Source organism: Tiliqua scincoides, chromosome 1, assembly GCF_035046505.1.
Source record: "Tiliqua scincoides isolate rTilSci1 chromosome 1, rTilSci1.hap2, whole genome shotgun sequence".
NCBI lineage: Eukaryota > Metazoa > Chordata > Lepidosauria > Squamata > Scincidae > Tiliqua > Tiliqua scincoides.
The window spans coordinates 25,494,701-25,638,879 of record NC_089821.1 but is presented as its reverse complement, the minus strand read 5'-3'; the positions used below and the strand labels follow the sequence as shown (position 1 = coordinate 25,638,879).

Genomic DNA, 144,179 nt, shown 5'->3' with positions numbered 1-144,179 from the left:
AGCTCTAGGTAAGAGAACAAAAAAAGTTCCCATACCTTGAGGAGGCCTCTATGACTGTCCCCCCTACCACAGGGTGCGGGGGAGGGGCACAGCTGCACCAGCACTGGAAACTTGGATAGGATTTGGCCCTAATGTGTTAATTGTTTTAGAGTGTCTTGAACCAGTTTATAAATGTCAAGGAACCTGCATATGTGAGAGATAAAAATTTCTCCATGGCTTGTATGGATTGCTATAGATTCAGCCTCAATCTAGTTAACAAACTGCAGGGCTGTATTTGTGTACAGACCATCTGAAAAATAGAAAATTCTCCCTTATGTATGTGCGGTTAGCTTTTGTTCTGTTTTTTTAATCTGTATTTTTTAATATTTATGTTTTTGCAGAACTGCACATGCATATGGCTTTGGGTTTACTTGTGGCTTTGATGGGGAGGGGGGGAGTAAAGTTAGTAAATTGCCATGGGACAAATAAAAGAAAATGGTAGATCTACTCACATGTCCCCACATACAAATACTGGAGGTATGGGAGGAAAAAAAAAATCAGTATTCATTCACAATCCAGAGAACTCAAAGTAAAGAAGAAAATATTTTAAAAGAGACTATTCTGCCTAGAGCACCTCTTGCTAAAATGATTGAACAGATAACATCGTAGCACAATCAGGAAGTACATGGAATGCATGTTTATTAGACTATGCTCAGGATAAATTTTTTTTCATAAGAGACCAGTCCCTCTTTATATCTTTCCCCATCTTTTCTGTTTGATGGGGTCATTTTCTCCATCAATGCTGTGGTCGAGAGCTCAGTCAACCATTCCGTGTGAGAGCTGCTAGTGTCTGGTTCCTCAGGGTAATTCTTTCAGCTACTAGAAGGGTCATTACAATCCATTTTTTCATCTTAAATGATAGATTCCGCTCGTGTATGGGTAAACATGGAATGGGGATGGATATTATGACAAAAGGATTTTGAAAAGGTATTGAACGGAACTATTCTGATCACTTGCTGATTCTTAAGGGCAGTCCAACATGCAAGAGAGGTTGGCCTGAGGCTACTGACTTCTCCTTCATTTTGTGTGTGTTACCATCAGCATAGGGGGTTTTCTAGGCTGTCTCCCTTCAGTGTCCACCTCCATTTTTTTCAATGTACACATCAGACCATTGGGACTTCAGTTTTATGGAGGTTGGGGCTACTGAGGAAGCAGGGTTGATGATTGCAGACCTGACCCTCCTACATCAGAGTGAGTAAACAATGTCACCTGCTCAGGTCTGCCTTGCTTCTCTTCAAGGCTGAGGTTGACAAGACACTGGCAATGTAATTATTCATCTGTAGGTGATTTCTTCAGATTCACCCCAATCTTCATATTTCTTAAAACCAAACTAGTCATGGCATGGAACTCTGACATCTTTTTTGTTCTTTTTCATAAAGCAACCAGTCCCCCCATCACACCAATCTACAGAGAGGAAACACAGGGGAACAAACACCGTCTATGGTTAAGAGTGACTTTGAGTGGTGGTGGGGGGGGGGTCAGGTTAGTGAACTGCCATTGGACCAGCTCATCCATTGTACCATGACCCCAGTCCTCATTGGCTCTCCCCACTGCTGCCTTTTGAGTAAAAGACATTATATGTAGCTTGACCCTAAATATGGTCTTCAAGGGGTAAAAACCAGCATTGTTATTCATTAAGAGCTCTCTCTCTCTCTCTGTGTGTGTGTGTGTGTGTGTGTGAGAGAGAGAGAGAGAGAGAGAGACTCTTTGTGTGTGAGAGAGGGAGGGCGGGAGGGAGTGAGGAAAGAGTAGCTGGTACTTACCATGTACTTGTGGGGGCATGGTGATCGTATATCATGGGCAGGAGGTCTGGTTTAGAGGGTTGAGCCTCCATTTGCCTGAAGATAACATCCACAAGGTCACCAGTTCGAGGCCACCGGCACCGTGTGACCTTGAAGCAGCTGATAAGCTGAAGCCGAGCTATTCCATCTGCTCTGAGCGTGGGAGGATGGAGGCCAGAATGTGAAACCAGATCAGAATGAAACATCTGAATGTTGTGGTTCTTGAAAGATAGAATCTTCTTTCAATTGTAAAAATCCCTACAGGGATTTAAATAAGCCTGCCTATGTAAACCGCCTTGAATAAAGTCTTGAATAAAGACCAAGAAAGGTGGTATATACATACCTGTATTATTATTATTATTATTATTATTATTATATCAGCACTGGAAAGTTAGATAGGATCCGGCCCTCACTCTCTTACCCACTTCCCCCGCTAACTGGGCAAAGTGATGATCTCCTGTATTTAGCAAGAGACAGCCACTATCCCTCTTCATCCCAGCATGGTGTCTTTTCCAATGGCTGTTGCTGGTGTCTCTTTCATGTATTTTCTAGACCATGACTCCTTTTGGGACAATGAACCATTGTCACAACCAAAGCTGCTTTGTGAACAACTTTTTGTTGAAAAGTGGTATATAAATATTTCTGTTATAATAGTAATAATTAATAGCTGGGTTAAAAAGCAGCCAGAAGTCAAAATATAGTTCCTACTTGAGCTAAGAAGGTATGGGAACTGGGAAAATCTGGAAGGCAAAGAAAGATGTCAAAAATGAAATTGGTCTATTACACGGATTTCAGCATGGATAATATTGTTAGTCCCTGATTGCAAACAGGGAATTGTCTACTTTTTCCCTTCTGGTCATCATAGTAATTACTTTCTTCCAACCCTTGTTCAGCATCTCTCATCAGCAACCCCCAATCAGCACAACGGTATCCTGCAGGCTCTCAGCCAAAGTTATGTAAATATGTGGCCATCGATGGGAGATGAAGCTGCCCCTGCAATGCACTTGCCTCCTCCACATTTGCGTGGCTTTATCTGAAAATGCAGACCTGAGCAAGTAGCAGTTCCTCTGGGACCCTTGCGCATCTTATGAGCTATTGTGATGTTGTCAGCACATCTCACTGACAGTCCCTCTCCCCCCAACCACTACAGGGAGAGGGCTGAACGACAGTACGATGTATTGAAACATGCTTGGTGCAGAATTATTCTTGTTGCTGACAGTAGCGCTGCAGGGCTGTTTGCTCTCCAGTGTTGCATTATGCAGCCAGAAACTCTTGCTGCCCTCACTGTCCACTTCCCTCACTTTTACCTGACCCGCAACAAGCTGCATCCGCTCTGTAGGCAGCATTCAAAAGTTAAACAGAAAATAAAATGATTTGTAGATTTTGGAACACAGGCTTGTACGGGAGATGCAACTTAGAACTAAATTCCTTTATGCAGCAGCACTAGCTCAGGCTGCGCTGTATCCAGCGGGGGAATTTTGGCTTCTGGGGTCTCCTTGGACTAAGGAGATATTTGTTCCCTTGCCCCAGGTTAGCAATGGGTCAATTCAGACCTGCATCAGCAATATCACTGGAGCAAGTCCATGTTGAGCCGTGCAGGCAGATCAGGCCTTGGAAGGGCCTCTGGATTTGGCACATGCCAGCACTGCTGGTCCCCACCCCCCCCTCTCAGGGCCACTGTGCCCCCATCTTCTCATTCCACCCCTCCCAGGCCTGATCTGTTCACCCTGCCCCCTCTCCTCCCCACTCCACCCCTCCCTGCCCATGTGCCGGACTTACCCAGTCTAGGAGGGGGAGTCCTTGCAACCGCTGGCTCCAGTGGGAAGGCTCTGGCCTTCCCACTGGCCCACCTGCTGGTAGCACTGTTGCAAAGTGCTTTATGGCGCTTTTATGGCAGCAAGCACTGGTGGAACACATGTTCTGCCAGTGAAGCAATTCAACAGGATTTGGCCATGAGGCTGCAATCTTATACACACTACTTTCCTGGGAGTAAGTCTCATTGAATGCTTCTAAGCAGACATCCTTAGGCTTGTGCTATAAGCCTGCAGTCCTGTAACCCTTATTCGGGAGTAAGTCCCATTAAATTCAATGGGTCTTACTTCTAAGTAGATATGGATAGAATTATGCTGTAATTGATTTCCTGAACTACTTAGCAAAGGAATCCAGGCAGGACTGATCCAAAATTCCCAGGGCCTGAAGTGACATGCCAAATGCTTCTGATTTTGCCTGGCAGGACATTAACCACTGCCTCTGCCACATCCCTACCCCTCCTTCTCCCTGGTTTTGAAAAGGGAGATGGAGCAAAATAGAAAGAGTTGAAAGGAGAAGAGAATGGTGGCTAAAGAGTCTTCCTTTTTGAATCCAGGTAGCAGGAGGAAGAGAAGGAGCAATGAAGGCAGGGAGATAAACAGGGATGAGCGCACCCTTCTAATCTGCCCCTTGAAGTGACCACCTCAGGTCACCTTATGGACAGGCCAGGTTGAATCCTGGGAGGCCAGGTTGATTCCCATTGGACTGGTGGGTTCCCCAGGTGGAAGAGGCTTCCAGCTGATTGTCTGCAAAAATCGTCCTCTGCAGCGGCATTTCCCACAGGCTCATCCCTAGTCAGCCATGCTGCCCACGCCTGTGCTATCGGGCTATGCAGTCTCCCCCATAAATAGTAAGCAGGACACATTGGAAAGCCGGTCCTCCTCAGCACAAATGCTGCTGACAACACTGAGCACTGCTGTGCTTAATTGGGAAACCAAAATCTCTCCCTGGTGGAGGAAGCAGCCCCCCTCCAGTCTGGGTTTAAAATCATTAGCGGTGCCGAGCGTCGAGACAGAGCTGGAAGCTCCTTCTGTCCATTTGGCTTCCTTCGCTGACAAGAATATTCAGTCTTTAAAAACCTGCTTATTATTAACAAAAGGAATAATTAAATGAAATAGGTTTAAAAAGGTACCTTCCAGCTGTGAAATCACTGCGTTTAGTTCAATGATTAAACACATCCTGGGGGGTCCTTGGGGACAACGGATTTAAATAACACAGGCCTGGTACGGAGTTGTAGAATGACAGGCAGCTTCACCACGAAGCTATTCAGTCTATTAGTGTGCCTACAGAATTGTATCTCCCTGTCGGAGCAATAGGGATTATTGACTCAAGATTATTATATTATATTCTATATTGATAAATCTCATCCACTCCTGCTAGCCACCTCTCTCTCTCTCTCTCTCTCTCTCTCTCTCTCTCTGGTATTTGTGAGCAGTTCCATGATATAGATCCATTCACTGCTTTTCTTTTAGCTTCTCTTTTCCAGTCTGGCATCCTGATTTTATACACAACTTTGTATATCCCCATACTTGTTAACCCTATATCATCTATGACAGGGGTGTTAAATACAAGGGCCGGGGGCCAGATGCAGCCTGCAGAAGCTCTTTTTCCAACCCTCGGGCTCAACACCACTACCAGCTACTTGCAACCATTAAGGTGTGTTGAGGTTTCACTGCCCATGTGATAATTGGGCTTTTGCAGTTACTATTATTATTATTATTATTATTATTAGTAGTAGTAGTAGTAGTAGTAGTAGTAGTAGTAGTAGTAACAGTATTTATATACTGCTTTTCAACAAAAGTTCACAAAGCGGTTTACAGAAAAAATATCTCTTTTTTTGCACATCTTGAAAATATGGTCAAGATTTGCCATATGGCATATTTGCATATTTACAAATTATTCATATTGCATATTTATTGCGTATAAATTATTGCATTATTCATATTTGCATATTTGCATATTACATATTATTCATTTGCAGCCGTTGAGTTCCTAAGTGAAAAAAGTGCTTATTTCTGGTCATAACCAGCTTAAGGTGCAATCCTAACCCCTTATATCAGTACATTCCAGCACTGACATAAGGGCAGTGCAGCTCTGAGATCAGGGAACAAACATTTCCTTACTTTGAGGAGGTCTCCGTGAGTGACACCCAACTGCAGGATGCAGCACATGTCCCATTGGCACCGCTATGCCAGTGCTGGAAAGTACTGACATAAGGGGTTAGGATTGCACCCTTAATGACATCATTTTCTGCTTAATGACATCATTGCGGGCCCTCAGCAGGCATCAAGAATGCTATTTCAGCCCACTGTATGAAATGAGTTTGACATCCCTGATCTACGATGTCTGGCAGCAGATCTTCAGGGTTTCAGACAAGAGCCTTTCTCAGCTCTACCAAGAGATGTTAGAAATTGAACCTGGGTAGTTCTGCATGCAAAATATGTCCCTTGCAAGGGTCAAGCTTCTCCTGTGGCTATTGTAGACAGCAGTGATTATGTGGGGGGGGGGCTTGTCTCCCATTTCCTATCTGATAGCATATGTACAAAGCAGTGACCCATGGGACCATGAATGAAGCAAACCTGGGAGTGGTATCAGTTTGTTCTTCAGATCATGCAGTTTACAGATTTCAGTGGTAGGGAACTCACACCCCTGTAGACTGGAGTTAGTGATAAAATTTAATGACATCTTTGTAAAAATCAAAGTCTTGCCAAATATGTGGTATTTATGTGGCCAAATATGTGGTGCTATGTGGTAAAGTTACCATTCCAAGGTGCACTGTTGTATCAGAAATTGGTCTTTGCTCAATAATTGTGAAAAATCAGAATTATTGAGTTCAAAGCATAATCAATCTGCAGTGACCATTGCACATAAGTGACAGTACTTGTCAGGTATAGAGAAGAGGACAGCCAGTCCCAAGAGAAGACAAGTGAACCAAGGGGAGTATCATTTAGTAGCTAGTATGCACCCATCCCATCCTACTCCTCACTTTCCCTTTACTGGACCAGTGATTGAAAGGCTAAAAAAAACCTTGGTTGTTTGTATCCACTGCCACTGTCCTAGGCAGAGGAGGTAAGCCCCAGCCCCACATAGGAACCCCCTCCCCCAAGACAGTACTGAACTCCAGGGATTCTTATTAAAAATCAAACCCAAATGCATTTTCAGAGCAGAGAGACATGATAATCCACTGAATTACCTGTAAAAATGAACTAGGCAAACAAAGGGTCAAAATGTAACTAGCTTATTGAAAGTCTAAACCAGGGCTCACCAGATCCTGGCCCGCCAAAATCTTCCCCTCAGTGAGCAACGCTTACCATTCCGCTGCTCTTCTGCTTCATTTTTCACCCATCTGGGCATAGGGATGCTCTGGGCAATGATGCACTTCCCAGCAAGCTTTGCACCAGGATGCCTGGGACATAAACACACATGCCCAGAGCATCCCTATGCCAGATGGATGATGAACAAAGTAGCAGAGCAGCAGAACGGTTAGTGCTGCTTGAGACCAGGAGGGAGTTTTCATTGTGAGGGAGATCAGGGGGGCAAAAGAAAGAAAGAAAGAAAGAGGTGATTAGTAAAAGTACATGCAGACTGATGGGAAATGCCTGAGCTAGAAAAGATTTCATCAAAAAGATGCAGTAACTAGTAACACCCAGCAGGTGGAGCCAGGACGCTACTCAAAATTCTCAGCCCACAGACTTGCCCCAGCACATCAAGTGGGGTAGTTTTGCTAGATTGGCTAGAGACAATCAAGTGATCATGTGATCTAGCTAGATGATCCCTAGTTTGAATACTTACATTGCCCACGGAATCCCCAGTCCTTGCATTAAGCAAGTAGATGGTAGTCTCTGAACTCCCAATGAATGGGTCACTCAGGTGACTGGCAGAGAACAATGAGTTTTCTTTGTGCTGGCAAATGTATTACCTTGCTGGGTGATGTCATTGAGTTACCTGATTGGAAGAGTGGAACCCACCATGCAACCCCTTGGCTTGAATGAGGAGGTTTGGCTGTCCAATTGGCACATGCCAATCCTGTAGGAGTAGCTACCATTCCAGGCAGGAAGAGAAGCCCGACCCACAAACTCATGTGCTCTCCCTCTAGTAATGGAGTTTCATACAAAGAACAAAGATTGCCAGCAAAATGAGGCCTTGGGTAGCTTTTAGCTGCTGAAATTACACAGGAATTTCTAGGAAGTTAAAAGTGTCCAGGTATACAGAGAAATAGGCAGAATGTGTATCATAGATTTTAAGATCTGAAAGATACATGATCAAAGTTGTAGTCTGTAGTGGCTGAAATGCCTTTTGGTCATGATTGACAGGTAAGATAAAGAGATTATAAGAGGTGGCCAGAGCAGAGAAAGGAAGGATGGCATTGGCAAGTGCAGTTTTGATAAACTGGGCAGGAGGAAGATAAGAGAGAGATCCAGATCCAAGAGTTCAGTTTGAGAGAACACAAAGCATGGAGTTGACATGCTTTAAAAAAATGACAGGGGCTGGGTGGTGAAGCAGGGAGAGTGAATGACAGGAAGAATTCATAGGTTGCAACCAATGATAATGTGAATATATATGGATTTGTTTAAAAAGTCATAACCTGCCAAGCCGTATTTCAGCTTTCAAGGTGACTAATAGGAATAATAAAGAGTTAAAACAATGAGTACCATGCATCCATATCCGAGCCTGTGGGCCAAACTCCCATGTAACATCCCACTTCTCCTTCTTTCAGCTGCCTATGCCTGGTCGCAGTAGTAGCACTGATGTGCAAAGGTGCAGGCGCTGAGGGCTGTGTGCACAGTAGGAAGCTTTTAGCATATGTCCCCCACATCCAGTGCCTGGGCAGGTCAGAGCTTCTCTGTGGCCATCGTGAGGGGTAAGTAATGTCTCAACTAGCCCTGTGGAAGTATCCTGCTGCTTTGATCCAAATGTCATTCTCTGGCATAGGAGAAGTGGAACTTTCAACTTGTTCTGCAGTCCTGGCAACCTCTACGCAGCCCTTCATCTGTTCTTACTCATCCATCATTTTGCACAAGCAGCAGCAGCAGAACCTCCTGTTGTCTCCATCAGGGGCTTTGTCATTATTTCCATGTTGTGCGTTGCTTCTTCACTTTTCACCCCCCTTTGGAACTCATTCTGGAGGGTGCAAATGGAGCTCTCTGCCTCTCGGTGACACTGAGTTATTTGTTCTGCCACGTGTGTGGCCTGTGGGAAGAGAAGGATTATTCCAGAGACAGAAGTTGTCCACCTGCTTGGAGGATATGGGGGAAGTGACTAATTTCACCCAACATCTGAACTAGTTGGATTTTCAGGAAAAGGACAGGAGAAGAGGCCAGTCCCACTTTGTCTGTGGGTAGCACATGTGTCCAGTCAAAAACAGCACATCAGCTTGTTTCTGCCGATACAAAGGCATGTCTGGATTCTAGGCTCGTGAAAATCTCCACTAACTGCAAAGCTTGAAACAAACACTTGCAGTTGGACGGCAGGCAGACTTGCACCATGGCTGCCCCTGACTTTCTGCGCCGTGTTGCATTACCTCGCAATCAGGTGATGCCTTCTGGAGCTTGCCTTGTTGCCAAGGCAGAGGACCTCTTAAAGAAAAGAGGAAAGCTGTTTCCTGTTAATATTCAGTGTGAGGTCCCTGGAAGGAGTGAAGGCTTTTTTGGCTGCATTAATAGCAATTCTGTAAGCTACCAGGAAAGTTGCCGTTTCACAGCACATCAATCACCCTGGCAGCTTCACAAATTAACAATATTTGAGGGACGCTTTGTCTCTTCTTCCCTCCAGCATTTCCTCAGATGCTACAGGTCCGCTGTGCCAAACTCAGATTAAACACCAAAGAGCATGTACTGTAATTTTTTGTTACAGGTGGGTCCTGACAGAATCTGACAGATAAAAAAGTGTGTCCCAGTGCTAAATGTGTGAGAACCATTGCTCTAGAGATATCTTATATTGGAGCAGTTATTGTTGGAGTATGAATAGGGTAGTTGTCATTTGTACTCAAAAACTCTCATTCTCAGTTAATGAGACTATAGTTGATCAGATAAATTATAGCTCATTGGCTATTTTTGTAACTCCTGCACTTACACAACCATGTTCTTTGGTTGTCCAAGTGATGTCCTATTTATTACACTGTTCACTACATGATCAGTGTTAGTTGTTTTTTTTTTTTTTTTTTTTTAAAGGAGTTGAATAGAATTGGCCTAACCCAGTAGCTGGTCACTCGCATGTCTAATCTATCCAGGTCATAGGCTCTGTGTAATATTTTGTTCCTTAACTATATTCTCAAACTCTAAGGATTTTCCCATCATTAACTGGGAAATCTTGAAATTTTAGTGCATCCAGCAATATGATTAAAATGTCAAGTTTGTTGAATAAAGTTGGTTTTTCCCTCCACATGATTGCAGAGGTTCCTACAGAATCCCCCAACTACTAGTTTGAATCCATTTTTTGCGCTAACAGGGCAAATAGTCAAGATCATTTAACACAAATCAGTCATCTCTTCACCATCTGGAGCTAGCAACTGGAATGGTTAAGAAAAGATAAATGGAGATTTTTTGCCACCTTTTAAAGGTATACTAAGAAAGGAATAAGCCTTATAATTATGGTATCGATCATGATACTACTATTAGTGGGTACTCCGGGGCTTCCCCAGGCCTCCCAATACCTTATATGGCATTAAAAACATAACTTCCAGTTTCCCTCCAGAAACTGGAAGTTGCATTTTTTTTTAACCTTTTAGGCCATTCTGAATCCCACAGAGGCAGAAGACAGATCTGTGCAGCCTCTGCGAGCTTCAGAAAGCCTCTGGTATCTGCTGTATTTGGTATCTTGTCAATGCAAGGGAGGGCACTGCCAATGCAAGGGAGGGCACCAGGATGCAGGTCTCTTGTTATCTGGTGTGCTCCCTGGGGCATTTGGTGGGTTGCTGTGAGATACAGGAAGCTGGACTAGATGGGCCTATGGCCTGATCCAGTGGGGCTGTTCTTATGTTCTTACCTGTGGGAAGGGATCCAAGAACAGATCCCTTGCAGATACCAAGGCCCAACCTTTAGGTACAATGCCACCTGCAAGACCTAGGGGCCACTGCATTGACTAGGAGGCAGATGACTCAGAGGCTACCTGTCTTAGACCTTGACTCTAGGCATATGGGGTTATGTCAATACAGGCTTCCTTCCTCCCCCTCTTCTCTCTCTTCTCCTGATCTTCCAATGTTCAAACAGCATTCTCCATCAGCTCTAACCAGCTTCATGGAGTCCGCCATGCCATGAGGTCTCACACAGCCATACATGCAAACTGCATGGCTCTAGGATTCCATGTTCCAAAGATTAGGACCTATATGGCCAATAAAAATGTACATACTTGAGAACTGCAAGTAACGTATTTTTCTTTGAAACACATTTATTGTCTCTTCTAATTTATTGTTATCAGCAACTAGCAGCTATTGGTGGGCAGATATCAGCATAAAGGTCTTCCATTATACAACTCTGCTTAACATACGCCCACAGGCTCCTTTTTCCAACAGCATGTAGCCAACCTGACCAGTAGATGTGATTGACTTGTCCTCCATGAATTTGTCTAATCCCTTCTAAAGTTCTCTAAAAACTAGTGGTCACCACCACATCATGTGGCAGCAAATTCCATAGATTAATCGCACACCATGTGCAGAAATACTTTCTTTGTCCAGCCTGAATTTCATGGGATGGCCCTTGGCTTTCTCGTTCTATTAGAGACGTAGAAGTTCTGTCTATCTACTGTCTCAACACTTTGCACAAGTTTACAAACCCCAATCATGTCTGCCTTTTAACCACTGTTTTTCTAAACAAAAAAGCCTCCAATGTTGCCACCTTTCCTTGTCAAGATGGTGTTCCAGCCTTCTGATTGTTTTGGTTGCCCTTTCCAAGACCTTTTTCAGTTGTTCAGTGTTACTCACAAGCAGCCAGTTAAATCACACTAGGTGGTGTATTGTCAACATGCATTAATTGTAAGAGGAAAGTTAAGGTCTCTGCAATTACTTTGCTGGAGTTCAGGTTTTCACTTTTCATTTAACCTCAACTTATTGGACAGCAGCTGTCAGGAAGCCAAGATAACTTGTCATGTTATCTGGTGTGCCTCCTCAACCACCAGGCCTCCCCTGTATGAATAACAAGTATTTAATTAGGATATGATATGAAGTCCGACCTGCTGACGGTCTCTGCTGGAAATGTCACCATCTATTCTAGAGACAGCCAAGAGGGGGATGGATATATTACATTTTATCGAAGCAGCTCACAGTAACAACTGCTAACTTCTCAAATGTACTATGCATTTTTGAGTCAGAAGAAAGCATTTTGCCTTTCTCTCCCTCCCCACCCCACCCCCGGCTTTCTCAGGATTTGGCACTGAAATATTTTCAGTGTGATCTTATTCATTGCACCCACTGGGTAGGGATAGAAGCACTGCTAAATTGTACACAATGTTTTTGTGGCACAGTTAATACCATAGCACAGTTGCTCTCACACATTTAGCAGCCGGACCCACTTTTTAGAATGAGAATCTGTCAGGACCCACTGGAAGTGATGTCATGACTGGAAGTGACATCACCAAGCAAGAACATTTTTCATAATCCTAGGCTGCAATCCTACCCTCACTTACCCACATTTGCTTACTCTGCACACACCTAATCTTATCTGATCTTGGAAGCTAAGCAGGGTCAGGCCTGGTTAGTACTTGGATGGGAGACCGCTTGGGAATACTGGGTGCTATAGGCTTATACCATAGTCTTTCGAGACTGAAGGTTGCCAACCATTTTTTTTTTTACCCAGGTGCAAGTCCCATTTACTATCGTTAAAAGAATATACATAGTAGCTTGTTCAAAGTATAGGACTGTAACATTTCCCCAAATGCAGTCACATACCATGGGAGCATCAAGTCTAATACATTAAAAATATAATATTGAAATGAATGGGGACCCACCTGAAATTGGCTTGTGACCCACCTAGTGGGCCCTGACCCACAGTTTGAGAAACACTGCCATAGCAGTATTGATGCACTGGCAATAAGCCACCTGGCATAACCACTATGCCAATGGCACACTGGTATAGCTGTTATGCCGTGTTCAATAACGTGAGGTCAACAGCTGGGAAGGCATTTGGTTGCAGTAGTAAAAAACGGAGGCACTAAATTGCATGGTATATGTACAACAATCCCCATACACACAGTTGCACCAAGCTCTTTGCAGTGACCCACTAAATGGGAACGGGCACTGTCCAAATGTGGTGTGCAGGTATCAGGTTCACTTAATCAGCTGACCTAATGTTTGCAAGTCATCTTTTCCCACAGACCTGGAAAGATAGTCAATGTAATCAGCTGTAACCACATTTGTTTAAACTTCTGCTCACCTGAACAGTGTGGACATCCCTTTAGGCACCCAGATATATGAAACTACCATAAGCTCTACAAAGTATCATTTCACATCGTGACTGGTCATAGCCAAACCCATCGCAACTACCAAATTTAACTGGAATATATTTTGAAGGCATTTTGGTTTTCGTGAAGGTCGCAGCTGTTCTTTCCAAAAGGCTGGTTCTGAATATACAACCTTGATATTCTTGAACATGCTGGCTAAAATTGATGTAGCACACTGCTGCCTTAAGAAACGTGGAGGTCTTTTTCCCTGCTGATTTTCTGGCCTTTTGTCTGCTTCTGGCCACTGGTCACGTCATGAGAGAGTTTTCAGAAGTTCCTGTTGGCTCCCAGAGAGTTCTGCCCAACAGCTATCATGATGCTAGAGCAGGAGAAGGGCTCAGGCATTATCCAGAAGACTGTGCAAGATAATGTACAGCAAGATTCCCTTAGGCTGGGGTACTGCTAAAATAAAGAATGCATTGCATATTTAAAGCAAATCAAGAAGCAAAGCCCGGCAAAGAGGTAGCTAATGTTACAAAGCCAAGAGTCGGAGAAAGCGTAGCTGTTGTGTGAGCAAAGCGTGAATCAATCACAACTGGCCGTAGTGGGCCATCCAGTCCCATTACCTTCAAAGGGAGTGCTTAGCAGCCTCCAGCTTTCTCAAGCATATGGATACCTTGCAGAAGCAAGAAAAGATGAGGAAGGATGCCCCCAGAGCTTCCCAGATGCTTTTCCAGTCAGCGAGAGAAGGCTAAGAGAGCTGTGAAGCTTAATAGGGCGCTCTATAAATAAGTGCGTTAGAGAAAGCCCACCATGCATACATGCAAGGGCACTAATGCAACACAGCTCAAGGCACGGGCAGTTGAAACAATTAAAAAGCTCTCCCTTACTTTGTTGGCTGCTACTTCCCTCTGAAGTTGCGTGAGGCCTAAAGTCTGTCAAATCCAGGCCTCTCCACAAAAGATCTGGAGACAAGCAGCGCATGGGGAGCAAAGAATCTCTCTGCCTGGCTCATTTTTTTCATATCCACGATTCAATCTGGGCTGCAGATGGAGGGATGAACGTGCCATCTCCTTGGACTTTCCTAGCCCTGAGCAGAATGTCTACTGAGGAGGCCGCAGGCCACTTTCTCACAGCTGATTTGAGTCACATGAACTTCAAAGGTGCTGCCTATGAGAGAATGAACCCTGGCAGACTGTAAGCCTGTGGCCTGGAGCATTCTAGCTAAGAAAAAAAGAAGAGGAAACCCCGAGAACAGGGGCTTAGCATTCGCACCATGAAGCACATAATCTGCCTTTCTAGGAGAACACATGTTGAGTTGGTTTTATTTCTTCAGGCACTTGCAGATTGTGGATTAGGTTTTTTCCAAAAATGCGCAGTTGCTGCCCACATGGTGTGAAGTAATATAAAAGTAAGCACTATGACCTCACACGTTAGGGGGCTGCAACAAGACTCTGAAGGAGTCAAGGAGAATCAGGTTGAAAGTTCCAGTAGTCAGAAGGATGTTTTCATTTCTTACATTTTTCTCTGTGCTCCACCGTCCCTTTTCCTTATCTTCTCCATGAATGACATTTCCTCAAAAGGATGCATTTTTCCTGTGTGCCTTCTCTCCCAAAACACTCCCTCCCTCCCTCCCTCCCTCTCTCTTTCTCTCTTTGTTTGAAGAAACCTTATGAAAACTTCCTGAGGTGACTGCATTTAGGGATGGCACAAATATCCTGTGATGAGGGAAAAACAAGACCATTTAAGCCAACAAAGAAACCTCCTGGATCTTCCATCAAACCTTTAGCTAACCCAATTTTACTCTGAGAATCAGAGAGAGTTCAGTAACCAGGCCCCTTTTGAGAGTCTGAAAATGTCAGCAGTTGCTTCAACTCTTCATTCACTTATCTTTCTCTGGTTCAAAACAGTAGATGGACTAAACTCTGTTACTCTGCACATGCCCGATCTTGTCTGATCTTGGAAGCTAAGCAGGGTCAGGCCTGGTTAGTACTTGGATGGGAGACCGCCTGGGAATACTGGGTGCTGTAGGCTTATACCATAGTCTTTCGAGACTGAAGGTTGCCAACCAACTTTGTTTGGCTAACAATAGCACACGGAAAAACACCATAAACTGTCTGGCCAGAGACCCCTAGGTTGTTTACTCTCCTTCCATCTCAAACTTGGTGTGTTTTAGAGATAGCCACTGTACCTCATCAAGCACTTACACCCCACCTTGTCCACAAAGTTCTCGGTACCAACTCCGGCCCCTAGGAGAGTAACTTATGGTTTTGTTTATCTTGCTGCTGTGCCTCCTCCTTTCTTGTGCCTCCACCTCCTCTGTCATTTCTTTTTCTCTTGCTGTCACAAGCAAGTAAGTCGCTACCCAGAACGGCACAACAGCTCTGGCTCTGAAGCAAGCACTACTCATTCCCATGCTTTCAATGCTTTCAGCATTGTACCTCAACCATTTGCCTCCATTCCCTAGAATAACAGCCCGATAACGGTTTTCCTTTCCCCACAATAACAAATGTGCACACTGCATTGGTGCTAGCCATTGCAAAAGTGCTGTAAAGCACTTTACAACAGCTTAGCAGTTGCCAGTGTGAAGGCCCGCGCATCCCAGCAAAAGCAGCAGTATGTGCTGGATCAAGTAAGAACCATGCTGTGCAGCGTGGAGACAGAACACGGTAGAAAGGAACTATAATGGGGTGGAGGGAGGGCAAATCGGGCCAGGGAGGGGGTGGGATAAGTGGCAGCCATGCACGCTGTATCCAATTCCCCTTCCTGGGCCTGATCCACCAACACTGATCCACCTGGATTCATGCCAGCTATTTAGCTTGTGCAGGTCTAAGTAGACCTGTTGCTAAGACTGGAGCTTACCCCAGGGCAAGGGGATAAATGTCCCTTTACATCAAGGAGACTTTCAGTCTTCCAACTCCCCCCATCGGATGCAGCATGGCTCATGCTAGTCCTGCTTCATCAGTGTGTGTGTGTGTGTGTGTGTGTGTGTGTGTGTGTGTGTGTGTGCCGGGGTTTGGTTAGGATTGTGCTATAAGTCACTGTGCCACACAAGATTCTCTGTGCTCCCTGAATTTGCTTCTAAAGAGTCCTGATTAGGAATTACTCTCATCTCTTATTTGTGCTTTGTTACTCCTGGTTCTTTTACGGGAGTCTGCTGGATCTTGGCCTCTTAGCCTTGAGATTATCTCCTGTCTCTCCACTCAAGCTCATCCAGAACTTTTTTCAGCAGTTGAAGGAGAGGTAACTTGGCCATTGACCCTGCTTTCTGTTTTCCAGTTTTTCTCACACAACCTATTGCTCTCCTTTCCTTTTTGCTTTAAGCCGGTAGGGTAGGGGCCTAGAGATTTTCAACCAAACTCCCTTAACTGTGGTTCCTCATGAATGACCCATTAAGGTCTCCAAAGACCTTTTGATTTTATTTTTTGTTTGATTCTCCTTCAGAGGATGTGAGGTATTGGCTAAGAGTGCTATGCTGTACAGTGGGAAATAAGCTCTTCAATCAAGCATAGTGAACTGGTAGTCCGTTCATTTGAGAATCTGTGTCCCTTTTTGAATTTCATCCTCTCTTGTTGCAAGTCAAACCACAGTAACTGAGGTCAATAAAATGGTGCTTGACCTAACAAGCACCAGTGAGGGAGGGAGAAACAGAGATATAATATTGCTTAGCTCCTTGAAAGAGGAGGGGGATTGAGGGGGAGAGTGGGGATGCAAAGTGGAAAGATGTTAACGTTTTATGGAGATGAGATTGTTTACTTCAGGGCAAATGAGACTTTAGGAAAATAAAAGCTTCAAGGTGAGCAAGAGAGGAATAGAGAAATTCTGTGCCTAACATCCCTATCCCAATAGGCTGCTCCACAGGCTTTCCGCCAGTGCTGGCTGCCATAAGGTACTGGACCCTTCCTGCATGTGTAGTCCCGGTGGCCTGCTGGAGCAGGTAAGCCAGTGGAGGAGCTAGGAGGGAGAGGGAGGAAGATGGGCAGGAAGGAAGCAAAACTGGGCAGTGGGGAGGAATAGGGGTGGAGAGGCTGCGGCAGGGGGTGGATCCAGCAGCAATATCATGTGCCAGATCCTATTTTCCATTTCCACAGGTGCCCCCCTCCCCTGCTTTCTCTTCCCAGTCTTGTTCTGGCTAAAGAGCTGGCACAAATCCAAGGAGACATATCAACGGGTAGGAGGTTTATGAAGGTGTAAGGGGCTTTAAATTCCCTTTCCTTTCAAAGCCTCCCACTCCACGCCACTCCCACCCGTACTGGTTACAGTGCATGCCTTTTCAGGGCAGCTGCACCAGTGGGGGAGGGGGAAGGATAGGATTGGGCCTATCCAATGTGAATGTAAGCACATGAATCACTGCTTATTTATTGTGCTGCATTCTCATTTTTGATTCCCCTTTCTCTGATTGTAAGCTTATCCCTCCAATAAATACGAGTAGTATTTTATTTGTAGTATTCGTATTTGATACGAATATCATATACTACGTATATGATACTAGTATATGATATTTTTATTTGTAGTATTTGTATATTTGTAGTATTTGTATATTTTATTTGTAGTATTCGTATTTGATACGAATATCATATACTACGTATATGATACTAGTATATGATATTCATATACTACGAATATCATATACTACGTATATGTAGTATTCGTACTACGTATTTTATTCGTAGTATTTTATTTGCACCATACACTAAATCCCCAAGTTGCATCCTGGTTCCATTCCAGAGCTTTGTCCAGAAGTCAGAACATGTGGAAGTTGAAACAGCCTGTTCTTGCTGGCTCAGTGCTATTGCACCTGCATGAAAACACCAGACCAGACTGAGTGCACCCGTGTGAAAGCACCAACATGGCCATCTATAACATGGATGTCTGTACTTTGAGGACCCAGTGTATCTGAGTCATCTTTTGTGAATGCCAGTCTTCATTGGGGCGCACCATGAACCAATGGTCAACAATCCCTAGAACATGCATGTTTTGATTAATGTCCATATGTCACTGAGCATGTGTGGTAATGGTGAACCTGAGAAACAGTGGTAAATTTTTATATACTGAGAGCCATGGCAGGAAACATTACTCCAATTTTGCTTCATTGCACATATCGGTGGTATTGTCAGGAAGCCTATTCAGAGTGATGGCAACACTTTCTGCCCTGATTTGGCTTTGAGACATCATGTAGCCAAACCTGGGTTGCAGCATGATAACATGATGTCATTATACTTTTTATCTGATTTTATGATTAGTTGTGATTGCCTCAGTGAAAAAGACCTTCTTTTAAAAAAATATGCCTCAGATCTACATATGGGAATAGAAGAAGCTGTGAACAGCTGGATAAACAGTACACAAAAACTGTAAGCAAGGAACTTGTGTGAAACATTACAAAATTTTCTGATGAAAATTTCACAGAAAGGCCAAATGCATCAGGGGCATTGACGTTGTGGACTGTCTGAGGCTTTAAGGAATTAATAGGAAGAAAATCATTAAAAGCAGGACCAAGGAAAGATGGTACATGTACAAATTCACCCATATGTTAAGCATAAGCTCTAGAGACCAAAAAGAAGACATTTTTGTCAAAACTTTTTCTCTTCCAACCAATCCCTGTTCTCCTTGCAGAGGAAATGCAAAATGGGTGTGTGTATTGAACATTAAGAATCGGAGTCTTTTGACCTTGCCTTAGACTTCACATGTAGAAATATCTAAGTGGTTTAATAAACAATGCCTGGCACTTCCAGATCAAGCAAGTAAATCAATATGAAGCCAGGAGGCCAAAAGATTAACCAGAGAGAGGAACAAACAGCTTAAAACTGCCAGTGCGTGCAGGAGTCAGTCACCCCGTGGACACAAAAATGACAATGACTCAGAGATCTTCTTCATACCTGAATCTTTGACAAGTATATAGAATGAAGCATATACACTGCATACAGTTCTGCTTGATCTTCAATGGTATGTGCGCAGACTGTGTCGCTACATATACTCATGTTGGTACATGTGGATATGTACCTTTAGTTGCAGTTTCCCACCAAATGCACACATGGCAAAACTGGCCTGTAGGATTTCACACAGGGCAATACAGGGGTGTATTCATTTCTCTCTCTGACCTCTCAGTAGGTGAAATAGATGTCATGTGGGTAACAACAGAGTGGGGAGAGCAGACTCCACTCCACATCCTTTCTGTATTCCAAAAACCATACCTTGTCTAGGCTTCTAAGGCATTCTCGCTGAGTGGCTGTTTTTAATAGAGTGTGCACAGAAAATTGTTGGAGGCAATTGAATTAGGGTTGTGTTATTAGTCCATTTGTACAATATGCTCTATTTATTGACGATCTGGTTAGGGAGTCTGGAGATTGTTAAAAGCAAAATGTGTTTGCTTGAACTTTGAGGTTTGCTTCCCTGTTTATAGCAGGAACAACTCAAGAGAAAAGTCTCATTAGACTGCGAATGGGGTGAAGGTGAGCAGATCAAACTCCAAAAGATGCATTCTTTTTTCCCCCTGTCAGTATGTTTTAGGGAGAAGAAGGGTACTGATTTCAGATGGGGATTCAATGACCACTAATGAAGTCATACAATTGTTTCAGCTGACCTCTCCAGACTGTGCTCAGCAACAGTGAAACCTGCAGAGTTGGGGCCAATAAGACCAATTCTGTTCTTAGCTCAAGGTTATTAAATCACAGCTGGTTGTTAGATATTTAGATAGCATGTCCTCACAGTGTGTTATGAGGTCCATATTCATTGGAAGCACCAGCTGGGATATGTAGTAATTGCTGATTGAATGTTCAAGAAACAAGTCTCCGGATGACGCCTTATAACAATGCTCTTCAATCTTTTTTGTGCCGTGACCCCAATAAATAATGAGACTGGGGAAACACAGCCAATTCCACCCCCTCTGTCCACCCCATTTCTTTTCAACGTCTTCACAACAGCCCTATGAGGTAACAGCCTGAGCATGGCTGGCCTTAGGAGCTACGGAGCAAGACAGCGAGAAAAGGCTGTGCAGGATTATATTAAGAATTCAGTTTTGACAAGGCAGTACTGTTATTGGATTGGATCCAAGCCCTCTTTTGCATAGGCTTTGAAACGTTGCCGCTACCCGCCAAATGAGGCTTCGCAACCCCATTGAGCTCCCGACCCACATGTTAGAGAACACCGCCTTATAAGATATCAGTTCCGCAGCTAGACTTTATACAAGTCGTGTTCTGGAGTGTCTTTGTGTTGGTAAGATCTTTGGAAACATACACACTGCAGTGGAATAGAGTTTTCTGACTGTGGAATATGCAGCTGTGGGTCACGGCCTTTTGCAGCTGTGTTTGTGCACCCCCTGTTTAGACTTTAAGCTCTTATGGACAAGACAGTGGGCTTGCTTATTGCTTGCTTAGTGCATAAACATATTTTTCATGTGCAAATAAGATTTCTGAGAAGGGGAGGTGTGACTGCCACATGTAGTGTTGCAAAAATGAATCAGATTATAATGCTTCTTTGCAATATAAGCAACTCTCAGCTTGCTGGCTTCCCACCCATCCATACGTTCCTCTTTAAAAATTCTCTTTGCTACAATGTCAAAATTGTGCAATGTGTGTGGATTATTAAACTGCTGGAAATGCAAACTGGTACAGCAGTGGGATATTTATGCCTTCATCTTCCACCTGAATTCCAACCTACTGGATTCTTAGCTTAACCCCGGGAAGGTGACAAGCTGCACCTGCTGAAATTCCTGCCTCCGCACAATTGTTAAAGGTCCAGGAGCTTTAAAGTTGAAAGTTTGGCCATTGCTGGCTAAACCCAAAGAACTAGCCAGCATGGAATTCTGTCATGTCACAGCAGTTCATCTAATCTTGAAATTCTTACTTCCAAAACTCATTTCCTAATCCTGTTCTATATGGTTGTCATGTTGATATAGCTTGGAATTACTCCAGGATCTTTGTTCTCATATATTTTTGCACTGTGTTTCAACTGGAAATTTTACCCCTTCACTGAGTTGTGTTTGAATAATCCAGGCACCGGTTTTGATGTTATTCACACTGTTGTTTGGGTGTTCCTGGTTCAAATACCACAGCTGCAATACAAGGACATCTGCAAGAGGGATCTGAAGACCTTAAGAGTGGATCTCAACAGGTGGGAAACCCTGGCCTCTGAGCGGCCCGCTTGGAGGCAGGCTGTGCAGCATGGCCTTTCCCAGTTTGAAGAGACACTTGGCCAACAGTCTGAGGCTAAGAGGCAAAGAAGGAAGGCCCATAGCCAGGGAGACAGACCAGGGACAGACTGCACTTGCTCCCGGTGTGGAAGGGATTGTCACTCCTGAATCGGCCTTTTCAGCCACACTAGACTCTGTTCCAGAACCATCATTCAGAGCGCAATACCACAGTCTTTTGAGACTGAAGGTTGCCAATAATAGGTTCAAATATTACAGGTCAGCTATAAGCGAAAGAATTTCCAACTCAGCACTTATTTGCAGTGAACTAATAGCATCAACAAGCCCTTTCTCTTCTCTTTAAATCATAGATTTCTGCATCTCAAGTGCCTCTGGCATGAATCTATAAAATACCTGTATTTTATTGTTTTGAATCTTTGAATTCTTATATGTTGTTAAATTGATTTCTGGACTTCTTGATTTGAATGTAATCCCATAATGGGAGCTAACTTACAAAAACATCAACAACATAAAAGAAATTTTAAAGGAAAATAGCAGATAAAACAAAGAATTTCAGCAGTTTGAAACAGCTGAAACAGCAGTGTAAAATATAAATAATAGTTTACAGTGAAATCCTAAACATGCTTACCTGTGAGTAGATCTCACTGAATTCAATGGAACTTATTTCTGAATAGACATGCATAGGCATATACCAGAATTTTATTTCTAAATGGAAATATGATTCTTCCCACCCCCAATTATGTATGAATTTAAAGGCACATAGCCTGATCTTGTACACCAACTTCATTATAAGCAAATATCAGTTTCAATACTGAGCATAGGTTTTCTGATTCTTTGCTGAGAAGTTTACTTACTTTTTAAATAAACACATCTTGAGGTTTAAACGAGATTTGCTTTGAAGAGACTGCACCTATCCCTCTTGAACTCAGATAACTTCAACCATTAGATTATATGGTTTTATCTTCAAAGAAACTTTGTTGTCAGAGTTGGCAGCTCGATGTCTAGTCTCTGAACTGAAAAGGACACTGGATGATTCATAGGTTCGGGAAGGCCTTCCCTGCACTGTGCGTTAGTACTGGTTCTCCAGAGTGACTTCGGTATAATAGAAAGATTTCAGTGGCAACATTTTCCTCTGCTAGAGCAGTAAAACGCAGGTCTGGGTTGTTAATGCTGTTCATGCAAAGGATTCTTTTTTAAATTGAATTTATTTACTTATATAGGTTGTTTTAAATAATATAATTAAAGCAGTGATAGTACTCGTGCCACTGAGACCATAAACAAGGATAACAAAAGCGTCAACTTTTTCTGCTTTGCGATATTCAGACTAATTTAAGTAACTTTATGAGTGATTCTCATGAAAAGCTATTCCTCTTGGTCCACTAGTGCAGCGGGGCCTCTTCAGCCTAGAAAAGAGACGCCTGAGGGGGGACATGATTGAGACATACAAAATTATGCAGGGGATGGACAGAGTGGATAGAGAGATGCTCTTTACACTCTCACACAACACCAGAACCAGGGGACATCCACTAAAATTGAGTGTTGGGAGAGTTAGAACAGACAAGAGAAAATATTTCTTTACTCCACATGTGGTTGGTCTGTGGAACTCCTTGCCACAGGATGTGGTGACGGCATCTGGCCTGGATGCCTTTGAAAGGGGATTGGACAAGTTTCTAGAGGAAAAATCCATTACGGGTTACAAGCCATGATGTGTATGTGCAACCTCCTGATTTTAGAAATGGGCTATGTCAGAAGGCCAGATGCAAGGGAGGGCTCCAGGATGAGGTCTCTTGTTATCTGGTGTGCTCCCTGGGGCATTTGGTGGACCACTGTGAGATACAGGAAGCTGGACTAGATGGGCCTATGGCCTGATCCAGTGGGGCTGTTCTTATGTTCTTATGGTTTTCAAATTCTCTAGGAGAGTTTGCACCACTGTAAGTCCTTGCAGGGGTGAGGGAGAGGCAGCGGGGACCGGGGGAAGGCAGCAATGCGATCCCCAGGATTGCGCCACTCAGGAGGGCTGCAGGGACTGGGATGCACTAGCAGGGCTCCCCAGCTTGCAGAAAGTGAAAGTGGAGCACATGATCTATCAGAGGGAGCACTGCACAGGCCAGTCATTGGGCTGGCATGTGACACAGAGTGCCCACTGCAGTGGCCCACATAGCTAGCCATACCCGCCCCATGCTGTTTGCTTCACCGCTGGCATAGCTGTCAGTATGCTTCCCCTCCTATCCCCCGGCCACTGCCCACCATTATACTATGGTAGCAGAGAACAGGGGGTTAATGATCACTGGTGAGTATCCCCCCCCCAGCACATTTCTTCCTCTGCCCCCCTTCTCTGCCAAATATTGCTTCCTCCCAAACCAGCTTTTCCCCTCTCAGGAGCAGATATGGAGATACATGCAATGTTACACATGACATATGTGTAATCTGTAGTTAGAACTACAGCAAGTAGATATGGGGATGGGAATTGTACTATTTACTTTTTAACTGTGTATTTGATTTTTTTTTAATGCGTTTGCCGTTTTGAGACTTTGGAATGGAGTTCGGTGGAAATCTGAATAAATATAAGAATGTATCTGCATCTTCTTAATGAGTCTAACTGCAACCTTGAAACTGCTGTTTCTAGCCTAATCTCATAGGATGTCAGTAGGACTAGCCCATAAGAGACTGGTTGAGAGCTGTAGTTTTACTGCTAGCAAAATCCCAAAGAAAGAATAATGGAGTAAAATCAAAGGAAATTTAAGAGAGTGCTGGGGAGCAGCTATTGACGGTGAAGTCCAGCAGGATACAAAATAACCTTGAGGCAGAAGTAGAAGCTCCGTCATTGGGAATCTTTAATATTTGATTGGACAATGGCATCCATTATTTAGTGTTTGGAGGATGAGGCTTCCATTAAAAGGTTACTAAGTGAACCACAAAAGCTAGTTGATCTTTGACAACACAAACATTTAGGTTCTTTCCTTTAAGGATATTCAAACTTTGTTTTACGTAATAAAAAAGATCAACAAAAAACTGACTTCTTTAAGTATGATGGATTTAAAAGGGAAAGTTTGACTAAACCTTTAATCACTTATTAAAATGTTTTCATAACCTTTTTTTCTTTAATTATACAATGAATGCAATCTACCATTCAAAATCTCTATACACATGCCTTGTTAGATACGATGGCTGTTTCACGTACATCTTCAAAAGAATCCCCCAGTTCATTTTTAAAAAATATTCTTAAGTGACTCTGGAAGTGCAGCTTTTGTTAAGTTGTTTATCAATAGAGATATAAATTTTGCTGTCTACTATGAAGAGAGACTGGCATAGAATTTAAAGATCAACCACAGCATGTTCTTCAACACAGTGGGAGCCCAGCTTGACAATTTGCATGGCAGTCATGTGTTCCGCCAAGTCAAATACTGGCTTAGCCATCAGTACTCCTTCTTGCCCCATGTTCCAGGCCGGCTGTTTGATTTTTTAAAAAAACTTTTACAGCAGCACATACACACTTACGCTTATTTTTCACCTTATTTAGAAAATACAAACCATTTTACAAGCAGTAGTAAAACTACTTTGGGAATTTGAAGGAGGGTTGGTGACTCAGAGGAGCTAGCAAGTTGGCACCCTTCAGAGCAAGCTACATTCCAGTACAAAAACAATTGTGCTGTGGATCTGCAAACTGGGTTTTTCAAAACTCACCAAGGGAGAAGAAAAGGCATATTGCTCCCAACTGGCCTTACTAATATAAATATGTTATACACACACACACACACACACACTGTATTACAGTTAGAAGTTACAGGTACTTCCTGTTAGTATGCTGCCTGTGTCCCTGTAGCATTCAGGCTGTGTGCCCTGCTTGTCTTTTGGGCAGCCCAATCTTAACCTGCCCTGGAGCATGTACCCCAGGTAACACTGCAACAACCCCAATGGGCCTACTCAAAACTGCACCACCTAAAGAGTGATAGAGAGATTTCTGGGACTTGGTCTCTGGGTCAAATGCTAAGCAGACACAGACTCCTTTAAAAGCGTATAGAAAGTTTATTTACATGCTCACTAGGTAGGGTCATGAGCCAATTTCAGGTGGGTTCCCATTCATTTCAATGTTTTATTTTTAATCTATTAGTCTTGATGCTCCCATGGTATGTGACTGCATTTGGGGAAACGTTACAGACCTGTACTTTTAACCTGCTACTCTGTATATTGATAGTCAATGGAACTTACATAACAATAATAGTCAATGGGACTTACTCCTAGGTAAGTGTGGGTAGGATTGCAGCCTACGATTGTTAAAAATTTTCCTGCTTGATGATGTCACTTCTGGTCATGACATCACTTCCAGTGGGTCCTGACAGATTCTCATTCTAAAAAGTGGGTCCCAGTGCTAAATGTGTGAGAACCACTGCTCTAGGCAAAAATGAGCAGGGTGAACAATCTAAAGGTGCAGAAACCAAAAGGTATAAAGCTTACTTTCTTTGGTTTTCTGCAACTTAAAGGTTTCCCTTCACAGATTTCATCTGCACAGCTTTATACGACTCTAGGGGGTGGTGCTCATCTCCGTTTCTAAGCACACGGTAAGCACAAGGTAAGCAGTCACCTTCCCACTGAAGTAGTACCTATTTATCTACTTGCATTTACGTGCTTTCGAACTGCTAGGTTGGTAGGAGCTGAGGCAAGTAACAGGAGCTTACCCTGTTCTGCAGCACCAGGGTCTTGAACTCCTAGGCTGCCGACTTTCCAGCCCACAGACTAGCTTTTTTAACCACTCAACCACCGCACCTCTTTCAGCACCTTAGGTTTCATTTTTCCCCATGGTTCCCCCCCCCTCTTTTGGTGAACAATGGCCCTATTTTTTCCATTGCAATATCCTTTTGGAGCCCACCTTTTAGTCATGTGTTCCACAGAACAGATGATGAGCTCACACATAGAATTGTTGCCCCCCAAAATGGCATCTCAATAGCTGGACACAACAGGCAAATCATTGTTTCCATGCCTAGAGAAATATTTTCCTAACAATCAAAGCCGGGCATGAATATAGAGTTGTGCTTATCAACATCTTTGAAGTCTTTCTGTGACCACTGTTAGAAACCAAAAACTAGGCTATGTTAATCCAGCATGGCAATTCTTATGCTCATGCTGACGGAACATACCAAGATCCAGGTCTACAGAGCTTGCGTCCTGAGTACGCTTCTGTACTGCAGCGAGTCATGGACTCTTTGCTCACAACAGGAGAGGAAACTGAGCGCTTTCCACATGCGCTGCCTCCGGCGCATTCTCGGCATCACCTGGCAGGACAAAGTTCCTAACAACACAGTCCTGGAACGTGCTGGAATCCCTAGCATGTATTCACTGCTAAAACAGAGACGCCTGCGTTGGCTTGGTCATGTCATGAGAATGGATGATGGCCGGATCCCAAAGGATCTCCTCTATGGAGAACTCGTGCAAGGAAAGCGCCCTACAGGTAGACCACAGCTGCGATACAAGGACATCTGCAAGAGGGATCTGAAGGCCTTAGGGATGGACCTCAACAAGTGGGAAACCCTGGCCTCTGAGCGGCCCGCTTGGAGGCAGGCTGTGCAGCATGGCCTTTCCCAGTTTGAAGAGACACTTTGCCAACAGTCTGAGGCAAAGAGGCAAAGAAGGAAGGCCCATAGCCAGGGAGACAGGCCAGGGACAGACTGCACTTGCTCCCGGTGTGGAAGGGATTGTCACTCCCGGATTGGCCTTTTCAGCCACACTAGACGCTGTGCCAGAACCACCTTTCAGAGCGCGATACCATAGTCTTTCGAGACTGAAGGTTGCCAATACATATATATATATATATAGTTTGTGCCCAAGATGCATCTTTTCTCCTGTGATTCTGCTCACTCACTGAGGTGTTCCGCGAAGGCTCCCCTATGCATCCCACTAAGGCTGAGGTATTCAATCTGTGTGTCCTGCCTCCCTAGGGAGGTGTGGCTAGCCAACAGGGGCATTGTGAGGCATCTGGGGAAAGAGGTGGCCATAGCTGCACTGCGCTGCTCAGCTACACATGGTGCTTCCCTACTTGCTGCTTTTCCTTGAGGTGGGTGGGACAGTGTGAGGTGGGGAGGGCTGTGAAACATGGTGGGGGGAGGTGGGAGAGAAGTCTGGCTGGGCAGCAGCGGAGGTGCTGCATCTCATCAGCTCAGGGTGTGCTCCTGGCAGGCTTCAAACTGGGAGGGAAGCTGACCTAGAGAGAGCTCTTTCCACGACTTGGGAAGGAGGGAGCCAGCCTGCTCTTGGGGGGGGGTGTCCAAATGCCCCAGCCTGCATTCCTCCATCTTGCCTGGGGGGGAACGGGGGTGGCATCTGCATGTTGGGGTGTATGTGTGTGAGCAGCCCCCATCTACTTTTGCTTTTGTAATCTTGCTCGGTGTGGCTGCAATCCTTTCCACACTTTCCTGGGAATAAGCCCCACTGACTCAAATGGGGGGGGCAGGGTGGCATCTGCATGTAGGGGTGTATGTGTGTGAGCAGCCCCCATCTACTTTGTGGCTGCAATCCTTTCCACACTTTCCTGGGAGTAAGCCCCACTGACTCAAATGGGACTTACTTCTGAGTAGACCTACATAGACTTGCAGTCTGTGTCAGTTTAACCAAGGATCTTCACCTTTCTCTTTTTCCTCCCCCTTCAAAAAGGAAAAAAGCCACTCTTGATGGCTTTTTCTCCAAAAATTGATTAAAAATAAAAATACCCATTCCTTTTCAGCCATCCTCCTTTTGTGTGTGTGTGGGGGGGGTACTCTGTTGGTTGCTATTGTAAGACAAAAGGCACAATCCTAGCTATGTCTACTCAGAAGTAATTCCTATTGTGTTCAATGGGACTTACTCCCAGGAAAGTGAGGTTAGGATTGCAGCCAAACAGTCTCTGGGTCTCAGTTTGCATCAGTTTGCAATTAGCAGATACACACAAAACAAAGTCTTCCCTTCCCCCAGCAAATTCATCACTTCCCCCCTCCCTTTCCAAAACCCTCCAGGTGTGCTGCTAACAAACTCAAGGCACAGTCCTAACCAGGTCTACCCAGAAGTAAGTCCTATTTTGTTCACTGGGGCTTACTCTCAGGTAAGTGTGGTTAGGATTGCAGCCTCAGAGTGCTGGCAGCTTTTTTTTTTTGTTTCTAGTGTATAATTATAACACCTTCATCCCCATTTTGGGGGTAACTGAGGTGAGGTGTTGTAATGGGGAGCTGTGGCCAATGGCTACAAGGATCAGGGGAGGTGCAAGCTGGAAAAGTTCAAGAACCACTGCACTAAGGTGAAGCTAGGGGGTATGGGGGACAGAGCCTTCCCAGTTGTGGCACCCAGGTTTTGGAATTCCCTTCCCTCAAGATGCCCACCTGGCCCTTCCCTGCTGGTTTTTAGAAGTACAGTAAGGACTATTCTGTTTCAACAGGTCTTTACTACTCGATGAACATTACTTTATTCCCGGATGAACACTACTTTGAATTGACTGTTTTATTGTCAGACCTAAGACTGTTCATATGTTTCAATCTTTTTAGTTGTAGCTGAACTCATTGGCATCTTCCCACCAATGTGAATTGGCCCAACCGGGGGGGGGGGGCTGACTGAAAGGTGGCATACAGATATGAATATTTATTTTCAACTTAACCGAAACTGAAAACTTTAGGAAGATCATGATCAGCAGTGACATTTAAGAGAGCAATATTCAACCTTTTTTTTTTTCTTTCTTAATTTCATGGCACACAGACAAGGTACTGAAATTTTCAGGGCACACCATCAGTTTTTTTTTTAACAATTGATAAGGCACACCACTTTGTCAGCAGGCGGCTCACATCCCCAATGGCCCTACTAATAAATTAACCTGCTCCAAAACTCCCACGGCACACTTGTGTGCCATTCATGGCTCAACAATGTACCACAGCACACTGGCTGAAAATCACTGTTCTAAGGGTATGTAATAGCTTCCAGTTTGGGGTTTTGTTTTGTTTGTTTTAAGCAACACGTTTTAATTGACTGTTAGCATGATTAATCAAGAGCAACTTAACTGTTTGTTTTGAAAACAACCAGGATTCTTGAAGGGTCTGCCGCAAGGGGATGTGATCCCCATTGGGACTGGGATATGACCAGGACCAGGGAGAGGGATGTACACTCCTTCCTTACCATGTTGTAGCCAAAAATTCCCTTTCTGAAGCAGAGATTTGTGAAAATTGCCAGTTCAGGTTGTGTGTCTGTGTGTGTGTGTGTGTGTTGATTTTTGACTTCAGAATGGCTCAGGAAGAAAAGCAAACCTTTGCCTTCTCACAGTTCTGACTGGGGTCTTTCTCTCCCCCCCCCCCCTTTCCCTCTGCATGAAATTTTTTAACAAATAAGAATCCATAGATAGCACATATCCGCATGCATGTTGAGTTTGACCCTTAGGTTGTTTTTAAAATTCTTGATGTAAGCTGCCTTGGGTTTTTCAGATGAAGTGGAAAGGTAAGGTGTAAATGTTTGAAGAAGATAAAAAAATATTTTACAAGTGAGATCATTATTAAGAATTTTTAATAAGCTGACGGCTCTAGTTTGGGTCTGTCTTCTTTTATTTCAATTCAAATTCAACTGTATTCTGAATATGTAGAACCTATATTCATATTAAAAACAGATGCAGACCTAAAATATTAACTTGAAATTAGCATGCATATAAAGTCACTTTGCCTAGTGAGCAGATGCCAGCCAAATTCACAAGACTTAACTTCTGTATCAGGAAAATTTCCAGATCTGGAATCTAGTGAACTCCCAGGAAAGGATTTCTCTGAATTTGGAGCAGTTACTGAGAATTCCTTTGTGTGTCCTGTGCCCCTGCCTTGGTGCATGACTGGCAATGACTAGAAGACTCTCTTGGGATAATTTAAGAATTTCAGTATGATATGGGAAGAGAAGCAGTCCCTGAGGTATATAAGCTCCAAAGCCATGATAATATGTGTGTAGCAAGAATATCATGTTCCATCCATACAAAAACAAGTCAACTTGGAGACAGCCTACATTTCTCGAGATCAAACCAAAGTAACCTTTGCAGGATTACATGAAGAGTCTGTTTTGCATATTCAACAATTTCATCTGGAAAGGTTAAAAGAAAAGTTTTAATAAGTGAATAGGCAGGCTAGGGAATGCAATCCATCCGCTTACTACAGAACAAAGATTGTAGAATAGCAATGTACTTTGAAATCTGTATCCTGGTAGATCCTGATGTATTTATGATGTCTATGAGTAACCTGACAGCGTGCGAAATAATTGTCTTTGTAGATATGAAACAACATTGACATCCGCTTTGAAATTTAAATGAAAGGAACTCAGTGGAGTTCTTTCAAATGCATAATCTTGGCTGTGTTGATTCTTTTTTCCTTTCTAATACGTTAATTACATGAGCAGGTATTAGTTTAAGAGAGTTCTATTTTATTATTGAGTTATGAGACTTACTCATAACTCAATAATAGGCCTGGATATTACTGAGCAATTAAATTCTATCTCAGTTGGTGTAATAATATAACTTCTCTCCCCCCCCCCCCAATCTTTTTTTCTTCAACTGGCTTTTCTGCAGATACTCTAGTTGCTAAGCATTACTTTTGCTATTACCCACATAATAGATGTTGCAAAACCAGCCATGATCAGTAGATTTGAGTGGTTGTGCACCATCATTATTGAAGCAGTTCAGGGATGTGAGCTGCTGGAAAGAATCCCTTGGTCCCACAGTACTCTAGTTGCCATGTCTTAATGGCAATTGTTGGGAACGCAGGGAGATTTTCATGTTGTTCTACTGGTACAGAATGCAAGAGAGGCACTTTTGAATACGCATCTGACCAAAATGGCTGGCCGGCCCGCAAAGTCTGAACTTGCCTATTTGCTTAGAGATACTGAAAAGTCTTCAAGTCACCTTTTTGCAAATCCTGAGCTGATAGGCTTCAGTGATGATGAATATAACTGACATGGCAATTTTATATACGATATTGATGTATTGTTTTCTTAATGGATTTGTTTGGCCTGTATGATATATCGTAAAGCAATATTTCTGCTACACAACACAGGTTGATTTGATGTGACTCATGGCGCTCTTTGAATCGCTCAATCCTTTTTCAAAAATCCAGGTTGTGCTGCTGCTCAACAGCTACAGATAAGCAAGGGAATTATCCCATATTAATAGGTTTACTCCTTTACCAGGAGATGCATTTATTAAATGAAAGCTCCCTGCTCCAAGATAAAATCTTTATTCTGCGCTTCGAAGTACTGATCACATTTGGTGATCTTTTAAATGCCTTCGGTTGGAGACCACTTTAAGTTTCTTATAAAGAAACTTGCAGCCCTAATTATGAACTGTTTCATTCTAAACAGCAGAATTTAATCTTGTCGAGTCTCGGTATCAATACTTGCATTATCAGACCTGTCAGGTTGCACTCATTTTGTGAGGACTTCAATTTCATGCCATTTTAAGCAATTTCACTGGTGAAGCACAGTGAGTCAACAATATCTTTAATGGGAAATGGAAATTCACAGCAAAAACTTATTCAAATCTCATTTGAGCTCAGCACGAGAAAAGGCCATCGTCGAGTTGTGGAAAAAGCAGGCGTGTGTATGTGTGTAATTATAACCTTCTCTAGTAGCATCTTTTCACCCTTCTTGCCTGAAATGTTTTTTAATGGAGAGTTGTTTCAGTGGATGCACAAGAGCTCAAGTTTCTTGGTTGGATTCGGTAGCAAAGCAAGTCTACAGTGAAATATGCACAGTATTGAAGTGTCAAGGCAAAACTGATTGGCAGCCAAGCTTCCACTATGTAGCCTAAACTAATGAAGACTGAGCTATTTGTTGTGTACATTATTAAAGCTCCCCCCCCCCCCCACCGAAATCTAGCATGACTGTTTAATGTGGTGTGCAATTTCTCTGGTAGATAGAATTCCAGTCAGATTGTCATGTGTGTCTCTACTGGATGTGCATATGACCAGCTCTGGAAAATATTTTTCAATTCCCTTGAGCATTTGTTTTGTGTCTGATGGAAAATGAGTTTTTGGCTTCCTGACACAGAATGTGGAGATTCTCTTTGAGGATTTGTTAGGAGATATAGCAATATATGAGAAAGCATGTTCCATCTCAGATGTTCCAAAAAATAAAAAATAAAAAGGTGAGTCAGGTGCTATAAAGACATGATCAACTTAATCTTGAGATTTCCTTATTTTTTGTTTTTAATATAGAACTTTGAACTTTTTAGTTTCTTTTTAAGTTTCTGAGCCTCTGGGCTCTACCTCAGATACCTGAGGGTTTTCCTGTAACTATGAATGCTGAGAACCAAATTTCTTCTTTTCAAATGAAAGAGCATGATAACATTTTCTAGACTACAGTTAAAATTCCCTAGAAATTCCCAAGAAATAATTCCCAAGAAATAATTCCCAAGAAAACCACATGAAGATAAAGATAACCACATGAAGATCAAGATCGTCTTGATCTACAAGACCTTCAAATGGCCAACAGATCTGATGTTTGAGGACAAGCGTTGTGAGTTAGGATGGAATGTTGTTGCTGTTTTTCAAATGTTGGAGGATATTGGAGCTCCAGATATTGTTGACTGTTTCTTTGCATCTCTCTCTCTCTCACACAGGCCTAATCCACTTGAAAACAGGGATCATGTGAAGGCATGTGCACATATCCTCTTGATCAATGTTTCTATAATTTAACTCTTTGTTCCTGTACACCTGGCGAGAAGGTATATTTTCTTAAGGACATAAGAGGCCCATCCTGTGCACATCTGCTCCGAAGTAAGTCCCATTATAGCCAATGGGGCTCACTCCCACGTAAGTATGGATAGGATTGCAGCCTAATGCATTTTTTAAGTCAACTGTCATTCATGCACTTGTAACCTTGACACTATGTGCCTGTATATCCCATTACCTTTGCAATGGGAATGAACTAACCACCTCCATAGACATCCCCAAATGTGCTTCGGTGGTGACCTCGCTTAATTCTTCTGGGATGGAAGGTTAAGTGCATTAATTTACTGTGCCAATTTACCATCCGCAGTGTTTTTAAGAGAATGTCTCCAATTCAATACCTTTAAATCATTTTTATATGATTCCAGGTTCTATAAGGCAAATTTGCTGCCAGTATAAAATGTCTTCAAGAAACTCAGGGAGAAGGCTTGTTTGAGCTGGTGTTCATCATAGGAAGATTAATGGGGCCACTGATCCCATTAATTTGTTATTGACCCTCAACTTATTATAACAGGTCAAAACAGCTCTACTTCTAGCTTCTGGACAAGTCTACCCAGTGGATAGATTCCTTTCTTAGGGAAAAATATCTTTCCCCAGGAAAAATCTGCTCCACACAGCATCTGATTTTAATGAGGCGTGCGTTTCAGATCAAGATCTGTTGCTGGTTGTCTTCAGTTTCTGTGTAGTTGTATGACTGTGATTGCAATCCTATCCACACCTACCTGAAAGTAAACCCCATTGATTGTAATGCGACTGTCTTTTGAGTAGACATGCATGAGATTGGGCTCCAAGAGTGGTGCTTCACATGACTGCCAACTTTCTTAATCTCTTCTTTAACAGAAGAACCACTGAATTTGGGATATACATGTTCTCCTTTGGATTGATTGCTATCCACCACAATTTAAGTACTTCTAAGTACATACACCACACATTTCTGTCTCTCACGTGCACTCACACAAGTTCATACAAATCAATATTCTTCTGCCTTTTTAAAAACATACATTCCTTTTCTGAAGACAAGACTTCACACAAGAAAAACTAGCAGGACTTATTCCTTAGTCCTTTTGTCCTCAACTTCATGCTGTACTACTACTACTACTACTACTAATAATAATAATAATAACTTTATTTATACCCCGCCTTTCTCCCCAAAGGGATCCAAGGTGGCTTACAACAAGTTAAAAACAGATTAAAACATAATTTAAAAAACAGATAAAAGCATTAACATATTAACAGATATCATAAAAACAGTAGTCAGATAAAAAGTCAGGTAGAAGGAGCGTAAAGCAACAGATCATAAAGAAATCAGGCCTGTAAAAAACACTAAAAGATGTAAAAAAGATGTTAAAAAGATGTTAAAAAGGCCATGAACTCAGAAGGCTTGTTTAAATAAAAGGGTCTTCAGGCCTCGCCGAAAAATCTCAAGAGAGGGAGCCATTCTTAAGTCAAGGGGAAGGGAGTTCCATAATGTTGGTGCCACTACAGAGAAGGCCCTATTTCTTGCCGCCGTCCCACGTACCTCCTTAGGCGGCGGCACATGTAAAAAGGCCTTCTCTGATTACCTAAGAGGACGAGCCAGATTGTACAGAAGTAGGTGTTCTCTAAGATACCCTGGCCCAGAGCAGTATAGGGCTTTAAAGGTCAAAACCAGCACCTTGAATTGGGCCCGGAAACGAATGGGCAGCCAATGTAGCCCCTGGAGCAGCGGGCTGACAGAGTCAAACCGCCTACCCCCAGTAACCACACGGGCTGCTGCATTCTGCACTAATTGCAGTTTCCGAACCGTCTTCAGGGGCAGCCCCACATAGAGCGCATTACAATAATCTAACCTCGATGTCACCGTGGCATGGATCACCATGGCCAGGTCTGCACGATCCAAGTACGGCCGCAGCTGGCGCACCAGCCGAAGCTGAGCAAAGGCCCCCCTAGCCACAGCCGCCACCTGGGAATCCAGGAGCAGCTGCGAGTCCAGGTGGACCCCCAAGCTGTGGACATGCTCCTTCAGGGGGAGTGCAACCCCATTCAGCGCAAGCCGATAGTCCAGCACCTGCATCGAGGATTTCCGAACCAGGACAGCCTCTGTCTTAGCTGGATTTAATTTCAGCTTGTTAGCCCCCATCCACATCCTCACTGCTTCCAGACAGCGCTCCAGGCCCTCAACCGCCACCCTGGAGTCTGGAGGAAAGGAGAGATAGAGCTGGGTGTCATCAGTATATTGATGACACCCCACTCCAAACCCCCGGATGACCTCTCCCAGCAGTTTCATGTAGATGTTAAATAACATGGGGGACAGAATTGAACCCTGCAGCACCCCGCACCTCAAGGGCCAGGGTGTCAAACAGACATCCCCCAGCACAACCATCTGGGACCGAACCTCCAAGTAGGAGCGGAACCACCGCAAAACAGTGCCTCCAACTCCCAACTCAGCCAATTGGCCCAGAAGGATACCATGGTCGATGGTATCGAAAGCTGCTGAGAGGTCCAGCAGGACCAACAGTGATACACTCCCCCTGTCCAGTCCCCAGCGTAGGTCATCCACCAAGGCGACCAAGGCAGTTTCTGTCCCAAGGCCTGGCCTGAAACCAGATTGAAAAGGATCCAGATAATCCACTTCATCCAAGACCCTCTGGAGTTGGGACGACACCACCCGCTCAATTACCTTGCCCAGAAATAGGATGTTGGAGACTGGCCGGTAGTTGTCTAACACAGTGGAGTCCAGGGAGGGCTTCTTCAGGAGGGGGCGAACCACCGCCTGTTTCAAAGTGAGTGGCAACGTCCCCTCCATCAAAGAAGAGTTGACCACCCTCCCCGTCCACTCAGCCAGTCCACCCTGGGCAGCTCTTATCAGCCAAGCTGGGCAAGGGTCAAATAGGCAGGCAGATGGCCTCACACTCCAAAGGAGTCTGTCCACATCCTCAGGCTGTACAAACTGAAAAGAATCCCACAACACAGGACAAGCAATTGCCAAGGGGACATCGTCAGACATTGTCAATGTGGCATCCAAGTCGTGATGAATATGATCGATTTTATCCTCTTTTATACTATCCTCTATGTGCGGTCAGTCACATGGATGGAATGACTGTTTATATTTTAGTGTTATCATTAAGTGATGTACATCATATAAATACTTGCTGTAGCCTACTCCTTGTGTCTACAGAGATGAAGGGAAGAACAAACTGACTTCTGTGGTCTGCCAGAAGATTAAGAGTTATTATTATTTGCTGCATACACCCTGGTAAGAGGAAGCCCAGCCCAACAGGATGTAAATACCAATTGGCATTAAAACTCACCATTTGCACTGGTTCTGCCAAATTTCCCTTCACCTGCCTTTTAGATTATAAATCAGAGGGCACAGCCTATGTCTTATCTTAATCATGTATGTGCATTACTATTGGTACTTATAATATTGGTACTTATTACTATTGTTACTTATTATTACTATTGGTACTTACCTCATTACTATTGATACATATAATATTATTTAATAAATAATGGCAGTTCAGCAATTCTGATCACAGTGAACTGTGGCAAGGAGATGGTGGGGTTGCAATGTATTCTTCTAATAGCTCCCCGAACACACACACACACAGTTGAGAGAAATAACCAAAGGAACCAGTCCCTGCTACCACAGTCTGTCTGAGACTGAGGTGCACTTAAAGAGCAGGAAGTCAGGCCACTGTGGAGGAAGTCAGAAGCAGTGTCAAGAGGAACATATTTGCTCTCTTCATGGAGATCTGACTTTAGATAAAAAGCTTTTGTCCATCTAAGTTATTTTTGCAAAGACAGAGAGAGGCAATGGGGCCACAGTGTCTGAGTGTGTTGTGCCACAGCTCCTCCCCACTGGGCTTTGTGCCCACTTAAGGCTGATTAGTTTCCCTTGTTAAACTCACAGGTGCAGCAAGCAAAAGTCAGAGTCAGGTCCCAGTCCAATAAATGCAGATTGCCAACTCACAGTCCAAAGTCAATATGCCGGGTCACAGTCCAAGGTCAGAGTCCAGGTAAGCCAGGTCAGGTCAGCTCTCCTCTGGGTCAGGTATTGTCTCCCTCTGGGTCAGGGTAGCCTTTGGTCCTTCTGAAGCTGCCTTTTATCCTTGGATGTCTCATAATCCAAAATGCAGCTCAGCTGTGAGCTACCTTGTTAGCCCCTTGTTAAGTCCAAATTAGGCTCAGCTGAGCCATCTCTTCAGCCCATGTCCATTCAAAGTCTCATCAAGGTCAAATGAAGCTCAGGTGTCCATCAGAGTCCTATTGGCCTTGATTGATTACAGCTGTGGAGCCAGCCTTGCCCTTCTCAGAGCTGTCAACCAGCTGTCAAAACATGGAATCTCTGTCAACACCACATCATCCACCTGATGATCCTCTGATCTTCCATTACACTGTTTGCACACTGTTTGCACACTGAGAGAGTGTCCCCAGTGACACAGTGTCATTTTTGTAGGAAGAGCCAAACAGTGCCTGTGCTTCTAACCTGATGGTTCCTGAATGAATTCATTCAGGAATCAGCATCACCCAGGCAAATTTGCCATTAGCAGCGTTTGCCCAAATTAAGTTGGTAAAAAGATGAGCTATCTTAAAGTGAGACAGGAAAGCCAGGTAGTGAAAGCCAGGGTGCAGTTACCTATTTTTGTTGTGGGGCAGTTCGCTCCTGGCTCTGCTTTATGAATGTTGATTTGCCCTGGGAAGTGCATATGCACACAAATGGACTGCCAAGAAAGAAATGGAATAATTCACTTTCCCCCGTAAGTGCTGGTGCATGAGCAGATCAACTCTGCGTATCATTCAAGAACAAGCAAAGTTTTCTTGAGATTAAACAGCAGAGACATTCACTATAGGTCAGTGTTTCTCAATCAGTGTTATGGGTACCACCAGTAGTACTTGAGGTGGTGTGTAGTGGTACTCGTAGAATTCCTGGACACCCGCTGCCTGGCAGTAAGACCAGTAATGTAGCTCACCAAACCGCAGTAGGAGGTTCAGTGTTTGTTTCTACAAGTGGTTTTGTGTTGTTGTGTGATTGTGAACCACACAGAACCTTCCTGGTGGAATAGAAAGGCTACAGTCTGTAAATATTTGTATGTATGTATGTATGTATGTATGTATGTATGTATAAACAAATAAGAGAATAGGTTGGGGTTCTTCACCACCACAGATTAAAATCTGAGCAAAAGAAGCAGTTGCAAGCCATAACGCCCCATGTCAAAAATGAGCATTATCACTTCTTGGAGAGCTACTAACACCAATAATTCTGAGCAATCTGCACTGAAAAGGCCAAATTGCACATTGCGTTAGGCATGGCATTAAACCTGACATGCTTACTTCCGCCCACTCCCAGGGAACTTTGCTGCATGGGGGAGGGAGTTTTTTAGCCCCTTTCCCCACCACAGGCCCAGTGTGCCAGGGCAAATGGTTAAAGTGCTCTTCCTCCAGGCCATGATCCCAATCTGGATCCAAATCTCCCACAGCTTCTATTCAGGGCAAAAACCTCCAAGCGCATCACTTCTAATGGTGCGCGTTAGGCAACATGGGTTTGTTTTTTTTTTGCTCTGAGAGAGGTGCACAGCTTCTGATCTGCCTTCTTTTGGCTGCCTTTGACATGATAAAGAAAATCCAGAACCTGGCACAGAAGACTCAAAAACAGTAAATGTGCCTTTAACTTTTAGCTCGTATGACAATTCATCATTAATCTCCAGACAAATTGTTCCCTTCCTTGACAATTCATCTTCAGTGACTGAACTCCGGTTCTTGAGTGATGAGTCTCGTTTCCCTATAAAGCACCCATAGAGACTCGCCATATTTCACTCTGATACCCCCCGCCAAGTTTTCACTGGATGTACAGTGTCTCTCGTGGAATATCTGGTCCACTTCTACAGTCACATTTCCTATCATGTACATTCCAAACTTCTTCACCTTCATTGTAGGAATGCACTTAGGTAGCCTGCCTAAGAATGTTCCTTTCTAAAGTCCTTCAGGTCTTAAAATAACAGTTATGGATTTCTTTTTCTCCTCTCTTTATAAACCCTTCCCAAGATTCTGCATATGTTGTCTACAAGAGCTACCAGCTTTCTCTGCTCGACCTAGCCTTTTCCGGCTGAGATGCTCACTTTGTGTTACCAGCCCCGATGCATGTAATTTGGTAGTCTGTGCAACAGCTTCGGCTATCTTCCCTCTTCGGCTGTTTGTTAAACTGCTGCTGCCCTGTATTGTAAGATGCTTTTCTATCTTACACCATTATCATCAAACCGAAACATTATCCACCAAGCAGAAAACATCGCTGACCCCATTTGGACTGTTGCTTTCTACTTCCTGCTCAGAAGTAGAGTGCCCAGAATCTCCTATTACTGCTTTATCTGTAAATTCTTCCCACCTGTCTCTGGAGTTCACCACTTCAATAGTCCTTTCTTCCATTCTGAAACCTCATTTTATTCCTTTGCTGAAAGGCATGTGTAGAAAACTTCCTCCAAGTCTTCCTTGGATATACCGAGTGGAGCTTCACATTTTTTGAATGTTCGTTGAGAACGGCCACTTTATTTTTCAGGTCTTTATCACCCCTTTGAATTTGATGGTATTGTGTTTGATGCCCTTTGGTTTGGCAAACTCTTGAGCCAAAGAGTGACCTATTTGGTCACAGGCTGCCTTTCCCATGTCTGTATCATCAGTCCTTTTTTTTTTTTTTTTTTACCAATATCTGTTTAAGAGTCTTCATCCTGTTTTAGTAACTACTGAGCACACAAACACACGGAGCTGCCTTACTTCAAATCTAACCCTTGATCCAGCTAATCTGAATTCTTATCTACACAGACTCGTAGTGCTTCTCCACGGTTTTCAAACAGGAATATTTTTCCAGGCCTATCTGAATGTGCCAGAGGTAGAACCTTGGACCTTCTGTATGTAAATCACATGTTCTGCCTAACACTATCCCATTCATGAAGCCACCTGAACTGTTTAGGTGGATGGTGGACAGATGAGTGCCCAGCGGGTCTGTCCACTGCCCTCTCCAGATTGCCACTGCACTGAGCACTCCAATTCTCTTCCATCTTGCTGGGAACAAGTCAGCAGAGGATCATATTGGCAGCGGCAGCCTCCTCCTTCCTCACTGCTGGAGGAAGAAGTGGGGGTGAGGAGCTGCCATGGCTCCAAATCACATCTCCCTGCCCTTTTGGTGTTTACAGATCACCTGCATGCAACCTGATTGGTGGATGGTGAACTGATGAGTGCCCAGCGGGTCTGTCCACTGCCCTCTCCAGATTGCCACTGCACTGACTGCTCCCAACCATGTCATACTGAAAGCTGCAAGGGTTGTTCTTAGCTCCTGAACCAACCACTTTGAACCCATTTCTGGGCTGTACCATTTCGGATTGCAAGTGAGGGCTCTCATTACTGAGTACTCCTCCATAGAACAAATTCCCTCCACATATAAAGCTGGAATGAGAAGGAGAAGGCTTTTGACCTGATTGTATCCTGAACATGCTAGTTTTCTATGCGCAGGGAATTCCATTGTACAAAGGACCATTATATATATGACATAGGAAACTGCCTTTTCACCATTGGCCTAACTGGCTTAGTATTGTCTATGCTGGCTGGCAGTTATTCTCCTGGGTGTTGGGCAGGGTATTTCAGGTGAACTCCAGCCTGCAGTCTGCACAGCCAAGCACAGATTTATCACTTCAGTGAGAACCAGTGGCATAGCTAATGATCGTGTAGCCCAGTGCCAAGCTCAAAATGTTGCCCCAGAAGTGATGTCACAACCGGAAGTGACTTCATGCCCAGGCTTTTTAAAAAGTGAAAATTGAGAGGAACCCACACCCTCTTCCCAGCAGCTCACCACCCACTTGCGCTGCTGCCTCCCTACAGTCAGTGGCATAGCTAAGGCATCTATCTGCTACCCAGGATCAAAGAAGATTTTGTAGCCCCCTGGCATAATAAAATCAAATGTAATTAAGTAAATAAAAAAGTTATTGGTTCCATGATGTATCATAATAACATCTCATTGGCAGTCAGAACAACCAGACTCATATGTCAGTTTGGAATTAAGCAAATCCACTTTTTGTTCCACAAGACAGTTGTGTTTTCATCTTCTGGTTAATTGGCCATAACTTTTGTTAGAATACAGACATTCCAATGTGGTTTGTTTAACTGCATTCTGCATTAAACTACCTCTCCTATGATATATAACATGATGGTATTATTTATACCTACCAAGATTTTCACAATTTTGGCCACTAGTGTCAAGTTCAGCTTGTTGCCTCCCTAAAGCTTGATGCCCGGTGCAGCTGCTACCCTCTGCACCCCCTTAGCTACACCACTGGTGAGAACTAAGCCAGAACAGGATAGGAACACCTATTTTTCCACTCTGCTCTTCCCTGCAGAAGAGTACACAAGACATTTAGCTCGCCCATTCTGACTTTACTCTTAGCTTCTCCTGTGGGGAAGGGCCAGGAAAAAGGGGATCATCTGCTTAGCCCCCATCTCTTGAGATACAAAATGGGAGCCAATCCTCTGTCTACCATCATCCCATTCACTTGTTTCTCAGGAGAAGATAAACAGCCTTTAGTTGTGAATTCTTACTGATTTGGCACAGTGAATAGTGAAAATGGTACATAGTGAAAATGGTAATAGTGAAAAGGGAAAACTGAAATGGTACAGTGAATGGTACTGAAATTGTACTGAAATGATACAGTGAATAGTGTCATGAATTCTAACTGAATTTCCAGAGCACAAAATCAATACCAGGAGTTGCTGGCCAAGACAATTTTCTCAAGGTTTGCAAATAAGCTAGCTCACAAAAGGACAAAATGGCCTCACTTTGAAAAGTCTCTTGAGAGTTTGTGATGGTACCTGCTGTTTTAGAAAAAGGCCACCTCAGAATATTTATTATTATTATTATTATTATTATTATTATTATTATTATTATTATTATTAACAACTAGGTATTTATATACCACCTTTCTGGTCATCGGATTACTCCTCTGACTTTATTCAAGGCAGTTTACATAGGCAGGCGTTTTTAAATCCCTCAAGGGGATTTTTACAATCATAGAGGTTCTCTCTTTCAAGAACCAACAACATTTCAGAATGGATCTTCCTGGTCTGATCTCACTCCTGGCCTCCAGTTGTCTCCCACGCAGGCTGACAAGCAGCTCCATCTCTCACATGGAGGGCAGCCAAGACGCTTCTTGCTCACACCAAGAGCAGGTGGAATCACTCAGCTCGCCTTGTCAGCTGCTTCAAGGTCTCGCCATTCTCAGCTGTTCAGGGAGCTGCCAGTGTCCTCGAACTGGCGACCTTCTGATGTTATCTTCAGGCTAACGGAGGCTCTACCCTCTAGACCAGACCTCCTGCCAGAATGCCAGGTGCAAGGGAGTGACAACAGGATGTAGGTCTCTTGTTATCTTGTGAGCTCCCCGAAGCATCTGGTGGACCCCTATGAGATGCAGGATGCTGGACTAGATGGGCCTTTGGCCCCATCCAGTGGGGCTCTTCTTATGTTGTGCTGTACCATCACCTGGCAGGACAAAGTTTCAAACAACACAGTCCTGGAACGTGCTGGAATCCCTAGCATGTATGCACTACTGAAACAGAGACGCCTGCGTTGGCTCGGTCATGTCGTGAGAATGGATGATGGCCGGATCCCAAAGGATCTCCTCTATGGAGAACTCGTGCAAGGAAAGCGCCCTACAGGTAGACCACAGCTGCGATACAAGGACATCTGCAAGAGGGATCTGAAGGCCTTAGGAGTGGACCTCAACAAGTGGGAAACCCTGGCCTCTGAGCGGCCCACTTGGAGGCAGGCTGTGCAACATGGCCTTTCCCAGTTTGAAGAGACACTTGGCCAACAGTCTGAGGCTAAGAGGCAAAGAAGGAAGGCCCATAGCCAGGGAGACAGGCCAGGGACAGACTGCACTTGCTCCCAGTGTGGAAGGGATTGTCACTCCCGAATCGGCCTTTTCAGCCACACTAGACGTTGTTCCAGAACCACCTTTCAGAGCGCGATACCATAGTCTTTCGAGACTGAAGGTTGCCAACCAGTGTTCAATTCAGGAGCCCCAACCTGGCAAGGTTTTTCCCAACCGGTTCAACCTCTTTGGCTGCCTTGCGAATGGCCTGCAGCGAGATCACCTCTCCCCCAGTGCATCTTTTCAGCCCCCTGTGTCAAATGCGGCACAAGCTCAGCTTTCTCCTTGTTCCCTTTGCATGCTGATCGGACGCCTGCCTCCTCCACAGCTCATTGACGTCTCCTCCCAGCTGCCATCTTCTCTGAAGTGTCATTTAAACTTGAGCTTCTCTGAATGAAAGGGGACAATTGGGTTGCTCTTCCGATTCCTCCGTAAGCTCTTGCCCAGCTCATTGAGCCGAGGTGCATATTTCTCACGTCGCTGTTGATTATGAAGGTTTAAGTCAGGCAGCCGCGAGTAAGCAGGTGATTTCTTTTCATTGTCAGAGTTGACTGTGGCAAATAACCTCTCGGTCTGAACCACAGAGCTCGAGTGCTGCAGAAGTCTTTGTCACACTTCGAAATCATCATGTCTCACCTTTCCCCCCTGCCATTAATCTCACTTTAATCCAGGTGGCATGGTAAGGACTAAAGATCCTTTACATTACATACAGGTAGGATTAGGACTTCTTCGTTAGGGGGAGGAAGAGATTGATTTTTTTTCTCCCTTCTTCTTTCAGTTCCCGAAGACTTTGACTCAGCAGATATCCTGCTCAGCCACTACTCCCGGCTCAGCCCGTCTCTGTCAAAAGGTGAAGATGTAACCCTCTGAATGAAAAGTAAATACCACAGCTCTCAAGGAAGCGAGACTGCCTGACAACGATGGCATTTTGTGAATTAAACCCTGGAAGATGGCCTGCCCTGAAACGTGCCCAGTTGCTGTCAGTCTCCACTCTCACTTTTGTCTGATGATAGTGTTTGCTTTGGCACGAAAGGACAGACTTGCTGATCCATAGGTGTGTCTTTGTTCATTGTTATCTTCCCTTTGGGTTTCCTAAAATGTGAAGTGTAGATGTCACTGCAAACCTGTCCTTTTGGGGGTGCAGCTGGTTGTGACAGGGGCATCTGTGTCTGTTCGTTCTTAGTCTGCCCCATTCACGTACAAAGCAGGACTGAGGGGGAGGGTGGTTTACTTTTCACACCATAAAGGTGAACATGCGAGGGAAGTGGAACCCTTTCCCTGCCTTACTTGTCAGTGCTTTATCACTTCAGTCATCAACCAGCCAGGCTGATTTCCAAGATTGGAGCCAGATTAGGAGAAAGGGGCTTACAGTCATGTAGCCTGAGGAGGTAAGACATCGGTGTGGGAGAGTTCCTCTCCTCTCATTCCTGCACCATTTCAGGTGGAACAAGTAGATCCCATTCTCTACTGTCTAAGAGATAAGGGTAGACGCATGAATAAAGAAATATGGTCCCCCCATCAGATCCACTTTGTCCCTTAGGGAGAACTGGGGCAGATCCAGTGTTTGTGGGGGGGGGGGGAATGAGCACTACTTTAGAGCCAAGGTCAACCAGCTAGGTAGACCTGGACTCCTGGACAAGGTAGGTTGAACCTTGGCCTCCATGGCTGAGGTTTGCTGGGCAGGCAGACCTGAGCTCCCACCCAGTCCTGGACTCCAGATCTATTGACCTCTGTGGCCATTTGCCTAGCAGGCACCCTTTTCATTGGTGCGACAGTTTGGGGGGGCACCCATGCCCCCCATGGATCCGCCGCAACTGGACAGAACATTGTGATAGGGCAAAAACCCCCTCAGAGCCTTATGCTGGATAAGGGGTGGTATTAGTGGTTGGACAGGAAGGGGTCCATATGCATCAGGAGGTCCATTAAAGTGTCAGACCAAGCCCTGAACCATTAGTTCCGCTGAGAGTTGGAGGGATACCATAGGGGCCCCAGTGCAGGGCTTCACTCCAGAGTTCTCAGAAACTTGGCAGCAACAGCAACTGTTACCCTGCACATGCCCAATCTCTTCTGATCTTGGAAGCTAAGCAGGGTCAGGCCTGGTTAGTACTTGGATGGGAGACCGCCTGGGAATACTGGGTGCTGTAGGCTTATACCATAGTCTTTCGAGACTGAAGGTTGCCAACCAAACTGTACTGGCTGAAACCATTGTTCCATCTAAGTCAGTCCCTGCAAAACAAGGTGCTTTGCACCCCGTCTAGCTATACTACTGGGCAAGAGAAACTGAGTTGGGGTGCAGACATGCTTTGCTAAAGAAACACATCTTGCATAGTCATAGAACCTAGCCATTGCTTTCTGTTTCTCTACTGTAGCAGCACATATTCAGAACTACCTTCCCCCTCTTTTTTCTGCAATGGGCTGAAGGCAGAGTGTGAGTCACACATTGCTCTCACATTGCTCCTGACCTGACCAGCACCCAGCATGAATTGCAAGGGCATCCCAAGACATGCCCTAAGGCCTTCAGCTGACAGCAAGACTGTTCGGGTTGTATTCTGAGGTACACTCCATTCATACAGAGTGGCAGCCAGACCAGAAGCATTGGAGCACTGCAGAAATCCCCATACAAACCCCGATGCAGAAAGAGGTTGGCCACGCTTGCAGCTAGGACTCCTCTTCGGCCTGCCTCCTGCCTAGCTGGAGAAAGAAATAGACACAGACGTTTGTAATAAGTGAACAGCAATTCAGGCAAGCACATCACCAAGTAGGAGGGAGAGAACCTGCCTGGTCTCAAGCAACCGAAAGTCTGCCAGGATAATAAACAAAACTTGGGTAGATGTCTGATGTTGCACTGTTGGGAAGGGAATCAAAGTGAGGGTACTTTGACAAGGCTTGTCTCTTCTGCACCACCACTTTCTGTCCCCTGTGTAGAACATTTGCCGTCTGCATGAATGTAATTTAGTGCCAATTAAGAAGTGAGTGGGAACCATAAACTCATTTCATTTTAGGACCTGGAAAAGGACCCTTGGGAGCGGAGTGAAGGAACAGAGCACTTCTTTCGCCTCAAAAGCTGCTCCACCCCATTGCTGTAATTCTAACCACCGTGTTCCAAATCTCAAAATTCAACACCAGCTCAGATTTACGGAGCATTAAGCGACTGAATTAAATCCTCGGCATTTGCTGGCGTCGGCCTCTCCGAGAAAAGGATTTCACGGGCTGGGGTGCTATACATGGCCATAATTTATACCATTATGCAGAGGCTGTTCCTCCGAGTTTTGTTTTGATTTGCCGCAATTTCGTTTTATTAAAGCCCCCAATAGTATTTGTTGTTGTTGTTTTCTTATCCTGTTTGCTTTGATGTGGGAGTTTTGGATTAAATCTAAATAAATAAATGAGCTTTAAAATTAAATTAGATTCCATTTGCATGAGTTGGGAGTGAAGTGCATCTTCCTTTTTTTTTTTATCACATAAAGCTTATCAGACCCATTACTTGATCAGGCAGCCCTGAGGAAAAAAAAATTGACATTTCCTTCAGCCTAGGAAACACTAAAAGTCCCAAGAATAGATTTATAGGAATATTTTAACCTTTTCCCTGATCCCTGAAATGTCATTGTTCTGTAGGATACACTGCAAAGGGTGACCTTTTATAGGAACCGTGGGACGGGTTTGATCTTTGGAAGTAGTTTCAAAGATAATGTACTTGGGGGTGAAAGAAATGCCTCCGTTCACAGTTGGTTTTAAATACTTCTGAGGAGACAAGGAGGAATATCTGTATCATTTCATCTGTATATGAGATGCACTCATGGGAAGCTCAAACGGGAATGAGGTGTGATGGTCCAACATGTATGTCACATATGAATCTGCTGTATTTTGCATCAGACCATCAAAACAGTGGGACTAGACTCTCAGATTGCTATGAGGGTCGCCCAGAAAGTAATGCACCACATTTTTTTTCTCAGCCTACAGTAATGGTACGAATGCGAAACTTTAGATATACATTATTTGAATTTTCAGGAGCGCGCACACAAATTTTTGGTTTCTTCAGACAGATAGCGTAGCTGCAGCAGTGTTTCGAAATGGCGTCTGTAAGTGATGTACGTTACAAGCAGCATGTCGTCATTGAATTTCTCACTGCAGAGAAAGAAACTGTTGGGAACATTCACAAACGTTTGTGTACAGTTTATGGAGAATCTGCAGTCAACAGAAGTACGGTTAGTTGCTGGGCACAGAGGGTGAGGCCATTAGAAGGCGGTTCGGCAGAGCTCCAAGATTTGCAGCGTTCGGGGCGGCCATCCACGGCTGTCACACCTGACAAGACGCAGCTTGCTGATGTGCTCATTCATGAGAACCGACGCATAACGACTAGGCAGTTGGCGCTGAAGCTGTCAATCAGCAAAGGAAGTGTGGATGCAATCATCCGTGCTCTTGATTACTCAAAAGTGTGTGCACGATGGGTTCCGCGCTGTCTTACGGTGGACCACAAATCTCTCAGAAAAAACATTTCTTCTGAGTTGCTGAAACGTTTTGAAGATGAGGGGGAAGCGTTCTTGTCCAGGATTGTGACAGGTGATGAAACCTGGGTTCACCATTTTGAGCCCGAAACAAAACGACAGTCGATGGAATGGTGTCATCCTTAATCTCCACAGAAGAAAAAATTCAAAGCAACCGCTTCCGCCAGTAAGGTCATGATCACTGTGTTTTGGGACTGTGAGGGCGCCATACTCACTGATGTGATGCCAAGAGGCAGCACCATTAATTCTGAAGCTTATGTGAAGACATTAACCAAACTCAAGAAGTGCTTCCAGCGACTTCGGCGCCATAACAACCCAGGTGAATGTTTGATTCAACATGATAACGCTCGGCCTCACACAAGTTTGAGGACTTCAGAACACATCACTAAACAGGGTTGGACTGTGTTACCCCATCCACCCTACAGCCCTGACCTAGCTCCCTCAGACTTCCACTTGTTTGGGCCATTAAAGGATGCCATTCGCGGAAGACATTTTGAGGATGATGAAGAGGTGATTCGCACAGTGCAGAAATGGCTTCGTGACCAGAACAAGGAGTGGTACCGACAGGGCATACATGCCCTTGTGTCTCGCTGGAGGAAGGCCATAGAACTGGACGGAGATTATGTGGAAAAATAGGAAGTGTAGAAGAAACATCATTCTTTCTTGTGTGTAAGTTTCATTGTGTTCAATAAATAATTGTTGAAGAAGAAAAAATGTGGTGCGTTACTTTCTGGGCGACCCTCGTAGCATTCTAGGTGAAATGAAGTCAACCAAGATGGTCAGGGGCCTAGAAAAGAAAACCTATAAGGAAAAGTTGAGAGAATTCTGTATGTTTAGCTTGCAGAAGGTTGAGCATGGACATGATAGCACTCTCCCAATACCTGTAGGATTGTTGTCACAGTCCGGAGAGGGGCTGCCAGCAACCACACACCAATTCAGGACAGTAGCACCTAATATACCACACTCACGCCATTCCTGTTCTTCTCTCTTCCTCTTGTTTGGTCAGGCAGTTTACCAGGGAAAAGCCTTGGTAGTTTGAATCCACTGCCACCAGCATAGGAGATCAGGCTAACCAGAGGGGCTCCCTGAGCAGAACCCCCTTCGAGAACAATATTGAACCTCGGGAGCCTCTATCAAAATCACTGTCACAGTAGCACCTGTAGAGTGAGGAGACATGGCATGATTTCCCCATAACTCTGAATAATATGCAAAAAGTTTATTAAAATGCTAATAAAAAAAGAATTGACTTTGATAAAAATGGTTAACTCTCTTATCATACCAGTCCCCAGCACATGGCGCTGAGGCATCTCACATGTGAGTGGTTTAACCTTTTTTGCCCACCTCACAGGTGTACACATTTGATCCCTGTTGCGTATATGCAACGTTGGGCAGAAATGACTTACCGTAGATACTCACGTATAGTACGTGAAATTTTTGCCAAGAAATCAAGCTCCAATTCTCACTTTGCCTTATCTCCGGGTCGCTCAGAGAGCAGAGCCTTTCAACTCTGAAAAGTTTCCTTTCTCTGCTCAGGCAGGCTCATTTGTTTCTATAGCAGCAGTTTTCACCCACTTCCTAGAGGAAATGGGGCCAGAGGAGGCAGACTCTCCTGCTGTGAGCAAGAGGAAGGCTGCAACCTGATCCTCATTTACCTGGAAGTAAGCCCTGTTGACTATTATGGGGCTTACGCCTAGGATTGGGTATCAAGTCCCTTGTCTGCCCTGCCTGCTGACTGGGCAACCAGAAAAGCCTGGAAAAGGTCTGGGCGGAGTGAGTGAGAAGGAAGGAGCCAGGGGCAGGCAAGCAGGTATGAAGCCAGTGAGTCTGCTGAGGCTACCAGCCTAAGAATGGGCTGGCTGAAGCCCTTTTCCTTGCCACAGTTGCCTGCAGCTTCCCAAAGTGACCTTCCCTGCCTCTCCTTTGCCTTTCAGAGGAGGCCACAATCCTATCCACACTTTCCTGGGAGTAAGCCCCATTGACTATAATTGGACTTACTTCTGAGTAGACACGCCTGAGCTGGGCTGGGCTCTCAAGTTCCTCTCCTAGCCCCACTTTCCTGGGAGTAAGCCCCATTGACTATCATAGGACTTACTTCTGAGTAGACATGCCTAGGATTGGGCTTTTTTTCTGAAATACAGGAGCAGGCAATGGGGGGGAGAATGTGAGGCAAGTGATTCTGGACCTTTGGAAGGTGTGGCCCAGTGAGGGGAGGGACAGTAGGAGAGGTGCGAACTGCAATTATGAGATGGGGGGAATGTCCCTGTGGGAGGGGGTGGGTGGGGGAGAGAAGGAGAGAGAGGTGCCAATTGCCTGCTCATGTATTTGAGAAAAAAAGAGTGCAACCAAAAGCTCAATCCTAGGCATATCTACTCAGAAGTAAGTCCCACAGGCACATTCCTCCCCCCCCACTGTCCCCCCCAGTCTTTGGTTACAATCCGAACCACACTTTCCTGAGAATAAGCCCCACTGAACAAAATAGGACTTCTAAGTAGACCTGGTTAGGATTGTGCCCTTTGTTATGTAATGATTTAATTGTATTAATTATATTAATTAAAAATTAATTGTAATATAGTAATTTAATGTAAGTAAAAAACTGGGAGTGTGCCTTGACCAATTTTAGTGCCTTGACAGTGTGCCATGAGCTGAAAAAGGTTGAAAATGGCTGTGCTATAGTAACTTTCCTGGGAAATTCCAGCCAAAGTTAACCTTTTATTCGTTCCCTTTTGCTGCTGCAACCTGGTTCCTTTTTGCAAATGCAGGCATTTGGCAGAAGTCTTTTTTTTCCAACACCAGGATGGGATCTTCCTTTCCATCAGAAATTCAATTCAGGCTACAATTCAATTCAGGCTACAATTAAATGCACCATTACTTAAGAATAACACCCATGGAAAGCAGTGGGTCTACTTCTGAGTAAAAAGGTTTGCAAATATATGCAGCTCCATCTCTCTGCTGTGAATTGAATTGCACACTCCCAGTTATGTGTTATGGGTTGTATGCTGTTCGTAGAGCTTTCTGACATCTTAAAGGTGGATTTGATTCATGGATCTCCTGCAGTGGTTCCCAACCTTTTTCACTTGCATATCCCTTGGCAGCCCATTTCCATAAATTGTACCCTTCATATTAGCAAAATGGCTGTAATGAATAATACAAGCCCTCATCCCCTCTATATGAAAGCCCAGACTTCATGTATTCATCACATACTTTCTCTTTTCATCTGTTTGAAGAACAGAAGACTCTGCCTTTGCACTGTTTTGCACCAGAAGTGTGCTGAGAAATTCTGGGTGATTGATCACTTTCCATATTGTGTTTCAGTTTTTTTACTGTGCTGGTTATCAATCACTGGTTCATACATGAATTGATGACCAAAAACTAGCTACTAGTGGGGCTTTCATAGTCAACTAGCTACCTCCCTTCCTGCCTTGCTGGTCCTTGCAAGACATTCCTGCCCTGCAAGGCATTCTGGAGCATGACCTGCCTTTTTCTACCATTATTCCATTCTTTTTCAAGTACCCCTAAAGGTTCTGTTGATTGTCCCTGGAGTACATGAATACCAGGTAGGGAACCACTGTTCTACTGGTGTTTACAGTGCACTTACTCTGATAGTGTTTACAAAAAGGTGGTGAAGACCAGAATTTAAAAAGAATAAAAATGTATCTTATGATCTGTGACTATGTTTTTAATAAACTAGAGACTACAGTTCTTGGTTAACAATTAGTGGTAGGTTATTTTTCAGGATCTGGCCTTGGGTAAAATCAGACAAAACTACAGTCAGACACCCCCCTAAATTTAACCCCCAACTTATCCAAGGGCCATAGAAAATTCCATGATTTTTGGTTCAAGACCTGCCCTCGACTTATCTGTGGGGTTGACTTATAGGTGAGTATCTGTGGTGACTCAGCTTTACAGGAAAGTTTGAAAAAGCTTGTAAAGCAATAGCACAGTGCAAGGAAAACAGCCTTCAAATCAACATAAAATTTAACAATTCTGATTAATAACTGTTCTATTCTCATACCTGAATGATGGAACTACCAGACCTTGTCCTCGCCTCCAGGAGGGAGGAAAACTGTCCCTGGCTCCCTTCTCAATGTCAGGAGGAAAGAAAAAGAGAGAGAGAACTTCTGTCTGCTTGGGGGTTTATTGTTTACCTGGAAAGTTGTCAACCTTCTCTCAGAATGGAGTAGTACCATGAGAAGTGGATGAGAGGTCCATGAGAGGTGGATGCAGGGGGTAACCCAATTCCAGGTGCTTGTTGTTAGTTGCCCCCCACCCCCAGTTATGTGCCTGAATTGGGTTTTTTGATTCTGTGCTCGGGTTCTAAATTGACATGCAAAGAAGGGAATCGATGTTCTGTTTTCTGCTGGTTCTAAAAGTTAAAAGGGTTCATTGCCCAAAGCTCTCATCCTTGGACAAGCTGCATGTGCCTGCCTTAAGTAACATCTTTTCATACGCTAAGCACTTTTTTGGTAAAAAAAATCTGTCAGCCCAGTTGGAAAAGATGCCAACCCCTGAATCATATATGCCTTTTCAGTCAAAAGCACAAAATAATATGTTTGACTTATTGTATTCATTCCTTCATTTCACACTTGAGCATCAGCACGGGTGCTTTGCCAAGTGGCTAACTTCCAACTTGCCATGCTTTTTCTACCCTAAAATCGGCCTTCCTCTTTGTATATGCTCATTGCTTGTGGTGCATTTTAGTAGTCTGGATGCATGGCCCTATCTGTTGAGGTTCCAGCTTCCAAGAACCACTTTCCATGTTATTCGACACTCAGAGTATACTAGTGTTTGACTTGTGTTTGCTGCAGTGAAGGCATAAAAGGTGAAAAGATGTCAGATATGCTTCACCAAGCATACACTGGATAGACTCTTGGAAATCACAGTCACAGCCTGGTTCTGAGTTTCCCTCATGTGGGGGAATTGCATCTGTTGGAGGTCTCAGAAGGTTAAGGGGTCTTTTATTTCCTTGCCCCAGCAGCCGCACTGGCTGATATCACTGGTGCGAGTCTGTGTTGCTCCATGTTGGCAGATCAGTCCTCAGCAGTTCAGAATAAGGCATGTATTGGTGCCACCAAGCCCGACCTCCCTCCCAGGCTAGGTAGATCAGGCTCAGCCCTTGGCAGATCAGGCCAGGCAGATCAGAATAAGGCATGTGCTGCTGCCACCAAGCCCAAGCCCCCTTCCAGGCTCAATTCACCTTCCACCCCCACCCACCCACTTTCTAAGGTGTCCAGTATGGGGCTTACCTGCTCCAATGGCCACCACTCCTTGCACCGGCACTTCGGTCTTCCCATCAGTAGGCCTAAGATGGTGTGCTTATGGCATGTTTATAGCATATTGCTTTCAGCATGTTTATGGCAAACGTGCAACAGTGGACACTGGCAGAGCGCTTGCTCTGCTGGCACAAACCTTAATAGGATTGTTCCCTCAATGAACTAGAGAGAATATTTTCACACACTGCAAGACACCAGCATTCCAAGAAGGGATCGGAACTCTAGTCAAGTGACTCGGACTCGAGTTGCGAAAATGCACATTTTTCATTGACTCGTTGACTCATAAGTCGCATTCATGGAAGACTCTGAAATACACTCAGGTCCACCACCACCCCGATTCGGCACTCATCCCCATGCACGCTCACTTGAGTCTGCCTGTGTCTGGGTGTGCTTGCTTAAAAAACCTTGTGGAGCCATCATTCAGACTGGGCGAGCAGCAGGGAAATTCCATCCAGGAGTCAGGAAAGGGTTAATGTTTTCTTCTTGCAATGAATGGGGGGGAGGCAGGAGCAGGTTTTTTGCCCATCTGTGATAGGAAGGAAGGAACAGATGATCATTGGACACAGGAGAAGGAGCCCAAGGGGGTTCTTGCCTTATGATTGGCTGCAGAACCCCAGGGAGAGAGAGAAAGAAAGAAGGGAAGTTGGGGGGGGGGAGGTGATTTGTAACAATCATGCTTTCCTCTGCATGGCTGTTACTTGGGTGGAGTAAGCTTCATTGAATGACCAGCTGTAATGGGACTACTTCTAAGTAGAGCTGCAAAGGATCAGGTTGCCCTGGTAAGTCCTGCAGCTGCTGCACATGACCCTCCTTCCTCTAACCGCTTCTGTCCCAACTCTCATGCATTCCTTCCTACCCCCTCTTTACAGATGTGATGGGGCAACAGGGGCATGTGTGGGACTCACACATACACATATCCACGTGTGTACATATACACACAGCCTGGCGGCAGCCCCATTTTTTCAGCAGTGGGCTTTTAAAAGGGGGAGGCAACTCGACTTGAGTCCTTTTAAGTTGCGACTCAGTGACTTGGAAAATGTCACCGTTATGACTCTTTTTTGAGTCAAGTTGCGGTGGAGGGGCGCTGACTAGACGAGTCAAGCCCGCTCGATTTTCCCCATCTCTGATTCCTAGCATCAAAGAGGAGAAGAGAGGAGGGGACAAACTGACAGAGACCTCTTCACCACTGAAGAAGAAGTGGAACAAAGTGGCAATACTGCAACCAAATAGGGGAGTCACAGGGATCCAGGGGAAAAGATCTACACCCTGCTGCACTCCTGAGAACCTCATCAGGGTTCCAGCTAATTGATCCAGTGGTTTTCAAGCTATTTTCCATAAGCAGTTGTACCAAGCCCAATAGTGCTTTCTGAGTGTGCAAAATACTTCACAGGTGTTATCTTGAAAGTAATTAGCTTGTCCCCTTACCTTGAGGAGGCCTCCACGGCTGACTCACCACCCCCATAGGACACAGCGCACACCCCGTTAGCATGGGCTGCAACAGCACTAGAACACTGGATAGGATCGAACCCTCCATCTCTTAGCCACTACATTACACCGGCTAAATTGTGGTTGTTCGCACAAGGCAATGCCCATGAAAAGGTTTCTGTGAGGAGTTTAGTGCTGTAAACAAGATCTGAGCAACCGACCTGCAAAAGAGTGAATGATTCTTCAGAGTTTAATGAAGAGAAGCTAATTGCTTTGATTATCCAGCTTTACAACATAACTTGTTCTGAAATAATTAAATATTTATTTTAATTGGTTCAGATTGGTTAGGTAATCAATTTTTAATTGTAAATCTATTTTTTTAAAAATAATAAGCAGAGGATAAGCCCAGGTGAAGCTCCAGTGGGCACGCTGGGTAAGTGTGATCACAGTATTCACATTGGGGAGGGGGCCGAAATACTTGAGATTTTGTCTACTCCTGATAGGATAAGAAATCCAGCCTTTGCGCTCTATCTGCACTGCTCATTTAGCATGTATATTTGCATCTGGCTCTCATTCCTTATTTTGCAGAGGTTGGTAAAATTCCTAATTTGCAGTGTGGTGGTTAATTAAACTTGTGTGTGTGCCTGTAGTGATTGGTATTTGGGCTTCCAATCTACATATCAAGAGCCATTTGTTGAGGTTTGTTAATAACTTTAAATAGACTTGAGAGTTTTGCAACCTGCTCGTAGGCAATTTGTGCCCAGGGAGGAAACGAAAGATGAAATTTGCTGGATGAATAATGGCAGGAGAATTGTTTATGCAAACCTTCCTGGTGAGTGTATTTGATGCTGCAGAAACAACAATCCGCGCTACGAAAGCACTACTTAACCTTGGCAAGCACTAACTTCTGTTGTGTATAGGTTATGGCTTTTTATATTATGGTCTGTGCAAAAGGGGTTTTGTACGTTTTCAACAGTGTAAGCTACAGTAGGACTGAAATCAGTTTTCAGCATTTGTACTGCTGTTCTGTCATACTTTGCAGGTACAGGGACCTTGATGGTTCTCCCCAGGTGAATGCATGTAGCCTTCATGGTGCTTGCTAGGCTTTTCTACTAACCTTTGCTGTTGCCACTTGCTGGCAATCTTCTATGCATGGGAACCGCTCAGAGACCACAAAATACAAAACAAGATTGCTTCCTTCAACAGCTGTCATTCAGCTGGGCAACCCCCCCCCCCTCTATCCTTCTCCATATGAGAATGCCAGTGTGGCTTCACATTTCTGATCACTGGAGCTGAAAGTGAATGAGAGGCACTTGTTGTGTGCCCCTCCTCTGATACAGTAGGTTCATAGACAAAGGGAACAGAGAGATAAGAGGAGACTAAAACTTCTTCGCTGAGAACTGTCTGCCAAATGGTGGCCTGGGTGAGAAGGTTAGATGCTAAAGCGTGGCAAAGTTGCTTTATCTCTTTCACATTTCCATGGGAGCATGGTTTTTGACAAAGCAGGCCACCAAAGTGACCATAGATGGCAAGAGTCAGTAAGTGAGATAACATCATCACAACTGTTTTGCTGCACGTGGTACTTCCGGTCAGGCTGTGTGTGGTATTTTAGAGTGAGTATCTTTTTTGCTTCAGACCTTTCTAGAACAGTGGTTCCCAAACTGTAGGTTGGAACCCACTGGTGGGTCATGACCTGATTTTTGGTGGATCGCCAAAGGGTGATGGAAAGATCAGATAACTAATTGCCTGAAGCCCTGATGCTACTCAAAAATCAGATGCTGTAGCTGCTAACTACCCTGCAAAGAGCTCAGCTCCTGCAGCCTGCAAGCGTGTGTGTGTGTGTGTGTGTGTGTGTGTGTGTGTGTGTGTGTGTATAAGATAAATATTTCAGGGTCTTTTTTCTGGTTATTATTACTTATAAATTAATAACTAAATAAAATTTATTTCTAGATCTCCTTTTTTGAAAAAAAGTCTGATAAACCTAGGTGGGTCCCGATAGTGTCGTTTAAAAAAAGTGGGTCCTGGTGCTATAAAAAGTTTGGGAACCACTATTCTAGAAGGTTCCTCATTTGGTCTGTACAGGTTCAGTTTCATCTGTGGCTGCATAGATTGCCACGGAAATAACAAAAGTTGCAAGTTAGCAACAACATTTTTGGTTTTCACTGAATCTGGTTTAGGCAAATCTATACCAGATATTGTACCAGATATACCAGCTATCCAGATATTGCAAGTCCAGAGAGGTGGCTTAAGTTCACTTTTCCTTGTCTTGTTTAAACAATACATACTTCACCCCCTGAACCTTGTAACCAACACTGGTATGAATAATGTGTGTTGAGATGAATGAGAGGAAACCAGCAGATGCTGATGAACACTGAAGGATGTAATTCTGGAAGTTCCAGCTGCAATCCTGCACACTCGTCTAGCAGAAAGACCTATTAAACTCAGTGGGGCTTACTTCTGAGAAGAAATGTATAGGATCATACTATTCGATTACTTGTTGTACAGCAGGTCAGGTTTGTCAGATTGTCTGTTTATAACATGGATACACTCCAGTGATACTAATTTTTTGCATCTGGCTAGTGATGTACTCGGCCCCTATCGTGCCAAGGGGAATAAAACCTTTTCTTCCTTGTATTAAGAAATGTGGCAGACTTGTCAAACTGTAGTTACATCAGTTTTTTTTTTCTCCAAATGAGACAGTATCTCTAACAATCAGCATTGTCTCCATAAGGAAAACTGTGGAGAATTAAGTACTCTTTTCCATTTTTAAAATCCGAGAGGATTTGCCCATGGGTACTGCACACAGGCTACTGCACACAGTTTTTGCTACTTTCTGTTTCACCCTCCACCTTGCCTCTGCCTCCTCTTTGGCCTTTCAGAACATTCTAGCCACTTCTGATCTGAATCCTCTGCTACCTAAAAATAAAACAAGCAAGCCTCCAGTTGTCTCCTTTTCTCCACTTTTCCAAATTGAACACCTCTCTCTTTGTAGCCCTGTAACACTTCGGGAATATTTTTATGAAATGTGCTAGACACACATTGTTCTGTGTTCATGGTGTCCTACTCCCAGTGTCAGTCTACACCTCCACGCCAGTGATTTTCAACCTTTTTCATCTCACGGCACACTGATAAGGTGCTAAAATGGTCAAGGCACACCGTTTTTTTAAATATAATTGACAGGGCGCAACATGCTGCTGGTGAGGGGCTCACATCTCCCAATGGCCCTACTAATAAATGACCCTCCCTCAAACTCCCATGGCATACCTGTGGACCATTTGCAGCGCGCCAGTGTGCCACAGCGCACTGGTTGAAAATGGCTTCTCTACACACTTGAAGTAGCATGTCCATTTTGCCATCCGCTCTGTTTTGTTGCACCCCACTTCTACCTCCTGCCACCTCCATTCCTTCCTTTGCATGCTTCACCTAATTCTTTGGCCTCCTCAACTCCCACCATCCTTCCTCTACAGTCACCCTATACTTTTATCATTATCATCATTGTCATCCTCCCCCTCCCCCTTTTTGATTTGAAAAATAATAATAATAATAATAAAACAATCATTACAGTATTTATATACTGCCTTTTTCTCACTGACACTCACAATGCGTGGCAATCTTACAGACTCAAGGCAGTTCACATAGGCAGGCTGTACTAAACCCTTCATTTCCAGGTTGATCTCTTCACGGCATTTGTCCAGGAATTCAGGAAAATCTGAGAAGCTAGCAGAAAAGGATGTGTATGGAGGGGAGGGGAGTCATTGCCCTGGATATATTCTGAGAAATCGCCTCCCCTCTACTCTGTACACTTTCTGAAACAGTGGAATTGTTTTTAGACAGTGTTGTATAGAGATTTGGTTGAGACTTGTTCATTTCACTGAGGACTGGTCTGGCAGAAAGGCAACTAAGAAATGTTGCAAATAGATATTTTGTCAGAACTCCACAATGTATGTAGCGTCAGGGCCTAGGAGAGGGGGGTAAAGGGGATAATTTGTACCTGGGCCCAGGGTCAAAAAGGGGGCCAAGAGCCAAAGGAGGGGGCCCAGAAATTTCCCAGGGTCTGACATTTTCCTAACTATTTCCTTGTTGCGCACATGGGATGCTGAGCATGCAGCTGCTACAGCTCCTGGCCAGCCATATATGCTGGGGCGAGGAATGCAGACATGATACTCCTTCATCATACCGTGTCAAATCTGGGAGAAATTGGCCTGCTACAGTAGCTCTTTGGCTTGTGGATCTGCTTACCATGAAGGAGTTTTGAAGCTCAGGGATACAGCTGTAAGACTACAGCTGCTGCAGAAGCACGTTTTGGAGCACACAGGACACTTTCCATTCTAGTGTGAGCCTAAATATGATGGTGCTAATTTTCTGTATGATTTTCTACATTTAAAAGATTGAGAGAGACTTAGCAGTGTGTTTGGTTTCTGTATTACTGTATCTAGCTGCCGATGCCACATGGGTGGGAAGACCTGGGCTCCAAAGACTTTTCCAGCTGTCTCCACCCTCCCCCAACCCTGTTTTGCCCCTCCCTGCCCCCATTCTGCTCAGTTGTCTCCACCCTCCCCTGCTCTGTTTCATCCCCCTCTTTGCAAAGGGATCCAAGAGAAACTTTGTACCCCCTGATAAAATTCCTCTCAGAGGCTCTGTGTAGCAGGGTTTTGTTGTTACTATTTTTAATCAGTAATTATGTCTAAGAATAATGTTGAGTAGTTTCCTTCTCTAAAACAATTTATTTAAAACTCAGATTTCAGCACTTATGCTTAGGCTGTAATCCTATTTTACTCACCAGAAACAAGCACCTCTTGCAATCCTATACACACTTGAGGATAAGTCCCACTGAACATAATGGGGCTAATTTCTGAGTAGACATGGTTAGGCTTGCACTGTCAATGTACACTACATTGATTGAAGTTATCAACAAAAGGTCATTCAAATGATCAGTAAAAGTGCCTTGGATTATCAGGTGCCATTTTAGACTACATATTCCCCTTCTCCTCCCCTGCCCCTTCATCTTCCCCTAAACCAACGTTGGCTCTTTCCCCTTTCTTCCCCCTTTGCAACAGAACAGGAAGAATAAATTAAATTCATGCAAGGGGAGTCAGGGTTTTCTTTAGTTCTGGTGCCATTACCTCATGTCTTGGAGGAAGCAACTCAGCACAGAAAAAAAAAAAGCCAGTTAGCTCAACTCACCCACTAAGGCAAGGCATCACACCAGGCACTTCTGAACAGGCTGGATCTGAAATTTGGTACATTTCTTTGGAAACTGGGCCTGAAATTTGGTACATTTCCTTGGAAGTAAGCCCCTCTGAAATCAGTGAAATTTCCTTTCAAATAAACTAAGTCAGAAATCACATTCTTATCCCTAAGATCCATGGTTTCTAATCACATTCCACTTTATGCAAATTTATGCAATCCTGAGCTTCCGCCGAGACTGCCATGGCACCAAAATGGATGCCACAACATCCTGTGCGCAACAGGGCTGCCGCCAGTGGTTCATCGAGGGAAGGGGACCTTGGTCTCCTTCCCCCAGGTAAAGGAAGTAGCCTCACAATGGGGCTGCTCAATTCTGCAGCAACCCTTGCGGCTGCTGTAGAATCAAGAGCCTCCATGTAGCCCGACACAGAGCCCAGGATTTGGTGGAGCTAAGCTCCACCAGTCCTGCCTCACTCCTGCCCGGTCTCTCCCCCAGCACACTCCTTCCCATACACTCTCTGCCCTTCCCCCACCTCCTCCCACCCCAGAACACCTCCTCCCCGCCTCCCCCCATGCCCCCACCTACCTCTCGGCCACCCGCCAGTTCAGGCAACTGCATAGTGGCAGAGCACTGGTGTTCTACCAGTGCTAGCCCAGCACTGACTGGCACTAGCTAGCTCCGGTGTTCTGTTGTTGCTAAGGCTCGCAAACGTGCTTTGCAGCACATTCGTGACAGTGCACATGGGCGATAAGCCAGCGTGCACTGTTTTGGATTGGGTCCTAAGACTCCTACAATCCATCATCTATAATCGAATGCCAGTATGGTACATCTTAACACTTGGTTGGCACTTTCATGTTAGCATCTGCATAAACACATCAGTGCAACAGGATGTCTATGTAGGATTGCCAGAGATTGAAGATTGATCTTGACAATACAGGAATTGACTGTCATGTCCAGAATACACTTAGTCTTAGAAATGCAATGTCAACGAATAACTTATTGCACAGTGTTGTCATTTATGAGCTTTCCTTTTTTCCTTTTTTTTCTATCTCCCGTTCCCTTTCCACCAGCTGCCCTGAGCATTGGCTGCTCTCGAGTGTTTACACTGGAGGCAGGTGCCTCGAGTCTCACAGATCCCTGTCGGTAGGCTGTCTGGCAAAGGCTGAGGCAGGAGAACAGCAGCAATGTAATTGGAATAATGTGAAAAGTAGATATTTTAGTAGTAGATACACAGCTAGTCTCTGCAGGTCAATAGTCAAAAAACATTTTCTTCCCAACATCCTTTGGAGCGCAGGAATCGGCACCCCCTCTATCTGGGCTGTACTAATAGGGTAGGCAATTAAACTACAGCTGCAGTGACCTCTGAAATGCAATGCCTCTGGGTATTATAAATTTTTCCCCGTTAAAGGTTTATATTCCTTCCTTCAGGAACTCATTTTGGAGGGTTTTTCGCACTGCAGACTGGATATAATTGGTGCACACTGCAGATTTATTCCTCGAAGAGGTCAGGTAACCAGTGTATTTCACCGTTAGGCTGACTGGGGCTTTTATTCTCTCAAATTATGTTTCTATCAAATGTTCATTTGTCTGCTTTATGGGCCGCAGAGGAGTTGTACTGCCTACTATTTGCAGTGATTGGATCTGCCAATGAAGTTTCCTCTTCCCACAGTTTCATATTTAGGACACCTTTCCCAATACCAGAACAGGACTCTCTGGGGTCTTCTTTGTAGCTATTGCAGCAAATGTGGGGCAAAAGGTGACATTTGAATGACAGGTGTGTCCTGAAGTTTACCCCAGATATCTGCAGATATAATGGCATCTTGCAGAAGTCGAACAGGTTTAGTTCAATAATACTGATGATATATCATGATTTCATTTATTCAGGCCTTTTAATCAGAGTTTATGCTGCTTTCCGTTAAAATACAACTATCTAGCTAAATCTAGATTAAAATGCTTTTCAAAAACATTTTTCAGAAGGGAAAAAGGGGAAGAGGAAGGAACCAGACATACCTTGAGACCATCTTGCGTCATTGAGATTGTGTTCCCACCGCTGAAGAAACATGTCACTGTTCCATTTTGGAAGAGGCTTGTTTCTTTAGTAATGTGAACCTTAGGTCCATTGGGCGTGAGTGGCAAGGATCTTTTGAATCCTTGCCACTCACCAGATACAAATCTTCTAAAAATACCTTGCAAATATGAAAATCATGGAAAGGCATATTTTTATGGTGAGGAGGCAGAAACCAATTTTGATAACTTCAGAACAGGAAGTTCCACACTGATGGATTCACTACAGTTAAGTGCAACATGATTTCACTACGGCAAATTGTAGATCTGAAGCAGAATATGTTTTGTGACCCCATGTGGCCTGTGGATGGTTTCAGATCAAGCCATTTGGGTCTGGCAAAGGTTCCTGTTTAAGTTACTACAGTGCAACAAGATAGTGTCTGTAAACTTGAAACATCCCAGAAAGGTGGTCATCTGATTCTTTCCCTAGAGACACAGAGGAGCAGGTATATTCTTGGAAGGCTCAAGTATGTTTTAATTGTTATGTCTGTATACCACCCTTCCTCCAGAACCCCACATACATGGAGATATCTACTTTTATGTTCACTGTGTGAAGAAGTTGAGGCTGCAAATTTAGGCCCCAAGCCATCTAATGAACAACGAGTTTAAATCCGGGTCTTCCAGTCTTCATTCACCAATGTAGCTCCACCAATGTTACAGTCTACATTCGCCAATGTAACTCCACCAATGTTAACCCATCTATTCTTTTCCTGAAGCATGGTCTCCTCTTTTCCTCAAGCAGTGCAGTAACTTTCTCCCAAACTTCACATTTTCACTTTTATCTATAAGCATGCCATCTTTAATTGCCATACTAAAGCAATGGTAGAGGTACATTCTTTGACATCAAGATAGCAAGCAAGAAAGTGAAATTCCAAGAACAGCTATTTAAATTACTTATTTTCTGCAAGTTTCAGTAGTCTCTATGCTCTCAAATACCCATTAGAACAAAATGTGTGTGTGTGTGTGTGTGTGTGTGTGTGTGTGTGTGTTCTGGATCTGTACTTATTCTGAACATGTTGTATTTTAATGTATTTTCTGCTTTGCACAATGACAAACCACCAGACGCTGTGGACACATTATTTTGAATCCTTAGGCTCAATTTCAAAATGCTTGAAAATTTTGTTTCTACTACTGGCCAATTAAAAATTACTTTGGTGCAACATCGCTCCTTGTTACCAAGACTGTGGAATCTGTTGACAAAAGCAGAGTACTGAAGATATGAAACAAATTATATTTTATAATGAAACAAGTACGGATGGAAGGATCATTAAGTCTGGAATTTCAGGCTCGCTAATAACAAAAACTTATTATTTAATGGTCCAAGGGCATGGTATGAAGGTACATAATATAACAACTTTGCTGAAGCTAAGCAAATTTGGATCTGGGTCTGATCAATGTTTGAATGGGAGATCACCTGGGGACTCAGTGGAAGTACGCTTCCACCAAGTTCCATGAGAGGTGGGATATAAATATAATAAATTATTATATTATGAATTAATGATTTATTGGCCAAGTGTTAGAAACTAAGGACTGTACAGGCAAGTTAACAAGGTAAGTGTTTTTTTTCTTCAGAGTAGTTAAAGCAACAAGAACACAGGAAAGGGAGAATAGCAGGATGTACAGTTTTTAGATTGTGAGCCCTTTTGGGACAGGGAGTCATTAGTTGTTTGATTTTTCTCTGTAAACTGCTTTGTGAACTTTTAGTTGAAAAGCGGTATATAAATAATAATAATAATAATAATTAATACAGTGTTGCATATGCAGAAAAAAATTTTGTGAGCTTAGTGGGGGTAAACTTATGCAACATGGCTTGTTCTAACCAGAGTTTCTGGACATGCCAGTATATGAAATAGGGATTCAGACACTCTGATTGAACATACTATTTTGTTCTAAACCAAGACTGGAAGTTTAAAACTTCCTCCCTTCACAGGGCAAGGGGAGAGAAGTGCATGAGCCCAAGATTCATTACCATTGTACAGTGACCACCAAATAATGCATGTTAAATAAGTGTCCATTTGAATCTTGATGTCATACTTTGTAATGTTTAAGACTTTTATATGCTTCTCTGCTCTGCTGTGCTTTGCGTTTCTATTGCTGATTCAGCGAACAGATGGTACCTAAACAACATAGGCTTACAGTCCAATCCTATGCACACACACACCCAAGTTGATGCAGCCATGCCAAAACAGCTTGCACTGCATCCTGTGGGGGCGGGGGGGAGGCAGTCTCAGAGGTCTCTTCTGGGTAAATCTTACATTGGTTCCTTAACCAGGGATAAGTTTCTGCAGCACAGAGAGGTCTACTTGGACCAGTGCCAGTGAAATTGCTGGTGCAGGTCTGTATGAACCGGGCCCAAGCTGTGGGATTGGGTCTGGGAATGGGGTTTGGATTCAGTGGCTTCTACTGAACCCGCCCCCTTCAGAAACCCCTACCATCTTTGCACTGCCTCCCCAGCCAACTTATCTGGGCCAGTACCAAGCTGTTGCCATGAACAAGGCCCTGCAGCTTCCCCACCAGTGCTCCAGAAATGTACAACTTTGCGTACTGTCAGAGGTGGTTTTTGATTGCCGTGAGGCAATCTCTGCTGGCAGAACACTTGTTCCACCGGTGGATGGGCCCATTAGGTTTGGGCTGTTAGTGTATGAGTGGAAAATACAAGTCCAGCCCTGTTATACACGGATTTTATATACATGGATTTTTTTAAGGTATTTCTTCTGATCCTTTACTTGTCCTCTGTGGTTATTACCAACGCAGTAGCAGAATTTCTCTCCGCAGTTTCCAAGCTAAAACCCTCATTTTGATCCTATACCCCCCCTTATTTTCCCTCCCTCCTCCCTCATTAGTCTCCTTTTGCGACTGCCCCTTTTGGCAACATAGCCACTGTGTTGGCTACTGTTATTGTTTTCTATTGTTTTAATGCCAATAAAGGTCTATGTATGTAAATGTATACATGGATTTGACTCAGTATGAATGGCCACTGCAAATGAGAAGGAATGTGCTGATCCCTGGAGAAAGGAAAATGTGCACCCCTTTAAAATCACAGTTTAAAAAAACCGCTTTTCTTACTGTTGTAGAGAGAGACAGTCATGCAAGCCAATGCAGGTATAATCTAATCATCCATAGATTTTCCTCTCTCAATTCAATGAGAAGGGCCCTTTAAATTAAAGGAAAACAGTCATTTAACAATGAGATAGAGCGATAGAGAGAGAGAGAGAGAGAGAGGGCAGCAGACTGACAATCCATCAATCATTCTCTCTTCAGGCAGCTTCAGCACAAGACCCCTCCCTTCCCCCTGAGCACCTGAAAGATACTTTGCATTGGTGAACAGAGGGGTCGGAATGAAGCCTTTCTAAGCACCTTTAGAGAGACTGATTGAAGGATTGCCTACTTAATTACTCTTTTTTACATCACAAAGGTCAGCAAGGCTGTTTTTAAATCACCTGAGCAAAGGAACGTTGTTTTTTTTAATTGATTTGCTTTAGTGCGTTTTTTGCCATCCACATGAGTTCTGGGAACAGAATCCACACAAATGAGACTCAACCTGTATAAATAACTTGACTGATGAAGATGTAGACAGAGGAGACATCATACAGATAAAGTTGGAGCATGTCCCTAAGAAATGTAGCTATGTCCTAATTTGTTTAAGGTGTCCATATGAGGAAGCAACAAGATGAGGGAGAAGAAAAGCAGATAGCCATTATGTGCACTCGAGAAAACCATGTGGAATGTGGCAATCCACTCCCTGCTTGTTTAAAGGGGCCACATGAGAAAAGAGAAACATGGGTAGGGGCTGGATCATCACTTTCCAGGACGTTTTGGAAGGGGTGCACTGTTTTTGGTCGGGGGGGGGTGGCATCATCAAAGGCTTCAGATCGACTGGCAGATTGCCTAAGATGATTACTGGGCTGAGGCACCTTCCTTATGAGGAAAGGCTACAGCATTTGGGCCTCTTCAGCCTAGAAAAGAGGCGCCTGAGGGGGGACATGATTGAGACATACAAAATTATGCAGGGGATGGACAGAGTGGATAGATGCTCTTTACACTCTCACATAACACCAGAACCAGGGGACATCCACTAAAATTGAGTGTTGGGAGAGTTAGAACAGACAAAAGAAAATATTTCTTTACTCAGCGTGTGGTTGGTCTGTGGAACTCCTTGCCACAGGATGTGGTGATGGTGTCTGGCCTGGACACCTTTAAAAGGGGATTGGACAAGTTTCTGGAGGAAAAATCCATTACGGGTTACAAGCCATGATGCGTATGTGCCACCTCCTGATTTTAGAAATGGGCTGTGTCAGATGCAAGGGAGGGCACCAGGATGAGGTCTCTTGTTATCTGGTGTGCTCCCTGGGGCATTTGGTGGGCCGCTGTGAGATACAGGAAGCTGGACTAGATGGGCCTCTGGCCTGATCCAGTGGGGCTGTTCTTATGTTCTTATGCCTTGGGCCATCCCTAGTGCCCGTTGTTATGCATCGACAATGAACGTACATCATGTAAACTTAGTTGCTAAGGCAAGAAGTGGCAGGCCAAGATTAATAGAGGAAAGAAAAGTGCCTAGAGAGGAATTAGGATGAGGATGGGAGAGCAAGGATCTAAGCAAGGGAGAGCAAATTTCATTTCTGTATCATTCTGTTTAAGATACCTTGAGCTTGAGGAAGCTGTCCAACAACTTCTAAAATAGATTCTTGGTATTTTTGTTCCTATACAGAATTGTTTTATTCCAAGGCCAGTTCTGTCGATGCTCTTTTGTTATCTTGTTAGATTTCTGGGTCCTTAAGAAATTCAGCATTTAAAATAGGTTAGACTAGTGGTTCCCACTCTTTTTAGCAGCAGGACCTGCTTTTTAAAATGACACTCTCTCAGAACCCACATAGGTTTATGAGATTTTTTTTTTTTTTTTTTTTTAAAAAGGAGATCTAGAAAGGTATTAGAGATTGAGTCTTGGTATCCACACGAGTTCCTTTGCCAGAGCTCACATGGATGACAAAATCCATGTTAAAGTAAATCCATCTGAAAAACAATGTCCCCTTTGCTCAGTGTTTTAAAAACAGCCTTGCTGAGCTTTGTGATTTAAGATGGAGTCATTAGGCAGACGAATTCATCAATCAGTCTCCCTCCAGGAGCTTAGAAAGACTTCACTATGAGGCAGCAATCCTTCCCTTCACCGGAAGCCACAGCACAGGGAAAGAATGGAGGAGGTGATAACCACTTAACATTTTTCACATACTCAGGGGGAAAGGGAGGGGGTCGTTCGCCTCAGAGTGAAGCTATTCTAAGCTCCTGGAGAGAAAAGAATTGATGGATTGTCAGCTGGCTGCCCTCTCCACATTAACAAGACTATTGTTAAAATGACTTTTTCCCTTTAGTTGAAAGAGCCCTTCTCATTGCATTGAGATAAAACTGTGGGGGGGGGGGTCCAGTGGATAATTAGGTTATACATGAATTTATTTATTTACACGTAATAATCACCCCTAAAAAGATACTCAAACATTTATCTCCCTATATTTACATGTGCTTGCAAACTGCTGTAGCTCAATTTGCAAGGAGCTGAGCTCTTTGCTGGACAAGCGATATGATTTTTGAATAGCCTTAGGGCTTGAGGCAATTAGTTATCTGATCTTTCCATCACCCATGTTTTCACTGGAGGCTCTGCTCAGCTGCTATGGGGTCCACCAATAATTGGTCCCAATCCAGAATTTGGGCACCACTGTGTTAGACAGTTTACAAGAGAAAAAACAAATAGATCCCTGCTCAAAATTGCTTGCAAGCTAAAAATAAACGGAAAGCAGAAGGAACAGGAAAGGGGACAAGTAAAACATAATTATCATTGTCTGGGCCCTCCAAGACATGCAGACGTATACTTCTTCATCTCAGAAGTACTTTGGGCAAAGACCCAGCCTACAGATGATCAGTTCAATAATATAGAAAGACTTGCGTTCAAATACATCAATTCATAGAAGAAATTGTTTTCGCAGCAGCTAACTTCAATATTTATTCTGGAAAGTATTTTATGATTGACACTGCTGGTTTGGTGTGTGTGTGTGTGTGTGTGTGTGTGTGTGTGTGTGTGTGTGTGTGTGTGTGGTGCTGGTTTTTAATGCTGCCATGTATCCTTAGGGCCCAATCCTATCCAATTTTCCAGTACCAATGGGCACTGCCGCTGCATCCTGTGGTGGAAGGGCAGTCACTGAAGCCTCCTCAAGGTATGGGGACGTTTGTTCCCTTGCCTCAGGGCTGCATTGCAGCTCCACCGGTGCTAGAAAGTTGGATTGGCTCCTTAGCGGTTCATTTGATTTATAAATTGTAGGATTTTTGATTATTGAATTTTTATTAGGTTTTTTTTTATACATAAGGTATGATACAACACATAAATGTCATTAGCATTAGCTTTTAGTACTAATTCTCCAACCTTACCTCATACTCCAACTCCTACTTTTTATTCCCCAGTTCCCCCAGTCCTGATTTTATCTTGGGCACCAACTTACCCTCATTTCTTCTTTCAAACCCAAAGGAAAAAAGTAAAAAATAATCCATTGCTAGGTAATGTCCATATGGGTGTATATCTTTTTAAATGTAAACTACTTCAGAAAACTTGTTTGGGGAAAAAAGGGGGGGGTATAAACAATTGAACTCCATATCAGGCTGGAAGGCCCAACACGGAGTCTCTCAACTCTGTGCTGGCAAAATAGCCAGCACAGACCTGCGAAGCCCCATTGAGGGGCTTGGGGCTTTCCGCGAAAAGATTTCCAGCAGCTGCCGTGGAGCCGCAGGATTCAGCAGTAGCCACTTTGGTGCTACTTTAGGATTGGGCTGCCCATCCACATTGAAGAGCAGGAAGACAGGAAAGCACCGCCACCAAAGTAGTCATGATCTGATGAGAGCAGGCTCCAAAAGACCCTTGAGAAGAAAGTCCCCCCTTCCAAACAGACAAGGAAAATGTATTGCACCCTATGGAAAGCAAAACTGAGCCACACGAGCACGTTTACTCCTGAGTAGGTGGATGTGTCTCAACACCTGCTGACGGCCAGGTTAAGGGGAATGCAGGGCCTGATCAGATGAATGTGGAGCTCAACAAGCACTCCAGAAGGTAGCCTCCTGACCATAGTAAAAGGGATAAAATAGAGGCTTGAAGAACTGGTAAGGTGAAATTTTTTTTTAAGGCACTAGGTGGGTCCTGACAGTGTATCATTTTAAAAAGTGGGTCCTGGAGCTAAAAGGTTTGGGAACCGCTGCGGTAACATATTGGCGGGAGCTTTGCTGGGGCCTCCTTCATATGTGAACATCAAAGAAGCAACAGTGAGCAAGAACATAAGTTTGCAGGCTGCTTTCCAATACCGCAATACTTTTTATCGTTTGCCAGACCAAACTGAAACTCAGATTTGCTTTCCACACACACCCAGCAGTATGTCATCAAACACGTAGAGAATCAACAGGTGTAAAATGATTCCCTCTAAAATGTTGATTTATCCAGGTTCAGAATGAAAAATATGTGTACAATGAATATCCTGCATGAAGCTTTAAGTATCTCCATACGTGTATCGTTCTCGTCTCACTTTTGTCATACTAATTTTCATACCAATCCCCTTTGCTACAATTGGAATGGCTGTCATAGATTTTATGATTGATTGCAAGAGGAGGATCTACATCTTGTCTGTCTCCTGATACTCGATGCGTAGTTGTCATAAAATCTCGACAAATCTGGCCTGAATATTTATGCCTGCCAGGGCTGGGGCTTCAGTAGCTAGCAAAGAGGGAGTTCTGTATTTTAGATGGTCCTCTCCACATTATACACTGAAGTCATCCTGCCTGATGAATAGTTCTATGAAACTTGAAAGCTTGCTGCCCCACTCGGCAAAAATAGCAGGCTTAATAAAATGTCTAATCTGAGCCATTTAGGGTCATCTCTTTTTGAGTGCATAATATATCAGTGTGTTTCACAGATGACAGGTCTCTGCAATTGTTGACCTTATTTCCCCTCCAGAAACGTCTGGATGCTTTAAAATCAGTCATGTATTATAAATGCTGCATCTTCTTTGAAGTCTGCCTCATTCTTTCTTTTCTTGGGCTTGTCGGGTATTGTGTGTTTTTTTTTTCCTTGCAGCATGTACAGTTTGTGCCAGTGTGGTCTCACGGAAAAGAGAGAGCTTTACAAAGTCCGCTTATTCTTATACATGCCATAAAATTGTCCCCCAGATTAAAATTGAAAGGACTGTATTGAAAAATGGTATTGAGTCATGTGTTCAAGCAATCAGTTCTAGTCTTCTTTAGTTTGCAGACTCAGTGGTGTGCTTTAGAAATAAATGTGCTTTCCTGCTTTGGCGCAAGAATTCAGTTTTACCCTGGATAGCGGCAGCAGCATCATATACATTACAGACGGAGAGCCCAATCCTATCCAATTTTCCAGTGCAGGTGCTGCTGTGCCCATGGGGTATGCACTGCTTCCTGTGATGGGAAAGCAGTCACAGAGGCCTCCTCAGGGTATGGGAACATTTGTTCCCTTACCTCGGAGCTGCACTGAGGCTGCACTGGTGCTGGAAAGTTGGATAGGATTGGGCCCTGAGTCTCATTATTTGTGAGGGTTCCATTGCCAGAACTCAGGTGGATGGCAAAAATTGCATTAAAGCAAATCCATTTAAAAAACAATGTCCCTTTGCTAAGCAATTTAAGAACAGGCTTGCTGACGTTGATGATGTAGGACAGAGCCATTAGGCAGACAATCCATCAATCACACTCTCTCCAGGTGCTTAGAAACGCTTCACTCTGAGGCAGTGACCCCTCCCTTCACCCAGAGCACAGCACTGGGAAAGAATGCAAAGTGATTATCATTCTTTCATGTGCTCAGGGAAAGGGAGGGGGTCGCTTGCCTTGGAGTGACGCTGTTCTAAGTGCCTGGAGAGAGAATGATTGATGGATTGTCAGTTGGCCGCCCTCTCTCGCATTAACGAGACTATTATCAAATGACTTTTTTCCTTTAATTGAAAAGGCCCTTCTCATCACTTTGAGATAAAATGGCTAGTGAAAAATCTGTGAATAATTAAGTTATACCTGTAATAGTGAACTCAGGTGGTTTGACTTTCTATCATTTTGGATGCAAAATGGTGCCACCCACAGATAAGGTGCTTCAATGAACAAAGATTTGCACATGCTTTAAGACCTTCTTAGAAAGTCCTATTCAGAGTGCCCTGAAACAAAGCAGATGACTGGAAATAGGCGCTATGGGGTGGCTGCTACCCCCTCCCCAAGGCATGCCAGAGTTTTTTTTATTGGGTTTTAGATAGTTGATAAAAATTTAAATAAACTTTGAAGATCCTTTGAAAATTTGTTTTATAAACAAAAGAATCATCATAATTATGACAATACAGGCTGTTTGTTCAGGTGAAGGAAATGGATGGTGCATTTCTTATCCTAATAGGAAGAAACAACACAACATATAAAGCAGTGTTCACCATACTGAGGTGACGTGACAGTGGGCGGGGGGGGGGTCGATCTCATTAGGTGGTGCTGGGCGACTTCAGCCCCATCTGTGTGGGATTCCCTTTGAAAAAATGTCTGAAGACTTCAGTTAGTCCAAAATGCTGCTGCCTGACTATTGTCTGGAAGGGATGAGGAAGAGCAGATAACTTTTGGTCCTCTTTAATTTGCATCGATTACCTGTCTAGTCACAGTTGGAGGTGTTTGTTCTTACCTTTAAAGTCCTAAATGGCTTGGGACTTGGGTAACCAACGGACCATTTTCTCCCATGACTCCGCGTCCCCCTACCACAAAGTACTGCAGTGGCATGAGGACTAGGGCCTTTTCAGTTATGGCCTTGCCTATTGATGCCCTCTGGCACTTAGTGTTGATGCCCCTTGTTACATGTTCTTTGAAAAGGTCTTTGGGGGAAGCTGAACTGATACAGATTTTATTATTATTATAAGTAGGCTTTTCCCCTGCTTTTTCCCCTGCCTTTTCCCCTGCTAACTGGGTAAGAGGCACTTTTTCAAGTGGGTGCTCCTCTTTTATTTAGCAGGGGGAGAGTAATTGGCCCACCTCACCCCAGCAGTGTCTTTTCTAGTGGCTGTCTGCTGGTGTTGCATCTTTTTAGATTGTGAGCCCTTTTGGGACAGCCATTAGATATTTGATTTTCTCTGTAAACCGCTTTGTGAACTTTTTGTTGAAAAGCGGTATATAAATACTGTTGTTGTTGTTGTAGGCTGCACTCCTATACACACTTTCGTGGGAGTAAGCCCTACTGGGAAAAGTGTGACTTACATCTAAGTAGACATGCAGTAGGCATGCACAGACATCCTATGCATGTTTGAGGGTTCCAGACACCTCAGTGGATTAAAAAAAAGTGGATACCAAATCAGTGGAAAAACAGCTTTAAAGACCCACTTCCAGGTTTCTTGCTCCCCCATTATCATCACAGAATGCATTTGTATAGAAGCTATACTGCATTCAGTCACTAAATGGGATGACTAATGGAATCTAATGGAATGAAATTATAATTATTTAACAGTGTGAAGGTAGGAAATGGAATTTGTTGCTTTTTTTCCTTGCCACAAGGCATTTAATGGTAGACCCTGGCATCAGTGGTGAGTGAAATCAGTGGATAACGAGGCACGGCCTGTATTTGTTCTGTTCATGGCTTTGAGTTCCCTAGTGAATGGAAAGCAGGAGAGAAATGTCTGAGAAAGCAAGCAAGCAAGCAAGCAAGCATGAGATTGCTATATATCTCTGGAAGTCCATCACAGCAAAACATAAAATGCTGGATTTGTATGATATATTCATTTCATCTGTACTCACAATACAGCAGAATCAACTAGGGAGAATTCTATTTTAGATCTCATTCTAAATCTGGATCAAATAGGGAGAGAGTGAGAAAGCAACAGTCAACTTTGGAAAAAGTGGGTTATGATGATGAAGGAAGAGCGAGGACTTACTAAATAAGAAGTGTGGCTGTCACATGAACACTCTTAAGTATTAACCTAGTTATGTAGTTAAAACATGTGAAAAGATGGGCGATTCCAAAGAAGTTTTAGATCAAATTGCTTTGGGAAATACAAATGCATAATGTACGGGGACAACACATGAGCAGGTGGCCAACTTTAAACACCAGCGTCATCCGGGAAACCTGGCCAAGTCAAGTTGCCCACGTATACCGGCATACATACACTGGTGTTTAAAGATGCATGTGCACTTATGTGTAACATCCATATATTATGTTTCCTACAGAAAGCACCAGTCTTAACTCTGGTGTTGCCTGCTGCCTTCTGGCTGCGGTTCTGAAATGACTCCACGAGGAGCACTGGAACAACAGCCAATTCAGAGGAGGAACGTACAGGCACTAAAAAGAATAATGCTGTCTAAGAAGGTATACAAAGGAGAACTGAGCCTAGGAGAACAATGCCGGAAAGGGAAATAGCCAAATTATTACAAGTAACAGATGTAAAGGCATTGAAAACAATCAGACAAACCTGTTAGGAAGATTAAGAACTCTTGTGACATAACAGTACTGTATATCCAAAAAGAAACCGTAATTCCATTGCTGAATTCAGTTTATCCTTGAGAACGTAACGCATACACATGTCCACCTACTGTGTTCTCCTTCAGTGTATAGGAGTTAGGGCCCAGTTTATTAAGAAGCCCCCTTTGTGGCACAGAAAGAGGAAATTGTCCTTTCCACCTACTTCTTCCCGATAGCAGGCTGCATTTCTTTTAGAAGGTAACACCATCCCCATGCTCACCTACAAGCATGTGCCTGCTTGTGGGCTTGTCCAAGGCAGCTGGTGGACCTCTTTGGGAACTAGATGAGCATTTGGCCCAATCCAGCAGGTCTTTCCTTATGGTGGGAGCTAAACCCATCATCATATTACATGGCCATAGATGTGGTAAGTGCATGTCTGAAATCTTCCCTGCGTTCCTATCAGGATATAAAAACACAAGAAGAACCCTGCTGGATCAGGCCAAAGGCCCATCAGCTTCCTGTATCACACTTTGGCCCACCTAATGCCTCAGGGAGCACCCGTGAACAATTTACAGCACAATCCTATGCATATCTACTTAGAAGTAAGTCCCATTGTGTTCAAAAAGGTCTACTCCCAGAAAAGTGTGCATAGGATTGTAGCCTTACATTTCTAACCATACTTTCTTGGGTCCCACTGATTTAAATGCAACTTACAGCCCAATCCTAGGGGTTTTGTATGACAGTGGATCTTCTGATCTGCTGTCGTAAAAGGCCCAGCAATGGCGTAAACTTTGCATGTGATAAAACCACTGGTGGAAATGGCCTGTGTCTCCTGGACTGTGCCAGAATTGCCCAGAAACTGCGACAGAACAGGTAGATTGATATCATGGGTGGTTCATGGGAGGTTCGGGGCAGGGAGGGGGAGAAACCAGGGCAGGGAGGAAAGGCAAAGGGTGGATCCTAGTGGCAACAACTTGTGTAGGATGTTATCCCATCATTTACTGTCCACTGTACCCCCCTTCCTATCCCTAGACTTGTGCCAGCTACACAGCAGGCATGGGTGTGAAGAGATCTATTGCCAACCAGATTTTTACTTACTTGGCCTTCTGGTTACACCTCCCCAGCATAGTATTTAGTGCATGTTCCCTTGGCACAGCTGCATGCTGTGGAGTGGTGCGGGGATAGGATTGGATTGTCTGTTCCCTGAAAGTATATGCAGATATGGAGATGGGATATAAGAAATTTAAATTTCAGTGCAATTCGGGATACAGTGCTACACGACGTAACCTTACAACCTTGTAGAGCCTACAAAAATAGAACCTAGAATCATCTTTTGTATAGATGAGTGGTTGGAATGCTGGGTTAGAAGGAGAATAAATATGAATGCCTCTGTTCCAGGTTGGTGATTATAAAAGCTGCTGGGGCAGAAACTGTTGTTCATTCTTTGTCCCAAGGCAGCAAAGCCTTTTTTCACACTGTGACTTAAGTGCTACATCGTGTAGAAATGTGAACCATGATCTTTAATTAAAATCCAAAGTGGGTAACGCTAGGGCTGAGTCAGCATATATACACATGCGGGCTGCATACTAATTATTTTACTTTATATTGCTCCCCCCCGCCTCAGTCTTCTATCCATAACAGGACCCTCAAGACAAATTTCAGCATACAAAAGCATCAAAATATAAAAATAGCCTTAAAACAAAACCCAATCATAGTAAAAAAAAAAAAAAAAGTACATACAGGGCCTAATCCTATCCAAGTTGCCAGCGCTGATACAGCCATGCCAGCAGGGTGTGTGTTGCATCCTGTGGCGGGGGGAGGGGGGCAGTCAGAAAGGCCTACTCAAATTAAGGAAATATTTGTACCCTTACCTTAGGGCTGTATTGCTGCTGCATTGGCACTGGAAATGTGGATAGGATTGGGGCCTAAAGCAATGAACGCCCCAAAGAATCAGTGGTGAAATCTACGATCAACTCACCCCAACACCTTTGGAGATAAAACAATTTTTTCTGAATAGATGTCACTAGAGCAGAATCCTGATGCCTTGTCCATGACAACCTAACTTTGGATGGTGTTCAGTGCAGAGTTTCATGGGCTGACCTGATAGGGATGGACGAATTGAACGTATGTCGGGGGGTGGGATTACTCATGTTGGCAGTGATATCCTACCCCTTTCCAGGGCCTGATCCACCAACAAGGGGCAACACAGACTTGTGCCAGCTATTTCACTGGCGCAGGCCCGAGTTGCCCCATTGCGGCTGCTGGAGCTTACCCTGAGGCAGGGGGACAAATGTCTCCTTATCTCAAGGAGACTTCCAGTAACTGAAAATCCCCTGCAGGATGCAGTGGAAGCCAGACAGGCACCGTTGCATCAGTGTAGGGGAAATTAGTTAGGATTGGGCTGTTACCTAAACTTCCCTCTCTCCTCTTTGTACTTGCATTAACAAATTTGAAATATCAAGAAGTGGACATTGTGGTGTCTTTTTGTGTAACCTAATTGTCTCTCTGTTGAATCCTCTCCTGAAAACAATGTATTTTACTGCCTTTTGAGGAAGGCACAGTGCATGCTATGGAAGGGGTCAAAGCTGTGGAAGCAAACAATTCCTCAGGGTTGGATTTTGTGCCTGGTTGCACATGCTCAGGGACCCCATTGACTTGAAATGGAGCAATCCAAGAGAGGATTTTGGCCTTTAGCATATAGGCACATGCCGATAAGAGGTACAGAAACCTTGTGGCATCTGTTCATTAGACTCTGTTGCTTTAACACAATTAGGGAAAAGTTAGAACAAATTCGGGTGTACATAACCTATATAATCTTCTGAATTCCATGTTCTCTGATCCTTTCAGTAGGAATCATTTCCCTGTTTAAAATAAACCGTTTCTGCTGATTTTTTGTATTAATTCTTGAATCAATTGTGTACACAATGCCGAGGATTTCTGTTCATTCTTTAAAAGCTCTACGCTCAGTCCTTTTTAGATTTCCTTTCCAAAAAATGCATGACAGAGTATGCATTTTTCCATCTCAAACAAAGTATGACATTCATGAACAGTTCTTTTTCTCCTTGTTATCCCAGAGAGCTAACACCCAAGATCAACTCCTCCAGGTAGTGTGCAGACATATATTTGGCCCAGCGATTGTGGTGTTCATCAGAACAAACCTGAACTGACGACATCTTTAGAGAGGGGGAGAAAATCAATTGGTCCTTGTGTCAGGACTGATAAAACATAAAGGAGCAGTTGCTAGACAGTCCTGGAATTGAAAAAATTCTTGTCAAAATGAAGCCTGTCAAAATCAGATCTCTCCTGTGATGAGAAAATAATTCTCACTGTTAAGATGTTACTGAGCAGGATAATTTTTTTACATCCCCTTAAACTTGAAAACAACAGTGCAGTCCCTACCAGTGATTTTCTCTTCCACTGGACAAACATTGATTTTTTCCCCCTGCCAAACTGTGCATTTCTAATGGAGCTTGAAATTAACATGGCCTTTCTTTTTTTTGGTTGTTGTTTTCTCCCTTGCTTGTGCATAAGTGTTATCAGTGATGTGGCTACTGCTTCGTGACCAAGGTTTCGTTAAAGTTCTCATTAAATGCAAAAGTGGAGGCAGAAGGCCTTATATTTTGCTAGCCACTATGGCAAGCTGTGATTACTGCTGGGTGATAAGAACTGTTTTTATTGATTTGTGAGAGGAAGGGTTTCACATTTGATTCGAGGTGTTGGAGAACCAGAGGCTGTGCTTCATCTAACCCCCCCCCCTCCCACCGGGAGCACAAGCAGTTTACTTGAAGTACAAAACCTTCCTCATGGCATTGCTACAGCTTTAAGTCTGTTAGACTGTGGTTAGAATGTGGTACCATACTTTAGAAAGGAGAAATCAACAACTGTTGCTCCCTGGAACAAATCTTGCCCCATGGGGGGGGTACCATATCCACACACACAAACACATACTTACGAATCCAGAGGGAATGAGAAGTATGGAGGGGATAGTGGCATCACTAGGGGGTATGGGGGTAGGGACTGCATCACATGCATCACATCAGGGGAGGGGGTGACACACCTACTGGCCAAAGTTCTTGAAATCTTTTGGGAAATTTGTATTTATGAATAATACCATAATGTTGTATGTCATTAACCTGAAAAAGAAAACACACAATTGCCTTATGTAACAAAAAGTGGATTTTCTTAACTCAAGACTGACCAATGACACAGCCAATAAGGTGTTATTATGACATAGCAAGAAACCTAGGGTGTTAATATGAGTAGGCTTTCATTTCCATGTCTCAGAGTTAATACTAGAACTCTTATCCAGTTGTGTGAGTGTCATCAAGTTGGCCACTGGTTTTTTGTTGGATACTGGTTTGTTGAGCAACCTGTACTGCTGTATATTAAAATAAATAAAGTTAATGGGGGTTACACCAACCCTAGCGATCCCACTGCATTTAGGCAGTGCATATGATATTGTAATTTATTCTGTATGGTCTGATATGGGAGGAGGTCCATCATGGGAATGACACAATGAGCTCTCACACCGACATGTAGGCTCTCAAGTCAAGATTGCTCTCAAGTCGCAAAATTGAGACAGCGCAGATTTCATAAGCCCCATTGTGAGGCTTAGGGCTTTCCCTAGGGAAAGGGACAAAAGTCCCCTTCCCCCAAGAAGACATCCGGTAGCTGTGGCGGAGCTGCTGGATGCAGCGGTAGCCATTTTGGCACTGCTGCACCACCAGGGATAGAATTGGACTACCTGGCCACAATCCTATACACTCATTTGTGGGAGTAAGCCCCATTCAGTGCAAAATGGGACTTTCCTCTGCGTAGACATGCATAGGATTGCGCTGTCAGTAATTTTTTTTTTTTAATCGCAAACTTTAGAGTTACAGCATTCAGTATCTTCTGATTATCCAGATTCACAGCTTGGATCCTACATCACACTTTGCAGTGCAGTAAACCGCATTCTTCTCGAATTTCCCTTTCTTCCGATTATCTGCACTTTATGGGCATCTACTGGTGATTCGGGTAATTGAGGCTGCACAGTGTAGAGCAGGGGTGTCAGAGGGCCTTGTTTCATACAGAGGGCCAAATAGCATTCATGAGGGCCGGAAGTGACATCATTAGGCAGGAAGTGATGTCATTAAACAGGTCATAACCAAAAATAAGCCCTTTTCTCACTTAGGAACTCATTAGCTGCAAATGATATAAGAGAAAATATGCAAATCTTGATTGTATTTCAAAATATGGGCGAGCCCAATTTTCATGTGGGCTGCCCTTTCAGCAGTAACACCTCAGCAGTGATCAGCAGCTGAGAGCCTGAGGGCTGGATAAAAAGCTTCTGCAGGCCACATCTGGCTCCCAGGTCTTATATGTTTGACACCGCTGGTGTAGAGCAAGCAGCCTTATTCTCTGGTCTCCCTCTGGTCAGGTTCTTCCAGTGTGTGCAGGATGTATCATTGCAAGTAGAGACAATGAACTTGGGTAGGGATAAGCCAGTATTCCCACCCAATCCCAATTTCATGGGGCATGTCCACCTGTGGAAAGACATTCTTCCAAAAAGCTGAGACAGAGAATCCCCTCAGTCCTTGCTTCTCTCCAAGTAGATGCCTCCATTTAGTTTTGTTTGGGGGGGGGGGGAGGCGAATGGTTCACAGCTTCTTCCTGAAAGTGGTTGAGAGACCTATCATAGATGATTTGGAATATGAAGGATGTGCAAACACATTTTTAAACTGTCTGCCAAGCCTGCAAGGTAATCGCTGGCAAGGTTTTAGTGCTCATGAGTACCCAGAGCAGGAAGTACATCAGAGTGCATCTCTATATCAAATTTGACTGCAGAAGAGGCCAGATTGTCGGTTCAGCAATTTTCTGTCAGAGAGCTATTGGTTATTGTTGATACAGAAGGAAGGTTATTAATTACGCAGAAAGGACTAGTGTAGGTCATGGCCAAGAATTAAGGATGGAAGCTCTCAGCACTGTTGTTCACTGTTTGCAAAAACTCTTTAAGCAGGAAGCGGTTGAGACTGTGACACTGTGGAGGGGCGGGCTTGTTCTCACTTGTTGGCTTGCATATTAGGTCTGTATGGGGTGTGTGTGTGAACTTGACTCTGCCACAGTCTTCCCAAAGGCCTGAGAATCCATCTGCGTTACCAGGAATGAAAGATGAGGCAAGATCTAATGTGCCGAGTGTCCTAGAAGGAGAAAGCATCAGTGATGATGATACACAATACACAGCAGGATCCATCTTGCTTTATTTGACCAGCTCCTCGGGGCCAGTGAGAGTTGAAACTTGTTTGCCTTAATAAAGACTGCACTTTACAACCTGTGGAGAGGCAGGAGGCAAAGTTCGGTGAAGAAAAGTGAGCAGCCACTGTCCTTTCCTTCACATTGTGTCTATATAGAAGGTTACAGTATCGCCACAGCCGTACCTAGGAATAGCTACTTTATCAGATGGGAGGATGCCCAAAGTAGCCGCTTTTAGAAAGGAAAATTTGAAAAAGAATTTAGATGTCAGCACTTTTTTTTTCCTCTCAGTGCGACGAAGGGTATTAATGAGCTATCGCTATGCTTTTTGTATATTTTTGGGAGTCTGGCTTTGAGAAACGTGTTTTCAAAGTCCTTTCCACTTCTCTGGGCTTTGGTTCTGTCATCTTTGACTCTGCATCCTTCCGCGGAGCCTTTCGCCTCAAGCTTTCTTCTGCTATTTGTTACCATGGCTCAAATTGAAAAGTCGTATCAGATTAAGACCTCTGCCGATGTCACTGCTCTGTGGCGAGGCTCCTGTGAGCTATCCTGGTTCTGAAGGCCATCCAGTAGTGACTAGCTAATAGGAACTGATTTGGGGGCGTTCCGAAGCCTATTAAGGCAAACGGAGGTCAGGTCTGGATGCCTGACAGAAAAGTGCAAACGCCATGGATATAGTGAATATTAATAGGTTTTCAAGCAATGCAGAGCAAAACTGTTGGTGACGTTTCAGAAACAATGAAGGGGGAGAGGCAGAAAAGACAGTATATCAGCAAGACGGTCTTCCTGTCTTGCCTGCACCTGAACCATGTCATTAAAAAAAATTCCTTGTATATTTTGGATTTTCATCAAGCAAGTTCTTTACTGCATGCTCCCAACTTGAGGTAATGTGAATGTCTGGATCCTTTGGAGATGTTCCATCGGCCTGCTGTGTTCACAGTTGCCTCGTGCAAGTGAAAACCCATGTTCGTTTACTGACTATTCAGAGGGCTTTTCTCCAAATTACCCCCCCTTCACAGCTGTCATCTGCATCAATGGTCTGCATGCATCTGTAACTTCCATCTCCAGCATCGGTTAGAAATTCACCTTGTGTCCTGAAATTCGTGTTGTGATTGGCTCAGGGCTGTTGCCTGCCACTGTGTTCTTCCTCACAGGTCACTTCTTTTGGAGCATTAGATGGGGGGGGGCAGACTGTGTTCTGTGCAACTTATTTGAGGCTGTACAGCTGGAGTCAGCGGGGTGCTTCTCAGCAACACTTATGAAGTGAGATGCATTCCTGTCTGAGAAAAGCCAATTTGTTCTTGACAGCCTACCCCACAGCAGCATAACCTGGGTCTGCCTCCCCCATATCTACCTGAAAGGGGCAGATCATTGTCAGCTTTGAATCTTGCCCTCTTCCAAGTGCTTTGCAAACATGAACCATTTATCCATTAGGCTTTGCACTGAGACAGTCCTAGCTGGGGCTTTAACTCCTTCATTGGCGGCTGTTTCTTGGGAAGCTGCTTTTTGCCAGCTCCATCTAATTCAATATTGTCCACATTTAGTGTCAGCAGTCATCAGGGTTTCAGACAGATTTTCCCCAGCCCCACTTGAAGATGCCAGGGGCTGAACCTGGGATCTTCTTCAACAGCCCCTTCCCAGCCAGCATTGTTGCAGACTGATTTGCTATTGAGTGTTTGTGATTAATTAGCATCCGCTAACCTAAAGCAGGCTTGCAGTGCATCAGAGCCAGAGACTTGGCTAAGAGACATGTGACATTCATGAAATTCCCCTGGTTTTACTCTCTGCCCTTTGAAGTTGAATTTTTGGGCTAAATTAGACATTACATAGGAGAGACCCGAACAGTTTCCTGGTGGCTGTTTTTAATGAAAAGCAACGGGCTGCTGGTCTGAACAGAGATCTGTGACGAGGAAGACTGACTTAACACTTTCCTGTTGCATCATTGGTTAGCTCGGAACGGCCCTCCCCAAATAGCCCTTCACTAATAGGGGGAAAAACTGCAAGGACAGCAAAAGTTCAGCTAAACCAACCTTCTTGCATACCCCTTACCATGTTTTCTCAAGACCCTTAATGGAGAGGACTTTTTGCCGGGAGAGATGCTACTTATTCACATGGAATTTGGAGTAGCACAATTGCCAGTAGCACTTATCATTTTTATTAGCTAAGCTATCTATTTTAAAATGAAGGATTTTTTTTAACACAGATATTTAAGAATATCTCAGGGAATAGGAATACGCTAATTTCCTTTTTAACTTAAGAGCAGACGTTTGGAATCATGGTCTCTCTCTTTTTTAAAAGGAGTAAATACCCTCACTAATAACTGCAGGTTTATGTGTCTTGCATCCCAGTCCTAACTAAATTCCCACCAGTGATATAGCCCACCCCTGCCCTTGTCACTGCCCTATTCTCATGTGGTTCCACAGCCTGTTCAATCTCCCCACCACCACCACCACCCCTGCACAGGACTTACCTGGTCTGACGGGGGTCCTTCTCTCTACCCGTGTGTGGAAAGGCTCCAGCCTTCCTGCCAGCACACCAGTGCTCTCACTGTTGCCAAGTGCTTTGTGGCACTTTTGCGAAAGTGCACATCAGCAGAACACATATTCTGCTGGAGCAGAAGAAGAGTAGGCTTGGGATGTTTCAACAGCGTTCCCAGAGAAAGAGAAAGACTTTTTCTTATTATTTGGGAACCTTTATTCTCATACATAACATAAGAACAGCCCTGCTGGATCAGGCCATAGGCCCATCTAGTCCAGCTTCCTGTATCTCACAGTGGCCCACAGTGGCCCAAATGCCTCGTGGACCACACAAGACAACAAAAGACTTGCATTCTTTGTTCCCTTACCTTGGGTCTGCATTGCTGATGCATTGGCACTGGAAAGTTGGATAGAACTGGGCCTTCAGGCTGCAATCCTATACACATTTACCTGAGAGTAAATTCCATTGAAAATAGTGGGACTTACTTCTGAGTAGACATGCATAGGCATGTGCTTTCATTTTCTTCTCCTAAACTAGGGTCCAGGCAATATGTGGAAAGGAAGACACACAGGTCCAGAAAGAGGCTGTTGTACTGACTTCAAGAATGGTAGTGTGTGTTTTGTGGGGGAGTAGTGTGTAATGGCAGTGTTGCCAGAGAGCAAAAAAACACACATAAGAACATAAGAACAGCCCCACTGGATCAGGCCATAGGCCCATCTAGTCCAGCTTCCTGTATCTCACAGCGACCCACCAAATGCCCCAGGGAGCACACCAGATAACAAGAGACCTGCATCCTGGTGCCCTCCCTTGCATTGGCATTCTGACATAGCCCATTTCTAAAATCAGGAGGTTGCACATATACATCATGGCTTGTAACCCGTAATGGATTTTTCCTCCAGAAACTTGTCCAATCCCCTTTTAAAGGCATCCAGGCCAGATGCCATCACCACATCCTGCAGCAAGAAGTTCTCCACTCTTGCTAGTTGTCCAAAGGGATCAATTTGTATTTAATCAGTTTGGCTTTTAGCCCAAAGTTAGCTAGCAGAATTTTTGTTGTTGCACCCAGGAGCCTCGTTCTACTGAACCTTCTACCATTCACCCCCCAAAGAACCTACAGATCACAATTTCAGCATTATTTCTCTCATTTGATGTGGCCCTTGTGGCCCTTCACAGTGGCTGGAAATAGACAGTTGGTATTTAAGGCCTCTATGATAGACATGTGATCACACTCATTTCTGTTGTTCCAGTCAGGGGTGCAGTGATAAATTTCAAAACACAGGAACTTTTCATAACCACAGCTGTGCCCCCCACTAACCTCGAGGCAAAATCCGGAGCCGGAGTCCCTGAGGCAGTTCGTGGCTGAACACAATCACGTTCTTGCAACTCCTGCGATGCCGCTGGAACCAACTGTATTGGCTTCTGCCTTTTCATTGGACCATTTCAGCGCCAACCCTTACAAAGTTTTCTACCCTGGCAGGGGTGTAGTCCTGGCCCATCACCTTGTGTGTTTCTTCCTGCTGGGGGCACCCAGTTCACCACCACATCTCTTCCTATGGGGGGGACACCTATTGCTGGGGAGGCACCCACCACTGTGTTACACAGGGCTGGAGTTGAGGGTTTGTGGCCGCTGGAGGGAAGAGGGGCCTCTACCTGCTGCAGTCAATGAGGGGACAGGGCCAGCTACCATTCCTTTCCTTTTGCCACCTTTCCTTTACATGTCATACGTGGCAGTACTAGAGGCCTCAGCTACTATCTCATCCCGACTTACCACAGAAACTCGCCTATAAGTTGATCTCAAAGATAAGCCGAGGGCAGGTTTTGAGCCAAAAATCATGGAATTTTCTATGAACCTCGGATAAGTCAGGGGTTAAACTTAGGGGCGTACCTGACTATAGTTTTGTCTGATTTTATCCCAGGCCAGATCCTGAAAATTAACCTACCAGTAATTGTTACCTAAGAACTGTACAGTCTCTAATTTATTAAAAACATAGTAAAAGATCATAAGATACATTTTTATTCTTTTTAAATTTTGGTCTTCACCACCTTTTTGTGAGCACTATCAGAGTAAGTGCACTGTAAACAACATACCAGTAAAATAGTGGTTCCCAACCTGGGATTCATGTACCCCCAGGGTCACTCAACAGGACCTTTAGGGGTACTTGAAAAGAATGGCATAATGCAGGTCATGTGCAGGGCCAGCAAGGCAGGAAGGGGGTTAGCTAGCTGGCTGTGAAAGCCCCACCAATAGCTAGTTTTTGGTCCAATTCATGTATGCACCAGTGATTGAAAACCAGCACCGTAAAAAAGCTGAAACATAATATGGAAAGTGATCAATCACCCAGAATTTCTTAGCACACTTCTGATGCAAAACAGTGCAAAGGCAGTCTTTTGTTCTTCAAACAGATGAAAAAAGAAAACACTGTGATAAATACGTGAAGTCTGGGCTTTCATATGGAGGAGATGAGGGCTTGTATTATTAATTACAACATTTTGCTAATAGGAAGGGTACAATTTATGGAAATGGGCTGCCAAGGGATATGCAAGTGAAAATGGTTGGGAACCACTGCAGGAGATCCATGAATCAAATCCACCTTTAAGCCCAAAGCTCTACATATAACATACAACTTATAACACATAACTGAGAGTGTGCAATTCAGTTCACAGCAGAAAGATGAGCTGCATGTAGTTGCAACCCTTTTTACTCAGAAGTAGACCCACTGCTTTCCATGGGTGTTATTCTTAAGTAATGGTGCAATGAATTGTAGCCTGGGACTTTGTTTCAAATGGAAAGGAGGATCCCATCCTGGTGTTTCAAAAAACAGACCTCTGCCAAATGCAAAGCCTTTGCAAAAGGGAACCAGGCTGCAGCACATTTGCAAAATTCTCTGGAGGAGAATAAAAGGTTAACTTTGGCTGGAGTTTCTCAGGAAAGTTACTATAGAAACTGAGGAGGTTCCTGCCTGAGCTGAGCAGAGAAACCAAACTTTTCAGAGTTGAAAGGCCCTGCCCTCTGATTGACCCAGAGATAAGGCAAAGTGAGAATTTGAGCTTGATTACTTGGCAAAAATTTTACGTACTATAGGCAAGTATCTATGGTATTTCTCTTATATGTGCCTTGCAATAGGACTATACAGGACACAGAGCAGAGGACCAGCTTTGCCGGAATACTCTGTCAGCGCTCCAGTTGGATAAGAACTGATGGAGCAGAGGTCCACCCCAGTTCAGCAGGACTCCATTGCAGGGGTGGATCCAAGGTTGGCCATGGGTGCGTGCCCCCCCCAAAACTGTCTGCCAGGAGGCAAGGGCACCCGCCAGGCTGGAGATCAGTATCGAGCACTGGGGAATGCCCACTGGGCAGGCTGGAGATTGGCTATGAGATTGGCTGGAATGGGAGCCAAGATCTTCCCAGCCAGTAGACCTGGGTACCAAGGCCAAGCAAGAGCCCAGGTCTACGCACCCAGCAAACCTTGGCCACAGAGGCCATTAAGTTCAACCTAGAGCCCAGGCCTACCCACCTGGTTGCTCTGGGCACTAGAGTTGGTAGTGCTTATGGTCACCCCCACAACACAAACACTGCCCCTGCTCCATTGCTAGTTCTAATATAACCTTTGACCAAACAGACTTTCAGGTTTTTGAAGCAAGGCAAAATCTGTGGGCAAATATGATAGTGACATGAATGCACATGTGATGGTCAACCATACTGTTATACTGCTTTCACGATCATAGTAATTAATGCCTGATTCCAGTCATAGAAAGCAACTTGTCATAGAAAGCAACCCAAGACTTTCTGCATACACAGAATTGGAATGTCAATGGAAATGTGCATTTGGCCCACATCTTATGCAAGGGACGTTCCAAGGTGGTCAGCGCACAAGCCAGAATCTTGTATAGTCAACAATCCCTTTAGAACCAACACATACTGTTGTGTGTGCGTTTTTTTTAAAGAACTATAAAAAAGTATAGTATGAGACACACAGTAACTAAGGGAACAGGAACTTCATTGTCTTGTTTCAGGCTCACCCTGAGGCATAAATGGATTAAGGGCGCAATCCTAACCTGCGCTGGAGCAGGCAAGACAGGAGGCTTGCGCTGCATCCAACGCGGGATTGCGGCAAGCAGTGGCTCAGCCATGAGCAAGGGGAAGCTCTTCCCCTTACCCGTGGGTAAGGGCTGCGTGCCCCTATGGATCTCCTCGGACCTACGCCACCTCTGTAGGTGGTGCAAGCGGCTTGAAGCTGCTCTGCTCACCCCGGGGACAGGGGTTGGGATCCGGCATAACCGCCAGGTTCCAGCCCCACCCCAGCTCCCTGCGCGCCCGCCCCCAGGCCCTCCCTCGCCCGCCCTCCCCGCCTAGTAATGCCCCCTCCCCACGCCTACCTTTGCCGCTTATGTCAGCAGGCTCTTGCCGACACAAGCGGTGATGCAGGAGCTGCAGCAGAGGCTTCTGCCTCCATCCGTGCGTCGGTGCATCTGAATGCGCCGACGCAGCTCCCGCCTAAGGAGGTGCAAACATACTTTACGGCACATTTGCAACCCTCCAGGGCCACCTATACCGGCATAACTGCCAGTTAGGATTGCGCCCTAAGTGGAATAGCAGGTGGAGTCACCTGTACTGTATACACTGTTGTTTTTCTCAGTCCATTTTTGAGGTGGCTGAGTGGGTATACTTGACTTCATGCAAATCTATCACGCACAAGGTGTGGTCTGACTCTGTTGTGTTCATGGACCGTATACATTCATCGCTTTCTATAATCACAGCAGCATATGTTAGGGATAAGATCACAGAGAGAAAATAAATGCTTGTGGCTGACGTACTGTATTTCTCTTTATAATCCTGGTGGGCAAGAGAGACAAGCCGCTTCTTTGTCAGTGTGTACCCGCCTGTTATCAAGCACAGTCTCTAAAGAATCTGTAAAAATGTTTCAACATTGACAGAAGGGCATTAGTTAACATTCAGTTGGAAGGGTCATAGTTCAAGAATTTAGCAAACCAAAAGAGCTTTACAGGAGATCTACAAAGATAAGAATGGATTTAGAATCAAGGTTTTGGAAGGAAAGCTGAAGATTTGGGTTAAGGAGCCTGGCTCCATCCAAATCAATGGACAAGAGTTATGCAGCCCTCTTGATGTTTGTCTTAGATTAACATAGCCAAAACAGAATATAATGTGCCTACTGGACTGTAACATGTCTTTTTGAGAAGCGGGTTGCATCATCTAACACCGGTTTGTCATATAATAAATGCAACTCTACCAGACATTGTGTTTTGGGCAACATGTTTTTTTAATCATAAGATTATTTTACCATACTTTTCTATTAAAATCTTAATAAAAATTTGCTTTAAGGGAGTTAAGGGAACAATATATGTTGCCCTTTCCTGGAGAAAATAAAGAAGAATGGAAATCAGAGGCTAAAAGGGCTTCCTCTGATTAACGGACAAGAGTTAATTGTTTTAGATTTTGGGTAAATAGTAAGAGTGTGTGCCTGACAAAAAGCACAATTGTGCGATGGCATATTCCATAAGGAAGAGATAGAAACTCCAGCATAAGAGCTTGAAAGGGTAAACAACTGATATCATTTAATTGCTACTGATACCCATAAACAACTGGCAGGGCCACCCATCCATGAGGCCAACTAAGGGCGCAATCCCAAAGCACCCTTCGGCCGGCGCAGGAAGGTCGCAAATGTGCCGTAAAGCATGGAAGTGCACTGGACCATGGAGGCTGCATCCAGCCTCCGCGGTGGCCTGCCTTAGGAAGGTTGCGTCGGCCGAGCTCGGGCAGGCAGGGAGCGAGAAGCGGGGATGTGACCTGGCAGATATGCCATATCCTAGGCCCCGTTCCCGAGCTGTGTGGAGCAGCTCCAAGCCGCTCTGCTCTCCTCAGACTTATACCTGAGGTGGCACAAGTCCAAGGAGACCCATTGGGGCTGCAGTGGCTTACCTGGGCGTAAGGGGAAAGAGTTTCCCCTTGCCTCCGGCAGAGCCACTTTGGGCCCCTATCTTGCGCTGGATACAGCGCAGGCCTCCTGGAAGGTGCAAGCTTTTGGAAGGGAGGCTCTCACCTTCATCAAGCCGCTTGCCTTCACTGCTGCCCCAGCTCACCACTTTCCTCTTCTCTATCCTCCCTCTTCTGCTCCATCCTCCTCCCCCTTTTCCAATCCAAGGAGCAGAAGGGTGGTACATTAAGAAGTCTGAAGGAGAAGCACCACCTCCTGGCATGCCAAGGTCTTGGGCTTGTCCTGGAGGCAAGGAACAGTTGCCTTGTAGTTCATTATAGAGACTAGAAGTACGTCTATTTGCATAAATTCAGCAGAAGAACTTGGGTTAGTACCGTGTGGCACAGGAATGTGCAGCCTTGAATCCATGCAGCACAGGATTGACAATAGCAACATATTAAGGTGTCAAACCTATATGTGTTTACTTTGGCATACTGAACTCACTAGGATGTATTCCAGTATGGAAACAAACCTAGAATTGTACTAACACCTTCTTACATGCCTGTTCTGACTCATGGATTTAGAAATGCAAAAGAAGTGGCTTACTTTGCGCAGAAAAAAAAACTCACTGAGAACTCACAGATAAGACACTTGTGTGGGTTTTGCATTCAGATGTGTGCTGTATCCATGGGAAATGCTGGTATCTGTTCGGGTATTTAAACTTTTGTTCTGGGCCTGAGACCCCACTCTCGTTACTATTAGGCTACTGTTGGATCTACACTGCACTTACATTTTTGGGGTGGCATTTTCTTGCTGTTGTTCATGCTGCTAGACCAGTGCTTCCCAAACTCCTACAACGGAGTTGGGAGCACTAGAAGTGTGTGGAGGAAGGGAGAGGCGATGGCAGCTATGCAGTCTCCAGGATCGCGCTGTTGCCAGGGATGGGAGGGAGGTTTTTCACTTACTGGCAGCCAGCACCGAAGTTCTGGGGAGCCCACGGGGGGGGGGGTCTGGGAAGCCCTCTGCAGAGCTCCCCATGCCTCCAAACATGTAAAAATAACCCAAAAAGGTGTTAAAAACTGGAGGTGCCCGTTTTTTCATTTTTTTTAGATGTTTGGAGGAACAGGGAGCCCTGCGGAGGGCTCCATGGATTCACTGGACCTCCCAGGACTCTGGTGCTGGTTGCCAATAAGTTAAAAAAAAAACCCCTCCCATCCCCAGAAGCAGCGCAATCCTGGGAATCATGTCACTGCCTTCTTCCCTCCCCACCCTTTAAAGGGGCAGGGACAAGTGCTTCCCTGGCTGGTGGGTTGTGACCCACCAGTTTGGGAACCACTGTACTACTGTAGTTTTTTCCCCCCAAATATGGTTTATATACTGTTCTTTATTCCTTTATTTTATTGTCTTAGTGGGGGGGGGCAGAGCTGCCTTGGAACTGAGAGTGAGATACTAAATATCAAAAATGACAAGGCCTTTGGCCCATTTCGTCCTGCATCCGAGCAGGTTTGTGGAATTTGAGATTAAAGGATGTTTCCAAGGATTGCTGCCAAGCTGCTTGCTCAAACATCACAGCTGATTTCATGGGATAGATAGCCTTAAAAAAAACCACAAAAGTGAGCAACAGTCTCAGAATAAGATCTGGGTTAGATATCCCCATTAGGAATCAGTCAACCAACCTTAATTCTGCCACTGGGATTCACTGCCCCAAACCAGGTGACGAGATTGTGCTCACATCACATACATCTTCACAGCATCAATGACTCTGGAAATTGAGAGATGATCTGAGTAGTTTTCCTATTTCTTGTCTGATGACTGATTTCCCCACCACCACCTATCTACCCAACTCTACTAGCATTTTGAATTTAAGTGCACACTTCTTTCCTGCAACTGGCTGCTGCTTCCAAATCTATAAGCCTTTGGGCGCAATCCTAACCAACTTTCCAGCACTGACTTAGCTGCAATGCAGCCCCAAGGTAAGGTAACAAACATGCCCTCACTTTGAGGAGGCCCCTTGTCTGCCTCCCCACTGCAGGATGCAGTGCATGCCACATTGGCACAGCTATGTCAGTGCTGGAAAGTTGGTTAGGATTGTACCCTTTGGCAGATAAAAAGGAATTTTTTAAATGTCTTTTCACCAAAGTCAACTCTATTCTGGACTCAATGCCTTCTAAGTAGATGAAGTTTCTAGACTAGCAAATAACTTTTTCATGAACGATAGGCAGACATAGTGGAGGGCATCTCAAGCACTTATATACAGAAAACCAGAGATCTTTGGAAGGGCTGGCAAATTGCAGAAAGGGAATCTCACTTTTCCACCCACACAGGCTGCAAATCCTTCTCAAATAGTCTTTATTGAAATAGATGGTCTTTATGCACAAGGCCTAGAGAAAGAAGGATCAGCTGGATATGGGACAACTCTAACATTACAGTGTTTTTTTTCCCCCTTTTGACAATGCTTTACTAAAAAAACACAGTCACGTTCTGGCAACTCCTGCGACGCTGCTGGACCCAATCGTATTGACCTCTGCCTTTCCATTGGACCATTTCAGTGACGCGGAGAGGGGGGATTTGCTGCATGGGAAACAGCCTATTCTCCATACTTACTTTACCCAGGCTTTGCGCACTGGAGAGGACACTCTGTTCCAGAACCACCATTCAGAGCGCGATACCGTGGTCTTCCGAGACTGAAGGATGCCAACAAGATACTAAAAAAAACACAGCCTGTTCTAGCTCTAGGTTTCTTGATGTCTCTTGAACATCAAACCTGTTTAAGATAAGAGTTCATGGCTCATATGGCTAGGAACCAGTAGCATAGCGAGAGGGGGGCAGCACAGTTAGTATAGCAGGTGCCACACTGTGTTAGTGGTCCCTCCCACTTGCTGTTAGAGACATTCAGAGCAGCAGCGGCAATACGCAGGTGACCGCCTGAGTGGGAGGGGTGGTGAGTGGGAGGGGCCACTTACATGGAACATTCTGGCACCTGCTGTGCTTACCATGCTGCCCCCCCCACCCAGGAATAGTTTGTATGACATTGCCAACTCAGCGCATCTGTGTGGAACAGGCCCTTGCCAGCTTTGCTGCACAGTCCAATGCCCACCCCTCACCCTGCCCTACTGAAAAGATTTCACTCAGCTGAAAAATAGTCTTCCCTTCCCCTCCCCCCCAATGCACACACTTGCTGCTGTCACTCTGCTTAAAATATTCACCCTGAGGTCATTAATGCGGTTACAATATGTGAACACTGAGGGTCAGGGTCAAGGAGTTATGAGCCTTCTTGCTGCCTGGGGAGGGAAGGAAAGAAGCTGCTTGCATTCACAATCTGTCTGCTGTGCACATCTACTCTCTCCATCATGCACCTGATGCCAGTTCCCATCTCCCTGCTTTTCCCCCACCCGCCATCCCCTCTGCAGTCCCTTTGTCAATGGAAATTAGACCTACCGAGCAAGTAAAACTAGCAGGAAGTTATCACTACCAAGCCTCTGACTGCATAGGCAAGCTCACATCCTCATCACTCATTCTGACAAGCGGCCTCTCCCTGTAGGTGCATGTTTTGGCAGTAGCAGCAGCAGCTGCTCTCCCTGATGGCAGCCACTTCAATTTTCCACCAGCCTCTTCCTCATCGTCCCACTGCCTCTTATTCTCACGTACATCCAAACATATAGGCAGAGTGCATTCGTTGTGCATTTCAATGAGATGCGCCTGGGGGAAGAGAGGACTTCACAGAAAGTGCCCTACAAATAGAACGAAATTAGATAAATGAAAAGAAAGTGGTCAGGGGCTGGAGGGGAGATAACCAAATTAGAAGTCCCGTTTGTTGATTTGTGCTCTTGAATGAACTTCATTTAGAACGAAACAATATGGCCTCATTTTATTATGACCCAAACCTATTGAGTGAATCTGGAGCTGGCATTGTGCCAGAATGCAAATGGCTGAAGGGCCTGCATGCACACTCATAGCTTACCTAGGGTCCAATCCTATACAATTTTCCAGCTGTGCCGATGGGGCTTGCACTGCATCTTGTGGTGGGGCAGCAGTCACAAAGGCCTTCTTAAGATATGGGAACATTTGTTCCCTTACCATAGCACTGCATTTTGGCTGCACCGGGGCTGGAAAATTGTATAGGATTGGGCATTATATCCTGCACTGGAGCAGGTAAGGTGGCGGTGGGAATGGTTCAGGGAAGGATTGGGGCAAAGAGTGGGCTTAAGGGGGTGGACCTTGGTGGCAATGGCACACGAAAGATTCTATCCCTCTTTTCTTGACTCAACATATCCCCTGAGGCTCCTTGGACTGTCACCAGTTAAATAGGCAGCCAGGCAGCTTATGCAGATGTAAGTTCACAAGATTTTACTTATGTCTCCTGGGCTGACTGGGCAACCACCCACCATAACATGCAGTGCATATTTTGTCGGTGGGACAGCATGCTGTGAGCTAGCAGGGGATATTTCCTGATCTTGTCTGACCTTGGAAGCTAAGCAGGGTCAGGCCTGGTTAGTACTTGGATGGGAGACCGCCTGGGAATACTGGGTGCTGTAGGCTTATACCATAGTCTTTCGAGACTGAAGGTTGCCAACCATCAGCAGGGGATAAGATTGGGCTGCCCATCTAGTAAAGTTCCCTCTGCACACTGATATGTTAGGATACCAAGTTAAAGATTTTTTTAAAAAATGGACTGGATATTATTACTTCAGTAAAATTTTGGTAACTAGCACCTAGGTTGTTTCTCTAAATATGATTAAAATTATTAAGCATGCCTTGCTTTTCCACACACAAAAAAGTAGTCAAAATGAAAATAGTTCTTCACCCCAAATGGACTCCCAGTCTTAAAAAAAAGAAAAAGACACAAAAGAGCTAGCACCAAAGAATAACTAGAAAAGATGTCATGCTGGGATGAATCAAGAAATTGCTCTTTCCCTGCTAAAGTATAAAGAGAACCACCACTTAAAACCACCAGCTAGAAGGGATCAAATAGTCAAACATTGCCTGTGGTTACCTTGAGATCATGAATATGCTGATGTGGTGTTTTTAAGTGCTTAAGCGCCTCGAACAGGGACATCTAATCCTAGAACAGGGACTTCTAGTCTCAGAACAGGAACCTCTCATCCTAGAACAGGGACTCTCTGCAACAATCAGGTATAGTAGACAGGCTGATTGTCCTCTGGCTACCTCCATTCATTGCTTTGACTTTCTGTTGCTTGAGTTTTAACTTTCAAACCCTCAGAGTGCTTCTGCTTTAGCACTCTCCCTCAGGCAACAAGATACAGTCTTGTGTGTCTCCCAGGCAGCCTTGCGTTGCTACATTCGGGTTTATTCTGCCTCTCTGACTTTTCATTGCATCTGTTCTTATAAGCATCCTGTCTCTGAAGTCAAGTTGCTTCTCAACGCTATTGTAGCTATACCAGGCGCCCAGACGTGGGGCCAGCTAAGTATAGGAAACAAGCTTCTTTGCTCTTTTCTATATCAAGTAGCCTGTTTCGGGTTGCTTCCCAGTCATTGCTTCATCTGACCCTGGAACAGGGGCAACGCAGACTACAGCCCGCTCACCTCGCCTTGCACAGGTTACAGACGCGTCAATCATCCTTCGGGATCCCAGGTGAGTATGGGTTCCAGCCTTTCGGCTGAGCAAGAGCATCATCGCAATGACTTACGGTTCCTCCTCCGAAAAGCACAGCATTCTGTTTCCTCGCAGGAGGTCACAGACTTAGTGCGCATAATTGGAGAACAATGCCCATGGTATCCGGAGGCAGGCACTTTTAGGGTACACGATTGGGAACGTATAGGAGAAACTTTACATAAAGAACCCCGGGCTTCTATTCAAGTTCTTCATTTATGGTATCTTTGTTTAAATGCTGTCAAAAGCTGCACTCCAAAGTCAGAGCCACCAGGGCAGGAGAGTAACAATGCTCCTTCTAAAAGCCCTTGTATTTCTCCTCCTCCCCCTTCTGCACCAGCTCTGTTAGAGCAAAAAGAACCACCAAACAGTAGACAACCCTCCTTCATGGAAGCCATGGCTCGCCAGGCCATGAAGTCAGAGAATTTAACAGCAGAAGAATCCCTCAAGCTATCCTGGCTCTGTCCTGTGGTGCAGGGTCACGATGCACAAGGACAGGTTACTAGAGTGTGGCAAACTCTTCCTTATTCAGCACTGAAGGAGGTAAGGGTTGCACTCAAGGATTTTGGCATCATAAGCACATATTCCAGAGGGTTGCTAGAAGGAATTGCTAATGCATACCGTCTAGTTCCTTATGATTGGAAATCTCTCATGTGCATGGTTTTAACTCCTGCACAAAAAGCAGTGTGGCTTAATGAGTTTCGCCAAACTTGTGAAATCCATGCTGCACGCCTGCACGCACAAAATCCACAAAACAATGTAATTTGGGAACAGCTAGCAGGAGAAGGCCAATTCAGCACTACAGACATGCAGGTACAACTAGGGGACCAGTATTTAAGTGAAACAGCCAATTGTGCACTACGGGCTTTACATAAAGTCCCTGTAACAGGGATGCCTGGAAAGTCTTTTGCAACAATTAGGCAGGGGGCGGCAGAATCCTACGTGGATTTTGTGAACCGCCTCCAGGAAGCCATTGGCAAGCAAGTGGACAATAATGAAGCAGCAGAAGAGCTGTTAATGAAACTTGCTATAGACAATGCCAATGAGGACTGCAGAAAGGCACTTCAACCCTTATCAGCAGTCCGGAACTTAACTCTGGCAGACATGATTAGAACTTGCCAGAATATAGGCACCCAAGTCACAAAGCTAGTCTCCTTGCAGCAGCCTTACAGCAGTCAGACGCCCAACTCCCATCCCTAAAGCAATCACAGTGTTCACTGATGGGTTTCCAACCAGGGGGGTAGTTACATACCAAAGGGAAGGTAAAAACAAAAACAAAAAAAAAACAAAAACCACACTTTATAACAAGAGCAAATTGTACAAGAGAGCTTTAAACACCTTGGCTCCAGTTCTGATCCTCAAACTGCTACCAACAAGCTAAACTCACCCCTCCCTTTCAGTTTAGTTTGTAGTAGTTCCCTAACTTTTCAGTGTCTCTCATTCCACACACCTTTCAGAACGGCAACCATCAGCCATTTTGTCCACCAGCAGCAGTTATCACAGCTTTAAAGTCAAACTAAACCTTATTCTGTCATTAGTCAGAGCTACACCTCTTTTTACTAAGATGTTTATGTAAAGGTAATAACAAAGCTATTCAGGCTTTTTAAAAGTCTCCCTGTTCCCATAGCTTTGACTGATTCTATCCTGTTCCATCAGAATCCCATAGTTTTAATCAAACCCTTAAGGCCTTTCTGTTTTCATATACAAGTGACTAGCAGATAGTAATATTTTAAATTAGTTGTAGTGGTTTAACTATATCAGAAAGGTTTACACAAGGTTATTTCCAGTTCAAAGTTCAGATTCTCACAGAGAGTGCAAAAGATAGCAGTTTAGCAACAGTTATGTTGCATTTCAAAGGCCAGAGTAAGTCATACAATGGTTATGAGAAATGAAGTCATTGTGATTAAAAGTGCAATGCCATTTGCTGACTGCAGAGAGTATGTGAATTGTATGTGTAAGATGGAACAACAGAATTGTTTCCAGTAAAAAATGTATGTGTTTCAAGGAGAGAACCCCACATTGTAATAACACACATACAAACTTTTCTCTTCTTCTCACTTCTGAATCTCACACACATACTCAATGCTTAGACATAAATCCCTTAAGATGTTGATGTGACTTCACTCACTCTCATTTCTAACTCTAACACAAATTCTAACTTTCACATTCATTCTCAATGCTTAGAAATAATCCCTTGAGATGTTTAAACAACTAAAGGCCTAAGAATGATCACCACTTCTGCCTGCTCAGTTTGTTTTCAAACCTAAGCATATCTCCTATAACATCTTAGACCTTGCAACACACACACACACAGTGCATCTTACAATTTTTCTATTTAAATAATTAAAAAAACGAGGGATATGAGATCATATTTAAGCAACACTTTACAAGGCTCAAGCCTCCATGTCTTATTAAGTAAAACACTAAATGCAAATATAATGTGCTTTCACCCCCCATGTGCTTTTACAGATAATTGCCGGACCCAGAGTAAAAGGGCAAGCTTCATTAATAACTTAGCAGCAAGATTCTGCTATTCTGTTTATTTTCACAGAAATGTTTTAAGTGTCAGCACAGTGCGTGAAGATGCGTGGCACTAAAGTTTCCTGAAGACATCCAGTGAACCAAGAACCCCTAATAAAAAGTTCAATGTTGTTGTTCTTATGTTTTTGCTTTTTATAATTGTGTTAAAAGATAGTCATTTAGCACCCCCCTTAAGGGAGTGCATAGTATGTAACCAAGTTTTTAAACTTTCCCAATGTTTGCATAGCTCATGATGCAATGTCTTATAATGTAAATGTAATTCATGGTGAAATCCCAATGTCCATTTTGCATGGTGTCAAATGACCCCACAATGCCAAATGCTATCTCAAATTTAAATAAATAAAAAGGGGGACAATGTGGTGTTTTTAAGTGCTTAAGCAGAAGCACACAGAAAGCCTTGGTGATATGGCAACGGGCAAACCCTCCCTTGTTACGGCATGCCGACAGGGATGCTAGTTCCCAGGCTGAAGTGTGACAATAGCTGATACAGCACTCTGTGAAGAAGTACCCATTGTTCTCACCTCTGTATGAGATTCTAATGTGGCTTTATCTGAGAACTGAATGTAGCTGTTAATGTTGCAAGTACAATAAAAACGCAGGAGGAGGCTAGTAGAATCAGCTTTTCTCTCTCTCTGCTTTGAATCTAAAAGTCTGTCTCTCGTCTCTTCCTTGGCTCCCTGATTCTTTCCTGCACTTATCCAGCAACCTAGCCTGGGGGCTTGGTTGCTCCCCCAAGGGTCACTGCAACATGCTGAACCACAGAACTGTTGGCTTTCGGACTTCCAATTTCAGGAGTGGCCCCCCCCAGCAACGGTGAGACAGTAGCTCTGTACACTAGCATCTCAATTGCATGCAGAAGGCCCCGGGTTCAATTCCCAGCATCTGCAAGTAGGTTAGAGAAAAATTCTGATCTGAAGCTCTAGCGAACTGCTGCCAGTCAACACTGAACAAGCTGGGGGATTGGTCTAAGGCAGCTTCCTATGTTTCTAATCCAGTGTTTCTCAAATTGTGGGTCAGGACCCACTAGGTGGGTCCTGACCCACAATTCATTGCAATATTCATTGCATTCATTGCAATATTCATTGCAGTATTTTATTTTTAATATATCAGACTTGATGCTGCCATTATATGTGACTGCATTTGGGGAAATGTGACAGATCTTTACTTATAACAGGTTACTATGTATATGCTTTTAACAATGATAGTCAATGGGACTTACTCCTGGGTAAGTGTAGGTAGGATTGCAGCCTAGCATTGTCAAAAATTTGCCTGCTTGATGATTTCACTTCCGGTCATGACATCACTTCCAGTGGATCCTGACAGATTCTAAGTCTAAAAAGTGGGTCCGGGTGCTAAAAGTTTGTTCTAATCCAGGGGTGTCCAAAGTTTTTGGCAGGAGGGCCACATCAGCTCTCTGACACTGTGTCGGGGGCTGGGGGAAAAAAGAATTAATTTACATATAAAATTTGAATAAATTTACATAAGTTTACATAAATGAATATATTAAAGATAAACTTATATGAATGAATGAAGGTCTTGCAATAGCTCAATGCCTATAAAAGGCCTTGTACAAAGCAAAGCTGGCCTTTCCTTTGCTGCCGCTGCTGCGTCACAAATATGAAAGAGCAAGCAGTGGAGGGAGCTCTCATCCCACAGCTCACACAAGAGGTCAAACAGTCGCCCTCACGCTGAGAGAAGTTGTGTTGGGCCAGTGCGGGCTTCAACAAATCTCCAGAGGGCCAGAGGCTCATTGGAGGCTGGGGGCTCCCTGAGGGCCGCATTGAGAGACCTCGAGGGCTGCAAGTGACTCCCGGGCCGGGGTTTGGGCACCCCTGTTCTAATCTAACAACAACAACAACAACAACAGCTTTATTTTTACCCTGCCTTTCTCCCCGAAGGGACTCAAGGCGGCTTACAACAGGTTAAAACAGATTAAAAACATAATTTAAAAACAGATAGAAGCATATTAACACATATCATAAAAACAGTAGTCAGATAAAAAGTAGTAAAAAGGTAAAAAGAGCATAGAGCAGCAAGTCATAAAAGAATCAGGCCTGTAAAAAATTAAAAGATGTTGAAAAGATGTTAAAAAAGCTGAGAACTCAGAAGGCTTGTTTAAACAGAAGGGTCTTCAGGCTTCGCCGAAAAGTCTCAAGAGAGGGAGCCATTCTTAAATCAAGGGGAAGGGAATTCCATAGCGTTAGTGCCACTACTGAGAAGGTCCTATTTCTAGCCGCCGCCCCACGTACCTCCCTAGGTGGCGGCACTTGTAAAAAGAAGATGTAATACCACCTTCTTGGGGCCAAACTAGATGCGATGGGGCAGCTGCCTTCATGTTCACATATAAAGCAGGAGTGGATCTAGGCTTTACATGAGAATTGCCACAGAGGAAGGAGAAGCCACCCCCCCACCACCTGCTTTACCTCTCTGTGCTCCACTGCTTTTATTCTCAATGCAAAGAAAACTGGTGACAGTAATGGAAGGTGCAGGAAAGGTGGATTTGCTCCCTTCCTCCTGTTTCCCACATAAAAATGCACATGCATGCACACTTGCACTGACAGCCCCTAATGGGCATATGTGAATAAAATACACATGGTTTTCCAATCAAATCCAGTTTGGTCCTCAGTTCTGTAAAGTGCCGCAGTCCCAGTCTCTGTCTTTCCAACAAAGATTTTGAAATGAGCAATATTGTCGGGTTGTGTTTGTCAAGCACAAAAGAGCACTATGAAGTGGGAATGGGCAGAGTGTACTTAGAGTTCTAGCCAGTGCTTTCTTTTTTACCTGTGCTACATAATGATCCATTTAAACAAGCAAAGAGTGAGCTGAGTTTGTAATAGCAGCCAGGGGGAAAAAAATACCTCTTGAATGTGGCCAGTAGAGAAGTTAACAGCTAGTTGGCTGGAGCCCAGGTAGCCTCACTTATTAACTGCAGACAAAGTCCAGAAACTGGGGGATAATTGGAGACAAAAGTAATGGCCCAATAATAGAGACTGATCTGTCGGAAAGCAATGTAACCTATACAAAGACAGGAAAAGGGCTGCTTTTTGGATATCATCCAGGTGCAGCCATCCACCAGCTGGAAGATTTCTCTCCTGCTGAGCAAGGTGAGGGAAGAGAAGTCTGATATCTGGATAGATATCACTGGTCTGAGTGCAAATGCACCTTTCTTTTATCTCCACACACAGCTGGATGTGCTTTTTCTTTATTTTTTGCATCTGTTTTTCAAAGGACGTGGTTGTCTTGGACCAGCCAGTTCAGACTTTAAAAAGCTGAACAACTAGTAAAATATTAATCCAGTGGCATCCATGGACTAGAACCAGTGGTAGCCTCACTTAACATATAAACCCTGGGGATCGCTATGCAGTGGAAGGAAAGATTTATTTCCCTTGTCTGTCTGTCTGTCCAAGGAATATCTGACTTATATCCAAGGATAATATCTGGTGTCAGAGCACACTTCCCTTCTCTAATTTTCAACGAGGGGTTTATGAAGTTTATGAGTGAACAACTAATCTAGACCAGGTGTGAACAGGAGGACAGTATAAGACTAGAATGTACAACAGCAAGCTGCTGTACTAGTGGGGAGAAGGGGAAAGCAGCAATACACTCTGCTGATACACCTTCATACATTCCTAGGTAGTAAGGTGAGGGCTGATCAGCATGCTGATAGAAACTAGTATTGTACCTTAGAGCTAAATGCACATATTTCTAAGAGATTGGGATGAAGTGTTTGGAGGCTTCAGACTTCTTGTAAAGGGATGCAGCAATTTGGAGTTGAACACATAGCAACAGGCATCTACAGCACTGGTTCCCAACCTGTGGTCCATGGATACCTGTCCATCAGGTCCATGGAGGTCCTCACAGGTGGTCCGTGAGACCCTGAGAAGTGGTCTGCAAGATCTCAAGGGGGAAAAAATCACCTTTGATCACTTCCAGTGTCTTGCTGAGCAAGCAATCTCCACCAAAGACCACCTGCAGACCACCTGCAGCCACAACCACAAGTGTCTATGGGTGGTCCATTCTCTGTCCTCTCTGATAATCTGTGGGGGAGTGCTTGGGAGACAAACCACTAGAGAGAATGGCGGTCAGACCACCCATAGCCGCATGTGGTCCATGACAATTCCAATTTTTGCCTCCATGGTTCTCAGGCTCCTAAGGGTTCAACTCCCTCCATCTCACCTATGTCAGAGGGATATTATGTAAGAACAGTAAAAAAAATGTGGGGCAGGGTGTGTGTGCATGAAGACTATGCAAGCTACACTAAGCACATTGAGAGAAGGGTGGGCTGAAGATACAGTAAAAACAGCCCTATCCTGTGCTGCCTTGCAGCACTGTGCAGCCCTAGTGCTGGCGGTAAATGTCACAAATGTGCCGTAAGGCACTTTTGCACCAACCACCGAGTAAGCAGTGCTGGCAGGGAAGCTTGCGTTGACCCGTCAATGCTGCTGCAGGAGCCCTGGCTGCTAGCGGTGAGGAGGAAGGCACTGTCCAACAGGGGGGCTTGGAGAAGGTGGAGGGATGGTGTGGGGAAGGTCTTCCAGGGTGGAGAGAGGGCGGAAGAGGGGGAGGGATGGGCCAGGAGGGAGGGTGGAGGCTTCCTAGGCCGATTCATATATCCTCTCCCAGGCTCGGAAGCCCAACACAAGTCTTGAGTCTGTGATTGCTAAACAGCAGGCGCAGACTCGAGAAGCCCTATTCAGCAGGGTTGAGATTGATTTGGGGTAAGGGGACAAATGTTCCCTTCCCCTGAGGAGATCTTCAGCCTGCTCTTATCCCACACAGGATGCAGCAGCAGGCATTTAGGATTGGGCTTTTAAGCATGTTCTTTCACTGAAGGAGAGCCCTGTGCTACACAACAGCCTCTCTATATTGTTTCATGCCCTCCTTGAGCCCCAGAGAAGAAAATGGACATATAAATGAAACAAACACATACTATATGATTGTCTCACAGGACCGGGGGAGGGGGGGCTTTTTGGTGGACCGCTGTGAGATACAGGAAGCTGGACCTGAAGGGCCCATGGCCTGATCCAGTGGGGCTGTTCTTATGTTCTTATGTTCTTATGGCTAGTTGCTCAGAGGACACTCCCATGGTCATGGGCTACAGTGCACAACCAAGAAGAAAGGCAGCTCCTCAAAGACTCCATACACAGTCCAAGCAAACTCTCCTCTTGCAGTGCCACACTGAAATGTGCTGGGGTTTCAATGCCCTGTTGAGATCAGCTTGTTCTTCTAGGAAAATTAGCACACTAGCAGAGCTCAGCAGGGCAGAAATGGTTTAGTAGTAGAGTTAATGAAACTAACTGCAGATAAATACCTGTTTGTGGCTTATTTGTAAACAGCTTATGTTTTGCGGATGGGCTGTAGCTCAGTTTTGTTTGCAGAAGATCCCAGCTTGAATCCCCAGCATCTTCAGGTCAGGTTGGGAAAGGCCCCTCTCTGTACACCAGGAGCATCGCTACCAGCTAGTACTGAACAAGATGAACCAACGGTGTGAATCCCTATAAGGGAGTGTCATAATTTCAGTTGTTCCTAAATGTTCAGTTCAAGGTTGCTGAACCCCATTTTAAGAAGGCTTCAGTCTCTGGACACTTTTAAAAATTCTGTTCAAAATATTTGTAGTTAGATTTGCCTGAGATTCATTCCTATTTAAAAACAAATCTTTCCAATTGCTGTTATATAACAGGGTTGCTCCCCACACAATGAATCAATCCTTCAAACCTCCGTAATGAAGAAGTGTCAGACTTAAAAGAATTCCTGAAAGCCCTCTGCGAAATCTTCCACTGGTGGGTCTGTTCATCCCAGGACCTTTCTAAAAGGAGCCATCAGTGGAAAGATGGCTGATCATGTTGAGGCATTGCCTTTATAATTACCTCAGTAACTTCTGGGGATGTTCTGTCCCTTGTCCAAATAAAAATCCACTGGATTTTAATCAAAGAGCAAGGGGAACTTTATTTATTTACTGATCACAAATTACAAACCCTAGTAGCAAATTCCCTATTGTATCGATATGCAAAGTATGTGTCAACATAGTTCCTGAATCAAGAAGAGGAATTTGATCGGGGGTAAAATGTTTCTTTTGGATCCTTCCCAAAAGGGGAGGGGCAAATTAGAGGGGGAGGGAAGTGATGGGGGAGCAGAACAGGGGTGGGGGCAGAACACCCAGAAAAGACTTTGGAGCCCAGGTGTACCAAGCTTCCCAGTGCAGGGTCCAGGTCTACCCGCCCACACAGCATCAGCAGCTAGATATATTAATACAAAAAATCAAACACAAGCCTTAGTCTCTCTAAAAACTTTTAACTATAGAAAATCATTGCAGAAAATTAGCATCATTGTATTTAGGCTCTCAGTAAAATGGAATGTGTCTCGGGTGTACCAAAACTGACTTCTGTAGCAACAGTAGTTCCCCAACTGTGTCCCTGAGCTCCTATACACTCCTTCATGGTAAGCAGATCCACAAGCCAAAGAGCTCCTGTAGCAGACCAATTTCCTCCCAGATGTGACACTGTGTCATTAACACATTCTTTGATGGAGTGCATATGGTTTGCAGCTCAGTCATCACGTTTAAGCATTTTTAAAGCTTGAAAGCAGCCCACTCCCAACTGGGCTGGGACTGGGGTATGGGAGAAGTTGGATGTCCACCTTCCCTCCTGTATTGTTTCCTCAATGGAAACTGTGTTCCTCAAAGCTGCTACTGGCTGCAGATGGGAAATTCAAGTGTACTATAACGTTGGTCTTAACTTACTATGTGGCTGAGATACGAAGCGGTCAGAACACACTTTTGGACTACACAGTTTAGGGACTGTGCAAAGCTCTGGGTGGATGGAAGGCTTCCAGTTATGTGGGAATGGAAAAAGAGGAGACCTCAAAAGTGCACAGAAAACAGGGTTATTTTCAGACAGTGCTGGTGCCAGGGTCCTGGGGCATAGTCCTGAACTGGCTTTCCATGGCACCCCACTCACCCCCAGAAGACACACTGAGCATGACCACTGCCACCAGAACTGGGAGTTCAAGGGTCTGCCCAGCTATATGGACCCATAACCAGTGACCTACCTGGCCAGTCCCTGATGCCACACCCAAGTAGCGCAGAAAACAGTTGTTGCTTTAATCCTGCATCCGAATCACCCCAAAGTGGTACTCTAATGCTCAAAATGCCCTGGGCAAGACCGTGTGCCTCCAGGGTTTCCTTGCATTTTGTTTCTGCATTTTGGTCCTTCCTTTCTGGTTTCCATTGGTTCTAGTTATGCAACCCAAGTACAGAACTAAAATTCCTGGTATTTGTTTTGAGCACTATATGGTGAAATGTTCTGACTTGCTTAATATTGACCCAGCCAAAGTCAATAGGAACTGCAAATGCTAAGCAGTTCTGTCCAATATTTCCATCACTGTTGAAAGCATTAAAGTGTGTTTGAAAATAATGTTTTGTTTCCTTCTTTCTGATCATATCAATCAACAGTGTTTGCTCCTTGTTTTCGCCAACAATTCAGACCTTTTACTGAAGCCAAAACCATTCCTAGGGCAGACTCATGAACCTCAGGTTGTACTTTGCCTGCAGTTTCCAGGTTACAGTCTTTCATAAAGTAGCCATAGCTTAGTGGTGGCAGTGCCATCGCTCGGGGCCTGCAGACTGCACCAAGTGGCACACTCAGGGAGGTGACTCCACTACTAGCCAAAATTGTTAAAATCTTGGTGTTTTTGAATAATACCATCATGGTATATATCAGGGGTGGGCAAAACCTGGCCTGCAGGCTATTTGTGGCCCTCAGGGACCCCAATCCGGCCCGCAGGGAGCTCCAATGAGCCTCTGGCACATCGGATACCGTTGGAGCCCATCCTAGCCATGGTCATGACCACCAGACACAAGCCGCGGGCTGAGTTAGAGCAAGGGTTTTTATAATCTCCATGTTTTTTCTGCCTTTCCTGGGTGTTATTTTAGCCCAACCCCCATCTCTTGCCACTGAACAACTTACTTCTCCATATGTTTCTGGCTTCGCCTATGTTTTCACTCTGCAAGAGATGTGTGGCAAACAGTTCATAGTTTTCATGTGGTTCTGCATGCCTGTGTTATAGTTCTCATGTGTCTTACAAATCAGCTCAGTGAAATTAATTCATTCATATAAGTTCCGTTTCTAATGTATTTATTTATGTAAGTTTATGTAAATGTATTCAAATTTGAAATGTAAATTAATTCTTTCTTTTTTTTCTCAGGCCCCAACACAGTGTCAGAGAGATGATGTGGCCCTCCTGCCAAAATGTTTGCCCACCCCGGTATATATCATTTGATGTGGAATTTCATGTGGAATGCAGTGAAACACCCCATGTTGAATTATCTGTATTCTATTGTTATAGACAAATAACCAGAAGATAAGGAAACATTTATTCCCTTACCTGAGGGCTGCACTGCAGCTGCGTCATTGATGGAAAGTTGGATAGGATTGGGCCCTAAATTTAAGAAGCCTGAGAGAATAAAAAGTTTGTCACCTGGATAACAGTGTCAGTGCTAGATGAGTGGAAGGGAATCCACAAAGGGAATAAGCAATGTCTCATTTTCTTCTGACACTGAAAGTTCGGTGCTCACGTCAGCATAGTCACTGTGGTCACCGTCATTATTTTGGGAGGTGAGTCACGGCTTTAATCTTCAGCTCATAGAAAGGGAGAAGAAGGACACCACGGGACAGTGGTGGGACTTACCCAAGCCTGAGTCGAAAGATAAGGGACAAACTGGGGTTGTGTGTCCAACTTGACACTTAGGGTCTGTGGCTATTTTGAAACCAGGTGTCTTCCAGGAAAGGGGATGTTCCCTACCTGCTATGGAATTATTTATGGCTCCAGTCACCTGAGGGAAACCTTCAGGGTCACTGTAACCTATATTTAAGTTGGCAGCGAAAGCCTCCTGCACCAGCCACCTACCCACTCCTTGCCAATAGCTAGTCATAAATTGAGAAGACAAAGGTGCTCTGTGTCCTGCTCCCACGACTCTTTTGTTCCAGAAGGAGTCTTCAGAGGGCTGCAGCAATTGCTGCGTCTATGCCCCAGGAAGCAAGCTGTCACCCCAGCAAACCATCCCCAACTGGTCTCTTAAGCAAAACCGTTTCCCTTTCCTATCTTATTCAGTTATTATTTTGCAAAGCAAAAAGGAGAGAGTACTTGTGCCACAATGTGCTGTGTAAGTGGTTCCTCCCACCTGGGCCTCCAAGAGGAATTGTATCAGGGGGTACAATGTTTCTTTTGGGCTTCTTCCCAAACAGGGAGGGGGTGAAACGGGCTGGGAGGTGGCAGTGGGGTGAGCAGCACTTCTGTAGCAGCTGTAGTCTTGCAGCTGTGTCCCTGAGCTCCTCTACACTCCTTCATGGCAAGCAGATGCACAAACCAAAGAGCTCCTGGAGCAGTCCAGCTTCCTCCCAGATGAGGCACTGTTAAGGAATGTACACATTCCTCGGTCTGGTGCATATAGCTTCTGGCAGTAGTTACGGTCATGTGCCATGTGCATCCTATGGGGGCAGTGAGTCTGGGTGAGACTGGAAAGTGTCAGATCCCAGGAAATTTCTGGGCCCCCTCCTTCGGCTCCTGGGCCCCCTTTCTGACCCTGGGACCGGGTACAAATTTACCCCCCTCTCCTTGGCCCTGCCTCCCACTCAATGTTTGTGCCATTTGGGACAGAGACAGGATTGTTGATCCTGCCCTGAATGGCTCTGATGGAAAGTGGATGTGGCCGCTTACATGATGCGTTGCAGTGCCTGCAATACTTACCGTCACCCCCCACCTGTAGCTATGCTACTGGTTGTGGTCATCCTTCATCCTAAAGTAACAGGTGTGGAAGGTAAGGACTCAGTTTTGTCATTGTGTAACCTGGAAAGTGCTAAATCGCAAGCCTTTTAGTGCCATTGCTGCCCTGTCACTCATCCCATGCTCTTTACACTGTGCGCTTCCAGGATCTGTCAGCCAAGTTAGTTTTGTCTGTATTATCCAATGCTATGCAGAAATTGATCTGGAGCAGGGAGAGCCTCAGCACAAGAGGATAATGTACTGTGTGTGGGTGCTAACCCCAAAGGAGAGAACTGGCGCATATGCCGGGGTGTCTCTCTCCCCCCCCCCTTTTATTCCTTCTCCTCTAAATTGACTTTGAGTGAGGTGAGGCTAAAGAGACCCTTGGAAAGGGCAGGTCACTGATTGAAAGGAAAAGGCTTGACAGATGGCAGAGCATTTGCAGCCTCCACAGCAGGCTCCAGGGAAAAGAATTTGCTTCCTGGGCTGCCTGCATGTCTGTGGCTCTGATTATTTGGTGCATTTTCATCTTGGCTGCCTGTCTGTATCTCTTTCTCAATCCATGCCACCAAAATGCTTCGCTCACTCCATTGTCTGAGAGACTAATTTGCGCTGTAAATCCGATGCTTATCTTACATGACAGCTTAGATGGAGTTTATTGCCGTCCCGAAGACAAGCTGAGCGGAGGCTGTGAGGGAGTGTTTGCTGCAGTGAAAGATGCGCTCGCGGCCTTGTGCGTTCTCCGTCTGATTTGAGCAGGGCCGTCTTTTCTCGTTCTGGGCTCTGGGTGGCCTTGGTTTTTATGGAATATAGAATACGGCCAGGGCCCTGTGGATTGCCTTATGCCACAAACACAAGGAGCTTCAGTGCTGGCACCAGGTTGCTGTGATTTGCGATGCAAAGGTCATTCCTGGAGCCCTCCACGTCCACCCTGATGGTATTTTGGGTGCCACTGCTATTGAGAGTCCAGAAGTCGACCCAGCCATGTAGGTGATCTGATGCGCTTGGGCCTTTGGCCAGTACCCAGCCTGGCTGACCCTGATTGCAGCTCTTTCCACTAACAGCCAGCTACTGCCAAGTTCAAAGGTTAATTAGTACCAGATGCACAGGACACACTGGGAACTGCGTAAAGAGACATCAATATTCCAGGCAGTTTTAAATACTTAATTTGCACAGCCACTTTCATCTCACAGCCCAATTCTATCCTTCTCCCCCCCCCCCCCCCGGTGCAGCCATGCCAGCAAGGGGGATCAGTAGACTTCAGATGCACAAGGGGATTTAAATCCCCCTACACCTCTGTAAGCTTCCCACTCAGTAATGGGTCTCCTTGGACCTGTGCTAGAGATTTTGCTACTTTGAGGAGAGAAAGGGGGTGGTGAGGTTGCAAGAAAGAGGGATAGGATCCAACATGCACCATTGCCATAGGTCCAGAAGTGGAACTTCTGGTTTCATCGCGCTTGGAACTTTCACTGTTTAGAAGCCACAAGGAGCCCTGCAAGTGCTGCAAGGGCTCCCCACACCCCCTGGACCCTGGGAGCACATATGGTTTGTTAAAGAATAGCCCCCCTCCTCTTGCAGGGGCACAATCCTGGAGATCGCTTTGCTGCTTTCCCCCTGCCCCCACCCCTTAAAGGGAACGGGGCAATGTTACACAAGCTGGTAGGTCGTGATCCACCAGTTTTAGAACCACTGCTCTAGCCTTCCCAGCATCCCAGAAGCTGCTGAAAAGTGTTTTAGGGTGCTTTTACAGCAGTTAACACTGGGGGAACACCAGCACTAGCTGTCAGTCACTTTGTGGTGAGAACTGTGTTGAACTATATCCTAGAATAGTGCCTTGACCTGCAGGTTAAGTGTTCAGCTGTGGGCCAGCTAGCACTTTGGCAATCAGACATTCAAAACACTGACCAAATGAGTCAGTGTAGAGATTACTTTAAACTGGAAGCAAATGAAATCATGTGACCTCACTGTATAAATAACCAAGTCTAATCTTCTTCCACTAGCAGCAGCCAGCAGTCTACTATAGGACTTGTATCTTCAGGTGTGTGTCTTACTGTCATCCACTTCATATCCACACAGCCAGTATTCAAGGCATATTGAATATTGGAATATTCAAAGTATATTGCAGTACATCACAAAGATCCCCTGTGCTTCTCTGAATATTAGCAAGTAATGAAGGGATGACCTCTGCACCCAGTTCACAGCCCTGGATTCTTGCTACACTGAGCACATCCAGAAGCAGGCATCCCAGCATAGAGGGGAGGGGAAGGCTGCATAGGACAAAGAAGGCGATCAGTGGGAGATCAGAATACACTGGCCTCTCCAGGCTTGGTGTGACACATCCTCAGGTGAGCAATTCTGTTGTCTATTCAGTGCCTGCTTTTTGGAGTTCCCAGGCCCTTTGCTCACCAGCTGAGGAAATCCACTGACTGAATCAATATTGAATTCAATCTGTTTCAATCTTTCATTTCACTGGAAATGAAAGGGGGGGGTGGAGATGTCAAAAGGTGTTTTTCTGAGCAGAACTGCTGGTTTTCCAGCATATTAATTATGTTCAAAGCAGCAAGTTTTTTCTTTTTAACCCATACCAACTAAGGGCCCAATCCTATTCAACTTTCCAGCACCGGTACAGCCTCAATGCAGCCCTGACATAAGGGAACAAATGTCCCCGTATCTTGAGAAGGCCTCTGTGACTTCCTGCCCATCACAGGAAGCAGTGCATACCCCATTGGCACAGCAGCAGAGGCACTAGGAAATTGGATAGGACTGGGCCCTCAGCCAGCCAATTGCTTAGAGGCTCCCACTCTCAGGCTGGTCAGAAATGTCCTAGGCCAGTGGTATGGCATGGTCATGCTGTCTGACAAATAGCACAGTCTGACAAATAGCACAGTCTGAAACAGTGTGAAGATTGTTGTCTGAAGTTCAGAGATGAGGAACAAGCCCCAAGCTTCAGTCACATGCTGGGGGAGGGTGATTCTAGACCAAGATATACCTTGCCAGGCCTGTGATGGTGGATGAGATACCTACAGCATCTGATTGGACCTCCACATCCTATTTATCCCCATCCCCTCCCCTTTGGGAAGTCCACCATGTGATTCTCCGATTCAGCTCCTTTTCTCAGCTTTTGTCTGCGACAGGGAGTTTGGGCCTTGTGTGATGCCATGGTCTGCATAAAGCGCCAAAGGATCTCACCCTTCAGAGTACTAACGGGGTCACAGCAGTTCTCCTTGCCAAGTAGATGACTAGCTCTGACAGGACCTCTGGCCTGGGCTCTGTGCAGAGGCATCGTTCTGTCACATCATTCCTCAGGCTTTCAGCCATCCACCATTCATCTCTGCAGCTCCCCAACTGCACAGGGGACACTCCCACCGAAAGCCCCCAGCTGCTGGGTTCTGCTGCATTAAATGTTTTGCAGTAGTTATCAGCGCTCTCTCAGTAGAATAGGGATGAGAAAGAACAGTACTAGGATATCTGGATCCTTGCCAGTTGTGTCCCAGTAAACACGCCCCAGGCATTAATGTCCGGATATTTATGTCGAGTTTTTGTTTTTGTTTGTTTTGCATCCCGGTTATTTGTGCCCCACTACAACTTGGCAATAAACCCCATGTTATATATACTAAGCCTCTTATCCCAGCCCTAACCCTAAGCCCTAACCCTACCTTTCCATTTTAAAAATAAAAAGTACATCTAATATAAATATATGTATAGTGGAACACAAATGTACAGGATGCAAACAAACAAAAATAGGTACAGATGTCCAACGATACCAATGACCACGAGGCATTTGGCCAGGGCACAGTTGTGCAGGACAGCAACTGTTACCCTGCACATGCCTGATCTTGTCTGATCTTGGAAGCTAAGCAGGGTCAGGCCTGGTTAGTACTTGGATGGGAGACCGCCAGAGAATACTGGGTGCTGTAGGCTTATGCCATAGTCTTTCGAGACTGAAGGTTGCCAACCAACCAGTTGTGCAGGATAGAGAGCAGCGTTTTTGCATTTCTTATTATTTCAAGGCACAGGGCATGTCTGCATGGAAGCTATGCTGGCTAATTCCAGGCAGTTGTGGCTACTCAGTGGGGAGCGAAAAGCACTTTGCACATGGACGCTGAGCTTAAAGCATCATGAGTTTTGGCCCTGGAAGAGACTGAGCTCGCTCTGATTCACCCTAGCTTCCAGAGGGTTAATGGTGGCTGCTCACACCCCACGCTTGAAGTTCAGAATTTCACAAAAATGGTGGCTTTCCGGATGTGCTGTTGCAACTTCTACCCAACCTGAACATTTTAAAGGGGAGAGATGGCACAGAAGTCTCTTCCAGGCAAAAAGGGAAAATTCCCAGAAATGCATGTGAAGAACTGATACTTTTCCAAGTACAGAAGCCGCAGCTGCCAAATCTTCACGCAGGGATGGCACCAGCTCCTCCACGTGTTTTGCTCACCTGCTTTGACTGTCTTCTCACCTTCTGCCTGCTGCAGGGCAAAAAATGAAGGGTTGCTGTTGTGGAAGAGGAGGGTGGGCGAAGGGATGGGGTGCATGGCAGGGAAGGAAGAGCAGCAGCTACACCCTCGTATTGAGCACCTTGGAAACCAACAGACACCATCTCTGAGTGAAGGTCTGGCACCTCACCTTTCACTCAGAAAGGGTCGGGTGGCAATGCCCTCATGAAGAGTGGTTGTGCCATTCAGGCTGTAGTACTAGACACACTTGAGAATAAGCTCTGTTGAATGCAGTGTGGGCCTTACTACAGAGCTAATATTCATGGAACAGCATTGTCGGTCACTCGGAACTCTTCTTACATTATCATTGCCCCCCCCCCATGGTTGTAGATCAGCTGCCGCAGAGAAGCAAGTGCCACTTCTGCAGGGTTGTAAGGCAGCAGGTGACTGTTACCCTGCACATGCCCGATCTCATCTGATCTCGGAAGCTAAGCAGGGTCAGGCCTGGTTAGTACTTGAATGGCAGACTGCTTGGGAATACCGGGTGCTGTAGACTTATACCATAGTCTTTTGAGACTGAAGGTTGCCAACCAAGGCGGCAGGTCAGAGTGACACTTTCACAGATCCAGGAATTGACTTAGGGCACAATCCTAACCAGGTCTACTCAGAAGTAAGTCCTATTTTGTTCAATGGGACATTCTCAGGGAAGTGTGGTTAGGATTGTAGCCTTTGTTGAATAACAGCCCAATCTGATCTCCCAATGGAGCCAACAGAGACTGCGCTGCATATGATGGTGGCTGTGGAGAGAGATCGGACAGCCTTTAAGTGATTTTTGTTTACTTACCTCTGATAGGCTGCCCTATCACCTATGGGTCTCCTCAGACCTACGCCAGCCATTTTGCTGGTATATGTCTGATCAGAGAAAAGAGGTAGGAAGAATTCAAAAAGGGGATAGGATCTTGACCTGCCGATGGGATCCACCCCCTCCCTGCCCATGACACACAGCTCTGCTGCCAACTTACCAGCACCGATGGAGGCCTCTGGAGCCACTGCTGCGCACACTGCACCCCTGCCTGTTTGCAGCAATAGTCTGGCAGTGCAGGACACCAGTCTAGCTTTTGCACTTCCTAAAACTACCCTGCAGTGCAAGGACATGATATCCAGTGGAATCATAGGATTGAACCTTTTTCCCACTCAAAGCCCTCAAGGGGCTGGTTTTTAGAATAAGCTGACCATGCTTCTCATTTGTATTAAATTGAGGCTGCCATCCTAACCACACTTTCCTGAGAGTAAGCCCCATTAAACAAAGTTGGACTTACTTCTGAGTAGACCTGGTTAGGCTTGTGTCCTGAGAGTCATGTTCATCACCGTACTCCATATTTATATGGAATTAAATGGATATTTGTTTACTTTAAAAATGGGAGTACCTGCAGCTAACATTAAGTAGCTACAGCTACCCCTCTTTCCCCTTTCCCATTAAGATAGGTGCATTCCAATCCCAGTACACTCTCTCTCTCTCTCTCTCTCTCTCTCTTTCTCTCTCTCTCTCTCTCTCTTCCCCCCTCCCCTTTTTGGGCCAATATGTCCAAGTAGCATAACACTGAGCTGATCAATGTTCTGGCATGCAAAATCTTTTAAACTAACTCAAGGCAAGAAGGGCAATCTTAAACAAACAAGCAAGAAAGAAGGTTTATTCACAGAAAACAGAATGGAATATGAAAGCATCCATTTAAGAAAATAGAAAGCCTTCTACAACAGCTAAAATACTGGAGAATGTTTGCCAAATGCTTTGTCATAGCGCAATGCTTAACACTACAGCAGCTCCAAAGAAAGTTGCCGGTCCGTTTCAGGCAGGCAGAGTCGCTCTCTGTTCAGGGAGCAAAATAAGCCTCTTTCATGCAGCAACTAGCAGGCCGGATTCTAAACAAGGTGTTTCCCAAGTCACTGAAGCAAGACTCTCCTCTATGGGAGAAAAGCTTCTTGTTTCAGGTACAGAAAGTGCACGCGTGAGCCGAACCAAATAAAATAATTTTTGGATACATTTCTCATTATATGGAGGACATAAAGCTGAGTCATTGCAAGAAAGGAGGATCAACTGCCCATTAGGCTTGGAGAATACTGATCGGGACATATCTGTCAGGAAGACTTTAATGACTCTTTGTACATGAGCAAATCAATGAAGGGCCAGTATAAGAAGAAAATAGCCCAATCCTAACTAAATCCCTGCACAGTGATGCAGCAGCTCTGTCAGTGACATTTACTGGGACTTGTGCCACCCCAAGGGCATTCCTTAATATTCTGCCCCCTGACCCAGATATAATTGCAGTGACATGATGATGTCCATTCTTGTAACTCCGTGGCTACAGAAAACCACAGATAATTAAATCTGCAGTTGGGCCACAGGGGACCTCTGAACATAACCAGGGGTGCCCTCCGGTCATGTCCAGAGGGTGTTCTGAGATGCAGGGAGACCACACGCAATATCACTGCCACTAGTCTGAGTTGATCCATGCCGGAGGATCAGCCTAGGAAGGGGGTTAGGATACAGTGTGTCCTGGGCCCAATTTGCCCACTCCACCCTGTTTCTTCCCTGTTCCACCCCCCTCCCTTTCCCCACCCCTGCACTGGACTTACCTGGTGCAATCGGTGTCACCAACAGCATGCGCAGGAAGGCTCTGGCCTTCCCACCAGGACACTGGCTTGCTGTGTTGTCGCAAATCAACAGTGTTTACAGTGCTTTGACAACAGTGCACACTGGCAGGACATGTGCTTGCTGGTGAAGCACTTAGTTAGGATTGGGTCAAAAATGTGTGACCTTGCTACATTTTCTGACTCCAATTCAGCTTTGGAACACACAGCAGAGGCTATGAGAGAAATGCTAAACTCAATCTACAGCACAGCGTGGATCATACGTGTGCCACGGATATCTAATCAAAAGAGCACAGCTGTAATCTTCACAGGGAGAGAACAGTGTCACTGTTAGTTACTTGAACCAGATCAGTTCAGTTCAGACTTTATTACAGTTGCAGACCAGCCCAACCAGATCCTTTTCAGCAGTGCACAAAGAATCTCGCAGCTCTTTCTCCCAGTATCTGTCATGATGAAGCTGACCAACAAGACAAGTGGACAAACACTTTGTCAGGATTCAGCTACTCATCATGACTGCCTAGTATGTTTTTCTCTTAGCCCATCAGAATACTATTCAGATATCCTAATGAGACTCCAGTGACTAGTTTTGCTGAGGTAGAAGCAACCAAGTTTTCGTTGGTTTAATTTAATTTAAAACAGCTGTACAAAAACAAAGGGAAAAGTACCTGTGTATATATACCACATTAAATTCATAATGAAATAAGACAAATTAATAATGTACAGATGAAAATATGAGAAGCCATAAACCCATCAATCCTCTGTTTATAAAATCCTATATACCTAACAAAGTAGTTTTTGTGTGTGTCTGTGTGTGTGAAACCCAGACAGCTACAAATGGAAATAGTCAGAATTCCTGGAGGTGTTGACGCTGTGCAATTCCAATAATTCAGATATGTTACCCAGATTTTGTTAAAGCTCTGGGCATCCTGGATCTTGCTCTCTCACAACTTCTTATAACATGTTATTTTATGTATAAACATAATTGGCCAAACCTGATGTTTCAAAGTAAGGACAGATGGTATCTGAGAAGTTCTCCAGTTTTTATCTAGAAAATGTGAGCATCCATAAGCATATAAGTTAGTACCAGGCTGAAGCTGTTTCTTTACATTGTATTGGCAACCTTCAGTCTCGAAAGACTATGGTATCGCGCTCTGAAAGGTGGTTCTGGCACAGCGTCTAGTGTGGCTGAAAAGGCCAATCCGGGAGTGACAATCCCTTCCACACTGGGAGCAAGTGCAGTCTGTCCCTGGTCTGTCTCCCTGGCTATGGGCCTTCCTTCTTTGCCTCTTAGCCTCAGACTGTTGGCAAAGTGTCTCTTCAAACTGGGAAAGGCCATGCTGCACAGCCTGCCTCCAAGCGGGCCGCTCAGAGGCCAGGGTTTCCCACTTGTTGAGGTCCATCCCTAAGGCCTTCAGATCCCTCTTGCAGATGTCCTTGTATCGCAGCTGTGGTCTACCTGTAGGGCGCTTTCCTTGCACGAGTTCTCCATAGAGGAGATCCTTTGGGATCCGGCCATCATCCATTCTCACGACATGACCAAGCCAACGCAGGCGTCTCTGTTTCAGCAGTGAATACATGCTAGGGATTCCAGCACGTTCCAGGACTGTGTTGTTTGGAACTTTGTCCTGCCAGGTGATGCCGAGGATGCGTCGGAGGCAGCGCATGTGGAAAGCGCTCAGTTTCCTCTCCTGTTGTGAGCGAAGAGTCCATGACTCGCTGCAGAACAGAAGTGTACTCAGGACGCAAGCTCTGTAGACCTGGATCTTGGTATGTTCTGTCAGCTTCTTGTTGGACCAGACTCTCTTTGTGAGTCTGGAAAACGTGGTAGCTGCTTTACCGATGCGCTTGTTTAGCTCGGTATCGAGAGAAAGGGTGTCGGAGATCGTTGAGCCAAGGTACACAAAGTCATGGACAACCTCCAGTTCATGCTCAGAGATTGTAATGCAGGGAGGTGAGTCCACATCCTGAACCATGACCTGTGTTTTCTTCAGGCTGATTGTCAGTCCAAAATCTTGGCAGGCCTTGCTAAAACGATCCATGAGCTGCTGGAGATCTTTGGCAGAGTGGGTAGTGACAGCTGCATCGTCGGCAAAGAGGAAGTCACGAAGACATTTCAGCTGGACTTTGGATTTTGCTCTCAGTCTGGAGAGGTTGAAGAGCTTTCCTTCTGATCTGGTCCAGAGATAGATGCCTTCTGTTGCAGTTCCAAAGGCCTGCTTCAGCAGGACAGCCAAGAAAATCCCAAACAAGGTTGGTGCAAGAACACAGCCCTGCTTCACTCCGCTTTGGATGTCAAAAGGGTCTGATGTGGAGCCATCGAAGACAACAGTGCCCTTCATGTCCTTGTGGAAAGATCTGATGATGCTGAGGAGCCTGGGTGGACATCCAATCTTGGGGAGAATCTTGAAGAGGCCGTCTCTGCTGACCAAGTCAAAAGCCTTTGTGAGATCTATGAAGGCTATAAAGAGTGGCTGTCGTTGTTCCCTGCATTTCTCCTGCAGTTGTCTAAGGGAGAATACCATATCACTGGTGGACCTGTTGGCTCGGAATCCACACTGCGATAGATGACTCGTCAGCCTAGAAAGGCAGCTCATCTAAGAGAAGGAAACTCTGACCTCAAACCTCCACTGCCTTGTGGCTACATCCAGTTGTGGAAAAGGCTTCAGGAGTCAACCTCGAGGCAAAATCAGGAGCCGGAGTCCCTTAGGCAGTTCATGGCTGAACACAGTCACGTTCTGGCAACTCCTGCGACGCCACTGGAACCAACCGTATTGGCTTCTGCCTTTCCATTGGACCATTCCAGCGACGTGGAGAGGGGGGATTTGCTGCATGGGTAACAGCCTATCCTCCATACCTTCTTTACCCAGGCTTCGTGCACTGGAGAGGACACTCCAACTTCGCCATACGGCGTCGGCACAACACGGAAAGCAGCAGTTTACCGGTTATAAGTCTTTGCTCGATTGGCGTAGAGCATGACGCCAGGGGCTGCTTCCGACGGTGGGAGAGATCATTGCATCTCATTGGGCAGCTACCGCCCGCCTTAAGCTGGGCAGTCCCCAGCCAGTAAGGTGTTGCCTCGCCACGGTCCGTTAACCTCATGGGGTGCGTGGGGTTTAGGGTGAAAACCGACAAGTGGATCGATAACTCTGCACCATGCAACAGAAAACAGAAAACTACTGCCCTAAAGCTGGGCACCTGGAACGTTAGGACAATGACACCTGGCTTCTCTGATGACCTGCAAGAAATAGACGACGCACGCAAAACAGCTGTCATCGACATGGAGCTGAGCAGACTGCAGATGGACATCGTCGCCCTTCAAGAGACTAGGCTGCCAGATTCCGGATCTGTCAAGGAGAGAAATTTCTTTACATATTGCTCTAATAAACCCAGCAATGTGACAACTGGATTCATAGGAATCTCATAACCAATGACCTCCTTGATTTGTAATGGTATAGTTCCCAAGGATTTCTGTACTAAACCTCAGTTCCACCAAATGCTGGCAAAGATTCCACAATTTGATGTACATCTCCAGCACCAATCTGACCCGATTCCAAAAATCCTAAAAAGCCTCACTGGGATACAATACCATAGGTTATTGTATTTAAACGCTTATTCAATAGCATATCACATATCCATTGTAAGTCACAGATTGTTCTCCATTGGGTGACATCTTTTAAATTCCTGTTCCCATTTCTGTTCAATGGTAACGTTAATCAAAACTCTCTGCATCAAAAGACCACACAATTTTTGACATTAATTTTTTACAGTTCCATGAGAACAAACTGGTTTCAAATATTGCACAATATTCATTTATGCTTCTTTCCGGAATGCATGTTCTTATATTGATATGTTGATATGGGGAAAGAGGAAAGTAGACATCCAAATATGACAACCGCTCATAAGATACTACTGTCCTGAATAAAATACCAATGATTCAAACAGAACCCATATATCAAAGTTGCCTGCCTATCTTGCTGTAAAAGAATCCTGTACCATTAATTGTAGTAATCAGTGGAGATACCGGGGGTTCTAGTATACAATGGTCCTAGACTTTCAAGATTGCTTGCTAGACTCCTTTAGACTGCCTCTGCTTCTTATTTGTTTTTTCCCCACCATATGCAATTCCTCTGGTGGATGTTTAGATCCAATTGCTTAGCCTCTTGTGGTGATGATCCAGATTTTATACCACTGAGCCATCGTATATAGCCAAAACAATATTTTCTGAGACAAGGTAGAACAACATTTCCTCGTTTTGGATAATGTTATATTTTGTTTTAACACACTCAAATTGATCATTCACATGTATTAATCCTAGCTTGTATTTTCTTTAATGTTATATTTATACACTGCTTTTCAGCAAAAAAAAAAAAAAAAAGTTGAAAAGCAGTGTACAAAGAAAACACAGGCCTACAAAATTGAGGGTCAGAAAAGTTTTTCCCAAACTTTATGGTGGTTTGATATGAATTTGGAGTGCCGATTCCAAAAATGGCATCCGTTTTGCCCTATCATGTCTAGTTTTGGAGATATAGTATAGCCTCATTAGTGAATGGTTCAAGCAGCTTCCTCATGAGGAAGCTGCTTGAACCATTCACTAAAGAGGCTATGCCATGGTTATGCCAAATGTTGATGCCATTTTTGGAATCAGCACCCCAAATATACCCAGGAATTGGTGTAACGTTTAAGGAAGCAAAATGTGTGTTGGCCTGTGGAATCAAATAACCAAATGGCACCCTGTCCCAAAAAGGGTGGGATGCCCTTTTTTCACGCCCTAAAAAGATACAGAAGAACACCAGCAACAACAATGAGACAATGAGACACTGTGCTGGGGTGAAGAGGGACATTTACTCTTCCCCTGATAAATATAAAAGAAGCACCATTTGAAAAATCGCCTCTTTGCCCAGTTAGCATCTGCCCCATACTCAAAATATTTTTCCAGAACATTTTCCTTTTCAAACATTCTTTCAGGTAGTCCCATTTTATTTCATCAAAAGCTTTTTTCCACCATCTACAATAAAATAAAATAGATTGGGTTCTACTTGCTCTTTTGCTAATGTTATCAAATTAATAACTTTTCTTATATTCCAGTTGCTGGCCTGTGACAATTCCAGTTTGATCCTCTGTTACGTAATCACTTAATATTGGGTTTAACCGTGCAGCTAAGATAGATGACAGCGTTTTGTAGTCAGCATTTAAGAGGGATGTAGGTCTGCAACATGATGGTTCTTCTGGATCTTTATTTGTGAATCATTACGAAGCTTTAACGCATCTTGGCCTTTCTGTTATCTCTCTTATCAGGTGATGCGAAAAGTCCCCCAAAGTTGGAATTGCTCCAGATGAGTTGGAGAAATCTAATTTTTTGCTCTTTTTTTTTTTTATCTGTACACCTTGCAGGTTCCAGCAAAGACCATCCAGAGCAACAACCAGGTATGATTTGGAGAGTGACTGGAGGCTTGTACAGCATTACCCAAGGAGCTGTGGGGGCAACGCTGGGAGGAATGGCTTGGGTCAGTTGCAAAAGCTTGGATCTCACCAGAACAGCAGTGACCAGTGTCCCTGCAGCTAGTGTTGGGCTTGTAAAAGGCAGTGTCTCGGCAGTGACTGGTGGTGTGGGGGCTGTGGGCAGCGCAGTTGCTAGCAAGGTCCCTTTTACCACCAAGAAGAAGGATAAAGCTGACTAGCCACAGGTGCAACTTGCTTTCAACTGTTCACCTAGTCCCAGCATTTTCCCCAGCACAACATCTTTTAGGATTGCAAACCAACACTTCAGGGAGTAAAGAAACTGCTCGTTTGGACAATAGTTGTGGATCACTTAGTAGGATAATTTGCTTAGTGTAGAGCTCACAGAGTCACATTTAACACCCCTCACTTGCACAGAGAAGACCACTTTTCTTCTGAGGGGCTGCGTGCTCCCTAAAATTTACTGGAGGTTGCCATCGTGCTCCATCTCTTTGAATATACTGGAAGGAAAATTCAGTTGTGGAGCTGTGTCCTGGTAGGAAGTCCAAGTCTGGTCCTTCTAAGATTGCCAAACTGGCCACTGCAGTCTCTTCTTCCTTTTATAAAGCCACCAATGAAACCAAAGTCTGGGAGGCAGTACATGTCCATTATCTCCAAGCTGCTGCTGAGGGGAAGAAGCATTCATGTCCTTACCTGAAGGAGGTTATATTGGAATCTCAGAAGACCTGGCAAGGAGGTAGAAGTGGTGTCAGCAGTGGCCCCTCTAAGGGTAAGGCCTGGGCATCCAGCAGAGTGTGCTGCACTTGAAGGCCATAGGGCCCTCAGGGATATAAGGAGCACCTGAGGCAGGAAGGATTTGTGGGTTGTAGAAGGAGTGCAGGTTGGAGATGAGACTGACTTGGTGTATTGACTTTGGACTTGGATACCCTGACTTACCTGGAACCTGACCTCGGACTTTGCCTTGGATACTCTGACTGACTTTGTGACTAAGTGACTGACTAAGGGACTGCTGGAGACACTGGAGGTTGGTGTGTGGCTACCCAAGACCTGCTGAGAACCAAGGGTCTGCTGTAGTGGTGGGAGGCTGCTGGCAGGAGAGAGAACCTCTGCAGGTTGAACAGGCGAGCTACCCTGGAGGTGGGGTCCAGCAGGACTGCAGTGCAGAACCAGGGTCATTTGTTGGGGGAAAGAAGGGGAGCTAATTTGCTTAAAGTGGGCATAATTCTCCAGGCAGAGCTTGGCCTTGGAATCTGGCAAAACAGAGGTGTGATATGGTGACCAAGGCAGGGGACAACACTATCAACACTGTGCCAGTGACTGGGCACACAGCACACTAATGTCAACATTCCACATCCATGGAAGATACAGTTGGACAAGAGGAGCTGCACAGCCCAGTACCACCTCCTAGCCCATCCCTCACTGGCCATGTCTGTTCTTTTAAAGGGGAAGAACAGCATTCTCTGGCAAGCCTCAGTCCTGCTATTGCTAGGTTTTAGTGGGCTCATTTTTGTCTAAACCATTGGTTCTCACAGTGGTTAGCACCGGGACCCAGTTTTTAGAATGAGAATCTGTCAGGACCCACTGGAAGTGGTCATGACTGGAAGTAACATCATCAAGCAGGAAAACTTTTAACCATCCTAGCCTGCAATCCTACCCACACTTACCCAGGAGTAAGTCCCATTTACTATCATTGTTGAAAGCATATACAGAGTAGCCTGTTAAAAATACAGAGATGATGATGATGATACTGGTATTTATATACCACCTTTCTGGTCTTCGGATTACTCCTCTGACTTTATTCAAGGCGGTTCACATAGGCAGTCTATCTCTAAATAGCCTGGGGATTTTTACAATAACAGAAAGGTTCTATCTTTCAAGAACCACACAACATTTCAGATGGATCTTTCATGGTCTGGTATCACTTCTGGCCCCCAGTTGCCTCCCACACTGGCTGAAAAGCAGCTCCTTCATCTCTAACTTGAAGGGCAGCCAAGACGCTTCTTCGCTCACACCAAAGAACAGCAGAAATAACTCTGCTCAGCTTGTCAGCTGCTTCAAGGTCTCGCTATTCACAGAGCTGCCAGTGTCCTCCAACTGGCAACCTTCAGATGTTATCTTCGGGCTAACGGAGGCTCTACCCTCTAGACCAGACCTCCTGTCAGAGCTGTAACATTTCCCCAATTGCAGTCACATATAATGGCAGCATCAAGTCTAATATATTAAAAATAAAATATTAAAATGAATGGGGACCCACCTGAAATTGACTCATGAGCCATCTAGTGGGTCCTGACCCACAGTTTGAGAAACACTGGCCTAGATAATGTTCTGCAGAACTACCCAATAGAAGTGAAGCTTGGGAATTGTTTTAGTGGGGGAAGCAGTGTGTGAGTGCATCAGTTGGTCCTTCTCAGAAACACACAGTTCACATGGAGCAAAGAGGTTGCAAATAATAGTGACATCCAGCCTTTCCACATGTGCAATCAAGAAGAGCATCTTCCTCTTTTTTCTAATAATAACTAGACTCTCCAAAGTCCAGTTTCCAGCCCAGCAACCTCTGAAGACAGAGAGAGCTTGAGTTCAGTAGTAGCAGAAAGATACAACTTGAGGATTGCTCCAAACATTCAGAGCAATTTAAGGCTGCAATCCTAACCACCCTTTCCTGAGAGTAAGCCCTATTGAACAAAATAGGACTTACTTCTGAGTAGACCTGGTTAGACTTGTGCCCTTAGTCTCACTGGTAATACTGAAGACACTTCAAGGCTAAATGGACAACTATAGCTTCTTTGAGTTGAGGTCTAAGAGTTGGTTGACATGACAGCAAATGGTCAGCCAACTATCTGTGAAATTGGTTCCCTGATTGCTCCAGGACATCCTGAAATGTCAGCCCTTTAACACCTGTCAGGGCAAGGCTGTTTTTTGCAGAATATTTGTCCTTCCATGAGCAAGAGCGCACTTCAGTGCAGAAGTTGCAGGCATATATGTCAGTGTGCGCCATCAGGTTCTGGTGTGTCAGACTCCCTTCTCCAGCATGTCTCCCTCTCTGTATGTTTTTGGTTGCTCATCCAAGAGAGACACACTGAAGAGGGAACCAGATATGGTCACACGATTAATTCATTGTCTCCTGTTTCCTCCCACAAACGCACACATATACACTCTCAACTCACCCTTGACAGAATGAAGAAAGGCCTCCTATCCTACCTCGCTCTTTGCTAGCTTGACTTAGGGCGCAATCCTAACCCCTTATGCCAGTGCTTTCCAGCACTGGCATAGCGGTGCCAATGGGACATGTGCTGCACCCTGCAGTTGGGTGTCACTCACGGAGGCCTCCTCAAAGTAAGGGAATGTTTGTTCCCTTATCTCAGAGCTGCATTGCCCTTATGCCAGTGTTGGAAAGCGCTGACATATGGAGTTAGGATTGCGCGCTTAGGCTCTATAGCTTAAATGATCAAATTCTGATGGCATACAGAAATGCAGCAATATTGACAGTGTGTTGTATGATTTTATGTATAGTGTGTATATGCAGTTCACTGACACACATGTATATTGCAGATGTATATCACTGACACACACGTATATATAAACTGAACTGTATCATCTAAATAGAAGCTATCTACATATTGTTCTTTTGCATTCAGTGTGGTTTTGTTCGGTTTGTTTGGGTTTTCTTTGAGTCCATTGACCTGGCAGGTGTGCCATCAAAATGAATTATTGTATTGGGAAATGAGCGCTTCTGTTCTGGCTTATGATTTTGGAAGATTAAAAAGATGGTTGTGTTTTAAATCTGTCTTTGAGCTGCTTTGGTTTCTTTTGACCTTCATCTCAACTTGAATAATGATCAGTGAAACTGGCCTGCCATCAAAGTCCTTAAACATTTGCTCAAAAGTAAATCTGATTATCGTTATTTGAGCTTACCTCCAAATGTGCATGCTTGAGATGGCAAGGCCCAAATCCTAACCAACTTTTCAGCATTGGCATAGCTGCACCAATGGGGCATGTGCTGCATCCTGCAGTTGGGTAGCATTCACGGAGGCCTCCTCAATATTTGTTCCCTGACCTTGGAACTGCATTGCCCTTATGTCTGTGCTGGAAAGTGGATTAGGATTGTGCCCTGTGCGCCTCTTTCTCCTCCCTCACTTGCACACCTTGTTCTTTCCCCACTCTTTGGGTCCTTCTCCATTTCTGGTCCATTCACGTTCTTCAGATACCCAACACAGAGCAGGCCACAGTCTCATAAGAGTACTTGCTACTTATCTCACCTTATGCTGAGAACATTCTGGCTTCCCTTGCAAATCCCAGACCTGATGTGGATCCAGCTTTGACTGCACTGTCTTCATGGGTCAGATTGCACGTCAGCACAGTGGATGCTTTCTGCATTCAGCCTATTCTCTATAAAAAAAAAAGAAGACACTGTCCTTGCTTTCTGCCTTTCTGTGTTCTTGTTCTCCTTTTTGCCTTCATTTGTTGTCTCACCACAGGACAACCCGACCTAGCTGTGCCTAGCTGTGGTAGCTTCCTGCAAGTTGCAAAGCCTAAGAAGGGTGGGTTAGGTCTGCCTTTTCCTACCTACTGAGCACTGTACAAGCTGGAGGCACCTGATCTTTGCTTTCTGTTGGAGGCAGCTGACTCTTCTCTTATTGTCTTCAATGCAGAGCACCATGATTATTGTTGGGAACTTGCCTTGCTATACAAAAATGGTTGCCCATCATAACTCAACAGCCATTGAGCCAAATCCTTTGGAATCTCACAGATAGAGATTTCTTGTTTACAGTTAACTCCCCAGTCTCTTTGGGTTGGGGAAACAGAACACCTTCCCTCTCCTGTTTTTATTGTGATTTTTAAGCAAGGTGTCTTGCTTCCCTCTAGCAATGTAGTAGGCAGCCTCTGTGAAAGGCACTTTGGTTCACCGGCCTTGAATGAGCACTGGTTGTGTTACATCAGACCCTGTTGTGGGTCCAATTCGCTCTTGCTACAACTCTGTCCAAGTCACAGGATACTGGTGAGAGCCATTCAGTTCTGGTTTCTGCCTTTGGCCACTCTTGTGTCCCTTTTCTTTAACAAATGGCATTTAAGGCTCCATTTTCTCAGAACAGGCAACTGCTTGTGTGACAGTCTTGAGAATGAGAACGCAAAAATGACATCATTTTGGGGGAATGCACAATAGGGGCAGCTCATGTCCTTTAAAGCTCTCTCTCTTTCTCTCTGTGTAAACTGACTTGGGTAGTACTGCTGAAGAAGGGAGTGTTGAATCCTTTCCCTGTGCCATGTTCCTGATTGAACACATACACACTGAAGCAGGTGTTAGGCCCCCATAAGGAAATGCTACAGGTACACATATTACATCAGTCTTTTTTACCTCCACCCCCAATAGCTGCTTCAGGGAGGGCTATTTCAGTAGCTAGTCCAGTACAGGGGAAAGTTCTATGAGTAACTATCCTCCAGTATCCTTGCCTCAGAAAATTCACCCTCCTGTTAAATGGGGAGGCATTGGGAGATCCAGTCTCTAGATCCAGGTTGGTCCTAAAGGTCCAGAAACATCCGGCATGTCACTAAGAAGAAATAGTAAAGAGTTCTTTATAAGAGTAAATTAGCCTTCACTGAGAAAGTAAAAGGAATGATACTGAGAATGCAGGCAGGCTCACAGGCAGCTGTTGGAGATCTGCTTGTAGAGCTCTCTGCTGGCTCAAGCCATACAGCTGACCTGCGTATGGTTCCTTAAATGCTTCTGAGGCACTGTAAATAGTGCACCTCAGCCAAGGATGTCAGAGCCACCAGTGCAAGTACTGGAAGCTCAGTGAGCTTATCACTGATTGACCCAGCTCACACCAGAGCAGGTAAGGTGGTGAAGGGGTGGGTGGGCAGTTCAGGGCAGGGAGGGGGAGAGTGGAGACAGGAGGAGGAGGTGGATCACAACAGCACTTACACATGCAAAATCCAATCCTTGTTTCCTGGTCTGAACCCTTCCCTCTCCTTATACTTATGCCAGCAAAATAGCATGGGTCCAAGGAGACCTATTGGTGGTCAGGGGAGCTACCAGGATGTAAAATGATTTTTTCTTAACTCTCACTGGCTAACAGATACCCCTCCCCCCAATAGCAAGCAGCATGCACTTGGTTGGCATGGCTGTATGTTCCTTACCTTGCACATGCCTGATCTTGTCTGATCTTGGAAGCTAAGCAGGGTCAGGCCTGCTTAGTACTTGGATGGGAGACTGCGTGGGAATACTGGGTGCTGTAGGCTTATACCATAGTCTTTTGAGACTGAAGGTTGCCAACCGTACTATGGACTGTTGGGGGATAGGATTAGGCTATAAATGTTGTCCCAAAGTCAGCTATCTCATGTTTTTCTTACACAGACAGTTAGCAAGCCTGCTAAAATAGAGTGCATACAGACATACCTTAAATGATGGGTTACCCCTACACAACTCCTCTGTAGGGTTACTAATCCTCCAAGATTGGCCTGGAGTCTCCAGAAATCTGCATCCATCTACAGGAATCCACTGTAAGCATCCTGAAAGTTTTAACAGGACCTCTAGTAATTTCCAACATTACATCACATGGGGGGGGGGAATTAGCAAGAATAGCTTCAGTCAGAATTGGCATACCCACCCCTATGCTTGGGGTAGCTGGTTGGCTGTTTGATTTATTCATTTTTTAAGTACACCAACTTGTTTGGCCCCTAATTTTTTGTAAATACAAAAATGCTTCATTTTTTAGAGTTGAATACCTGTTTCAAGGGCTAGAGAAGAGGTTCTGGTTGTCACAAGCTCACAGCCAATTAGTGCTGTGCATAGCTGGCCTCTGTCCCAAACCTGCAGAACTCTCTTGAGCTTGATCCTGGAAGAAGATGGTATGTATGAGCAAAAAGCAGTTAGCATTTACTGCTCTCACTGTGTACAGTTGGGCACACTCAGGTAGCCAACTGTTAACACCAGCAAAAAAACCCCCACCAGGGATCTTTGAGCTGTTCCTCACCCTTTGTACTAACTGTGCCTGGAATAAAACCAAGTGAAACTGTAGTCACTCCCCCTTAGAGCCTGGAAGAGAAGCTGGAAGACAAAAGAGGCACTTTGCCTAGTGGCTGGGGCCTGCACTGTTTTCCCTGCTTCTCCGCTTCATTCTTCTTACTGGTTAACCTGGGAATGAAACTGGGAAATGGTGGGTCACTGCCACTGCTCAAAGCTAGCAAGTCTGGACCAAAACAGGTGCCTGGGAAAAGTCTCTCTGCCACATCAACTGCCCCCAAAGCTGGGGGAATCCCTTAAAACCAAGGAGTAGGGGTATTTGATGGTCTGAGAAACATAGCAACCCACACCTTTTTGAGTGAATGGAGACCAGGCAGGTACAACAGTAAAAATATGAGGAGTTTCATAGAGGCTAAGAAATCGTGGCCATGGATTGAAAAAGGCAAGATATGAAAGCAAGGCATTGATCAGCTGGCAAAAGGCGAAAAAAGGGGTGAGTGGCTGGCAGAGTTTGGCATGGGGATAAAAGGCAAGCTGAAACATATCCCTGCTGTGCCTAGCTAGGTTGATCTCTCCCCATTACCCATCTTGTTCCAGGATTCTGATCCCTGCACTTGTACATACAGCATCATGTGAACCAGCAGCAATGATGGACCTGGGCAACATGCAAAAGGTGTGTGTGTCTCCACTTTATATCACCTGTGTGTGTTAACCCTGCTATACCTGGGGACCGATCATTTGGGGGTCATGTGGATTTCTGAAACTCTTGCTCCTGAGAGTCAGTTGGGCTTCTTGGTCCAATGAGCTGGTTCAAACTCATGTTCTTTTTTTGCAGGTCAAGGTGGAAAGTGAAATTGCTCAGACAAAGGGCAGCGTCCCAGGATAATGGATACTGCATCAGGATAATGCAGCAGCTGTTTAGGATGCTGAAGCATCACAGAAGCCCCTAGAGTGTAAAAAGGATGCCAAATAGGAGAACGAAGCAAAATGCATGGAAAAAATCAGAGATTATGACCACAGGGCCAGTCCTCAAAATGAGCACATATTGACTTTTTGGTTGTTTCTCAGCATCCCACTTAGCTTTGAGAGGCCAGAAAATTACTTCCTGACTGTCCTGTGGCTTGCAGTCCATAAAAAAGCATGTGGAAAAACAAACAAGTCCCCACAGTGCTTATGACAAAGGAGTGCTGAGTTTGAAGACTTCCTGGGGGGGGCACTGTTTTGGGCCATAAATCTGAAATGGGGAGAGGCGGGCTTGGGTTACTCAGCAATGAAGGTACTCCATTCATGCTCAGAGAAATCCACATGAATTAATGATTCTAACCTAAGCCAAGCTCTAGGACTCACACATGCTCTGGTTCAACATGTTCAGGTCCATTATTACTGATGTCATCATAATAATGAACAAGATGGGACAAGGCATTATGGAAAATGCTCCACACTGGAAGGAAAGGTTAGTGCCAAGCTACATTGTCTGTTTGTCCACCTCTCTCCTTTCATCCCACACTTTCTCAGAATAAAGAGAGTTTAGTAGTTACAACTCAGGTATTAGCATGACAGTTAACTAGTGGAGAATGTGGTCTTTTAGTGGCAATTTTTTTGAGGGAGGAAATTGTTAATTTTGGCCATATTTACCCATGAGGCTTCGATCAGCCCACAAAACAAGTGTAAAACAAATGGTGAGATGATGTATTTGCTTTAAGTGCTGCATGTGACACCATGTTCATAACATGGACCCACAACTCCAACAGCATCTCAAAATCACTTTTTAGCATCCCATTTCAAAAGAGGTCTTAGATAACCCAGGGATTTTAATGAGTTTTTGGATTGGTCACCTCTGCTTTTCTCCCAGGGCTTTCTACTCTTGAGAAAAAGAATCCCACTGAAATCGATATATTATACCCTATCTTTTTAGATCTAGGGAGGATGAGCAAAGAAAGCATCATCCCTTCCTCATTAACACAGGCATAGTTTGTTTCTGGAGTTTGTTACTTTGTTTCCTCTTGTGTGGAGTATGAGTTTATTTTGCTTCAGGGGATATGTACTGTACTTAGTCTGTATTAAATGTTGACGCTAAATTAACCCTTTTGGTGTATTTGCGCCTTGTCTTCAACTGAGAGTAATAGACAGAAAAATTCAGTTGTCCCGATGTAGCAGACAATGGGGTAGTCATGCTGAAGGGAGAATAACTGGGCTTCCTGTTGCCACTTTTAATTATACAGCAAAGGAGATGTGCCATTCGGTGCTGCCAAAGGAATAGGCAGGATTGAGAGAACTAAGTAGTGGAAGGTCATGGTCTAATCAGTGGTTCATGAAAAGGAAGGAAGGCAGGAGATAATCTTGATGTTTGCATGCAACAATGACAGAACAGTTAGGGCCCAATTTTATACAGTGTGCACCAGCTCACCGCTGGTGCGCACTGTCGCAAACATGCCGTAAAGCATGTTTGTGGGCCCTAGCATTAGTGGAGTGCTGGTGCTAGCCCAGCGCTGAGCTATCACTGGGCGAGCACCAGAACTCCGCTGCTCAGCGGTCGCATGGACTGCTGGGCAGCAGAGAGGTAGGAGAGGGGAGGTGGGGAGGAGGTGTTCCAGGGCAGGGGAGGCAGGCAGAGGGTGGGGAGCGGGCAGGGAGGAAGCATGCTGGGGTGGGGAGCGGTCGGGGAGGAAGTGGGGTGGGACCAATCCCTTGGGTCAATGTAGAATTCAGTAGCCCCATCGCAAGGCTACTCAGCTTACCTGGGGGAAGGGGATGGAAGTCCCCTTCTCCCGAGAAGCCGCTGGCACTGCCTGTGAAGTGTGCAGGATGCAGCAGCAGCCATTTTTGTGCACCTAGCGGCCCTAGGTGCCAGGAGCACAGGACTGGGCTGTTAGCCTCTATGAATAATTTAAAAATTTAAAATATTCTTTATAAGTTCACAAAACAGTGCATGTGAGGATGGCATACCCTACTCCTCTATCAGCAGCAATATCAGCAGCAATATCATGTCCCAAGAGCACTATTCAGTAAATGCCCATAACACATGTGCAGTCAAATTGCATGTTATGTCACTGACATCCCTATCATTTTTATGTATTTATTTTTATTCATTTATTTATAGAATTTATATCCAACCTTTCTATCAAATGAAGGGCGCTCAAGGCCGCTCACAATTAAAACCATATTAAAAACGTACACATATGTATACAACAGATATTTAAAAACAACAACATATGAAGTCAGCCTGATCTACCAAGAAACCAAATTAGCTGGCTGCCATGTGTGGCCAGGTAGGAATTTTTAACTGACCAGGGTTGGGTTTCAGCCAGGTTAGCCAGGGCTGGTAGAATAGTGTGGGGCAGGGAGGAGGCCTATGGATCATGTGTCTACCCTTAGGCAAGCAAAAGTTGGGGCAAAACCAGAACCAGTTCCTAGAGGCAACTTCAGCTCCCAGATTCTGAGCCAGGGTGGTTTGCCCAATGCAGGTCAACTGTCTCCTCTTGATTAGGTGCCTGCAATAAGGACAGACTTTATCCAGGACCTACTGGATTTTACCAATTGCTGCCCAGCATTGCATCTTTCCATAAATCATGGCCCTGATTTCTTTCAAGATCTGTGTGTCATGTGTGTTTGTGGGAGGATACCCGAGCAAACTCTCCTTCCTACTTTCTTTCTCCTTTGAATGATCTCTCATCCAATCCATCTTAAGAAGTGAATATGATGATATAGCCAGTCAGATTTGTTTGCATGACATCACATAAAGCAAACAAAGCCAATTTTGAATGAGGACCATGGATTGTGGAACACCGAATGCATTAACATTGTCATCCCATTTCAGAGGAAAATCCAAAAATCCATTTTCTGAAACATGTATCTCTTTTGGCTCACACCTCATAGTGACTGATATCTGTCACCCAATTGCTCTTGCCTTTCATTTTAAGACTACTATATTCCATACCTAAGATTATGTCCCTAATTTTTAAATACTTGACCATATTGCTGTGCTTCCCAAGCCATTCTCAATCTATTACCTATACCAGTTTTCATTCATGTTCCCTTCAGTAGGTGATTCTTGCTAAAAATTCCAAACACTTGAAAAATAAGATCTTGGAAGGAGAATGAATGAAGCAAAATTAAGAGTAATGCAATTGGTGGGATACAGAATTTTAGATTCCCATTGCCGAAAATATGGATATACATTGATACAATGCCATTCTGATATAAGCAACATCCTTATTGCTTACTAAGCTTCAGTTTAGTTCAAAATGAGTTGCAGGGGAGATACCCCTACTGGCTATTGAGAATTTCTCTGTCCCTGCATAAAGCATGCCATTCTAGCCAATAAAAGGATTCTAATGGCCCTATTACTGGGTAATATCTACAGGAAAGTGCCTACTAAAGGATTAATTTGCTGGCATAAACAATAATGGCTCAATCAAACCATGTATTTATTTCAGAACATAATTTTTTTTCAAGGTGTAGCAGTAGTCAACTGTTGAGGAGAGCACAGAAGAACAAATGTGCTCAATTACTGCAGATCATGGCCATGCCAGAGCCTCTAAGAACAACATGTGCTGTCCTACCTCCCCAGCAACATTTGGTGACTTGCTACCCAATGACAAACTCAAGCTACTGTAGCCCATGCTGTCCTTTGAATCCATGCTTGTTTCTTCTCCTGATTCATTGAGCAAGATCACGTGGGGTACTTAACATCACACAGCGGCATAGAAAGTTTGTGACAAAAGTCTCTATGAGATGGTGGAAGGGGTTACAAAAAAAAGGGGGGGAACCACAGCATTAGCTATTAAAAGATGCAATCTGATACCTAGAGAAAATAGCTACATGGATTGATGGTCCTGATGCCGTCTGACAGACACTTGATCAAGAGGAATTGTACGTTTGACTTCTTTATAAACTTGTCCCATAATGTTTCATCATCATGTGTTGAGCATAGCAATCTTTTCAGCTTTTGATTCCCCCCCCCCCATGGCTATGGTATATCCCCTCCCCACTCACCAAGCCTGTAAAATGAAAGTTTACTCAGCTCCTGGTTTTGACACTTGTTCAGCACAAAGCTAGAGATGTAAGAAGTTCGAAAAGAAACTGTTGGACAAGGAGACTGTTTGCACAACTGCTGCTTTAGATATGGACAGTGCATGCTTGTCCGTGGCTGGCAGATTACCATGCTTTCTACACAGGCTGGTATGCAAGTGGTACAAACGCAGGTGCATTGGGAGCTTTGCAGGGATTGAAGTGTTCAGGTTCTGCAAAGAACTCTGCTCCAACATACCTGAAAAAGCAACATTCTTTTGCAGGCAGTTGTCACCTGCATTTGCTTGTGCAGTTGCCAGCCCCGGCCCCCCTTCTTAACAGTACAGATGATTTATAAGGCACCACTCATCTGTCTGTAAGCCCAGGAGAGAGGGCACCAAACTCATTTTTCTGCTGACCTTTCACAGCCATTTCCACTTAGAATGGGTTTCCATCATCCAGGCTGGGGTGGAGGGCACCTTGTGAGACGCCTCCAGCAAAATGGGCACACGTGGCCCCAATTGCTGCTCCTGCCCTTTCAGAGGCTACTAAAGGAAAATTAACCAAGACGGTGCAGCCTCCCTTCCCTATGCTGAGGTTTTCCAATGAGTTAGCCAGTACCAGCTCCTCATGACCTTCTGCCTGCAAGTACATTACTCCCAGGCCCCAGCTCAATATTGGCTTTCTGTTATGAGGTCAGCTGCAGCTCCTAGTGGAAATAAGACAGAAGGTGAGATCAACCCAGAGCCTACTGTGTTGGAAGCCTTTTGCATACTCTACTCAACCAAGTAGATGCTTGTCCGTTCCAGTTACCTTCCAGCACCTGTCACTTGCTAACTACCGTAGGTGGTTTAGAACAGGGGTGCTCAATAGGTGGATCACGATCTATCGGTAGATCGCGAGGCAAAATGAGTAGATCGCGGAGTGCCGACCCCCCCTTCAGATGCCTCTGGGAGGAAACGCCCGGAGTAAGGCCCATTGTACTTAATGGGGCTTACTCCCAGGTAAGTGTGGCTAGGATTGCAGCCTCACAGCCTAATCCTAGGCATGTCTACTTAGGAGTAAGTCCTGTTATACTCAGTGGGGCTCAAGGTACACCAACATACATTGTACACATAAATGTTATATGTTATGACGGTGCGAACATTGTAAAAAAAACTCTGGTAGATCTCCGGGCCTTGCTGGGTTTCAAAGTAGCTCTCGAGCCAAAAAAGTGTGAGCACCCCTGGTTTAGAATTTAGTTCTCAGCAAATTCAGATGCTACTTTCACCTCTGCCCTATGCATAGCTCAGGAACGTACTGATGATGGGAAAGCAAATGGTATCAATACAGGAACCCCCTTTTTCTGCATATAGCAGGTCCCAAATTCAATCTCTAGCACCTTTAAATTGGATGGGAACAACCCTTGCTTGAAAGCTGGAGAACTACTGCCCATCACTGTAAGCTGAGTTATCTGCCAGTCTGACTTGGTGTCAGTTAGTTTCACATTTTCAGAGCATTTTGGAGGTGAACTGCAATTAAAAAGTGCGGGTGGGTAACTGAGGTGAGTGAGCACCATGCATGAACTTGTTTCCCACCTTCCTGGTTTTTGCTTACTCTTGGACTAGGAAACTGTCTCGGGCATTGAGTCACCATAGGTACAGTAGCAACACATGACATTAATACATGTCAAGGCCTTTTCAACTTACAAAATTGGGGCTGCCGCTCAATTAAAGAAAGCTCAGTCACAAGAATATAAGAAAAGCCTGGCTGGATGAGGCCATAAGCCCATCTAGTCCAGCCTCCTGTATCTCAGTGGCCCTCCAGCTGCCTCAGGGAGCACACAGGACAAGAGGAGATCTGCATCCTGGTGCCCTCCGTTGCATCTGGCATTCAATCAATCAATTAATTGAATGCATTTTAATTGATTAAGTTTACAGTAGAAATATGCTGTTATGGCTTTCAGATGTAGACTTTGGTTTTGTTTCATGCTGCCTTTTCATTAGGTTTCTTGGTTTGATTGTATTTTGCCGTTTTGGTTGATTGCATTTTATTTCACTGAAAGCTGCCCTGAGTTGCCATTGGGACGAGAAAAGCTGGATAAATGTGTTTTAAAATGAACGTGTCTACACATGAATAAAACGGTAATTATGGGGGGGAGCAATCTCTGTTTTGAGATTATGCATGCAGGCACCATCGCAGAAGGCAAGATGTGCAAGAGGATGCATGACTCTTTGGGGCAAGCCTGCTACCCATGCATTTGGAAGTATATACTTAGTCCTCATTTAAAAAAATAAATGCACTGCCCAGTTAATCAAGAGCTGTCTTTTAATACATCAACAGGTATTTAGTCAAATTGATTAATTCACTAAATATTATCACTCTATGCAAGATATTCTTCATGCTCTATCTTCATCTCAGAGCAGGAAACATGGCACCATCTTTACGAGGAACCTCCTAAATTAAAAGCTGGGTCAAAGCATCAGAAACAATGGGACACAGATGTTGTATTGATGTACCATTCCCTTGACATAACCTCAGAATTCTGAAATAGAAATCTCCAGAATGCAGATCAGAGGGCTATATATGGAAGGCAATGAGGAACACATTTTCTGTTGGTTTTCTGTCAAACGCCCACAAAAAGTTTCCCCACTTTTTTTTGGGAATTAAAAATAGATATTAAAAAGAGGGGAGGCACGCACTGCGAGTTGGGTTTCACTCACAGAAGGTGCCCATGCCAAATTCTGGGAGTACCTCCTGCCCCATGTCTTCATCCACACCTTTCTCAATGGTGTCCTAATCCTCAAGGGAAGCATTTCTGAAAGCACAGGGAAGTGCTTTGGAAAGGAAGAGATAAGGGAACCATTGTTGTGTGAGCTTTGCTCCACTCGTATAAGTTAGGATCCAACCTATTGTTGACATTTTCTTGACTAATGATTTTGCTATGAATAAAAATGCAGCAACTGGAAGGGCACACTGATCAAGGAACTCCCATTACTTAGCCATGTAGCTATGAATGCATAATCCATCTGCACCATAATTCAATTCTTTTGTACAATCCAGCTTGCCCCCTCTGGTCACTGAAGAAGGCCCTTTCACAGATGCCGTTGCCGATAGAGGTGGAAGGGTCAGCAGCAAGGAGTAGGGTCTTCTCACAGTAACACCAACTTTGTGGAATTCCCTCCCTCAATTTATTAGCTTCTCCCTCCTTAAAGGTTTTCCAGCAGGGCCTAAAGTCATTTCTTTTTAGAGAAGCCTGAGTATGTGGGGTTTTTTTTGGGTTGTTGTTTTTAAATATGGGTCTTCCAGGCCCATGCCGTTTTAAATTTTTACAAGCTTTGCCCTTTACTTAATTTTGCTGTCTGTGTTTTATTATGATTTTAAAGTTGTTTTTAACTATTTAAGGCTATTTTAATGTTTTTACATAACTTGGATGTTTTCAGTGTGGATTTTATGTTTGTAAGCCACTTTGGGTGCCCCTGGGGAGAAAAACAGGATATAAATAGATTCTTCATACCATCCATCTTTGGATCACTTAGCAGCACAATCCTATGCATGTCTACTCAGAAGTATGTTCCATTGAGTTCAATGGGACTAACACTCAGGTAAGTGCATATAGGATAGTAGCCTTAAAGGTGCACGACATCCTGGGGTGCTCAGCTAGAGCACATAAGGGTGTTCTCATTCGTTCTGCATGGCAGAAATTATAATCTGATAATTCATTGAGTCTGATCTGGTGAATTCCACCCTCCAGGAATAACTGATTTTATTGATTTCTTTATTTGAAGAAAACACAGAGATAAAGCATTAAGGTTTTGTTGTTGCTGTTCAGCAAACCACTTTTTTTGGCACAAAGAAATGTCATAGGTGTTACTAAACAAACCATGGATCAGCGACCAGCCTGATAACATGACTCAGACATATCAAAAAACAAGATTAAAAACAAGGAGATTATTCCACATTCAGCTAACAGTAAAACCTGCTCATAATCAGGAGTTAGGCGGGAGGTGACAACACTATTCATAAATTAGACATATATTTATATATATATTTATAGTTACCTCTTACATTGTAAAAGTAAACAGTGCAAAAAGTACAGTCCCTCAGGTGCCCTTCAGTGTAGAAAGATTGAGGATCACTTTTTTTTAAAAAAAACTTTTTATACATAGTTTTGTGTTTGTGTATGTGTGATTTGTAAACATTGCTACCCGTCCACAGTTTATTTTCTAGCTCTTGCTCATCAAGAGTCAAAATATTCTTATTCCATACTATGATCTGCCAGGGGACACCTTCTTCGTGTTAACGCTGAGACTCCCGTTCAAGAATTAGTGCAAATTTCAGAGAATAGAAGGGGAGAGGGGAAAGTAAGGCAACAGCTAGAATTGGCCCATATTGGCATCAAAATACAAGCCCCCTAATGTCTGTGTTACCAGAAGGGCAAAAAGTCCTTCTCTTCCACCAGGCTGATGGAGAGATTCTTTAACTCCTCCTCAGATGTCACCAGTTTGTAACCCAGTTGTAACAACACCTGTTGGCAGGCATTCTGTGTGAACGCCACAATTTCATAAGAGAGACGGAACCGCCATTTCTCAGCCGTTGCTGCTGAGTTTCGAACAGTCCCATACTTGTGCTTGGCTGCAGATCTGTCCCCTCGGGTGTTGTTCTGTATCCATCGCTCCACATTGCCATCCATTGGGATACCCAGGAATTCGTACATCTCCTCAGTCCTTTTCAAGGGATTCCTGGCCAGGTCTTCGTACCTCACCAGCATGTATTTGCCCTTAAGCCAAGATGGCCGGTTTAGTCCAGTGGAAACAGAATTCAAGAAGTCCTCACAGACAGTGGTGAGCTGTGTCACATCCAGGTTATAAGGTTTCCTACCTGTGCCATCCCAGATCCGCCAAAGCCTGTAGGTGTCTCGGAATGTCTCACTCCTGGAAGCCAGGATGCCTCTGGGGTCCCTCACTAGCTGTATGATTTTCAGGTTGAGCCTGGGGTCCTCCACTAAGGCCCGGAGGTCATTGACCTCTGGCACCCGCACTGTCTTGATAGCAACATGCCCATGATCTTTGCATGATTCAGTGGCCAGTGTCAGGTTCAAGGCACCACATTTTTTCACACAGTCACCTTCCTCCAGGGGAATGTCAATGGGTAACAGCGTCTCACACACCGGTGCAGAGCACAGAGCTTTGCTGGCCCCCCTCCGGAAGAGTCTGTCTGTTGTGTGGTTCACTGGCTGAGGTTTGATGTAATTCTCCAAGAAGCAAAGATCACAGTCATAGAGGCTCCTCAGCAAGTCTCGCCCAGCCCCCAGCAAGATCCGCCGATCCGTCGACCCCTTGGTATGCGTCAGCTTTGGAATCAGGGTGTACTGGACATGGTACAGAGGCTCAAATAAATAGAAGACATCAAAGTGCTGGTTAAAGAGCTGCCCAACAAAAGAGGAGCCACTCCTGGTTGTAGCCAAGATCAGGACATGTGTCTTCTTGGAGAGGTTGTAAGCAAAGGTTGGGCTTTCATCGCACAATCTATCAGCCGATTCAAGCTCTTGGTTCAGGCTACAGTTCACAGGGTTAGGTACAGGACAGCGATGAAAGGTCTTGGTGGTAAAGGTGCGGATGACTGTGTACTGGATAGCAATGGAGGCCAAAGCAAGTAGGAGGACAGCCTTCCAGGAACATTGCATGGCTGGTCACCTGCATGGAGACTTCACAGGTCGCTTTAGTATCTGTAACACAAAAGAGTTGGCCTTGTTGAATAGGAAAGTCCTAGAATGCCTATTCTCCAATGGACAGGAGTTTTGGAAAGGCATTTGTGGGTGAGTAGGAAACACCCTGGGGCACAGGCCTTCCCCTGCCCTCAGCATTCTCTTTAACACTAGGAAATTGCTACCTAGATCAGTGGTTCCCAAATCCCTGCAGGGGAGTTTGGAACCAGGTAAGTGTTTGCATGGAGGGGGAGGGAGGCAGTAACGGCACTGTAGCAATTCCAGCTCTGTCGGTATCAAGGGGCCTGTTTGTTACCCAAGGGGCAGAGCTGGCCTCCTGCAGGCTCATGGAGGCTTGCAGCCGCCTCTGCTGTCCTCTGTGGCTGTGAAAACAGCCCTCATTTCTGATCAGCAGTTAGTTCCAATTTTTGCATGAGAACTTGAACTAACTGCTGAATTGTTAAACAATATGAACTTGATGCATTTTAAAATGTGCTCCTGTTAAAAAATTTAGGGTTCTGTAGACTAACTACCTGCCCCACCCGAAAGTGCCTGTGATTGGTGGAAAAAGTAAGAATGCACTTCCAGGCAGTAAAGTGTAACACCCTTACTGCCCAGGAGCTAGTATGGTGTGTAGTGACTGAAATGTCTCCTAATCTCTGGAGATCCAATCCTTACCCAGCCATGAAGCAGACAGAGAGAACCTAAGTCATTCACCATCTTGCTGCCTAACCTACCTGGAGCATCTTGGTATTACAAAAGCATTCTCAACCAATTGTGACCTAATCCCATCCACACGATATGCTTTCACAGCAACTTCTCCACTGGTCTGTGGAGCATTGCTACTGGTGCAGGGCATGTAAATCTGTGCACCACTGACAGTGCCTGCAGACTGGCCACTACCTTGGTTTTGCTGGCAGTGGGGATGGATCAGGGCAGAAACTGGACTGGGAAGGGAATGGGGTGGGGACAGGATGGATCTTGGTTGCACTGGTGGGCGCTGATCCCTATTTCCAGCACAGGCTAAACATGCTGCCTTCTACCTAACAGCTGGCATAGATCTGAGTAGACCCACAGGGGACCAGGCAGCACACAGCAAAGCCCTTTTCTTTACTTCTCCCACCAGACTGCAGAATACAGAGGAAGCTGCATCAGTAGCCCTGAAACCTGTGCATCAGTGCAGGGTAAGATTGGGCTGATAATCTTGTATGTTTCAATTGTTCCCTACTCATCCACCAAGCTGATTCCTGAGTTTAGTCCTCTATTGCAGTGTTTCTCAAACTGTGTTTCTCAAAGGTGGGTCACGAGCTAATTTCAGGTGGGTCCCCTTTCAATTCAATATATTAGACTTGATGCTACCATGGTATATGACTGCATTTGGGGAAACATTACAGACCTTTTAACATTATAGTATAGAAACATTATAGTACTTTTAACAAGCTACTATGCATATTTTTTTTAACAATGATAGTCAATGGGACTTACTCCTGGGTAAGTGTGGGTAGGACTGCACCCTAGGATTGTTAAAAATGTTCCTACCTGATGATGTCACTTCTGGTCATGACATCACATCTGGTGGGTCCTGACAGATTCTCATTCTGAAAAGTGGGTCCTGGTGCTAAATGTGTGACAACCACAGTTCTATTGTTTTCCTGTCTGTCTGAAACTTTTCACATTAGGGGTACTAATGAAGGGACTAAAGAAAAGGGTATAAGGTCACAGCCTTAGCCAGCCGCTCTTGCAAACCTCCTGTGGAGCCATACCCCATGCCTTCTTAAACCACAGTCTCTTTACATCTGACTGCTGCGTTCAAGCTTTTTTCTGTAGGATCCTGTGCTCACCTGTTTTCTGACAGAACAGATAAACAGAAGCCAGCTGGAATGCAGCCTATCAGATTTCTTCCCCTCATGATCATCTGTGAACCCCACTAACATACCAGCAGGATGCTTCTGCTTTCTGTATGGATGGTCAAAAGAGAGGGGTTGCAACAAATGTATGTGCAAATCAAGCATGCATGCATGCACGGCTGAGCTTTTATGCTGCTTTTAGCTTGATCACCTGAGGTTCAAGACTAGAGCCACAACACTTCATATTACAGCAAAAAGCAGGCCCTGTTCATAGTGCCTATGCTATCCTACCAAAGCCTATCCTACACATTCATAAATCCTGGAACATAAACATTGTGTGTTATTTCAAGCCCACTCTCTTCTAGGGAGAAGACAGTTTAGCAATAGGGCAATAATACAGTGCAGGGACTGGAAAGAAAGGGCTTTCCCTTTAAATGCCTCCTCTCCTGTCCTTAGTTGGTCTGTCTTTGTGCAGACACAATTCACTGCAGGGGGCATTCTTCTATGTACTGTAGTACACACAGCCAAATATAAAATATGTACACTTTGCATCAGTTGTGAACAGTACGCACAAGTTTAAATCACTGCTTAATATACTGCACTTAATATATAGCACTTTAAATACAGAAGCTGTAATTGAGAAAGGATCAGTCCATGAGGGATGTGAAGCAGAATGATGGGTTGATCCCTCTCATACTTGGACAGAGGAATTATTACTTCGATTAGTATAAAAAGAAAACCTCTTGAAGCTGGTGGAATGAAATTGCCTGGTGCTCTTCTAGAGCCAGTTACATGAGAGTTGCTCAAGATCCAAGCAAATGTTGCCCTAGACCAGCAGGCACCAGACCCTCCTGGGCTGGACCCAGCATCTGAAAAGTGCCTTCCCTGTGCAGTGCAGCACTTTGCATTCCACATAGCAGCTTCTTATCTTTCCAGCCAATCACCCTTTTAATGCAACCTGTTTCAGGTCACCTTATGTTTGGGTCAGCATCACAACACCACACACACCCCTCCAAAGCACTGTGTAAATTTCATGGCTACATGCTAAAATTCCTACAAGAACACCAGCATTACACTGATGTTTCTGCACCTGCACATGTGCCTCGATTGGGCTGCTTTCACAGACCCATCTGCCTGAATACTTACATTCCACGTCTGCTACAGAAACCCAATATACCAGCCCTTGAATAATCAAGTGACTTTGGACAGCAATGTATGAGTCCTCTCTCAGGCCACTGCTTCTTCTCATAAATTCTGAATACAACCACTTTTCCCCCCTTTTGCATACTTGAATTTGTGGCAGTGCTGTTGCTTCAATGATCACTTATCCAAAGGTGAAATGTCAGCAAGTCTAGAGCCCTTCAGTATCTAGAGGCTCATTCCCAATATTCAACTCCTCCTATCAATGGTTGGTTAACCCCTCGGATCAGGTAAGCAAAGATTAAAGCCACTGTAGGGGTTGTGCACTTTGAGATAATTGACTGCTGTAGAGACCAAAATCTTTTCCAGCTACTTGGTCCAAAATGTTTAGTTTCACTACAGTGTGCAAGAGTTAGGGGATGAGCACAGGAATCCGCTGAGCATTCCTCCTCCATTATCCCTCCAAGACCTGGCATCTTACCCAAGCAAATGTAAGCTTACTTTCATGTGGGCACCACAGCCTATGTCCATCTGCTCCTACATATACACATCTCTGCCTGTTATTGCTGACTATTAGAGCTATAGGCAGAGAGATTGCTGGATGCGCCCATGTACAATTCCACTGTGTTTTTCCATTCTTGCCTTTGCGCACCTGTAGCTAGCAAGTTGTTAGCTATGTGTGTTGGCAACCTTCAGTCTCGGAAGACTATGGTATCGCGCTCTGGATGGTGGTTCTGGCACAACGTCTAGTGTGGCTGAAAAGGCCGATTCGGGAGTGACAATCCCTTCCACACTGGGAGCAAGTGTAGTGTGTCCCTGGTCTGTCTCCCTGCCTATGGGCCTTCCTTCTTTGCCTCTCTGCCTCAGTCTGTTGGCCAAGTGTCTCTTCAAACTAGGAAAGGCCATGCTGCACAGCCTGCCTCCAAGCGGCCCGCTCAGAGGCCAAGGTTTCCCACCTGTTGAGGTCCACTCCTAAGGCCTTCAGATCCCTCTTGCAGATGTCCTTGTATCGCAGCTGTGGTCCACCTGTACGGCGCTTTCCTTGCATGAGTTCTCCATAGAGGAGATCCTTTGGGATCCGGCCATCATCCATTCTCACAACATGACCGAGCCAACGCAGGCGTCTGTTTCAGCAGTGCATAAATGTATGCACTGCTGATGCTAGCATGTATGCTAGCTATATGCTTCCACTATTTAAACCAGTGGAATCTTTGAGCAGACCCGTTGGAGGAGAGAGACACCATGCTGAGGGAACCGAGAACGGAGTGATCTACTTGTTAATGGACCAAAGTGCAACATAAGAAAACCCCTGCTGGCCAGAGTCCCATCTAGTCCAGCATCCTGTTTCCCAGAGTGGACCACCAGATGCCTCTGGAAGCTCACAAGCAGGAAAGATAGACTTCTCATTTGCTATTGCACCCCGGCAACCGGTATTCACAGGCACACTACTGCTGATCCCAGAGGTAGCAAACAGTCATGCTGACTAGCGGCCATGGATAGAATTGTTCTCCCTGAATTTGTTCAACCTCCTTTTAAAGCCATCCCAAACTAGCGGCCATTTTGTTGCAATGATTTCCACAGACTAATGTGAAGTACCACCTCCTTTTGCCCACTCCTGCCAATCAATTACATTGGATAAGTTCTAGTATTATGAAATAGAAAATGTTTTTACATGCAGTGTATGCAGAGGCATACCTGGGGGCCGAGCAGCAACAGTGTGATGTCATGTGGTGCTGTGCAATATAGTGACATCACTTTCAGGAGCACATCACTCCAGCCACCACTGTGAGTACCAAGGCACCAGGCACCATGCTCCCATCACTTCCCAAGAAGGGAAATGATAGGAGCACAGTGGCTGCTGGGTGGGTATTTGCTGCAGCAGCTGGAGCAAAATCGCTCGCACGACTGCTGTGAGTGCCCAGCTGGCAGGTGCTCCTGTTGCTTCCCACCTTCGGAAATGACAGAAGTGCCATGTGCTTGCAGCAGTGGCTGGAACAAAACTGCTCCAGTTGCACTGTGAGCACTCAGGCAGCATGCTCCTTTCACTTTCTGACTCAGGAAGTGATAGGCGCATGTGCATGCTCCTTGGCGGCAGTTGGCACTCACCTTCAAATGGTATCCAGGTTTGCCCTTGGGAAGCTACGCCACTGAATGCATGGATGTGAAACTCAGAGTTTGCAAACACCTCTATCATGGGTTATGTTCATCAGGCAATTGGGAGTGGCTGCAGTGCTCTATCAAATGGTGGCAGCTTTGTCTTGGCACGTGTAGTGGTGCAGTGGTCCCCAAAAGAAATCCTGAGCAAGTAGGAGACCCGTCTCCCTACTCCTAAAGCAGAGGGTGTTTTTGCTGCTGCAGTGGGGGAAAAAAAAAATGGTTGTTTGCACAGCAGATGCTAGAGCTCGTAGGGTTTGGCTGTTGGGCTTTAGAGGTTGAGCACAAAATGCTGACAGCAAATGCCAGGCAAATCCCAGATTAATTTACCCAAATATTTTTAAATTGCCCCTGCTGCAAGCAGGCCTCTGAAAACGCTCTCCTCAGCAAGTTGTTTTCTACTTTCTTCCTCATTTTGTGCAGAAACCTCCCTTCTCCCTCCGCCCCCCCCTAAAAAAAAACCCCTCTCCCCCAGTCTTTGATCTACAGGAGTGGCTATAAGTATTGCTTGAATTACTCAAACATTTTGCTTCATCAATGAAACTCTCCCCCACCCCAAGTCTCCTGTGCAGACTGCTCTTCACCTCAGCTGCCCATTAAAGCCCACCACCGCCCACTCCTCATGGGAGATCAAGAGCAGCGGCTGACAGATGACACAGAGAGGGGATTTCTGGTGCTGACAGCATCTTTGTACAGAGTGCTGCTTCAGGAAGCTGGATTGGCTACGGGTGTGTTAGTATGCAGGGCCTGTTCAACCTCAAAGCTCCCGTGGCTTTCGCATATTAAAATTCCTGCCGGGGCTGGAAAAACACAAAGTTCCTGGTGATTTCTCCCAAGAGAGGGACTCTGCTGTTGGCAGACTGTGGGATGCCTTAGAGAGGGGAAGGGAAGAGTGGTTGTGAGCCTCAGCTGTGCCAGTTATGTAAGGACAGGACAGGCTGGCTTTCCGTGGGCCCAGAGGCTGGCCTGGAGAACCACCAGTGTTTTTATTTATTGGATTCAATCCCAGCTCTAATAAGCCTGTGAGAGCACCAGGCATTTTTTTCCTCTTTAGGGGAATGTATATTTAAGACATTGCAATACACAAAACAGATGTTAGCACAAAAACAGGAAAGCAGGTTTAACCCCAGACCAACCCAGGCGGGCCAGTAGATGGGCAAACTTGGCAGCCAGGGTTATGGCTCATTCCAGTAGCCACACCAAAACTGTGCCTGCCCTCCAACCACCTTACTGACTCCCCAAACAGGAGACTGAGGGTTGGTTATTTATATAGCATTAGGGCTGCACATCCTGCTTTTCCATGCATCATAAGTAACAAGCAGGAAAGCTGCCCCAGGAGCTTACACATTTAGTTTCTGCAGCAGGAGATAGTGACAGAGGGAGGATGGTGGGGCTACAGGCTGGAAGCAGGATAAATTAAAATATTACTAAAACATTGTTTTAGCAATGTTTTATTTAAATCCTTTTTTAAAAAAGTTTTTAATTATGGCTCAGCTGCAATCCTAAGCACATTTCTAGGGAGTAATTCAACCCGTCATAGTTCTGAACAGACATGCTTACATTCACACTGCAAGCATCCCTCAAAAATTTCTGGTTTAAAATACCTGAATGCAATTCAAACGTATTAAAGATTATATATACCATCTCTTAAATAGAGTCCATGACCCTCTGTGAATCACATTAACAGCACGTGCTTTTTTAATGTTAAAGCAGGATAACATATTTGACTTTTAAGGTCAACTATGATACAATAGGTCATGCATTACATTTTTACTATTGCTCAACGTATGAATACTTGGAGTTAATCTTACGTATTAGACCTTTACTTTCCAAGAAGTGGACAAAGAGGGTTCTGCCTTATTAACTATCAGTTCTTCCTTCTGTGAAGTTCTCGGCACATATTCAAGCAAATGAACTTGCTTAGTGTCCTTATCTGCCTATGGCTCTCACTGAACTGAAATAATTAAATTTCACAATTGCTCCCTTAAAGCAATAATCACTTAATAAATCTTGTAAGGCAAGTGACACTTGGGTGCATTACTGAATCTTTGTGTATGCTGCCGGTAGCATTAATGTTCATCTGAGTTGCAAACATTGGATGCTATAACAAATAAAAACCTATGAGGGTAAACAATTCAGGAAATGCATGAATTAAAAGTTGGAAACTTGATTGAAATGAATCAACACACTTTTCCATTGGAGATGTGCGGGGGGGGGGACAAGAGGAAAAATGATTATAGGTTCAGCCTTGTTATACACAGATTTTTTTATACACTAATTTGACTCAACATGAATGGCCCCTGCAAATGAGAAGGGGGAAAATGCACTCCTTTAAAATCACAGTTTTAAAAACTGCTTTTTACTGTTGCAGAGAGACAGTCATACAAGTGATTACAGGTATAACCTAAGTATCCATAGATTTTTCTATCTCAGAGCTGATGAGAAGGGACCTTTAAATTAAAGGAAAACAGTCATTTAATAATGCCAGAGAAGGCAGCCAGCTGACAATCCATCAGTCATTCTCTCTGCAGGTTTCACTCCTCCCTTCCCCCTGAGCATGTGAAAGAAGGCTAAATGGCAGCGATTATCACCTTCTCCATTCTTTCCCCCTTGCTGGGGCTCCTGGTGAAGGGAGGGATTGCTGCTTCCTAGTGAAGCCTAAGCTCCTGGAGAGATTGACTCTGGGTGCATTACAAAGGTCAGCAAGTCTGTTTTTAAATTCCCAGAGCCAAGTGACTTTGTTTTTTAAGTTGATTTGCTATAGTGCATTTTTTGCCATCCACATGAGTTCTTGGAACGGAAGAGACTCAACCTGTTTAGTCATTCCTCTTCAGCAGCAAGGGAAGACCTATCACCTGGCATTATTCATCAACATTAAGGTTAGGCCACCAGACTAAATCCCAACCTTCTTAAGACCATCATACAAAAGGAAAACCTAGATAAATCTATTCCATATCACCCAACACATACTTCATTCCACCCTGCAATACCCTATGACAGCAGTTTCCAAAACTGCTGGGGCTGCAGCACCCCCAGAACCTAGCGTGAGCCTCCAAACAGTGGTAAGAGGGTCAGGGTGGCCAGGAGGGCTTTTTGCAGCGTGTGGCTTTTGTCCACTGCAGCTGTGCTGCCATGCTGAACCTCCTGCCACTACCTGCACTACTACTACTCATGTTGCAATCTTTCTGCCAGGGCAGTGGGCAGTCCATGACACCCTGGTAAGTGCCCCATGATGCCCTGGGGCATTGCAACAGATGGCTTGGGAACCACTGTCTATACCCACCCAGTGAGGACATACGCAGGTCTCCCACCAACAGGCTCATATATCATCAATGTGGTGACAAAGTGGGAAAAAGCTAGCTTTCACTTCAACAACCTGTCCGCCCACTTTGTACCCCTTAGGAAGTCAGATGCCCCACTGTAGGGAAGCCCCTGGGAAAGGCAAATATTAATTTTCAATATTCATGTACTTTCCTAAGCAGATTGGAGGGTTGGTGGCTGCAGATGCAGAGTAGTTGACAAAGTTTTATACTTTCTAAAAATTCAAAGTGGTCTACAATTAACACTCCAGTGCAATAATACAAAGTACATTCAAAACTGTACATATCTAGCCTTCATAGGTCCTAAATCCTCCTAGTACAAGTTCTCTTAGTTCAAT

At 44.7% G+C, this 144,179-nt stretch overlaps 2 protein-coding genes and 1 pseudogene across 2 annotated transcripts; 2 read left to right on the top strand and 1 right to left on the bottom strand.

Annotated features, from left to right (window-relative positions):
* Positions 1-32,561: 32,561 nt before the first annotated feature.
* Positions 32,562-117,944, top strand: LOC136654163 (transmembrane protein 263-like). The gene is made up of 3 exons (XM_066631108.1): positions 32,562-32,634; positions 43,515-43,586; positions 117,658-117,944. The coding sequence occupies exons 1-3, from the start codon at positions 32,562-32,564 to the stop codon at positions 117,942-117,944; spliced, it is 432 nt and encodes a 143-aa protein (XP_066487205.1).
* LOC136638429 (5S ribosomal RNA) lies at positions 44,765-44,884 on the top strand (annotated as a pseudogene).
* A 16,155-nt stretch (positions 117,945-134,099) lies between the features above and the next one.
* On the bottom strand, positions 134,100-135,359 carry CHST1 (carbohydrate sulfotransferase 1). Its single transcript, XM_066611316.1, has one exon. It carries the CDS (start codon positions 135,357-135,359, stop codon positions 134,100-134,102), a length of 1,260 nt encoding a protein of 419 aa, XP_066467413.1.
* Between the last annotated feature and the right edge of the window lie 8,820 nt (positions 135,360-144,179).

Bases quoted from the DNA above. Each gene is read 5' to 3' on its own strand.
- LOC136654163 (XM_066631108.1), top strand. From the start codon at position 32,562: ATGAAGATCAAGATCGTCTTGATCTACAAGACCTTCAAATGGCCAACA. The intron at 32,635-43,514 runs GTGAGTTAGGAT...TTCTTCTTTCAG, and splicing joins GATGTTTGAGGACAAGCGTT to TTCCCGAAGACTTTGACTCA. The intron at 43,587-117,657 runs GTGAAGATGTAA...TACACCTTGCAG, and splicing joins CAGCCCGTCTCTGTCAAAAG to GTTCCAGCAAAGACCATCCA.
- CHST1 (XM_066611316.1), bottom strand. From the start codon at position 135,359: ATGCAATGTTCCTGGAAGGCTGTCCTCCTACTTGCTTTGGCCTCCATT.